Source organism: Acanthopagrus latus, chromosome 11, assembly GCF_904848185.1.
Source record: "Acanthopagrus latus isolate v.2019 chromosome 11, fAcaLat1.1, whole genome shotgun sequence".
In the NCBI taxonomy this organism is placed as follows: Eukaryota; Metazoa; Chordata; class Actinopteri; order Spariformes; family Sparidae; genus Acanthopagrus; species Acanthopagrus latus.
Window position 1 is genome coordinate 15,366,960 of NC_051049.1, and position 117,210 is coordinate 15,484,169.

At 42.8% G+C, this 117,210-nt stretch overlaps 7 protein-coding genes across 12 annotated transcripts; 3 read left to right on the forward strand and 4 right to left on the reverse strand.

The window, feature by feature from the left end:
* Positions 1-1,637: 1,637 nt before the first annotated feature.
* On the forward strand, positions 1,638-9,888 carry tab3 (TGF-beta activated kinase 1 (MAP3K7) binding protein 3). Of its 2 annotated transcripts, none has more exons than XM_037114195.1 (7): positions 1,638-1,857; positions 2,559-2,730; positions 2,949-4,209; positions 5,718-5,878; positions 6,323-6,416; positions 8,462-8,545; positions 8,995-9,888. In XM_037114195.1, the coding sequence occupies exons 2-7, from the start codon at positions 2,629-2,631 to the stop codon at positions 9,138-9,140; spliced, it is 1,848 nt and encodes a 615-aa protein (XP_036970090.1). In that variant the 5' UTR covers positions 1,638-1,857; positions 2,559-2,628; the 3' UTR covers positions 9,141-9,888. The 2 variants fall into 2 exon arrangements, with proteins under 2 accessions (XP_036970090.1, XP_036970091.1); XM_037114196.1 differs by lacking the exon at positions 1,638-1,857 and adding an exon at positions 1,968-2,101.
* Positions 9,657-18,081, reverse strand: tmem47 (transmembrane protein 47). 2 transcript variants are annotated; one of them, XM_037114197.1, is made up of 3 exons: positions 17,518-18,033; positions 12,589-12,729; positions 9,657-11,538 (listed from the first exon to the last, which is right to left on the reverse strand). In XM_037114197.1, the coding sequence occupies exons 1-3, from the start codon at positions 17,741-17,743 to the stop codon at positions 11,360-11,362; spliced, it is 546 nt and encodes a 181-aa protein (XP_036970092.1). In that variant the 5' UTR covers positions 17,744-18,033; the 3' UTR covers positions 9,657-11,359. The 2 variants fall into 2 exon arrangements, with proteins under 2 accessions (XP_036970092.1, XP_036970093.1); XM_037114198.1 differs by lacking the exon at positions 9,657-11,538 and adding an exon at positions 12,139-12,419 and having other exon boundaries at positions 17,518-18,081.
* A 3,050-nt stretch (positions 18,082-21,131) lies between these two features.
* On the forward strand, positions 21,132-26,554 carry prrg1 (proline rich Gla (G-carboxyglutamic acid) 1). The gene is made up of 4 exons (XM_037113799.1): positions 21,132-21,251; positions 22,161-22,201; positions 23,038-23,198; positions 24,141-26,554. The coding sequence occupies exons 2-4, from the start codon at positions 22,192-22,194 to the stop codon at positions 24,603-24,605; spliced, it is 636 nt and encodes a 211-aa protein (XP_036969694.1). The 5' UTR covers positions 21,132-21,251; positions 22,161-22,191; the 3' UTR covers positions 24,606-26,554.
* A 306-nt stretch (positions 26,555-26,860) lies between these two features.
* On the reverse strand, positions 26,861-30,795 carry cpox (coproporphyrinogen oxidase). Its single transcript, XM_037113798.1, has 7 exons — positions 30,228-30,795; positions 29,918-30,061; positions 29,684-29,794; positions 29,430-29,571; positions 28,722-28,940; positions 27,863-27,967; positions 26,861-27,763 (listed from the first exon to the last, which is right to left on the reverse strand). Exons 1-7 carry the CDS (start codon positions 30,793-30,795, stop codon positions 27,679-27,681), a joined length of 1,374 nt encoding a protein of 457 aa, XP_036969693.1. The 3' UTR covers positions 26,861-27,678.
* Positions 30,796-32,693: 1,898 nt separating this feature from the next.
* On the forward strand, positions 32,694-37,949 carry ccdc181 (coiled-coil domain containing 181). 4 transcript variants are annotated; one of them, XM_037113796.1, is made up of 7 exons: positions 32,695-32,896; positions 33,047-33,166; positions 34,253-34,362; positions 34,778-35,761; positions 35,856-36,002; positions 36,486-36,643; positions 36,823-37,949. In XM_037113796.1, exons 3-7 carry the CDS (start codon positions 34,261-34,263, stop codon positions 36,992-36,994), a joined length of 1,563 nt encoding a protein of 520 aa, XP_036969691.1. In that variant the 5' UTR covers positions 32,695-32,896; positions 33,047-33,166; positions 34,253-34,260; the 3' UTR covers positions 36,995-37,949. The 4 variants fall into 4 exon arrangements, with proteins under 4 accessions (XP_036969688.1, XP_036969691.1, XP_036969690.1 ...); XM_037113795.1 differs by lacking the exon at positions 33,047-33,166 and having other exon boundaries at positions 32,696-32,896; XM_037113797.1 differs by lacking the exons at positions 32,695-32,896; positions 33,047-33,166 and adding an exon at positions 33,210-33,317.
* A 111-nt stretch (positions 37,950-38,060) lies between these two features.
* On the reverse strand, positions 38,061-100,869 carry p3h2 (prolyl 3-hydroxylase 2). Its single transcript, XM_037113792.1, has 15 exons — positions 99,674-100,869; positions 55,286-55,438; positions 54,160-54,349; positions 48,397-48,528; positions 46,099-46,226; positions 43,231-43,320; positions 42,834-42,874; positions 41,538-41,629; positions 41,257-41,384; positions 40,994-41,089; positions 40,712-40,862; positions 40,357-40,474; positions 40,186-40,261; positions 39,752-39,892; positions 38,061-39,418 (listed from the first exon to the last, which is right to left on the reverse strand). The coding sequence occupies exons 1-15, from the start codon at positions 100,088-100,090 to the stop codon at positions 39,326-39,328; spliced, it is 2,046 nt and encodes a 681-aa protein (XP_036969687.1). The 5' UTR covers positions 100,091-100,869; the 3' UTR covers positions 38,061-39,325.
* A 2,492-nt stretch (positions 100,870-103,361) lies between these two features.
* LOC119027985 (claudin-19) lies at positions 103,362-106,327 on the reverse strand. The gene is made up of 4 exons (XM_037113429.1): positions 105,920-106,327; positions 105,338-105,502; positions 104,369-104,447; positions 103,362-104,281 (listed from the first exon to the last, which is right to left on the reverse strand). Exons 1-4 carry the CDS (start codon positions 106,119-106,121, stop codon positions 104,116-104,118), a joined length of 612 nt encoding a protein of 203 aa, XP_036969324.1. The 5' UTR covers positions 106,122-106,327; the 3' UTR covers positions 103,362-104,115.
* Between the last annotated feature and the right edge of the window lie 10,883 nt (positions 106,328-117,210).

Below are 117,210 nucleotides of genomic sequence, written 5' to 3' on the forward strand. Positions count from 1 at the left end.
AATATATCATGGACTGGCACTATGTAACATTGGTGTTTCATCTAAGTGGAGAAAAAATATTCGACCATTCCTTTTTAGCACAATTGACATATGAAGTATTTATTTCTGTGAGGTTCACTTTTCAGCTGTTTCTCTCCAGACCCACACAAGCTGTGGATACATGTCATAATTTCCCAGCTGTGACTGCTGAGTGCTTAGCTGTTACATGGAGAAAAAGCAACTCCACCACAAAACAGGTGCCGCCTGTAGACAGGCGTAGGCCAGACTCTTACAAAGCTGCTTTAAAGGCACATAGAGAGCCCTTTACGCAAGAAAAAAAATGCTTTCTTAAAGAATTTTTTGCAGAGAAAAGTAATACAAATTAATATTACGTGGAAAACTATGGAATGGATCAAAATGATTTTAAAAATGTGGCTACAATACACTACAAGATTGTGACTGGAAATAATAATTTGGTGGATGGGAAAAATGCCCTTTATGTGTGTGCCCCTGTGCAGTATTTGAAGACCTAATGTCAGTCTTGTCAGCTTGTAACATCAGCAAGACATACGTCTGCTTGTTCACAGCACTGGTCCATTGAAAATTGTTGTAATCCACAGCTGTACACAATAGCTTAAATTCATAGTGTTCATTTTATTGTTTTTGCTGCAGGAATGACGAAGAAGGACAAAGTTGTGCCTCCTCAACTGTTAAACCAATTAAATCCTAATGTGCATTTTCCCTTAGAGACACCCATCCCTGTTTCTTCCGGTTATTGTCACTGAAGTGTGCCCGTGCAGAATTCATGGATCTCTCACTGCCCCCTAGTGAAAACATGGACACATGCTTCTGATAGAAATTCTGTCTCGGCTGTCCTCAGAGTATTTACACATCTTCTTTAAGCGCTGGCTTTCAACCAAAAATGAGACAGTAAGTCTCTAAATCAGTACACTATTTTATACATACTTCATTCAAAGACTGTAGACATAGATTAAAGTAGACTGAAAACTGAACTTAACAAGAAGATAAATAGAGGTAGAGCAACACGACTACTTTTTCCATCATACAAAGTCTGTTTTTCCTTATAAATATTTTTATTGGGATTGTCAGTTCATGTCAGTACCCCAGAACTAATTATAATTTTTTTGGTCTTATTTGACCTTAACATTGTTTCTCTCTATATATATTTTCTTCCCAAAACACACTTTTATCAGAGAGTGTATCCCGATTGAAGTCGAGTCCCATTTATTTTGCTTACATTGTATGTTTTATAATTGAATAAGATAGGCAGTTGGTATAACTTGTCGTGTGTGGCACTTTGTAACTTGGGTTTTCAGAGAGCCCTATAAATCAAAGTGAGTGACAGTTTTTCATTAATGATGTTTAATGTAATTTTTAATGAAATCAGAAATGTTTATAATTGTAGATCACAATATTTGTTTATCTTATTGACTGGTGTGGAGCTGGTGTGAGCTGAATCGATGTAAGAGCTGCAGGGTGTTGAATCCATTTGTATTTGTAGCCACTAGGCTAGATTTTGAAGTAAAACTTGTGGCTTTTGAGTAGAAAAGAGTAAAAAGTGAATGGAGTTCTGCCACATGATCAGCACAGGGGTACGGCACACAGACATGCGCACTACTGACGGCGTCAACCAGCCGATTTGAACAACTTCCTGGTCCGGGAAAATCTGACATTATCGCGATAGAGAGACTGTTCGTATGCAATTCAGCGGCAGCGGCCTTACGCTGGAATGTGAAACTACAAGTTATTTAGCCAGAACAACAATTTGACAAACCACGGCGTACCGTTTCAGAAATATCACGGCTCTCCTCGGGACTCAGCTATGGTCCGACACATGAGGGAGACTCATAACATATGGTAAGTTTTACAAAGCCGTGTTTGGCTAACGCTCGCCGAATTTAGCATGGCTAGCTAGCTAATCCATCAACACCCAGGCTTGTGACAGCTGACCAGCCAACAGGACCTAGCTAAGGCTAGCATTAGCAAAGTTAGCTGGCAGGCAGTTGACGAATTGGGCTAATCTTATTTGAACCGTTGACCTGTTTGCGCGATTGTGTTGCTGAATTAGCTACGGGTAACGAAGGACAATCTTCCGTGAATGGTAACGTTAATGATATTTTCTGCCTTAGCCACACAGCACACCGGTGAGGTTGTATGTTTGAGTGATGCACGGAGGCTAACAGATGCTGATAACTAGCCTGCTAGCTAGCGATGGTATGTCGTCGTTGCTTGGCGCAACAGTATGGCTAAACAAACAACAACAGACTGACAGGCACCTGGCTAGCACTCGTGTGCCACTGAGAGTGAATCCCAGTGACGCTGGCGTGTTGTCGCTGGGTTTGTGTGTGTTTATATTCCGTTTGTTTCTCCTCTCTTGATAGATCATTAATGCTCTATAAAAAGCTCAGGTTGACATGCCTCACAAAGACTGTTTAATTGATCTGTAATTACTGCTGACACATTGGGTGTGTGACAGACTTTGGGCAGGCCAACGGCGCTAACAGGATTATTGAGAGCGCTCCCATGACATGTTCTGCCTGTCATGTCTGCATGTGCAGGGGATGAGACGAGGTCGGTTATCGAAGCGTTTGCAGCGTTGGGCTCGTTGACTTTCTATGTTGGCTGAGGATGGCGCAGGGAGGCTCTCAGCTCGACTACCACATCCTGCAGGACCTTAAGCAGCGTTTCCCAGAGATCCCAGAGGGGGTAGTGTCACAGTGCCTTCTGCAGGTATTCACACATATACTTATGCTCCATATGCTCAGATAACCTGTTTGCACAGTATGGGATGTAGTTACAGAGTGATGTGCACTTTAAAAGAGGGTTGTCTTATTTCTGTGCATATTACCTTGTTTGTCATGATGTGATGTATAATGGCAGTAAAAACAAGATGAGCATTTAAACACTCCACACTTCCTGCCTGAGACTGTTCTCTATTGCTGTCTCAGAACAACAACAACCTGGATCTTTGCTGCCACCTGCTGGCTCAGGAGAGTAATCGATACCTGTATGGCGAGTTCCATCACAGTCCAGAGGAGGGGCGACTGAGCCGGAACCACATGCTGCACATTAGCCTGGGCTACCCTGGCTCAGATGCAAACAAGGCAAATGGAGGTGCAGCAGGAGTCGGGCGCTCCCTCGTGCACAGCACCAGTGACAGTCATATCGAACCCCAGCGGCCCAGCTACCCTGAGCCACTGTCGGCCCCTGCCACCATGGCCCCCTCCCCAGGTTACAATCCTTTCTTTATGAACGATCAGAGCCGGTCAGCTAGTACTCCCACCCCTCCACCCACAATGCAGGGCATGTCTCCTACATACGCCCCCGTCCCACGTTATACTATGAACCCTATAACAGTCACACTTTCGCAAAGTATACCCAGTGTCCCACAGGCTCTGCAGATCCCTCCTGGGCACTATCCTAACAGCACTAACACCACCTTGTACATTCGACCCTCACCTTCCCAGAGCCCCCAGCCAGCGCCCTGGTCCTCCTCAGGGCCGCCTGTGTATCAGCATCAGCAGTCCCCCTACAGCACGCCCACATATGGTTCGCCTTACAGCTCCCCGCAGCATCAGGTACAGCCACCACAACCACAGCCCCAGCCGCAACCCCAGCACCAGCAGTATGTCTTCCTTCCCATTAGCTCCCCAACTCTTCCCAGCATGCCCTACCATCACCAGCAGCAACCCCAGCAACAGCCAGCAGTGTATAGGCCCTACCACACAAAAAGCCCCCTCAAGAACCAGATAGAGATTACCCTGGAGGGTCCACGACCTCGCAGCAATTCGCCTGTGCACACCGCCCACCCCCAAGGAGCGCTATACATGGCCAACAGCCCCTCGCCCAGCTCCCCTTCGAGGGGCATCACCATGAGCGGACCTTCAGGCCCGGCATCATTCCACCCCGGCATGTTCCTGCAGCATCAGGGTCCTGCAAGGCCTCGGCCCGCCTCCTCTCCTCAACCGGGCCAGTCAGCCTACACCTTCAAAATCAAAGTGTCCCAAGGAGGCCAGACACAGAGGTCGCTCAGCTCACCTCCTGTGGCAGAAGCGGAGTCTCTTCTCAACATAGTAGACCAAGGGGCGCACAACGCTGCTCCTGCACCGATCCTGCCCATCTCTGCTCTACCGGGGAATATTGCCAATCAGCTTCAGCAAATGCCCCGACGTTCAAGCTCAGGCTCTGATGACTATGCCTACACACAAGGTAAGACATTCTTCTTTGAAATTCTCTTTTTCTATTGAATAATCTTCGCGTGTGACTTTCTGTCTGTTGGAGTTGACCTGGGACGTGTGCTTGGGGTCGTATTGCCAGAGGTAAAAACCAGAATAAAGGCTAAGAATAGCTGATTTCATCTTAGATGATATTTGACCTGCTACCGATGTTAATGAAACCACCATTGATGTGAGTTGACAAGTAAACTTAGAATTTGATAATTTTAGTAACATTGAAATTTTTTGTTAGTGAGCGGGTCCGGACGCTTTTACATGTCAGCCCCCTCCCTTCAGAACCGTTGGGCTTTCCTGTTTATAGACACAGTGGCCAGGGGTGTGTGTGTGTGTGTGTGTGTGTGTGTGTGTGTGTGTGTCTATGTATGTGTGAGAGAGAGAGAGAGAGAGAGATTGAGTGACAGTGACAAACACTGGTGTCAAGACCTTCTTTATTTGCATGAAAATAGCTCTACCTAACTGCCAGCACTTCAAGGCCATGTCCACACGTACCAAACCTATCTTTTTTTATTCCCGTCTTCCCTGGCATTGTTTCAAGAGTATTTGCGTCCAAATGGATCCATTATTAACGACTCAACACGCTTGGCGTGGTGCTTGAAATTCACCAAAAACGGAGAGGAAACTGAGCATGCGTGTAAAGCTTGCACGCTGTATTCTGTCAGACAGTAGACATCTAAAATGATGGGGTGTATGCGGTTGCCCGTAATCCTTTTTTGCTCAGCTTAGTGTCAGAGGAGCATGATATTTTGCTCTAGTAACCCTAATAGGTCCAATATCTTCTGCAGCACAAACACAAGCTTGTAGTCCGCCGTTGTTGTTGTTGTTGTTGTTGTTATGAGACGTCACAGTGTTAAGAGGTCAAAGGCTAGAAGTCGAGGGGTGGGGCGATGGGGCCAATGCTCAACTCTCGTACTGTTTACTGATTGAAAAGGATACCCTGTAAACCAAAATCTTTGCATAATTCTTACAGATTTTTGGATGAGATCAAACTTCTTAATCAGTCAGATACTGCTGCATCTTTGTGTGCTTGCCATTGATAGTAGATGTTTCTACTGTAATTGGCAGTTTTCATCATGTATCAAATGTTTGGGTTTTTTTCATCCTAACTGTGACAAAGAAGTGTTAATTATGTGTTGCGTGATCATAATTTTGTTGTGTTGAGCAGCCATCCCGTTGACATAGTTTGCAGTTATATTAATATTATCATGTGTGCTTTGTGTACGCTTTTCCTCTTTTAATTATTTTGTTGTATTGCTAAACTGTTGATGGCTAGACTTCCTTAAAAGCAAACACTGATCCTGTACTTCATGATTTGTCTATGATACTACCTGTTGTTTAATCAGCCTTGTAACTTGATGTCAGTGCTGAGCTTTTATATTTGGATCTTATAGTAACTGAGCACTCAAAAAAAGTTATATAGAAGGTTTTATATAAACGTTCAGATGTTACTCTTAAAATTCATGCATTTCATGTGTCTGTCTTTAGCTCTGTTGCTCCACCAGCGGGCCAGGATGGAGCGTCTATTGAAGGAACTGCTGCAGGAGAAGCAGAAACTAGAGCATCTGAAGGCCGACGTCAACAATATGGAATATGACGCCCTTCAAAGACGCTTTCGACGAGTCAACTCCACCAGTCTTATACCCAGAGTAAGGGTTGCACATATACTTGCCCTCACATAAATGTTGTTTGCGCTTTACAATTTTATGTCACCACAAATCTTTTTGTATTCTTTCATGTGCTCACAAAAGTTAATGTACAGTCACAGGCTGCAAAATTTTTATTTATATCTCAAGTTCAGATGTAATAATATCTCAGACTCCCATCTGTAATTTGTGTTCTGCGCTGTTTAAAAGGCAGAAAAGTAATATTGTTGATCCAAAAAAACAATCTAACTCGACATCTAACATCTAACTTGACATAGTTTTCCAGATGAGGCTAAAAAACAGCACTAATATTTTGACAAATTGCACTGTTGTTAGTGATGTAAAACTTTCCAACTTATAAAAAGAAGTTTGAAAGGACAGACAGGCAATATTTGGTTGTCTATTTTTGTCTAATCTAAATGGGTTGTGTGTTTTCATTGGCTGCAGCCTGAAGAGATGACCCGATTGCGAAGTCTGAACAGACAACTTCAGATTGATATCGACTGTACCCTGAAGGAGACGGATCTACTGCAGTCTAGAGGTATATACACACACACACACACACACACAGATGAACATTGCTGCACATAAACCTTTGAAGTGTGCCTCTGATTTATTTGAAAGCATTGATCTTGAAAGAGCCAAGCCCAGAAGCAGAGTCTGGTCCACAGTGATGGATGAGGCTCCATCACGCTGCGTACAGATGCAGCATTCTAAAATGACCAGCTGGTCCATGACAGGACCCCGGCCGGTCTAGGGTTGACCCTCACTAGGCACAGTGTTTAGCATGGTATCTAATCCTTGTTGATTACATAATTGATAAGAGTGTTGCCTCGAAATTCCCCAGTGTGTGGAATTGAGTTTTTATGCTTCATATATTTGCCAGGAGCTGTTTTTTTAAGAAGCTGAAGCAGTCTAACTGGCAGCAGGCTCAAGAGATTTACCAATTTTCTTGCAATCAGTCAAGTGCAACTGAAAAATTGGGCCACAGTGTTCCTGGAAAATTGCATTAAGCATGCTTCTAATTTATTTCAATCTTGAAATGCCTTTGTAATGGTATAGTTGAGATGTCATGTATGCAAGATGTTTAATCATTTGCTTTATCTTTGGCACTCACCCAAAAAGCTGTGTATGGTGAAGCACATGGATAGCAGTTGTTATATGTTCAGTGTCTCTTTTTCTGAGACTTTGAATGTTGGTTCACCTCACCAGTGCCCTTTGTAGACCAAATACTCACAGGAGGCAGAAGAGCCACAGTAGATCTATACTCATGCGAATGGCACATAGAGCTGTTCTGTAGAAAAACATGAATTTATAACGTAAAGCTTTCAGTGCGTGCTCCTGGATAAGCCGGGCTTCACTTGCGGGGGAACATAGTAAAAAGGACCATCGCCTTGTGTGATAATCTGCGAGGAGGAGTTTCCTTCCTGTGCGTGTGTCTGCGTATTACTGTCTGTTTGGACACAAGTGTTTGGAATAAAAAACAGAATCCGAAACAGCATTGATAGTATTTCTAATGAATATAGTGGATCGGCATATTTTGACATTTCAAACACTTAACTTCAGGAGCACAGCATGGGATGCACATTTCATCATTTATCAGAATCAGGACACTTCTATCATAAAATGTATCTTTTATATAATTTATCAGAGGTTTTGGGGTATCACATTAGCACACCATTAGCAGACCGGTGTACCCAACTGGTCCTTATATTTAGATAGTTTATTTTTTTCCTGACTTTCAGTGTTTACTTCTTTCTGCTTTTCGATTTTTGTTGATTATATCAACAAATATTTGATACTTGGGGCCGTGATTGCAGTTGTTACAGAGAATAATTAAAATGATGGATGCTGTTATAGATCTTGGAAAAACGCCATTATTTTTATTTCGTTGTGTTCCTCTTGAGGTCCAGCTTTCATACACTCACAAAGCAGCTTATTGAGCACGAGAACTTTGCTCACAAATTTCATCCAGATGCAAAAAAATACCAAGTAAAATAAGTTAACATCTGACAGTAAGCCTGTTTGTCTTACATTCCTTTTTAATGATGGCAAAACTATTCATAATCTACTCTAAGTAAACAACTAAATCCCCTGTTGATGATTGTGTCATAAATCTGATTTGGCACAAGCATCCCATTTGGCTATGTAAACATTCCAGAAAAAGTGAGCATCCCTATTTCATGTTGCAAAGCCCTCAAATGTGTCTTGTGTTCCAAATTGAGACCCAAAAATCCTGTAAATGGTTGAATAGTTTTTGTGATTGCAATAGTTCAAACCAAATTAAGTGCTTTGCTTATAAAACTCTAATAGTAATGAACTCATCAGTCCTGGGGCCTTCTGGATGCCAAAACTCTGCACGGCAGTTTAAAAAAAAACTTTGGTTCTTTTGTTGCTGCAAAGCTTTTTTGACTGTTGACCCTCAGTTCTGTTTTTACTGGAGTCCTGTGTGTTGGAATGGATGAGGATTCTGCTTATTGTCAGACTGAACACCAGCGTCAGTCAAGAGGCTCAAAGATTGGACCTGCGGTTTCGATGGCTACTTCTAAACAAACTTCTGTATCTGGTTTCTGCTCTCCTCCGCAGGGAAGTTTGACCCAAAAGCAATGAGCAATTTCTATGACAACATTCAGCCCGGTCCTGTGGTGCCGCCCAAACCTGGGAGGAAAGGTGAGGACTGTCCTGCGTAACTTTCAGAACCTAAAAGTGATTCATTGAGTTAGAGATGAGAAAACAAGATGTTCTACAGGGTAAAATCACCTGTTAATACTGTTGCCAAGATACAGATTTTGATCGTTGAGGTCATCACTCAGATTACAGCATTTGTCTTATTTGGCTTCAGAGATTGAAGTTAAACTGACGGTGGTCTGTGTTTGTTTCCACAAATCTGTTGTTATGGAAACTAGATGAGAAACCTTGCCATTTACTGAATGGACATGTCTGTTAACATTAATGCTGAATGGCTGACACTTGAATGCATGCCTCACACGTGTGTTCAGTGACAGCCGTGGTTAATTCCAGCCATGAGTTGGAGACACTTGAATTGTTGTGACGTTCTGCACTTTAACACGCGAATAAACAGCTTTGTTCATAAAAGTGCTTCTCTCTGCCCCTGTCAGAAGTGGAGCAGGGCTCCAAGCCAGTGCCGGGGCCCCAGAGGGACGAGGACTTCGAAGGGGCCCAGTGGAACTGTGAAAGCTGCACCTTCCTCAATCACCCTGCACTCAACCGCTGTGAACAGTGCGAGATGCCGCGCTACACCTGAGCTTGGTGCTGCACTGTGTCGCCCACCCCTGCCCTGTCCCCCTGGATAGTATAAGCCCCATCCCTCTGAAAATCTGCAGAACCTGTCTCGAGGTCTTCCCCTGTCAATCAATATATAAGTCCCTCTTACCTGCTGAGGAAGAGCCACTATCCCTCTCCGCCCACTCGTCCTGCTCACATCTACTACTCCTGTGCACTTTGACCCTTGTTTCCCATTGGCGGATGATGATTCTTTGCTCGGACAGCTGGAGACTCTTCTCGTGTCAAAATGTATAAAAGAGGGAGTGACACGCAGCGACTCTGGCAGCGGGTGGGTCGGGGCTTTGGAAAGGTCAAGAACGACGGAGGATCGAGGAGGAGGAGGAGGATGAGGAGGAGCTAAAGAACATTGAATGCAGAATGAGTGACTGCCCTGTTTACACAAAACTGCGCCCATTCCTGAACTCAAAATGGAGGCACTTCCACTTTAACCCAGGACCTGTAAACTCTCTCTCTGACAGTCAAACAATGGAAGCAATGGTATATACGTTCTGACTAATGCGAAATGTAGACTGTACACTGTATCTGGCTCTGTATTAGAGCTCATTTCACTGAAAGAAGAACACTAAAGACACTTGCATAGGAGTATATTCCTGGTACTTTTATGCATATTATGCCACCCTGTATCATGTGTTCAAATGATGTTGATTTCCTGTGCAAATGCCTCAACTTGCTGTACTTAATAAAGGAGCTGATTCTATGTGACTTGACCACGCACAGCTGGCATGTCTGCATAGTTTTTCATATTAACGGATGAACCAAACGCACATTTTTTTTTCTCCCCAATATATGTTTATTGTGTTAGTAATCAAACCAGTGGGAATCAGAAACACAGCAGTAAATGGTAGTGGCATGCGTACACTCGCTCGCTCTTATCACTCTCACTAATGTTGCAAGAGGGCGCTGGAATGTTTCTGACTACTTTTATAGTGAGGTTCAAGGTGAACGGAGCAGGTCTTCCACCACTGTAAGTCTCACCTCTGTCCTCCACCAGGTTTCAAAATGTCATCTTTTCTTCTGTATCGATCCCAAAGTCGACATAACACTACTCATGCACAGCACAGCTCCTAAAATGCTTAACCGTGGACCTTTTAATTTAGATGCAAGAACTACAATGATTTTCTGCTACATCCTCATCTGAAGCAGAAAAAAAACCTACTGTTGTGGTGTTTACTTCTGCCGTGAGAGGTTCCTACGGGGTGAGAAGATAAGGAGGCATCACATGGGGAAGTGTGGAAGCACATGCTGGGTGGTATGATCATGCAGACATGCGCACACACTCGGCAGACATGGTCATTCACCATCTTCCTTCCCACTGGGGCCTGGAATGAATATTCTGCTTACTTCACATACTTACATATAGTACAACAGCTTGAGTAAAAAAAGCGGGGTATAACTCGGGTTATGCTGCAGGTTTAACATTAGCAGGTTTTGACCATGTGACAGACTATGTGCTGTTCATTAACCAGCGCATGTTCCTCTCATGAGTCTGATGTCATTTCGAAGGTGGCTGTGGAATGTTTTTACTGTCCTCTGTTTATTATGAGTATCGCTGAGCTGCAGGAGGAGAATCAAGCCAGTACTTTGGAGCTTTGTGACATGTTTTTCACCAAGCTATTCCACTGCTGGAGGAAGAAGACGTCATGTATCTCTAACAGAGACGCAGCATGTCGCATTTCCTTTATTTCGTCCCGTCATCACCTCAGTAGGAAATCTTCCTCCCTGGATCCATTTCTTCCCTGACTGGCCCGGGTTGAAATCACTCTGTGCCTTTCTCTGCTTGGATTGGTTAATTAGACCACAATTCGTCCCAGTGTGGGGTCAGTGAATCCATCTGTTCCCTACAGACCTACTGGAGTCCCACTTAAAGGGGACAAGGACACTCTCTCACAAATTAAACAGTCTGGTTTGGATTTCTTCATCACGGCTGCATTTGGTGCCAAAAATGAAAGAGCACAGGTCTCTGGTCCAGTGAGTGAGGAGAGTCTTTGAGACATGTAGTTCACAGTATCAAATGAAAGAGCTTATTTCCAGTCCTGAAACTAACAGTAAGCTTTTGTTTATTTATCCCTATTTTTCTAGTCTGTGGTTTGCGCCTTGTGTAACAAACAGAAAAGTCCCTATCACCGAGAGGACGCTGGGTGAAACAGAGTCTCAGTTTCTGCTCTTGTCGTGCGTACTTTAGTAGTAGTCTTCGTAGTTCTTGGGGTTGAGGCAGTAGAGGATGGCTCCCCCGAATGAGAAGATGGTGGATCCCCAGGCCAGGCCGTAGCCCCAGTTAAACTCGTGGTACACTCTCAGGCTGACCGTCTCAATGAACTTGATGGGAAACAGGACCAGGCTGCACACCTGGAGCACCGCTGCAGGGGAAATGCGAAGGAGAGAAGGTGTGGTAGACTGCTACATATTAAAGTTAAAAAACAAACAAAAACATATAAATAGATCAAAAATAGATATTTTTTCCTATCCATCCATCTACTGTTTTTTGTTGTGAGTTGTTGAGATTTGGAGGTATCGGCTGTAAAGACGTCTGCCTCGTCTGTAAGGCTGTATAATGGAACCAGGTGGCACTCGGCTTGTGGTGCTCAGAGTGCTGAAAAAAAAAAAAAAATCGAATTTGAAAACTACAAAAGCAACGTCTCTTTCCAGAAATGACCCGGTTACTTAAGATAATCCACAGAGCTTGTTGTGACTTTTAGGAACTTTTTTCTCTCTATGTCACAGCGCAGAGGAAACTGTACAGCTACTCATGGACAAGGGACTAGCTAACTATGCTAGCTAACGTTACAGCTCAGCTGAGGAAGAGGATGCCGTGAGTGTTGCTGATTTTTAACTTAATTTATTTTATCAGCAATCTATTTTTTTCCCTGATATTAATATTATATCAGAAACTTTTACTCAAATTCCACTCAGATGACTGATTTCTCTTCTGCCATAGTAATACTCTTTAAATATCTTTTACTTGAGTATGATTCTGAGGTACTTTTTTTTACAACACTGACGCTTCCCTGACCCTCTGCACAGTGATACAGAGTAGTTCGGTAGAAAGAAAATAGTTCCGACATGAAACTGCTCGCAACAAGGTCCGTGGATCGTCTTTAAAATGCTGAATTCTGGGAGGAGACGTTGCTTTTGAGTTTTTCAAATGTATTTTTTAAAGAGTGCCATCGAGTTCCAATCATATTTGAGAGAAGGCAGCCATCTCTATGGCCGATATCTCCAAACAGATGGATGAAAAGCACTGCAGGTAAGAGGGGAAATGCATAGCATAGATTTTGGGGTGACCTTTCCCTTTAAAACATAAACTGGAAAGAGAAGGATGGAACTCTCACAGCCGCTAAAATCCTCTATTCACAATCCTCTATTTACTAATCCTTCATCCCTTCGTCCTTGAATTTCTCTTTACGTACCTGCAGAAAACAGCATGACAGCCACGGGCTTGTAGCAGCGGCTCCTGGAGCTGAGGCACAGGGAGATCACCGCCACGAGGAAGGAGAGCAGGGTGAGGGCCGCTCCCCCCAACAGCAGGGCCAGTGTGGCGATCTGCCAGTCTGAGACAAACACACACAGGGACAGAGAGAGGAGGGAGGGAGGGAAGAAGGGCATGAAATCACACCGAGATAGAGAGTGACATAGGTAGCTAAAACGGGGGTTACTCTGGAGAGCCGTGTCTGTGCTGCTGACAGGAGGCAGGAGAGTGGGGAGATAGGAGGAGGAGGAGGAGGAAGAGGAGGAAGAGGAGGGAGGCAGCAGAGCAGGGCACGGGCCTTGTTTTGGCGAGCCTCAATCTCACACAGGGGGGGAAGAACGATCCCTCCCGCCGAAGTTTGTGGGAAATTACCGCTGTGTAAACAAACTACTTGTGGCTCAGAGGCTGACACAGCTCATCGTTCATCCTCCGAGATGCAGCGGCCTGTGATGTTTTGACGTGAACCACGGGTGATCCATGGCCAGTAGCAGAAGAAGAATGTGAACCATGCAGTGGATAACCTCCGCTGAACCCAGCACAGCAGTTTCTGGCTTACAAGAAACAAACAAACAAACAAACAAAAAAAAAACGCCCGGCCCGGCTACGCGCGGCTTCTCCGGGCTTTCGGTTCAGCGATGGATCCTAATGCGGCAGAAAGAGACAAAGTGGTTCTGTGAGGGGACTCGGATAATGAGGATCCCTCCCCGTCGGCTGATGCCAGCTCAGCAGCATCCTCAGCGTTTTCATTCAGATTTACTCCGAAAAAACACTCGACTGGAAAACAACTCGCTTCCCTATTGAAAGTGGAGAAGAAGGCCTGTGTGTCAAAGAGAGAAATCATTACAGTAGAGGGATTGTTTTGTTTTCTTTGTGCAGGGAAAAAAAAGTGCGTTTGAGAAAAACAGTTTTTTTTCACATACTTAATTAGACATGGGATTTCAACTGAAACTCACTTTGTTATTGTTTAGAGATTAAAGGTCTCTTCTGTAGCTTTACTGCGTGCTCGCGGAAACAGGAGGTCTATATGTAAACAGGCAGGGGATATTATGATGAGGCGTTTGATTACACGGGAGGAAATAATTAAGAATATAGTGGCTGAGAGAAAAATAAATAACATCAAAGCATACAGGGAGCTTTGCATAAGTGGCTCAATGTTAGAGTGGGTGGAAAGTTCATACTGTAAGACTTAAGTTTCAAACTTTTGTTTGTCTTTTCCTTTGTCCGTATACATGCTTTTGTCTATCACAGAGCCCAGGAAATAAGAAAATTAAAAAAAAAAAGATGAGCTTTGCCAAGAATATTTCCACTCTATTGAGGCAGAAAACCATTAAAACATTCACCAGCAGAGAGAAAGTGACGGAGCATAAGCTGCTTAAAATACAGTTCCCACTCGTGTTGGAGGGAAACTTTATTCCAGGGGCCAAGCAGCTCAAATATAAACAAACATCAGCCACTTCTGACCAAATATGGTTCAGGATTTAGGAGTTTAAAAATGGGCCCTGTCACCACAGGATGTTGGAAACAGCCCACAAAAAGCAGAGCCCCCCCCCCCCCAGCCTGTGCTCTTGCACAACACGAGGCCCCCTCGAACACCGACCCCTTGACTTGCCACACTGCCTCTCTCTGGCTGACTTGACCTGTAGTTGTCAGAGCGAGATACATAGATACATTCCCTAGGTCAGTTCGGTGCCTTCAGCCCAGCCACTCGTAAAACCGAAAAGCCTTATCAGCGCACCCACAACTAAGCAGGACGCGGAGAGTCGTCTCATTTCAGATTTGGAACAGACCCCGTATGCTGTGCAAGAAACACAGCCAGAGTCGGAGTGCTTAGAGGCTTTGAACAAGCAGGAAGCGCCAAACTATTAATCTGAGCCCCGCACGATGACAGATGGAAAAAGGAGATACAGCGCACAAGATCCAATCTGAGCATTAATTACGGTCCCATGTGTGCACGTCAGGGGCTGCTCAAGTGTTGATCGAAAAAATCCTCCGGGGCCCCAATTCTGTTCCTTTGTCTGAGACAATGGAGGAAGATCTGTGCCACAGAAGAGCCTCGAGTGTCTCTCGCTGTCACACACACTCAGTCTCAATCTCTCAGCGTAGCAGAAGTTTAAGATGCAGCAAGTACATTAGCCGGCTCATGAGCGACAGCCTTCCCGTGCTCTCTGTACCTAACACCGTGCCGCGACCTCGATCAGAGAGAGGACGGTCACCCAAATACAGGATCGATAACGTGTTACATTATTAATACACCCTGCCATCACTGCGTCCGGCTGCCTCGCTCACACTATGGCTCCACATTCGTCCCTTCATCTCACACCGACCTGGCATCCACACACACTTCTCTTGCACGACCGTCCCACATTCCTCCCCCTGTGTCAGGCCTGTATCTTCTATACTTGACCTCCGACCCTCCGCTTAAGTGCCAGAAGAAGTGTGTGAGTGCATGTCTGTGTATTTAAAACTCTCCATGAATTTGTAAGAAGGCAACATAGCGCTTCTGCTTTCGAATTCACACTGGTGCCCCGGACACACACACACACACGCACGCACACATATACACATGCAGAGCAAGTTCAAAACATCTGAGCGACCAGCTGGTGTTTCAAACTAACAGGATTTATTTAATGCCCAGAGCATGACACACACTGAGGAAATATTGGGGGGCTGACGAGAGGAGAGGAGGTTGGGTGGAACCTGATTACTGGGATTCGAATCAATAAGCTTAGCCAAGCACAAGCCCGAGGAAATGGGCAGTTTGCTGTGTGCATTTACTGTGGTATGCTGCTGCTGCTGCTGCTGCTGCTGAGCGCTGACAAGGAGGGAGACTGCATGTCTTTATATGGCACCAAAGTGCACTTTGTCTGCGCTGACAGAGGAGGATCGGGGCCAGCGTGGCCCACAGTTACTCATCTCTCAGACAGAAAGAAAACATTTTGTCAGACTAACAAAAACACAATTCACCACTCAGCACACAGGAGGAGGTCAGAGGCAGCACAGAGTGGAATACATATATATATATATATATTTAGCAGCACGCACACACACACACACACAGTCACGCACATTGAGACAAACTGAAGTCAGGAGTGCAGTGTGAGATAAACCTACATAAGCTTTGCCCTAATTTTACATCTGCAGATGTTTAGACAACTTTAGGCTGATGAAATTCCTGCTGAGATTAAATTCGCACAATAGTAGGCACCACACGCGCTGTAGCTGCAGTTTCTAACACTACCCGAATTTAAACTTTGATACGATACTAGTACAAAAGAAAATATCAAGCTACTCGATACCTATTTTCTTACCACAGCAAAAGAGAAAAAAAAGTGCTATAGGTTCAGGAAAAAAAGGAACTTTTTACCTCAATCAGTGAGATTTGTTTGTTGGTTGGTTGGACTGTCACCAGGATTACACAAAAACTACTTGACGGATGTCCATGAAACCTGAATGGAGGACGGGTCTGAGCCCAGAATACACCACATTGACTTTTGGTTTGGATCCAGATAAAGGGACCGATCCAGGGATGTTTCTCTCACTTCCTTTCACATTGCAAAATATTGGCTTTTTTATTTTTATTTTACTGACAGTGTCATTAATTTCTCAGGGAATCAAGCATGGAATTACATCTGGCTGGAGTCTATGAGTGAAAATCTAATGATAGATCTGTTTTTTTTTTTAAGCATGAAAAAAAACAGTATCAGAAGAAGTATAAATGCAACCCGTAACAATCCCAGCAGCCAATTCTATCCTACTTTTTTAAAAACAGTTTGTGGTGCTGGACTGGATTATACCATGAAGGGTTTCTATTATTTTGTCCACCTTACAAACCACTTCAACCTAATGAAGCAATACCAAATGCCATGGCCTAAAAACATTGTTTTAATTATTAAAGACTAGATGGCAGGATTTAGGCTGCAACAAGACGTAAATAATAACTGCTGTTCTGAAACCATGACGGCCTTTCACAGCAACCTATCCTCCATCACGTTCTCTTTTTTTCTTTATCACTCAGTGACCAGCTGTGATGGAAATATGACATGCTTCCTTCAGAAAAAAAAAAAATAATAAAACCCTTCATGGGGACTCCATGTGCAGACAGAAGTTTCCTTAATGGTGGAAATCTGCGTTTCTGGAGTGCTTCACTTGTTACCCTGGTTACTAATCTCCAGGCATCTGGATCTCTGGGGAGCTCTCTGCTCTGAGTTGCCCTCGCTCCTTGGCCGGTGAAGAAACCCACACAAAGGCTCATTTTGTGCGCAACAAAAGGCCAAATGAAACCCCAGCTGGACCGCTCCTGGCCAGGCAGGATTCCCACATCATTCAGTGGCTGCACTGGGCAAATGTCTCAGAAGCAAATTTAACACGTCTACATGGAAAACTCAAGGTGTCTCATTCACTCTACACACTTTGAGACTCAAGGATAAACTTTTTAATTCTTCTTCTTCTTATTATTATTATTTCTGATTTTTCGCCTCTCAGATGTGCAAGCCTATTGTTCACTATCTTATTACATGTGGAAAAGTTCTGCAGTTTAAATTAACCAGGCAATAGCTAATTATAAAGTAATTAACATTTAGCTGTCTCCTGGGTGGTGTTTTATAATTCTCACCCTCGGAACAGATTGGTGGAGCAGCGCAGTGTCTGCGGGGATCCTTTGTTATCCCCTCAGGCTGCGCATCTGACTGCCATTTGAATATGAATGTGGGTGTCTGTCTGCAACCCCAAAATCTGCCATTTCAAGGGCGAAACATTCCTAAAACTACAACACCGGACTGGGCGACAAAAAGAGAGAAAGAAAAAAGAAAAAAAAAAAACTTCCAAAACAACATGGTGGCGCATCACCCCATCACATGAGCGTCTGCCTCACCGGTGGTCAGCGTGCTGTTGCAGGACCACTCCACGGAGCTGACGGGCTTCCAGCAGGACACCCACATGGACAGGTAGTACTGGTCGTCCGCCGTGACCCACGCCGGGCTCAGCACCGCCCCGACATCCAGGCACAGGGCGAGAAACACGCACACCAGTCCCACCAACTTCAGGGGCGTCAACGCCGACACCCGGACCTCCTCTGTGCCGCTCACGGATGAAGCCATCTCTAAAGTATTTCACTCATGAAAACAAAGACAAACAAAAAAAACTAAAATGAAAAAAAGAAGAAAAAAAAGAAGATGTATGAGCGCCCGGTGGCTTCGATGTTCTTCTTCAAATTCAAAAATGATTCGGGTAGAGGTCCCCTCCCGCTCCGTGCCCGTGCTGTTGGGTGGCAGGATGGGGAGCCGCCGCCGCTCACTCCGCGTCCCGAGAGCCGAGAGCGCTGCTGCCGCTGCTGTAGAGCCAGAGCTCTGCGGAGGGACCGAGCTGCGGATCACTGAAATAACACCAGGCTGCACCTGCTGCTGGGTCCTAGTGCCTAGACTGACTCTCTCTCTCTCTCTCTCTCTCTCTCTCTCTCTCTCTCTCTCTCTCCCTGGCCTTGTCCACACCAGCCCGGTTATTTTTGCAGCCGAGGTTTTGTTAAAAAAAAAAACAAAAACAAAAAAAAAACACGTCCACACCAGGGGTGTAATAAAAATAACACTGTACACACGCAACCGTAAATCCGCCACCAATTTAGTTGGTTAGTCCTCATGCTGGTGTATTTTAGTGATGCTCCTCGACAGCCAATCAGATTTATACAATAAAAGGAAGTGGATAACAGTAATGTTTAGTGGTCAACTTCTTTGGGTTTCAGCATGCAGAAGTGCTGATTTCACAACTTTTATCAAGTCACCAAAAAAGACACTATAATGGAAAACATATCAAAAAAATATTCATGTCATTCATTGTCCAGTGGATGGGTTTTAGGCCTCAGACCTCAAACTCTCATCAAGGGAGAGGTGACTAGTGAACTACAAGCAGTGACAGTTCTAGATCCATTTTAACAGGGGGGCCAGGTTTGGGACTGGCTTTTTTGTGGGGGGGCAAATACAACCCGCGAAAAAAGACAAATCCCTCATTCAGACAAGGGATAAATGGGACCGCCCCTGACTACAAGTAAATTGATAACAAACTTGATTGTGACAGGGATGCTGTGTAGGAAGGCAATCAACATCATCTTCATCATCATCATCATCATCATCATCATGTTGTTGATGTTGATGATGATGATGATGATGAAGATGATGATGATGATGATGACGATGACAGTTATGATGCCATGCCATTGCTGATGCAGATTGTGTTGTGATGGCAGAGATGTTCACAATGTAATCAGCGTATCTGGTATCTCACTATGCACTAGACCTGTTTTTAACTGTTGCATTTGTTTAGCTTTCCTTGTGATTTGTAGATGTTATTGTTGGTTGTTTACTTTTTTCTCCTGTGAAAAATGCAATTTTCCCACAGAGCCTATTGTTTGAGATTTTCAAAAGGCATTCTTGGAGACACACTCAAACATATCAACTACAGCACGTCTGCACTAGAGTCACAGTTGAATGCACAGAACACATCTCAGGATTTCTCCATGACCACTATAATGTACGCATACCTATACAAAAGCTGCATGATGACTGTATTTATTAACATTTTCTTATAGTTTTTTAGAACATATTTTTGGTTTCAAGCTTTATTGCACAGTTTTTAAAATTGTCTTTACACTGTTTTAGACTTTCTGCCACTTTACTCAGGCGAAATATATAATTAAGTTAATATTGCGATAAAGGAAACAATTTACAAGCATTGTAAGGCAAACCATCCAGAGAATATATTTTTTCCTAATTTAATTTTAGTGGGCTCACATCTTACAACGCTGCTATTCTCTTGTGACACACTTTACCCTACTTCTCTCTCTCTTTTCTGTCTCTTCAGGTGAAACGCCTTGTTTAATACCACACTTTTTCTCACCTTCTTACACACACACACACACACACACACACACACACGCATACACACACACACACACACACACAAAAAGCTTACACCGTTAGTTTTCCCCCTAATTGAACTGAGCTAATCCATTGTCCTTAGGGAAGAATCTCGTAATTAATTCATATTGATTAACATGCACACACACGAATGCACACATGCACACACACACATGCACACATGCACACATGCACAAGCAAGTCATTTCTGAAGAAAATTAACTTCATAGTTACATTTAACCAGATTAATATTTGCCTTAGACCTCTTGTTAATACATTTTGAGTTTAAGTAAAAGTTACTGTTTGGTAGAACTACAGATTATTAATAGGAAGATTTAAATTTCTTGCACCAAAAAGATTTGAATTGTGTGTGTGTGTGTGTGTGTGTGTGTGTGTGTGTGTGTGTGTGTGTGTGTGTGTGTGTGTGTGTGTGTGTGTGTGTGTGTGTAGGTCAATTGTTCCTGGTGGCAAAGTCTTTCAAAATCATTACTGATGATCACAGATTGTAATCAGAGACTTAGCCGGTACAAACAACTGAACATTCATACACACACATATACACACACATATACACACACACACACACACACACACACACACACAGTCCTGATCCAACAACAAAACTAATCTGTGTTAATATAGCACATGTGGAGTTGCTTGTTTGCTTGCTTGTCTGAGGTACAAAAGATTACTCAGAGTGAAATGCTCAACTCAACAGACCAACAGAACATGAAGCAAAAGTATGGAAACAAATTGATAACTACTGTCTCATCTTCTGCTGCCACACTTAACTGGCTGCCAGAACACCACAGCTGAAAAGTTGCTTGTTGAGCTAATAGAAATATTTTATTCCCTTTTAAAAAAAAAAAAAAATCCTTATTTGATTGAATACAGTCTAATCAAATGTAAAATATGTATAATACAGATTTGATAACATTTGGTGGCAATAAGTGTACCTAATCATCTTGTGGTTGTGGGGCAGCTGCAGCTCAAGAGGTAAGGCAGGTTGTCCAGTAACCAGTAGATTGGTTGGTTTGATGCCCTCATCCTCCAAGTATCCTTGAGCAATATACTGAAAACCACATAGATCTTAATGAGCAGTTGGTCACCTTGTACGGCTGCCTCTGCAGCCACACAAGGAGGGGGATTTGAGTGGTCAGTAGACTGGAAAATTGCTATTTAAGTCGATATATTTTTGGTTTTTAAACGGTATTTTAGGGTGTAAATTAAATCAAAAACTCATTCATTACTTGTTGTATATCTGTATATCGCAATAAGCTATGGTTGTAACAGTATTCCTCGGCACACCTGGACATTGCTCACAGCACACCAGTGTGCAACAGGCAGGCCTACACAAAATATGCATCAAGCCTAATTGCAGCTTGAGTCAAAATTATAATTGTGGTTATAATATCAAGGATTGCCCTGGGATTAGTGTGTGCAAGAGTCAGAGTAAGGATGCCCCCATCCGGCCATCCCAAACTGTTAGAATTTAACCCATCAATAACTGGCTGTGTTGATTGTGGCAAATATAACCCGTGTTTATCTGTGGACTGTCCCTTTAACTCCGGGCCAGGGGCAGTTCATGGGGCCGCTGTTCTCAAACACAGCTGTGCGCATGCGCGGCGAGCATAGCAACACTCAGAGGCAGCGGAGAAGACGAAGGACCGTTTTATGCGCATTTTGGGGCCGAAAAAAGGTGAGCTGAACTGATAAAGTTCATTATTTATACAACCGGAGACAAGTAACAACCTACGACGTTTGGCTGAGCCTCTTCTGTCCTCGTTCGCGTCCGGTTATTTGAATCATGTGTCTCTCGTTAAATCGCATCCGTCGCTGTAAGCGCACTGATCCCACAAATCATCCCCGCTTGTCAATACAGAGTCGCTAACCAGCACCGCTCCCAGCGGGCGAGAAGTAGAGCTTTAGTATCCGTGGTGAAGCCTAGCTAACACCGCTGTAGCCTCCGGTCTCCATCCGGCCTCTCTTGGGATTTGTACAACGGGGCGGCGGCGCTTTGTTTGGGATGTTTCCGCTGCCGATAATCTATTTCGGGTAGCAACGAGCAGGATTCCCGTAACACCTCCATGTGTAACAGTGGCCAGCAGCCGCCATTGGCCACTGTCACTTCGGTCAAGGATGTCTTCACAACAACGCCCTGTAACGCATGGCTGTTGAACCCACTATCCATCCACTGAGTCATGATATTGAATGCTTTTTTCCCCCCAGCAACATATTTGACAAGGAGGCGTGATGTTTCGTATTGCCGTGCCACCGGGTTCTTTTCTCAAATCGAGAATTTTTTTTTTTACTAAAAGGAATTTCCGCTCAAGCGAGAAATGTTGGCTAATATTAGATGTTCTGCTCTGTATTAGACAGTCACATGTCCATATAAATGTGTCACCACCTCCCTTTTCAGTCATAAGTTGAAGGACAGTGTTGCTGTGTGAGGTTAGAGGGATCATTTCAATGACTGTTTACCCAAAGAAAGAAACAAAGGAATATGTGTAGTTTTAAAAGGGAGTCTCTGTTAATTATTTCCTGACTCGTATATCACGTCAGCAGGTTTAAAGCTGTATGTTGATGTGTGTGTTTGGTTTTTCTACAGATAAAGCACCCCAAACAGACTCGCAGGAATCATGGGGAGTGGTAAGTTTGCTTAAGCTTTTAGGCCACAGGCACAGAAACTCATCACTTCACGAATTTCCATCAGAAACACTGTGTTGATTTTCATTAGTGTTTGCTTTGTCGCTGGAGTGTGACTATACCGGTTTTTCTCTCTTGCCTTAAGCACACAATTCCCATTCCCAAGAAAATTCCTCGTTTTTCAGCATTTTGACCCTTTTTCATTTTCTTTGTTTGTTTTGAAATCTTGTGCTGATCACGTCCCTGAATATGTGAGTCACACGGGGACGCCGTAACTTGTTAATTTGGAAGCACATCAGACATTCCCAGGGCATGTTGTGGCAACTTGTGTGCAGCCTCTGTTTGAGGGTTTATGTTCTGATCCTGGATGTGTGAAACAGAGGAGCGCTCTGTCTTCTCCAAGTTCATTCCTCCAGTTTTTCTTATGTGGCCCAGGGATGGCTGCCTAAATCAAAGGAGCTTTTGTTTTTATGCAGAAATGTGGGCACTGGGCAGCGCTCAGCTCTGCCCCACAGCCTTTGTTTCAGTCCCCACCTCTCTCCCTCTCGCTTTTTTTTTTTTTTTTTTTTTTGGCATCTCTATTTTTCCTCCTCCTTCTGCCTCAATCGTGTCTCTATCAGTACTCTCTCTTTGCTCATAGTTGCTTCCTCCACCATGCTGTTCCGCTTACTGACTCACCCTTATTTTCTTCCTTTTCACTCTTCTTCTTTTGTCTCCACTTGTAATCTTTACTCATGCACTTTTTAAAAATCTCCTCAATCTAACATACTCTCTGTTCTCTGCACTTTTGTTTGTCCCCCCCCCCACCCAAAATCCTCCCCCTGTCGCCTGTCTGTCAGTGTTCCTGCCGGCGGACGCGGCCCACTCGGTGCTGCGGCGACTGCGCAGGGCCAACTCCTTGCTGGAGGAGATGAAGCAAGGTAACATTCAGCGGGAGTGCCGCGAGGAGATCTGCACCTACGAGGAGGCCCGCGAGGCTTTCGAGAACGATGAGAAGACGGTGAGGATATGAGTCACGTCACACCTGCTGTTCTTCCTTTCTCCAAGGCTAAATTCACGCAGGAGTGAGGAAGTAGAACACACGAAAACTCTTTACATATGGCTGCATGTGGCCAGCCACATAAACCACATGAAGGGATAGTTATTTCCTTAAGTATTAGGTTGTTGAATTTACTCATCACTTGTAATGTCTATACATGGACTTCAGCTCCAGCAGGAAGTCCTGTGTTCAAAGATTTACCAGCCAGATGTTACTAGTCAGACAGAAAGTTACCTTTGTTCATTTAAGCAAAAATAACAAGCACAAAAAATAGCACACAATTATCCTCAGGGTTGTATTTTTATTATTTCTCTGCCGCTTATTCTCACAATTCTTCTTTGACTTGTAGCATGACACTCAGCTGGAGTTAAAATCCACGGATCAATGTTACGACTACTGAGTAGCTCGAACCAGCTGTACTATGTGAAAACATCCAACATATCCCTACGAAGTGCTGTTTCGTGGGGTTTGTGTGTCCAGTAATGAAATTCTACACTGAGAGTAGTCGCTCGTGGAATGTGGGTGTTTTTTCAGGAAGTGATGATTATCAGCAGGAAGAACAGCCGAGTGTATGCCACAGAAGGAGGCCGTATTTGTAAAACTATTGTGACAGGCCAGAGAGCAAAGTCACGCAGATGGACGTGCACAATCATGCGGTCGCCTTTTGTTCGGGTGTTATTGTCCGCTGCCTTTGTGTCGAACTAATCCAGATAAAAGTATTCATACGGTGGAGACCATGATGTGTCCTGTGACTCTGTGTTTTGGGAACAATTTGGTGATCAACACGTTGACACTACAGCCCGCATGAATGTAGCGTTGTCTTAGTCATGTAGTAGTCTTATCATGATGTAAATGGTTTTGATCTGACTTGGACATTGTTGTCTGTCTTCTGATTGGCTGCAGAAACGATTCTGGGACGAATACGTGCGGGAGAGCAGTCCATCTGGAGGGTTGGAGACGGTGGTAGGAGGAGTCCACTCTCTCTACTTGATCGTGCCATTGCTGCTGGTCGTGCTCATCATTGCGGCCGTCGCCATCACTGTGTGGCGCTGCCATTCCCGCAAGCGCTCGCAGCGCAGCCCCAGCATGGGACACTCACATCATGACCACGTCCTGTCAGTGGTCTCTATGGACCATTGGGGGAGGGATTACCACCACGGTGACCAATCAGAACTCAGCGTCCACAGCAGCCCAGCTTATCCGGGCTCAGAGCTCACATCAGGAAGAGGAAGCGCTGGAGACCCTCCACCGTCTTATGAGGAGGCTGTGGGCCATGCAGACGTCCAAATAGAGACGGAACCTCCTCCGCAGTATGAGGATATAGTCAACACCAGCTCTATCAGTGCCAACGGTGGCCATGGGAAGTAAACCTGTCTCTCACTACCAATCCAACAAAACCCCTAATCTACACTAAGACCATTTTATCATTTAGCAGTGCCACTGTTGTGGTATCACCAGCCTCTCCCCTTCAACACACAGAACACTATTAACTGTCTGGTCAATGGACTAATGCAATCTTTGCCAGAGCCAGCGCTGTTAAAATTTGCACTAACCTTTCATCACTGAGGTGAAGTGGTCGCAGGAAGGAGCAAATGATACTGCAATACCAAAACCAACCAACTCCTCTGGTGATTCTCCTGGAGTTGCATCTATGCTGTCACACTGTAGCAAATCATTTTAAGTCAGCAGGCATAGCAAATGATGCATGTAGCCTAAAGAAAAGAAGGGTTCTGACTGCCATAATGAAGGACAACCATTCTTAAAGTGTATATTGAGTTGGACCGATGCTTTATTGAAAGTTTTTGATATTGGATATTTTGCATCTATTTTTAAATACATATTTTAATGTTACATATGTGCTGGCAAAAATAAGTACTTACTGTTGCCACTATTGCAAAATGTTGCTTTTCAGGATTCAGAAAGGACAAGACCACCAAATTTTGACCACCAGAGGGCAGAAATATTAACAAGCCAATCACCATCAAAAGGGAACCCCACACATTTAGTAAACGCTCAGGCTACAGAACCAAAACAGTTACTGAGCTGCAGAGTTCTGCTGTGCTGTTGATTCACAGTGGGTTCAGCACGACATGCCGCATTACAATCCCCAATTGGATTCGTTGTTGATATCAAAATAAACACTTAATGCAGGTTTAAATAGTGAAGTTGCCAAATGAACGCATCGGTCCACCTTGAGTCTACACTTGTGAATGTTTAGATTTAATGTGTTGAAATTTTACAGGGAAATGTGTTTTATGTATATGCGTCATATGCGCGTATATTTTGGTAATGCATGCAGCTTGGTCTGTACACCTGAGGTTGGATCTGACTCAGCACTGTTTGTTGATGCTCAGTGCTTCACTGGCCCAGGTCCACCTCTGGGCCATTGACAGTTGCTCAGAGCCCGCTTTAACTGTGAAAATCCTTCCCTAACCTTTCCCCTGGAGCAAATTTAACCCTGTTGGATATGACTACAGAATCGCCTGCTGTGCCACTTTCACTAAAAAGAACACTGATGATTCCTTAAATAGGTTTGCAGCTACGCCATAAATGTAAGTTGTGGAGGAGTGACTTGCACAGGAATGTGGGACAGAAAGCAATAGAAACAGAAACTTTGGGGAAAGTTGTCAGAGGGGAGAGATTCTGTATTTAACGTCACTATGGACAGATTTCTCGTTTAGCATGTGTTATGTACCTGTATATAAATATGTAGAGTCCGTATGTGTGAAAGTAAGTTACAGTGAGATTGTTTTTTACTGCATAGCAATGTGGTGAATGCATTGATTCTAGTGTAACTATTATACAGTAAGTCGTGAATTAATGAAGGCACTTTGTGTTTAAGCTCAAAATGAGCTGTTTGATGGAAACTAGGACTGGTCTGGTTTAATGTGTTCGGCGTCACTCTCGGCCATCACAATGCCACTGTAATCCTCTGGAGATAAAAGTGCTCATACTCTCAATATGCAATGTTGCTGCATACACTAAAAAACCAAATATATCTGTCTAATGTTCACAGATCCTGCGAAAGGTCACATTTCCTGTCTACACCTCACAGACTCTGAGCACTGACTATTATTACTCTACTTTTTTTGTGAGTTGACCTGTGAACCTCAGCACTTGCTATGACCTTCAACTGAGTTGTGCTGGTGGGGGTAGCCATTTTGGTTAGGTCGGGTGTTTATTCTCACTTGCAGAGCCCTTTTTTTACAATGCCTTATCCAGCAAAATGTTATATAACATTAAATGCAAGTGAACTTGTTATAAATCCTTTATGTGCAGAAGCTTGAATTAATTTGTAATAAAACATTAAAAATGCACCATGTGTTTCCATAGTTTAATTCTATATCTCATGAAAGTGATAAGGAGAGGACAAATGTTTAATTTTGAGTGTTTAAACTTGAATTTATATTTTTCTCTTCTACCCTTTTGGATTCACCCAGTGTTTTACAAATGTGAGATACATTGCTGAGCTTTGTGTCTCTTCAAAAGTAAAGCAAAAGGTGAATTACTGATGAATGTGCAAAATGATGCACAAGAAATTGAAACTGAAGACATTAAAATGGGGTCTTGGATTTGAGAATCAGTTAAAGTGCAGAAACAAACAGTAAATGTGAAAAAAGGACCAAAGGTAGAACAAACAATTTATTGTAATTATCTATAAACAGTTTTCACATGGCCTTTTGTTTTACAAACCTTACACAAAACAGCCACCTGGTCTGTGATTCACATTTTTTCCTCTCTGTGGAATCTGATCATGACTCCCAGTATAACTCCTGTTGTTCTAACAAACCAGTAAAGTGACTCATTAACCACAAATGAATCAGGAGGGGTCAGTCATTATTATTATTTAGCATCAGTTGAAAGCAGATGCACTGAATCATCACAAAGCAGATGTATTAACATTTGATACCAGCAGTGGCACACATACATCTAGTGGCTCAGTTTGTCCTGATTTTCCCTTTCAGTGCTTTGTTTAAGAAGAGTAGAGGAGAGCAGAACTCTGACAGCTTCAAGTAGAGCAAGCCACGTTTAGCCCAGACATGGCAACAAAAAAAAACACAGCAAGTGTCTGACACATCTTAAAAAAGGAGCACAGGATCAGTGTGAGATGACCTAAAAGCCGGCATAACAGCCACAAGTGAAGTTACATTATTCGGTCACTCTTTGGTTTGCCAGGCAGTAAACAATGGCACAAAGCTCAAGTTTAAAAAACAATGTCTCATTATGAGTAATAATGCAATCAGAGAGTAATTAAGTGCTAGCAAGGCAGGTTTGACAAAACAAAGCAAACAGGAAAGACAAAAAAGTACCAACGGCGATTAAAAAAAACTAAAAAACACAGACAAGTGCAGTTTCTTATTATTTTGGTAGAGATGGTGTTAAATGCTGCTGATCTGTGCTAACACTTCTGTCCATACTGACATGTAAACCTGTGAACAGGTCACACCCACTCCTTGGGGTTTCGTAACACATCCAGCATCTTGGCCTCCCGTGTACCTTTGGCAGGCTCGTGCATGTACTCCCACCTGAGAAGGAAGGCTGAGTTTGTTACTGAGCAACAGGAAACGCTCATTACTGTCATACAAGAGCAGGGATACCACTGCTTTCAACTCGTGTTATGTTACCTGGCAGTGAGGGGGAGGGACATGAGAATACTCTCAATTCTGGAGCCAGGTGTGGCCAGGCCAAACTTCACACCCCTGTCATACACCAGGTTGAACTCCACATATCTACAAATCAAACACACACAATTTACTGCATACTGCTTCATGGAATTCATGATACATTCAGTGGACACAGTCAGGATCTTCTGTGCCTTAATCTAAGCCAAAACAACTTCAAAACAGATTCAAATCAATAATAAACTTCACTGAAATCATTCTTGAGATAAAAATCTTTTCCAGCAGAGTGAACACGCCATCAGAATCCACACACTTACCTATACGACAGATAATCTGCACTTTTGGCTGCAAAAACCACACAACTTCATTGCACATAAAGTAAAAGATAACCAAAGTTCATTGATGAGACTGAGCAGGGTTCATCCACTCCAGGCAAGTCTCTTTCTCCTCCTTTATCTGCCCCATCCACTCCCTGCCTGAGTTTTTCTATCCCACCACTACACTTATTCCGATTCATAAACTCACTCTCCTCTGTGTTGTAGTCGCTCACTGAATGCTGGGGCAGAGCTCTCTGTTTTGTACATATCTTTAACTTTTAAAAAATCAAGGAAACAAAATGTTGACTGTGATGGATCAACCAAGATAAGCAAGTTTAATGACTGTGTGTGTTTATCAATAGCAGATGAAGTTATTGATAGGTAGCTCAACACTTCCTTTCAGCCCTGTACTGGCTAAATCCATTCTCATTCTGGTATAGGTAATAAAAAATGCTCTAGCTTGTTTGTATTTCTTTAAACCAATAACACTCGTCTTTGTACAAACTGTCAACAATCAATGATTACTCAGTGCATATTTCACCCACCTTCCTCGTCGTACTTGCTGCCAGGCCTTCTCCTCATCAGTAAAGGAGTCGTTGAGGTGTTTGTATACGATGGGCAGATAACAGGGCACCACAGTGCGGGCGCAGCTCTTGACAAAGCTGAATGCCTCCTCCTGAGTCGGGGAGTCCAGGTCATCGAAGAAGATCCCTCCTATACCACGAGTCTCTCCTCTGTGCCGGATGTAGAAGTATCTGTCACACCTAGAAATGAGAAGAATTGTATTATAAAATCAAACAGCTATAATGTCAGGCTATGGATTTAATTGTGGAAACGGCCAAGAGGTCAACCAGCAATGTTCTTGTCTAACTCCTGGAATTTATCTATCTCAAATGCCTAACCTTTCCTTTAAAATCGAACTTTAGATTCACAAAAAAAAAAAAAAAACTAATTTAGCCAAGGGTCGAACCACATCAGATAAACCACACCCACCCCCTTCCACATCCCCAGTGGTCACTTGCTGGCTCAACGGTTTTTCGGCAACTGCAGATTTTAGGAAGAGACTTCCTCTTATCATCATCTGACAGAGAGGATACACCCGTTGTAATCCATACACACACAGATACGCAGAAATCAGGCTTACAGATGCGTACGTGCTGAGGCGCGCACACACACACACACACACACACACACACACACACACACACACACACACACACACACACACACGCGTCTTCAGTCGAAAGCTGTACCATTTCTTAAATTCGGGGTAGTACTTCGAGTGGTGCTTGTCACAGGCCCCCTTCAGGGTGTTATGGAAGTGGAAGGCGTCTTCTTTATTAATGTAAACTGGAGTCAGGTCTGTGCCTCCACCAAACCACCACTGCTTAGAGCCTGAAACACAAAACACAAGAGACAAGGAAGACGGAGACAAGGGTCATCATTCATTCATGTACTCAATAGTGTCACTGACACCAAGACACAGCGGCTGACGTCCCACACTCACCATCTTCCTCTTCAATCTCGAAGTATCTGTAGTTGAAGTGCACCGTGGGGATGTGGGGGTTCTTGGGGTGGATAACTGAGCTCACACCCATGGCACAGAATGGCAGCTTACCTGGGAGAAAAAGCATGGCACTTCACCATTACACACGACCCAGAATGACGGTGACCACAGCTCTTGTCAAAAGCTGCATCGAAGTCTAAGCCTGCACGCACACATCAAGTTAAAAGGATGTACCATCTTTCCCTTTGAGGACCTTCCCTCTGCTCCTCATCTGCTTGGCGGCCTCCTCCGTCAGGTATCCAGACACCACTGACACATTGACCCCTGCCTTCTCAAACACCTTCCCATCTTGCATCACACAGCTGATTCCTCCGCCACCTGACACACACAAACACACACGCAGGGTTGATAAGGAAATAAACCAAAAGAGGTTGGTGGCTCTGTATCCTGACTTTGAGAATCTCACAGACGACACTCAGGATAAACATGGATCTGTTTCTGCTCCGCTCTGAGCTCGTGTGGTACCAGGTGAGCATCCCCTCACCTTCCTTCCTCTGCCACTGGTCCACCTTGAACGTCCCACCGTCCACCTCCTGCAGGGCTTTGCAGAACTCGGCCTGCGTCTCCATGATCAGCATCTCCATCCTCGTCCTCATCTCCCCCTTCGTCTGCTGCAGCACAGCGATGTCGGTCACCGGAGGAGACATGAAACCCCGACACCTCTCCAAGATATCCCCCTCTGGCTCCCTCTCCTCGGGGTCTCGTAAAACCTTCGTTGCCATCTCCGCACGCTGGAAGTGGTTAGCGTTGGCTAGAAACCCAGCTACCGCCGCTGCCGCTGTCACCGCGGCGGCTCCACCGAGCGCCAGGGCTCCCCTCCTGGTTCGCCCGGCCGCGGCTCTTCCTGCAGTCCCATGGGACATGAACCGTACGCTGGAGCCTCTGGAAAGCCATCTCGTTCCCGGAAGCAAAGTCAGTGACGAGCTGTGAGTGGAGGGCAACGGCAAGTGCGACTCCCCTGCACTAGCAAGCCCCTTTAAATGTGAAGTCAAGCAACGTCTCGCGGTAGTCCGAGCCGTTTTGTTCACAGAGCAGAAGACGATGGTGGCCATTTGTAGGAGAAGCACCCGCTCTTTCCTCGGTGCGTGGCGGCCGTTTGTAGTTAAGACGCACTCTAAATATTATCAGAAGTTGTGCCTACGTGCTGCCAGTCGTGCTTCAAGAAGTTGAACCGTCAAGGGGCGTGTAGTTCCTCGTTAGTGACAGAGGCACCATGGGAAATGTCGTTATTCATCGCTCAGGGCGCAAAGCTCTCCCTGTACGGAAACGTCAATACCCAGAATGCATTGCGCCTAAAAACAAACGTTGAGTTCATTGACTTCTCAAGTGCGTGTTCCAGAGTCCGCGTTAGCAACTGATTCAAGAGTTTCTGTTTTTTACATGATCAACTATACAGACAGAGTTTGAGCAATAATCTGACCAACACGTCAACATAGGTATTGTATAGTCCTACATATAGTATCTATATTTAGGAAAACCTACATTTTAAAAAAACTTTATTTTAAGCCATTTTTGTTACCATTGTTTTTTCTAGATAGAACAAAACCACATTTCTTCTTGTGTGTAATTTTTTCCCCTCGTTTTTATTCAACAATTATTTTGTCACTTTTTTTAATGGTTGTTTTCCATATGTTTTGGCAACGTCTGTTTACCATACCAATAAAGCTATTGAAATTGCAAATGTAGTTGAAATGTAATTATTCAGATTTCTACCTACATTAGTTTGTAAAATAATCTTGAATATTCTGGCATTTCCTGCTCCGTGTAGATGTTTTTAAATGTTTTGATTGTATCACAACTTTTGTTTTTATATGGATTAAAGGCTCGAAAGAAAGCATCACTTGCCCACGGCCATGTGCCGTCGGCCAGTTTAAATATTAACCCACAATGGTCTTTTCGTCGTTACCTGGCAACACTTGACGACATAATTTTATTGATGAATTGAAGACCTCAAAGCTAAATTATATGGCTTATTATTATGGAATGCCATTAAAGTCTATATTAGATATTTAAATAAATACATAAATACGTATGCCTCGGAAATCAATAAATATGCTTACTAAATAAGCAAAAAATGCATTGTCTCATTAAAATATTTATATTTAAATGTATTAACATATTCATCTAGGCATATTTCACTTCGTATTTATTATCGATTACAATAACCTTCCAAATATGTTTGACTTCTTAGTATTGTTACTTGTTTATCATGCAATTTTATCTATTGCCTGTTTAATTTAGATAGATAGATAGATAGATAGATAGATAGATAGATAGATAGATAGATAGATAGATAGATAGATAGATATGCATATACATTAAACAGGCAATAGATGCAATTATAATATATAATGTATAATAATGTTATTTGCTCGCCATAATTGAAATAATAATGCAAATCTTCCAAAACTTTTGCACTTTGGTTGATATTGTGCTTAAATGCCACATACTCCTAAACAGGGGCGGCTGTAGCTCAGTGGGTAGAGCAGGTCGACTAGTGATAGAAGGGGCGGGGCAAGGCTGAGCTGCATGTCGAAGTGTCCTTGCGCAATATACTGAACCCCACATTTCTCATCAGTGAGGGCCCTGCGATAAGCTGGAGAATTGTCCAGGGAGTACCCTGCCCTCCCCCTCAGACAAGGTTGGAATTGACTCCTGCAGCAACACCCCGCGACCCCATGGAAAAGGATAAGCGGTTACGGAAAATGACATGACATGACACACTCCTAAACAGCGTACATAACAACATATATAGTGGTGTTCTATTCTCTATGTAACCTTTTAAAACCTCCTTAAAGGTCACAGTTATTCTGTTTCATGAATGGTACTTGGCTCAACTTGAATGTTTCCCTTGTTTATAGTGTGTTCATGTAGATTTTATTACTGGAGAGCCATTTCTTCACTGAGCGTTTGTCACGTGTGCGCATGCGCAAGTAGTAAAGAGTGTTGTCGGTCTCTATGACGACGGCTGTATTAAAGCTTTCAGGGCTGTAGAGGGACAGGAAGCAGATTATGTGCACAGGTGTTGCTCCGCAGACTAGCAGGCACTATGTGGGTCAGTTAGATGGAGCGATAGTCACGAAACAACCCGGCTTGATGTGTTCTGGCACCGCTTTGAACTCAACAGGAATACTGCGTAAGAACCTGCCGCTGGTGAGTTTACTAAAAGCCACATTTCTTCAGCTTTAACAGCCACTTAATCCACTTTAGCATTTTTTAAAAATTAAGGTGATTCTCACAGGCGCCAACTATGTCCTGTCGCTCACCCTCTTAATTCTGTCTCTGTCCTGTTTATTTTTACAGCCCGCAGACCTGCAGAAATAAACAGGATGATAGTCTATGTATGTAAAACTCTGTGTTATAGCCAGTGGAATGTATTATAAATCACAACAGAAACACAGCTACGACAAAAGTAACATACAGGTAATCAAACAGCGGATATGTTTTTGCTTAAAAAAATAGAAAAGAAAATAGTTTACTGGAAACCTGCAGTACTGATTTCTGTCCAGAAGGTGACGACCGATCCCTTACACATGTACAGTACAGTTACATGTAACCTAAATATCCAATGGAGGTGAGGTGATAATTGAAATGGTGGTCATTTGTGGATGGTTAATAGTAGCACAATAATTTTTTGAAACCCACAAAAACTTAAGTGAATGTATGCATCTGAATATTTTGCTTGTAATTGCACTGTAATGTTGTTTTGATTATCCAAATGGGCTTGATGTAACTGGGTGGGATATCCTGATGAGCACTGTACCCTTTACTGAAGTCATTGTAGTCTGTTAACATGCCTGGACCTGTCTAGTCTATGTCTAGCATAGCCACTCATCCAACCTCTATGTTCCCATCACAGTATACTAAACAGCACAGACAGCTGCATTAATATATATTTGAGTTAAACTGGGTTTCATTTGCAGCAGAATGTTTACTTTAATGTGACTGCCGGGTGTTTGTTATTCAGGCCATCACTGAAATTTAGAGCATAAATGTTTCAAAGATTGACAAACTGTTTCAGAATTATAAATTGTAATTATATGGCCACCGCAGCAAAAGGAAACAAACAGTGTGCAAATAATACAGTTCAAAAAAGTAGCAGTGCAAGGTATGAGTTGACCAAGAGAAATATAAAACAAAATACAATGAAAATATATGCACTAAATAGGAAAAGTACAATAGAGTAAAAATGCCATATGCACCAAACGTACAGAGATAAACCTACACTTGAGTGTACACTCATACAGGCTTCTATACCCAGGTGCAATATCTGTCATTGACTATAAGTGGTGCATGATTTGAGTCTTGGACCGTCAGCCACCAGACTGCTGAGGTGCAGTCTGGTGGCTGACGGTATGAAGAAACCCGCCAAGCTCTTGGACTTGGTGGCATCCTATCCAAAAATCTTTCTAAAAACTCATCCTTTTGGGACCGTGGCTATCCAGAACAAATTCCTCCAGCCAGTCTGGCAGAAACCGTCATGTCTGAAACGCATCTTTGATCTTCCAGTGGAGAATATGAGTGAGGTGGTTTGCACAAAGACCCAGGAGGAATATGAGGACGACTTTGAGAAGGACCTCGACTGGCTGATTAGTGAGGAAGGCCGGAGTGAGGACCAGGCAAGTCGGCCCTTGCTTTACAATGTGCAATTTATATAAGAGTGATTGCACCTCCTCTTCCTACCTTCTGTTTTTTACCTTCTTACATCGTGTGAGACTGAGTTTGGAGTGCTGCCCTACTTACTTTAGACTGGATGCTGCATGGGTCCCTGACCCTGCTCTGGGAAAGTGTAACAGTGAGTAGCGTTGAGTTACCCGAGCTGGCACAGCTTCCTGTTTGCATGTGAAACCTCCTCTGTCCACATAAAGTGACATACTTTCTCTCTGCCACTGCTGGATGCAATATTGATGAACACACTTACACACGTCTGTTATCACACCAGCACGCCTATTACCTGTCAAGTATTGATGTTGCTCATTACTCTCCAACCTAATTCATTAAAGCATTGCTGTGTTTGCCTTTTCCACCCCACAGGGTCCTGACTATGAGGACATAGAATCAGAAATTGACAAAGAGCTGGAGGAGGACGAGAAAGTGCAAAAAATGAAAAGAAAGCCTAAAGTCCTCAAGGAGGAGAGGAGCGGCAACAAAGCCGAGGAGTTGGAGGAAGATGACGAGAGGTGGCCTTCGCCTATGGAGCCGCTGGAGTATGATTCGGACAGGGACAGCCCCACTAAGTCATCACCTGTAGTCCCACCTCCACCAGGGATGGATGACCAGACAGATGAGGAGAAGAAGTACATTCAGGACAAGATCCAGCAGGCTAATCGAGAGCTGCAGGACCAGGAGGCTCCGGATATGAGCAGGCGCAGGCGGCTGCATTTCAAAGACAAGCTGGTGGACCTGGAGGTGCCTCCCCTGCAATTTGAGAAGGATGGCAGCGGTGGTGAGGTGGAGGGCAGAAAGGGAACTGCGAAGGAGTCAGAGGCAGAGATCGAAGTGTCAGGGAAGCTGTCTGAGCTCAAGCTTTCCCTGCGGGAAGAAAGCAGCAGGGCTGGCGAGAGCAGTGGGGGAGGGCAGGGGGTAAAGGAGGGCAGAGTCCTTGTGGAGAAGGATGGGAAGTTTGATCTGGTCAGCCTGAACGAGTTGGAGAGTCAAGGGCTTCTCCCTCCTATAACACACAACTACAGCGACTTCTCACGCTCCTCCCCACGTCCCCAGGAGCAGACTGCAAGCTCCAGTAAGAGCCACAGGTCCTCCGCCTCTCCTCGTGCTCGTGCCGGCTCCTCCCTCTTCCAGCAAGGCGCCGATCACCTCCGTGCTCCCAGACCTCCAGCTCAGCCCAGGAACAGACCCAGCTCGGCCAACCACAGCCAGAGAGGCAGCCAGAGGAACGGCAGCAAGCGGCGGGTGCAGTCGGCCACCGGGACACCCTGCCAGGCCACCTACACCCTCTCCCCCCAGCAGAAAGAGGTGCTGCAGAAGATCCAGGAGAGGAAGGAGAAGCTGGCCAGAGAGGTCGGAAAAGAAGTGCATGCATTATATTTACATGTTCCACCATTAAGGCCTGTTGTTGACTTAAATCATCTTTTTAATTGCTTTTGTTTCGCAGGAAGAGCAGAGGAGACATGAGGAAGAGGAGCAGAAGAGGCAGGAGAATGAGCTGGCGTTTAAGGCCTGGCTGATGAAGAAGAGAGAGCAGTTTCAGGAGGAGAAAAGGGTCCACCGAGCCCAGGAGATGGAGAGGATGAATACTAAGGTAAGACCACAGGGGGGGCACAACAAAAGCGTAGATGTTGACAATGTTATACAGTCGCCTTTACATACTTTTTTCAATTCAGTAGCTTTTTTGTAGGTTCTATCCAGAAGATCTTTATGAGGCGGCAGAAACACTTCCACTTTTGTCCACAGGGGGCACCAGAGTCAACAATTAAAAATAAAGTCGCACGTAGCAGTTATAATGAAAGCTCTTTTTTACAGAGCAGATCAGTTCATTTTGCTGCAAAAACAAAAAAAAAATCCTAGTTGGCAAAAGAGACACATTACTTTACTTGGCGCAGTGACAGTGGTGTGTTACGCAGAAACAGAATTTCAAACCTTGTTTGCAAAAATTTCCAAGCAAAATCAAATACAAGAAATAGTACTGGCCAGGGGTGTTAAAAAAACAAAAAGCTTTGCAATTATAAACATTTGCCATCATTTCCTCGTTATTACTGGATGCATTTCTGCGTTTGTCTTGCAGAGAGACTGCAGCGACCCGGAGGAGTCCTTCAGGCAGTGGCTGCAGAGGAAACACGAGCAGCAGCAGAAAGAGAAGCAGCTGGAGGAGCTGAAGCGGCTCGAGGTGGACAGCGGTTACCTCTTACGCAGCCGCGAGGAGTGTGAACACGCCTTCAAAGTGTGAGTTCAGCTTTTCATTCATTTCAAGCGTCAGCGACAAAGAATGGAAGTGCTAGCTAACTTCACAACTTCTGATGTTGCAGAGAAACAATTACATTACGCTGCAAGTGTGACATTTTCTCTGATCACGTGGTAAGGTTTTTGTCTGTGTATGTATCCTCTTACGTGTGGAATTATAGGTGGCTAAGGAGGAAACGTGCGGAGAAGCGAGCAGAGCAGCATGCGGCTCGAGAGCGCTCCCGCAGGCTGGTGCTGGAGGAGCGGCGTGCGCGACGCATGAGGGACCTGATGTGTTCTGTCAGTGAAACCAAGCCATTCAGATTCAACGAACAGCTGGCGTACCGTTACTGAGCCAGACAAATCCAACATGGCCACTGAACTCACACAAGTAGATTTGATTCTAGTTTGAAGCTACGAGTCTCATACAGTCCTTTCACCACGGACCGGATGATGCGTGAGCAAAGGAGGTGGTTGATGCTGCGTTCAGTCGTTGCTAGAGATTTGTTTTGTTGTTTCCATTTCTGTGCTGTGTTACAAAAAAATGTTTACCGCAGTGACCTCTACTCAGAATGTACCTGGGTAAATAATCCATCCAAATGTACTTAGAGGTTAACTCCATTCATTTTACACATTTACACTACAGGTCCTGAGGAGCACTACTGCATATTTAAAAAAGACTTACTGAAGCCTTTTGTAGTTTCAGAGGAAGCTGCATGTAATCTGATAAATTGCTTCCAGTGATGTTGCTTGATGGCAGAGTTGCGTTGTGGGTAATGTAGGTACACTGTGGACGGTTTAAAAAATGAAGGATCAAAATCAATACAGTGGATCCAGAGAGTTCACCATTTTTATTCCAAACCTGGCTAAGCCTAGCGCCTTCATTACCCACAATGCATCTCAGCCACCGAGGGACATCACTTCAGGCAATTTATCTGATTACACGCAGCTTCCTCTGGAGCCACAAAAGGCTCAGTACTACTTTTGCAACACATGCAGTGTGACCTGTAAACACGCTTTAATGTGTAAAATTGGTGGAGTTACCCTTCAAGGTGTGATAAATGTATGGAGTATGTTTTTTTTTTTTTTTTTTTTTTTTACTGTAGTTACGTTTACTCTGTAGTGGCAGATGCACTTTACTTAACTTAAGCTCTTCTTAAATACAAGAGCTGAACCCACTGTATGCCTTTTGTCAGAGAGTATTTGCTTACATAGATATTAAAGGACGCATTTGATTTTCCAGTAAGTTATTTGGATGAATGAAACTGTAAAGGAATGAAGTTATCAATGAGAGAAACTGGTAAACATTCCTGGCTGTCTGAGAGATAGTTTCTTCATATCAAAGGCTTTCTAATGAGATAGAAAAGACTGATGTTTGAACGACATGACATGAAAAAAATAAAACAAAAGTCTCAGTATAGATATGGCATATATATTTTTTTTAATTTATAGGCATGTACACATACATTTCCGTGTGCTACAGCATTTCAGAATTAAATATCAGTGAACACAAAAGAGTGGCCAACCTCATAAAACAACAGGACTAGGCTTCTGGTTAGCAGTTTGAATCTATCTCTAAAAAAATTTTCTTTCCATTGGATTTACAGTGCATGACTTGGGCCTATATCACCTGTATCATCAACACAAATATAAAGACGTAAAAAAGGCCGAAAAACAAAATTAAAAAAAGTATTCCTTGAAACAGGAACTATTGACACCTTTTATTAATAAAAGCTGCTCATATTTAAAACGCCGACAGTTAAAACAGCAGCTATTTATTAAAAAAAACAAACAAAAAAAACACATAAATACAAAAAGTAAACCATGAACACAAAAACCATGTTCTCGTGTCAGTGAACATGTAAACCAGTATTCTGCTCTGTGTGCCCGGAAAGGTGACGAACAAACAAGTAGGAAGAGTGGACAAAAGTAGTGACACACAGAGGAGGACAGAGTGCATGATCATTAAGTATTCAGCATATTAGAACATAATAACTCTTTCTTAAAGTCTTTGTATGAGTGCTGTTTCAAAATAAAATATCCAAATTAGAAGAAAAAACAAAACATAACAGTGCACCGCCTACACTGAAAATAATCATTACTGGCACTGAAATAAAAAGACATTGTTGAATAGCATAATGTTGTTAGTGATAGCATATGTAGCAGTACCTTTTGTGAAGACTGAACCCAAATATTATTTTGTAACTACTGACCACTGAACCGTATGTGTCTGTAATATCTGTACATAGTGTTTTTTGAATAAACTGCTGTTCAGAATGAGAGCAAGTCAAAGCAAAAACAAACAAAAAGTCAAAACCACCGTTCTTCTCTTTGGCTTCTTCACAGTTCGGTGAAATTACAGATATGAGCATGAAACTCTGCCAACTAACCGGTTCCGTAAAAAAAAAAACCAAAAAAACTAAACAAAGTGAAACGGATATTTTTTCTCTCACTGGAAGGGAAAGCAAAGAGGGTAAAACTCAAGTACTGGTGTGAAGAGAAAACAATGGAACAAAAAAAACCAAAACAAAACAAAAAAAACACAAAAATTACAATAGTTTTTAATCTTGGACTTCAAACAGTACAAAAATAGAAATGTTCTGATCCAATTCAATAAATAGTTAAAATACATATGAGGATTGGATTGACGGGGGGTGGGGGTCGGGTGAAGCCGTTTTCCTGCTTCTACAGTTCATCTTTAGGGTTGATGTTGAGGCCCTGACCCCACACGGACTGTGTGTCCAGCGCCTGGATCACCTCGTCCGCCTGCAGCCTCTCCTGGGAGAGAAACAAGATGGAAGACGGTCAGAATGGTGAATGGAGAGAACAAGACACGGCTACAGTGCATCTGTTTTTAAAAGGAAACTTTCATTTTTTCCAACCTCGAGCAAAATTTGGACGCAAGTTAATGAAAGCCTGGTGATCCATAAAGAGGAGATGGATGGCTCATTACTGGTGAAATTAAGGGTGAAATAAATTGTCTCTATCGCTTAGGAGCTTTCCATCATATTTTTTTTTATAGGATGGACTGAGTGACAACGTGATTAGTTATTATTATTAGTTTGTAGTTTATACAGTTATTTTTGTAGTTTGCCAAGGTTCTCAGTTTACCAGTTCTCTGAAGAGCGGGTCCAAGGTGAACCACAAAGCGACGGCACACCTCTGCCCGCTGGTGACAGCCTTCACACCGTGCGGATTCTCCCCTCCTGATGAGAAGCCCACCATCCTGCCACACCTGGGCTTCACTGATGCCTGGACAGGACGGAAGAGACGGAGCAGGGTCAGAGGTCAGGTTCAAATATAACCATCATCTGCTCATATCAGCAGGACCAAAACTTTACTGTTATACTGGAGTTCAGCTGTGTTGTTGTAGCAGATATGTGATCATGGAATGCAACCCCCATAAGCACCAAGGATCATGTATTAAATTAATGAATTAACCCCCATACAACCTCTTTTAGGGGGCAGTGTGTGTGGTTATTTCAGACTTTTGACTCTGGCTATTTGTTGGGAGAGTAGAGGGCTAAGAAGGAAAGCCATCTTACCGTGACTGTTTTGGCATCCATTTCTGTGAATATGAACTCCCCTCCTTCAAAATCTCCATTTAGATATAACAGCGCACTGCAAAATGATAATTAAAAAAATTAAGCGGAGATCAGTACAGTAAAAAAACTGGTTTATGAATTCTATGTGCGTTAACAACTGTAGCCAAGTACCTGTAGTCTCTGTATGTGTACGCTGGTGGTTCCTTCCAGCACTCGTTGGCATCGGGGTCCAGCAGGCAGTTGTCGGCGTGGATGGGATGGCTCAGGTCGTTGCGGTGATCTTGCTGACCTGGGAACCGACACACAAAACACGCAAATACTAATCAACACAGCCCTTTGTGCAAAACAACACAGGGAACATCCTCAGTATGTTTCCAGGTTTTTCTTCCCGGGTCTTACCACTACCCTGACACACAGTATAGAAACATTTATCAAACATTCAGCTGCATTTCTTTGTGGCCTGTATTTTACTTAATATTGTTCGTACTTTTAAATCAAACCAAAAAGCTGTGGGCTTGTGGCTGACCTGTGATGGCCGTCCGGCACACCAGGTGTGTGTAGGAGAAGTGCAGGGTGGAGTTGAGCAGGAAGTACGACTCGATAATCCGTCTCGCTCGCTCACTGATATCGTAGAACAGGCGAGCGCTCCTCATCGGCACTCTGCCCTCGAAGCCATGCTGCAGGGAAGAAAAATCAAAAACCTCTTCAACTGTTTTCTGATTTTTTTAAAGATATTATACAGGTTTCCAGCAACCTTTACAATGTGATCTTTGTAAATCATGCAGTGAAGTGTCAGTGCTTGGTGTACCTGCAGGGTTTTGAGCACGGTCGCTCCTTCAAACTTCTCATTGGGAGTGTGTGGAGACATCCTCCCTCTGTAGCCGTCTCCTGCCATGGTGACCGCCTGGGAGACAAGCAAGGACACATAGCTGTTCTTCAAACACAGGTTCACACACTGACCTTTACTGGAGTAAACACTCATTCATCTTCAGTCAAATCAGACAGCCAACAGTAAACTAACATGACCGGATATTAAATCTTGATTTTGTTAATGTTGTGTAATGTCCTCACATGTGCCAGATGTCTGAGGTCCGAACACTCCTCCTCGGACATGACGTGGTCCAGCAGCACACGCTGGGTCCCATTCAAGGCTGTTGAGTTCTGCACCAGCTGCACGCTGTCATACACCAACGGGCCTCCTACACAGATCAGAGGACAGTATTTAAAGAACGCAACATGTTATCCAAACCACGGCGACCAGAGGAGATTTAACCCCCAAACATCAGCGTGAGACTTTCTCTCAGTGGGTCAACTGCGGTTCAGCTTCGCCTCTGACTACAGAGAAGGTTTACCTTCTTTGAGCTGCTGTGGAGCAGCCTCACTGATGTTCCTCTTCTCTGAGATAGGAACATACTCCATCCAGCCGTCTGTACCAGAGGGAATCCTGGGAGAAGAGGTGATAGGGAATGTCATTAGTCCTGTCATTTACACCTTGAGCAAACAGAAATAAGATGTGAGCACAACACTGACATATCATAATTTAAGCTGATAAGGTGAACTTGTTAGAAAGCTGTTGCCAATTTACACATCCAACAGTTAAAAAACAACATCATCACTGACTGCGTTCTGACCACCTGTTGAATCTAAAACCATATTCACTCTCTTTTAGCTCTATTTCGATCCTTCAGCTTTTAAATGCTGCACCATGTCGACCAGCTGGTTGCTGTCTGTGTCCATTTTATTGTCTGGAGCCGAGCAGTGAGTACTTAGTTTGTTTTTAGAGTTTCTTTGCTAAAATACTGAAAAATATAATTTGGAATATTAAAAATACATTTTAATATTATAAATAATAAATAATAATATTATAAATAAATAAAGTTTAGACATACTTAACAATAAATACCAATATATTTTGATAATACGTAAGTGATATAAATTGCTATGTGTACTTGAAATATATACTCAAGAGGCCTAATGTACTCAGTAGAAAATATATAGTAATACTTTTTACAATTTATGAAAAATTGCAATAATTGGTATACTGTCTATTTGTCAATATACAAAGAAAAAAATTGTCAAATTGACAAAAACTTTGTCAAGAGCCTATGCCAATGCGTCATATCAGAGTAATGTAAGTACAAGCTGAAAATACAGAAAACACTGTTTAATTTACACACATACTTTTTAAATTAGAATGTTAATTTCAGATCTACTATATGGAAAAATATATTTCTGTTGCAGAGGGAAAACAGTAAATTGAAATGAGCTACACGTCTCTATAGTGTTGTGGTTAACTGCAGTGTGTGGTGATTACTCTCTGCGGGTCTGTTCCTAAGAGAGACTCTTTTTCAGAGGGAAACTTCTATTTATTTGTAGTAGAATTTTTTTTATAGGTCAAAGGCATGTTTATTTATTAATTTCAAACAAATCTTTATTTATTTATGAATGTATTTATTTACTGATTTACTGAATTATAGAATAAAATGGCATTCTATATTATAGCTGCTTTAGACATCTGCAGATGCAACATTTGCTTCTGCAGTGGAGGAGCCCTAAAACAACTAGAGGACAACCTGTTCTTCTTGAGCACTCGTGATGTTACAATGATGTTTCTAAACTTAAAGTTTTACAGATGTAGAGATCTCTACCTGTTGGAGTCGTCTCGTCCACCTGAGCCGCTCCAGTAATTCTGCAACAGAGACAAGGAGAAATCTGTCAGCGTTTTGTCCAGCAGGTGTCGCTGCCGGCTGAGAGGACAAGCAGTGCACGGCGGCCGTGCCAGACACCTGTTACCCTGCTCTGAGTCAGCCAGGCAGCAGGGCCACATTAATGGTTTACACACCCAGCAGTAGATCTGCTCTGCATCACCGACATGTGGACTGCTTTAAGGATAACTGCCCATTAAATTACACAAACTCTTTTCATTTCTGGGCAAAAACTTTGAAAATTAAAGGGATCTGCTCTGCCAGTAAATCTGCTTCGAGTTTGTAGTTACACATGAAAAATGAAGATGATTCTGGGTAATGTTGTATTCCATTAACTCACCCCTTCAGTAAATTCCACACCCATGGTTTTACTGCCAATCAGAAGGAGCTCCAGTTCCTGTTTGTGCCTCCTCAGGTACCACACAGCTTCCTAAAAACACACACACCAGTGGTTAATGAACAATTTAGTTGTATTTACGGTAGATACAAATGCATGTTTGTGTCCTCGAGAGACGTTGGCAGGAGGAAAACAACTGTTAAAAAGACCCTAAGTACCCTAAAGGATTGTTTCATATGTTTCAGTGTCCGGGGCCCAAACTAGTTTTTCCCTCTTTTTCTTTTGTACACTTCTACAAATGAACAATTTAAGGGACATGCTTTGTGTCAACGAACACACTTTGTACGTCTCTACATTGTTTTCCTGCTCACACATACAGCAGAGTCTTAATTGAATGTATCAAGCATTTAGCACCATGACTTTCCCCAAACAGTGACAGCATTCTTCTGCTGTCCCGACTGTTTCACCAACCAAATAAGCGAACCAGAGAGAGTTTCCTTCCTCGCCTCAGTGCCAGGACTAGTGGAGTGTGATGGCTTTTCTCTTTGTGTCCGTCAGAGGGACAGCTTCACTACGGTTTCCTGTCTGGAGTAAAGACTTAAAGAAACCATGGCTGCTGCTTTTGGCTTTGAATTAAGGTGGACTGTAACATAAAGACAAAGAAAGGGGATTTCTGGGGGCATTACTGATTTTGATATGACTAAGTAACGTTTCATAAATGATATATCGGCTGATATTCATTCATTCTTTTGTGACTATTTTTAATAAATCAGTGTAATGTGTAAAATTGAAGCTTGAAGCTGGAGAGAGGAAAGAGGGAGTTCGGTCATCACTAGCCTGGGAAAGCTGCCAGAGTATTTTCACATCTAACTCAGTGAATTGAGGATTTATGTGGACCAAACAAGAGGCGACTGTTTGAAAAGACAAACCATGACCATTTTGTTTTATTTTGCATCATCAAGTAAACAAGTGTTTGAAAGTAATTAAGTTTGTTATAGTTCAATAACAGCACATCCTAATCAGAAAAACAAACAAACAGGTTGACTATGACAGCTGCTTATTCCATATAAACATTTCCTGTTAGCCGGTGACCTCTAGTGGAAGTAGTAATTATTACGGGAGAAGAGGAGGAAGTGAGCAGAAGTAGTCTGAAGTGCGAAAAGTCCAGATAGGGAGGAGGGCGGGGATTGACGGTCAGGTTAAACAAGCACAGGACTGTCATCCAGGGGATCACCATATGTGTCCAGCATGAAATCAGAAGTGAGTTACTCCTTACTGAGTTCTACTAACTGAAGTTACAAACCTCGCCAAGTAGTTTTAGTGTTTTTTTTTTTTTTAAGATTTAAATTATGACAACAAATGACACATTGCACCTTTAAAGCATTAGGTCCACATACATCCGAACTTGTCGGTGCTCTCTGCTGGACAATCTATGTAATAAAAACACTGTTTGTATCATAGACTTTTCTGTACTTGAGTCTGGTTTCATTTGCATTTGTATGTGTGTGTGTTTGACATAAAGTGGCAGTACGCTTTTGTGTGTGAATAGGCTATATAACTACATACAGTCCTATTTTTTTTTCCAAGCCAAGTGAGGACATTGAAGTGAGTATTATGAAACTTGACCATCCAGTAGCGTTTTTCTTTTAGGGCCCCCCCCCCCCCCCCAAGCCCCCTTAATACAAACAGCCTCCAAATTGTTCCAGAGACGTCTGTGGGCACTCTGACACGACTTTTCCTCCTCCTCCACTGTTACTGAAAGGCTGGATTCTTTGGCAAGGAGGGCAGGTCGGGCCTGGCACTGAGATCTGGGGCTCTGTAAATGAGCTCCCCGAGGCTGGAGGGCGAGAGGAGAGTGCGATCCGCCGGCCAGCGACCATGCAGTAAACTGACGGCACTGGAAAGACTCGAGGGCTAGAAAAAATGTAAGCTATGAGTAGAAAAACACAAGCGTGAGCTGCAACATGTCGGCTCTCAGCCTCTCAAAGACGGAGTCAGCCACACACATTCGCACGTTCACACAGTCCTGCTGGGAGCCTCGCTCACTCTAATGAGTACCAGGCTTTCTAGGAAAAAGGGGCTGTGTAGTTGAGACTTAACAAGGCGCTGCTTGAAGTTTTCCGAGCAGCTGATCGGAGTTTAGGAAGGACAAATTCTCAGTGCTGAAGTGGCTTGAGGGGTAGCCAGACTTAACAAATTCAATTTTCGTAAGACAGAGTTAGTTATGAATACCTAATGATAAAGAGCAGTCCCAGGGGGGAAAACATGTTGTCGTAAACACACCGACTCAGCAAAGTTTGCTTAATACTTCCAGCTGGAAGGAGAACATATACAAGTGAAAAGCAAACTTTAGGAGGCGATGGATGCCAAGCTGCGAGAAGCAAGTTCATCCAAGAAATACAGCAAACAGCAGGCCGCCTCCCGTCTCCTCCTCTTCACTCAGATCAACGCTTTTCCTCCCCAGTCTCTCTCCCTGCACGTCTTCTCCCCGATCCTCGACTCTCCCCCACAGTCCTGCTCATGTTATTGTACTGGTAATATACTTTCCACTCACACTCACATTAATCATCCAAAGCTCATTCAAAAATCTTGAGCCAGGTATTAATACACAAAGTGGTCCTTTTCAGTGTCAGTACAGTTTTAGATCTCATTTCAAACAGTTTTTAATGACCAACGAGGTAAAGTCCAACAGTATATTGTTGATGTTAAACGTTCCTAACCATTCCACCAAAATCTGGAGCTTTGTCTACTCGTTTTTATCTGTTGATAAATGATTAATGATCCTATACCTTGTATTGACTCTATACATCGCTCTCAGCCTCTGAACCGTCTACCTCTCTCCACACCCCAGTGATAACAACAGATGCTGACCTCTCTCGGCTTGCTATCGTGTCCCAGCTCCTCTCTGTAGTAGTCCACGTTATCCATGAGGGACTCGTCTCCCTCGTGGAACAACAGGTAGGTCAGAGCACACTGGAGCGCCTCCTCCAGTCTGTTCACTGCAGAGACAGACAGAAAACGGTTTGAGTGATCAACATTCGAGCGTAGATACCTGATGGGTCCCGACAGGCCGGACAAAAATCTATTGGTTGGTGGGTTCGGTCATGTCAGTTGACACATGATAAACGAATAACATCAACACATGCATGTCTGACAAGCTGTAACCACGGTAACAACTAGGTGACGGGACACAGGTGTGGACTGACAACCTGTTGAATTTTCGGTCAGAAAACTTGCGGCCTGAGCTACAGTCTAGTTGATATAACTCTTTCTCCCTACTGCTCTTTTATCACTACTTCAGTGAATACATACAATGTTAAATAGTGGAAGATGAGACAGGTATGGAATCAACACTAAAAAAGAGCACCTCTTTTTTAGTGTTGCCATCTATAAAACATCTGTGTACATCTCTTTTCCCCTTATGTTATTTGATATGATTCTTGTCCCCCTGTAATCTGTCATTTTTTGTACGTGGAAGTTTTTTTTTTTATGGATTTAGCACAAGGGGAACATTAGTCCAAGTTTCCAAAATCTTGGGGCAATAAATAAGTAAATCTTGGACGAGTTTTTGACATCTAGCAGCGCTCTGACGCTGTCTATTTATGAGCTGGTCCCCACTGATCGACAGGTGGCTGTGACGAACCAAAAGGAGGAACACCACAAGCTTAAGAACGTGGACGCAAACAATATAAGATTAGAAATGTGTCACCTCACACTCACTCACAGCTCTCAGCAGGAGGATGGGAGCTGCCTTGAGTGTCCATGCCGTTTTCTACAGAGCTGCTGAGCATCGACTGGGTGACAAGTGTGTTTTGTGTGTGTGGAAATGTATCTAATGACATTCCAACACCATTACCACAATGGAGCAAAACCTGCACTCTGTTTGACATAGTGGAAAAAGCGTGCAAACACACACACACACACACACACACACACAGCATCAGGACGTCAGTGACGAAGTGAGACAAACATACAGCAGGACCGTCCTGTACTGCCTTCCTGCGCTTAACACGTCCAAATGCAAACACAATGTTACATGTAGTCATCCAAACGAAAGATGCACAAACGCACAACACACACCGTCAGCCAAATCTACACGGCTCCTGCTTACTGCACGCACAAACACATTTTTTATTGGCTTGTAAAGGCGCAGGGCTATCCAAAGACTTCCTGTCTTGGCCAGAGGCTGACACAGCGTATCTGCTGCTGTCAGCTGTGTGTTCCCAGGTCAATAAGACTCTGGAGATTTGAGCTCAGTCAAACAGTGGAACGTCACTGAGGATTTATTTAGGAAACTTAGGCAACTAAAACACAACGAGAGGCTGCTGCTGGGTGATGGCGAACGTCCAGTGCAGCAGTGTGGTGCGTGGAACCACAGAGAGTAACACACAGCAGGCCGCGGAGCTGCTAGGTGTCAGAGGATTTCTGATGTGTGCCGAGCGGTGACTGACACGGACTTTAGTTCTGAAAAGGAGAATGTCGATACTTCAGAAGGGAAAAACCCTGCTGCATGTCAGGCACTCCAAAAAAATACAATATGACTCACAGAGACACTTTTTTATAAACTCAGGTAAAAAAGAAACGAGGCTTACAAACACACCCAGCAGCGGCTGCGGGAAATGTCCTGCTCCCTTGGTGTGTCTGCACAGACTCAGTGATCCAGTTCACTTTATCAAGCGCTTATGGGTCGTTAAGTATGATCTGGTGATCTCACAGCACACAGTCTCTCCCAACTAGGCTTTGTTTCTGGGCCAACACCGTCGTCTAACTGAGCTTTTCACTACAGGCTTGAGATTATCCACACACACACACACACACACACACACACACACACACACACACACACACACACACACACACAAACACACACACCTGAGAGACATCAGACTGGATACACCCATATCAAAGTTGCCCAGACACACAACATAAGCCAGATAAAGTCATAAATACTTGTGGGACAATGTGAAGGTACGAAGAGGGTGCGGTCAGCTGTTGATTGACTCAGTCTGTCTGCAGCTCTTTGTGGTCACCAGGAGTTCTTGTATGTGCATGTGTCTGTGTGTATCTATGTGTGTGTGTGTGAGTATGTGTGTGTATGGGTGTATCCTTCTCCTTTGTTCATAGTTATACAAATTGTACTCAGACTGTGCTACACAGAGCTCGACTCACCCTGGAAGTAGGCAAACTGCAGGTAGTCATAGTGCAGAGGCAGGTAGTTCTCCATGGGTGAGAGGCGGCCCGGCCGGTTGGCGAGGTCTCGAACACACTCATGTTCACAGTGCAGCACCTGAGTGAAGTGATCTGGAATTAAATGGTTTCAGATCATCAACATGACTGTGAGAGATTGAGATAATTATTCACTTGGCTTCTTATTTGGCACTATGTAAATTCAGTGAGAATGTCCAGTCATACATGTCTACTACATATCTAAATTACATCTGTCAAAATGTTACAAACCAGTGCCACTTTCTACCTAATGTTGCTTTAATCGTTATGTAATATCAAATTAAGTGTAGTCAGCTTTATTTACACAGCCCCAAATAATACATTCATCTCAAAGGGCTCTGCAAATCTGAGCAGCTTCCAGTTCTCTTTATCCGCTGACCTCAAATAACTCACATAAAAAACTTTAATGGGGGAAAAAGGAAGAAACCCTATAAAGTGCCTCAGAAGAATAATTCTTTTGGGGCAGACATGAAACTTTTTCTATTGTTGGATTATTAGCGAAACAACTTTTTGGTCAGTCCGCCATACAGGTAGTTCAAAGCAGTAGATGATTTTTCATCAAACACACAGTGGCCCCCATCTCCCATTAGACTGTTTACACTACAGTCACAGTTTGTTACGTGACCTCACTGCTGCCCCTACTGACTCTGTGTGGTCTGTTGCACATTTGATGCACTGATGCAATATGGCCATTATCACGGAATGACATCATGTCTACAGTTATTAACTCTGCTGAGATCATCAGTGTGATATCAACTCGCTCCGATTTACACGCTTGAAAACCAGCTGAAAATAATTATTGACTTGTTAGATTCACAGACGTTAGTCTACCAGAAACCAACAGGGCAGATACTGAATCATTACGCTGATTTTCTTTGACTGCTGATGAACCGGTTTGGCATCGATGCCCGGAGACAACACACGATCTGTCACTCCATATCAGAGCAACATCAGTTAGCCGACACAGATCGTTATTTGTCTAATGAACACGAGAACATAAAGACTGGGTGTAACCAGATGTTGAAAATTGCTCTGAAGGTGCATCGGCGCTGCTCCCCTTTGTCCAGTTTTAGATTCATCTGAACACGTAATTTATGGTGGAAAAAAAAAACATTGGAATGACTTGATGAGCTGTAACAAATCAGATAAAACTGGTCCAACACGATGTCAAATGAGCGTTGTTCCCTTTTCAACAGCACGGCGCTTTCATGTTTTTGCTGTTCCTCGGGTGATGATGAATCCTGTTGTTTGTTGATCCTTCAGGGAAGACGGATTTCACGGGGTGCTACATAACGTTTCCTGATGTCGAGCCAGCGGAGAGGATGATTGCCCCTCTGTTTGTGCGTGTGTGTTGGGAACGTGAATGTATAGTGAGGTCACTCTTGAGCAGCTGCAGCACTACTCTCCTCACCCTCGCGCAGCAGAGTCGTGGTCTGTTTCAGTCTCTTCGAGGGTCTCAGAGGAGCGAACATCAGAATCGCGCAGTGCTGCAGAGGGAGTCGACAGAGTTTCACGTTTCCCTTCTGAAAATCAAAACCACTGCACGAGGAAGTGATTCCAGGAGATCCTTTTTCTTTTATTAAACTCACATAACAGATTACACTACCCTCAAAAATGACATGCATACATCTCAACACAAATAAACACCGCAATCACAGGCTCTACTCCAGCGGCGCTATGGAAAATAATTCTCTGATTGTAAGAAAAACAAAGCACGGCGAAAACTAATTAGCCTCCTTTTCTGTGTTTATGCAACCGGGCTGACATATTTGAGACAAAGCATGCTTGTCAGCAAATTAAGCTGCCGCTACTGCACAAAGCTCGCCTCAGCTTCCAGGGAGAAAAGCCTGACTCGTGTCAGAAAAAAAGCACCGCTGACCACTGTTGATGTATGTGTGTATAATGGTGTAATTATGATGACGCTGGCGGTGGAATGTTTGCTGCACATCCCTCCACATCAAACATTCCCTACGGGGGCTCTCTGTTGGCTGCATGGCACGATTGTAAATGCAACAAAATAATAACAGAGTAGCTAAAATGTGAGGTTATTCATGAAGCTCATTAAAACCGTATGAGTTTATGAAAAAATACTGAGGTTCCTCTCCGGCAGCTTGATGTATGCCACTGGCTGCCTGGATGAGCTGTCTAACAGTGACCTCTGTTGTTGAACTGCTCTGTCTGCTCAGTACAGGCAGACTTTGTCGTATTATCTTCCTTGTTAATCAAAATAAATAAAACAGTATATGTTAAGTCATATATTTTGGTGGAGTTTTGTGTAAAAATCTACGGAGGGCTGCAACTGAACGCTTGGACTGGTGGTGTGTTCAGGTGTTGGGAGGAAAATTCTAAACTGAAACTTTCACAAAAACCTGCAAAACAGATGTGTTTTTACAAGCCATGACATGAATCTGACAGAACAATGGGAAATACAGAGATGGAGAGATAAGAAATAATAATGAGTTTGCAGCATTAAAAAGATTAGCTGTTTACCAGCCAACTCTTCAGTCTCATTTGAAGGATAAGTTCAGCCCAAATATTTAAATTCATGGGTCATTATCTTCTCTTGCCTACGCCGATGGAAAGTCAGTCAGATTTTCATTTTTAAAACAAATCTGGTCGACTTCAATCGTTCAGGAGAATGCTGCAACACCGTTTTGCTGTGACGCCCCAGAAATGGTTTGAGGAAAACTTTTGTTTTGTGAAGCTTTTAACTGAATTTCCATCAGTGGTCAGGGGGAGTAGATAATAATTGGGAGTTTTTGGTTTTGGTTGAACTTATTCTTTCGGGGAGGCATCTGAACAAGAATCTGAGAGCACCAAGCCGGACTGAAAAATAACATTTTTTTCAAGTGGAAGTTCACACAGCAATATTTATAATTTGCAGGGAATGGGCGGAAACATAAAAATACCAGATTGTTTCTTTATGAAAAGACGCCAAGAGAAAGCCATCATGCTGCAGTAAACAGACGAGGTCAAGTGAGGTTAAAGAGAGACAGAGGAGGAGGAAGACGAGGAGAGAGACAGGGGTGGTCTTGTAGTCAAGTCAGTGGAGTTTCTCAGGCTGCTCTCGTGGCCCTGGTTCAGACTGTTTTCCTGGACTGTCAGAGATGGTAATGGAGCATGTCTACCAAATCCGACAGCACAGCCTAGCTCTCGAGTTTACAGCCGCAGAGAATATCACTCAATACATCTGCATTAACTGGAGCTTGGACTGTAGTCCTCTCAGTTATTTCATAATTCATAATTTCATTCATCTAAGAGACCGTGTGCTAGTATCCAACACACTGACTGAGAATGGTAAGTCCTAAAATGTGTAATGTGTGGTGAATCCAGAGGAACCACTCCATTCTTTTTCCAGCTAATTCAAAAAAAAAACAAAAAAAAAAACCTAGCGCTGTGGTCGACCACAGAATAATGAAAAGCTCATGGACGCTTAAGGGACAAAATCTCTGTCTTTGTGCCCTGCTCTGATTTGTACCTTCGACTCTGCTCTGAAACCTTCGCAGTCAGAAGTTTACTTGCACCTTCTTACCTCCTAAGAAACTCAAGCCAATGCACTGACATATAAATCTCTGTATTCAAAAACACATGAAGTGCCAGGAAAAGCTTGGCGACAGATGCAAACAAATATTGGTGAAATAATATCAAGCTTGACGTGTACCAACAGTTCATACCTCTGCTTTACAGGTATATTTGGGCATTTGGGGCCTTTTTTTCAAACATGGTGTTTAAAAGTGGAGAGATGACAAGACGTGAAGAAGAGAGGAGGAATGAAAAGCAATAAAACAGTGACTTGGGACTGAACTGGGGAAGTTGCGATCGCGGTATATGGTGCGCTTCAATACACAGTCAATAATTCCAAACCAACGTCTTGATAGAATACAAACACATAAGACACAGAGTTACCACTACCTGATGCTCACTATACTCTTTGAGAGTATAGAAAGAGGTTATGAAACGTAGCATACTCGCTGCTAAACGTACACCCCCCAGCTGAAGCTATGGCAGGCTATCAGTCTATCAGACTTCAGGTACCAACTGGTATTAAGTGACAGGATTAGTCCGGGCTAGCTGGTTAGAATGCTAACTTCAGTATACATCTCTGCAACACAGTGCACAAACATCTGACACTATGTCATGTTTGAATGTATGTTTAAACTGAAGGAAAGTTTTAGCTAAATCTTACACCTAATTTAAATATGTTTTTACAGTAAACAGTATGGTTATAGTTAAAACTCTAGGAACCTTCAGTAATGTGGCTGCATCACTCATCTACCCTTTGACCCAGTGCCAGCGTCCAGCTCCTTCTGGTTGCTGTCAGGGAGATGTTATCACCTAGTGAGTGTGAAGGGTGTTGTTTGGCCATGTCTAAGCCTCACCAGGCTTGGGCTCATGCAATGCAGTCAGACGTGTTGGTGGAACAGTCACGATCGGTTGATAAAATGCTCCACACACCAAATAAACAGTCTCTATCCTTTCATCTAACGCTGTCACGCATCTTGAAGACTTTTCAGAATCCACCCAAGACAAGGACTTTGGGAAACCACTGTCAGAGGGTCGTGAGGCTATAAATCAACAATATGTATTTACGAAATCAACAAGGAAACACAAGGCGGGGTTTCTAAGAGGGCGAAAAACCTAAACATCAGGGGAAGATTTAAATTCATTGCAACATGTGGGAGGGGGTCAAGTACATTGTACACTGACCCTCATTTAAATGAACCAATAAAGAAAAAAGAAAGCAGCATTATATCTAAATAGGCCACAGCGGATATTAAAAAAGATTTGAAAACCCGGTCAAACCAAGATGGGTGTCATCATAATGTTTACTTTGTCACTGCATGTACATGAGGTTTTAAATTAGTGCCAGCTGTCATTTCAACATCCACTCAACGCAGCCATGTTGCTGTGGATGAAGCACACAAAGAGAGTGATTCACAGCACAACCTGAACAAGAGAGTCCTGGTTCTAATTAAAAAACTTACAGTGTAAAGCGTTAATCATCGCTACGATTTTGACATTTGCAAAGAACATACTCAGCTCATTACATCAATAAATCATATCCAAAATAATGTGAACCTTTTCTAGTGGACACCCGAACAGAAATATTCACCTCACAATGATTATAATATTGGACCTTTGAAGGAGACATGTTATGCTTATTTTCAGATTCATCATTTTATTTTGGGTTACTACTAGAATAAGTTTATATGATCACATCAGTTTTTCCATACCGTGCGGTGCAGCAGCGCTCCTGTCTCTTTAAGGCCCCACCTCCGAAATATCCAGTCTGCCCTGATTGGTCAGGTCAAACACGTATGAACCTGCACCACTGACAACTACAGAGCAGCAGTGCTAAATTAATTTCTACATGCCAAACTAGATGCTAGGCATAAATTACGCGACACGGTGATGCAGCGTGATGTCACAAAGTCACAGAATTAAAGGCGGGACTACAACGAGGCATTTCAGGAGCAGTAATTGCTGTGGGCGAGAAGAGCTTCTGTTGACCTTGTTAACTTCCAAGAGCTTTGACATGCACAAGAACCCATATACAACACTGAAAAACAAAACAAACAAACAAAACACGTAAAAGAATAATAATTCTCCTTTAATGTAGCCTGGCTCTTCACTTCAAATGTTTAGTTATTAATGTACATGCAACACAGAGACAGACGTTTCACCTTCAAGATGTTTGACTCTCACCTGATATGACTTCATAGAGGCTGTAACGGTAGCGGAGGTAGTCGTAGCCTTCAAACCTCTGCGGCCAGTGACACAGGGCCCGACACTCCACGTCTGCTTTATAGTACTCTGTGAGAGCCTCCTCAAACAGACCGATGGCTGCCTCATAGTCGCCACTGTTGTACAACTTCACCGCTGCAGTGAAGGAGCGCTGTGATGCAGGAGAAAGGAAGGATGGGACAAGTGTTTATGACCTTTGGTGTTCTGAAAAAAAGCTCTTTATGGTTTGTTAGTGTATTCAAGTATTTACCTTTGACATTTTTATATGAGCAAATGTTTATTCACTTTTACCGTCAACAACACACAACTGTAAGTAAACCCGTGGCCAGTTCATGAAAGGCTTTACAGGCCCCCTGGTGCACATGAGGTTTCCTGCAGCAGCAACGATCATTTGCGTGAGATGAACAGAGAGAGAGGAGGGTGAATCAGCCACAACAGTCGCCAAGATGGATTCCTCCTGTCAGGTCTTTCGGAATAAATTTAACATACGATGTAATAATAATACGGAGCAAAAGCCCCCCCCTAAAAACCCAGAAACACACTGGCTCAAATGCAAAGTACATACATTTACATTAACACAGCACAGAGCTATTCAGGGTTAAGTGAAATGAAGCCACAGAGACACAATCACTTAAATCATTGGTAATGATTGAGGTTTAGTAAAGTTTAGTTTGGTAAGTAGCTTTACCCAGAGGCTGCTGTAGGAACTTGTACAAGCCTGACCTTAAGATGAAGAGAGAATGTATGGGCAGAAGGAGGAATGAGAGAGGGGCCGGGGAAGGGTGAAAAACTGTAAACAAATCAGCGCACAAAGGATCCCAAACTCGTCTGCATTCAGGGCTTCAACCACAGCCAGCACTAAAAGGCCAAAATGGGGTTTCCAGTCATTAAACTGCAAGGGCCATTAACACAAAGGCCTGTTTCATTCAGGGACAACAGCTTTTACTTTTCCATTTAGGGAAAGAAGCAACTTAGAAGAAGCGGCCAGACATTTGGCCAGGATTGAAAAAAATAAAGATGGCTGACAGGTCACACTGCTGAGAAGCACAAAACAAAACAAGTTCATCCGTACGGTTTCTTATCCTACCTGGTGAGGCCGGGCCTCTCGATCCACAAAATGCTCCTCCTCAACGCCCTGCAGGTCTTTGTACTGCTCCAGGTTCTGACCCATCTCCACGTGTTCTGGGTTGGCCTGGAAGTAGGTGTGAGCCGCCGCCGCTGCCTTGTCTGGCTGCTTCAACTAAAGACACACAGAGAGAGAAAGAAAGGGGTATGTTAATTAAGGAGTAACAACAGAAACTTGACTTGTTAAGGCACAACTTCACCTGTGTAGATGATGTGGTTAATTCAAATCAGTCATAACAGCAGTGGCGTGGTTTCATGTTAAATCAGTCATTCATCAGTGAAGAAATATGTGAACTAGATTCTGAGAATCTAATCAGCAACAGATGGACAGGCCTCATAATTAAAATATGCCAAAAAAAATGGACAAAGTTCAAATGTTACTGACTTTAAGTTGAAATGTTTTGAGGGGATGAGGAAAAACAGATTGACAATCTGCAGATGTTCCACAAATAGTCGCCAAATATGAGGGTGCATTCAAGTCCTTCCTAAAACTCAGTTTTTGGCAACTCATTTTGAATCCACTTGAAATAAGTAGTATTTATGTATTTGGTTCATAGATTTACAGGGGCGCACTGTTCCCATCCACTTCCTGTCTTTATTACACATAATGTGACTGATGAGGCACATGAACTTTATAGATTTTGGGAGTACAAAAGAGAAATAATCACCACAGGCATCCCATCCTTTTCTTAAGAAATACGTCTAATGTAAAGTCCTTAGGAAAGAGACAGTTTACTGTTAGTAGCTATGAGCAAGATAAGACTGGCTGTGGCGGGGGAGTGTGTTAATGAGTGATACTGATACAGTGCAGACCACGTCCAGTGTGAAGGACTCAAAGACAGACAGGATGAAGAACAGCAGCTGTTTTCTATCAGTGCTGGCGGCTGGTTGACTGATAAAAGAACCCAAACAGAAACGGTACATTTTAACAAAGTGTATGCTTTATGTTTAAAGAAAACAAAAGTGGCTGTGTGTAGCAGTTCATTCAAAATATATTTTTACGGTTTGGAGTTTTAATTTGCACAAATCAAAACCACACAGAAGGACTTGAGAGTAAAATAACAGTGGCGTGTGCAGTGATAGACAGGAAGCTGGGAGGAGCTCTTGATTTATCTGATACGTCTGTGTTGTCCTGAGATCATCATCATCATGGTTTCTCTTGAACCATCATGTCAACATAAGTAAACCGACAAAGTCCACATCTGAGACACACTGTTATACTGTTTACTTATTATTAAGACTAAGCTGACTTATTATTTGCAGTTGTTTTTCAGAGACCCTTTCACAACTTCTTCCACATGTGAGCCAGAGTTGCACAGCTGCAGGATGATGGAAATGTGAATGATTATTTGCAATGACAGTCGTGCGTAGTCATTATTTATGATGTAACAGCAACATGGCTTTCAGATTGTGCCGGAGCCTATTAAGCCCTACTAGACAAAATCAAAAAGATAATCATTTGTGAATCTGCCCATCATTTTCTCAATTTGTCCACAGTGACGTCTTTCAAATGTCCAAAACAGAGAGAAGCAGCTAATCCTCTTATTGGAGAAGCTGAAACCAATGACTCATGCTTGAGAAATTCTACAGTTCGTTTTTCTTTTTATCGACTCCTTGATTAATAGACTAATAGTTTCAGCTGTAGATCAGATGTCTGTTAGAATTTGTGATTTTTTTTTTCTGAAAATAAGAAAGCAAGAAAGGTCTTATTTCCAGGACAAGGTCTAGTTGAAAAAAGGTCTAAATGTCACAAAACTACTACATTTAATGGACATATGACCCAAGCGACAATCACCTCTTATTGTAACATCTTCCTGAGGTTTCTAGCTCTGCATCGAGGACCCCATAGGTTACAGTACATCAGTTAAGACTCTTTCCTTTAACATCAAAGGCATGTAAACATCAACCCTCTGGTATCCCTCAACACACAAGTGCCGTGGATCAGAAAGAACAACACAAAACTCAGTGCAGAGAAAAAGATCGCAGATGTCTGGTGGTGCGAGCTGGTTTCTTACAGCTTTAGGATGCTCTTTTATCTCCTAAAGAAGACATCATTTTGGGAGAACTCAACCATCAGAACATGTCTGGTCCCTATCAGATAAGATCATAATCACACTCAAGTTCCAGCATGGACACCTTGCACAATATCCCTCGATGGCTTTGACTCATCACACAGGTCCTTGAACTCAACCCAGCCAATCTACCATCGAGAGGGAAACAGTTGTAGATATATTGTAGATATATTTAAACATATTTAAACAATTTCCCCCCTGGGGATTAACAAAGTATTCTGATTCTGACTCTGATTCTGATATGATGCCCTGTGACCTTTGTTACTAACCTTTTGTCTTTCTAAAATTATTCTCTATCGCATAAAAACTCATCATGAATGAATATTCATCTATAAAAAAGTTGAGTCATGTTGTGTTTGGTAAAAAAGTTGGAGAGAGAGCAGGAAACAGAAGGAGGATGACATGCTGAGAAAATAAAAAACAGACGCAGAGGTGAAAGGAGACGAGGCTGCAGACAATGAGCGTGCTTTCTCATGAAGGACTGGATATCTTGCGCAGAAAAATCAACCCAGTCACAGCATCGCAGAGAAACATCTGACTGCATTTGTTTGAGTCCTTCACGATCCCAACAGGTGCAAACGACAAGCAGAGCCAAGTGTTCACAGCGTCTCAAGGTCAACAAAGCCTGGCTGCCAAATACACAACTGACTGAATCTATTTTGCCACTCAGCACCAGCTCATGTTTTCCAGAGAAGGACAATGAACATCTTTATACATGTTGTATTGTTTTCAAGGGTAGAATAAGAAAGACAAAGATCAAGAATTCCCACATTTATCCAAGAGCCGAGAAATCAGTAGTTCAGTAGTCCAATGACCCACGGAGATACAGAAACACTTTGTGTTTTCCTACGGGGGAGGCAAACGATTTCCACAAAGTCTGCACAATACATAATAAAAAACACGCTCTAATAGAAGAAGCAGAAGTTCTTTTCTTCCCACAAACAACCCACACGGTTATGAAGAATGACTCCCCCTGTCAGACAGAACTGGGTCTCTTTCATGTGGCAACAGAAGAGGCAGGAGAGAAAAAAAGCCCAGCTGGACGAGCTTGGTTACCCCTGAAAGGCCAAAGACCGAGGTGGCGTCGAGCGCATTCCTGGTCAGATCACCTGGCTGGAGCCGCCCGGAGAGACAGCCCCGACTAACCAAGGTAGGAAGAGAGCGTCGGCCAGGTGAAGTACATGTTAGGACTTGTGACAACTGAAGAAAGACTGAGTATTACTGATTAGGAGCAAGGCCAGAGTTCACATAAAATAGCTCAGATAAAACTTCAAAATATTTTCCTGAGAGAGATTCATCAAACACGGGGTACTGATGTGAAAACAAAGTCGTGGGTCTTACAGGCAGAACCCCTCCCCTGAGATACTGCATCAATCATGGGTTGTTTGTTTTTTGTTTTTTTCTCCACATGGGAAATATGATCCCATGCTTTTTATATTTCCCATGTGACTACAGTTATTATCAACTAAATGTACATCAGTATTCAGCTTTCTTACATAAGCAGTAATTAGATTTTGAGGTCTAATCTTATACACATTATATTGTAAAAAGTTAATATAGCTATAAATCACATTCCAGTGAAGTAGAAGACACCAAAGTCTCAAATGCAACACATAAGCATGCAGTAAAACATGGAGTGCATTAAACAATGATGCGATCAGCGTCAGTGTATGTGGGGGAGGATTTCTGTTCTCTAAATGATGGCGCAACCTCCAGCACACAACATCCAGCTCTATCACGTGTCCTCCGCTGCTGCATTCCACACAAAGTCGCCACAGCATAACTCAGGGAGGACACCCTCCTTAAAGGATCTGTCGATGGCTTTTCTGGATTTGATAATTATCTGTTGATATGTTTCGTCTGGACTCAGAGAGATAAAAAGAGCAGAAATCAGAGCGGGCGGGGTGACACAGGAGGGAAGACGTGAGGGGGAAGTTAGTCTGGTCGCCTGCTTCCTCATCCTCTTGCCTCGGATGCCCTCAGCCCCTCGGGGACAACCTGGCTCGGGCCAGAGGGTCAAACTGGAGGAAGGAGGGAATTTCTCCAGTAGACCATCCCAGCACAAACACAGCTGTGCTCAGCCACTGCCAGATCTATTGTCCAGAGACTAGACATCCCAAAACCTTGAACGAGTGAGTCTCACTGTATTTTAACCCTTTCATCACAGAGTTTGAGCGTCAAGGCTGACATTTCTATCAGATATAGCACTTTGTTAATAGCCAAAGAGTAGTAGTAGTAGTAGTAGTCCTATAGAAATGACCATTTATTTAGGAACATTTTTCATTTTCGTTGGCTGGGCAAGAAAAATCCTCCCCAGGAGTTATCTGGAACAGTGGTATCAAAAGAAATTAGACAAGATCTACTGTGTGTTTCAGTGCATGATTCACTCTGGGGTGATTACATTAATATTCACCAGCACCTTCTCTCGCACGTACAAGATGGTCACTGCTACTTTATGGAAACAGATAATTCAAAATGGAAAGTTTCTGGGAGTCGGAGCACTTGATCAAGCTGTCAAAAACCCCAAAAAGGGTCCAAACTCAGAGATTGTGAAACGAAAACACATGCTCATACATCAAACTGAGCGAGCGAGCAGTTAAAACACCCCCTGAGGGTGACAGAGCACAAATCAATCACGGGTTTAAAAGTAAGATTACCATCAAACTGAAGTGAGAGAGAGAGAGTGTAATGGAAACCAATACAGCCTGGAAACATTCACGTGTGGGTAAATCAACATGACTCGTCTCTCCTGTGTCTGCCACAGAGGAGAACACGGATACTGAGAAAGTAAATCATTTTCTGTGTATACCTCTGTTAGCTATTGTGCTACCTCTCGTGCTGGGACTAGGCGGTATGCGTGAAATAAAATATATTCCATGGTATAGTATAATTTCTGGAACATAAATAATGGAATAAATCAAATGTTTCGCCTTTGTTTTTGCCTGGGAAAGTGTGTATGTCAAGTCCCAAACAGTGAAACCAGATAAAGTGATAAACAGAAGATGCACAAACACCTTTGTAAGATTATTCAGACGATGCCATCATGTGTTATATTGACACAATATCAATATTTAGTTTTTTAATATCACAGCTGGGGAGGCTATGGAAAAATTGCAATATATTGCCCCTAATCTCAACTCAGAACTTTAAAAACGACCCTCCAAAATGTTAACGAAAAAGTATTTTATCTGAATTTTGTCAGTTTATTCTCTCATTAAACTGCACAAGACTTTAAATCGCAGCAACACTAAAACTCTGCAATCAAAAGCAAATCTGTGAGCACATGCTGAAGTGTACATCTTGTAAGCCGTGAGTGCATTTTTCCTCTTGTGTGAGTTTCAAAGGAGCACCTGTAGAGGTGAGTAACTAACACTCAGTCTAAGCCCTCAGTTTGCCCTCCTCACTAAAGAGCGACCTGTGTTGGAGCTGCTGGACCGCCCTACCACTCTGAGAGAAGTGCTCTTGATGTGGGCACCGAGGGGTGCCAAGCCAAACGTCCATTTGCATGCCTTTCTGCTCTGGGCCTCCTGCAGGATTCACAGGTATGTAAATCGGCTTGGGCTGGTGCCGCAAACACAGTGATGATGTTGTGACAAAAAGCAAGTTTCCCAACGCTGCAAACAAGCCTGGAGACAGTCACACAGATAGCTTGTCAGAGGCGAGGGGCTTTCCCTCAAATAATGAGCGAGGGGCTGGCAACGAGTGGTCAAACCTGGCAACCGCAGTCCTGAATACTTGAGAGACATGCTGTTTCAAAGTGTAGTATAGGTCCCAAGAGGACAGGAAACTCTAGTGAAGTCGACAGAGGTTAGTGTTCAGGTTAACACTGGACACAAGAGCAGCTACAGGAGATCAGAGGAGTCCACATGCAGTGAGGATTTCAAGGTTAAAGTCCTTCAGACCTCCTGGCACTGGTTCAAAAGTGTCAACACGTCCTAAGAGAAGTGCTGCTCGTACCGTACGTAGGAACAGCATCTACAACCTCCTCCCCAGAAAACCAGTCAGACATCAGATTTGAGTGTTGCGTACGTCTGACAATTTTTGTAACTCTTCAAAGCAGACGTTTGTGTGTACAACTGAGTGCAAGGCTCGTCCTATTAGAATGAAAAATGTTTACCTCATGGTGATCAAGACAGAGAAAAACAACAGTGTTAGCATCTGATGAGCCTTAAAACACACCGATGTTCAACTCAAACTGGACTTTCTAGATCACATTTCATCTTCTCACCGGTACCTGTAACAACACACCCACACGATTCCCGCAGTTTTCAGCCTGCATGTTAAATAACCATCTGGCCCATTGACCCTCCCTGGAAAGGTACATTAGATCATTGGCAGTTACCTCCAGTACAGCACGGCCTCACACCACTTTGCATCGAACGCATTCCAGCTGAAACATCTGTGAGCGTGATAACGGTGTCCTCACACAGCCAACAACGGTACTAACGCCAGTGAAGGAGAGGAGTCGTGTCTGCGTTAGAACAGTCGATGTGATACAGCTGTTCAGGAATGTACAGTCACAAAATCCAGTACAAACCAATCCATTAGTGCGGGACATGTTGAGGAGGTGTGTTTCCATGTCATCACACATAAACAACCAGATGATAAAGATCACTCTCTGGCCAAAAGGTCTCGTCTCTCCGGTGACGGCCTTTGTAAGACAAACAAAAAAATGTTTTCACTTACACCAGCGCTTGTAAAAAATATTTAACTGACAAGAAAATATGGACTTTTAAACACAGGGAAGTATATCTTTGCTGGCTTTAAGTACTCCAGCCATCTGTCTGTGGAGCACTGAGGTTGTTTGTACCTATCCAGGGAATGTTTTAATGGGGAGATTATTTACTCCTCTGTAAACACAGAGGTCATTCTTCCTACCAGACCAATAGAAAGTTTACTGTCACTAGACCAATATTTGTGTCACGAAGCGGAGGGTTTGGGCCATTTTCGGCACCAGGTATTTATCCCCCAAACAAGCCAGTAAACCACATAATCATCTGTCTGTATTTGGTTCAGTGGCAAATCATGAGTGCAGGTGTTTTTTAAGAAGACATAACAAGGCCAAATACTTCAGCGGTGTAGACACAACATGGGGTGAACTTTGTGATAAGAGGGTTTATTAACTGGATTGTGGCGACAAATACCTCGAGTAAGGGGTTAGCTGGCTCGGCTGTAAGTTCATCACAAGGGCTTGGAATCAGAACTGTATCTCACACAATCAGTACAACTGTGTCCACAGCACGGGCGAATAGCAAGTACTGGAAGCTACTGGCTTCTCTAATTATTTTCTATCAGAGACAGGCGCTTGTGTTTAGGCATCATTTAAAGTGAGAGAATTCTGTTTTTTGTTAGATGAAGGGTCTTTTTCTTAAATTAAAGTAAACCAAAGAGATTGTATTATTACTGATGTTGAAACTTAGGCTTCCATCAAAGAAAAAATGATCAGCAATGGCTGTGAAGGAATTTTTACAGGCAAGAATGCCAAACATTTAATTTAATATAAGAAGCTTCATGGACTCACGATAATGTTTTGTTTTGGACTCTTGGTCTAAGATGATGAGATCTGAATTTTTCACCCTTTTCTGCTGTTTTACAGACCGAACAATTAATCAGTTAGCTAAGACATTAACCAGCAGAACAATTCAATGGCACTCAGTAGAGCGCATACCTTCACCAAGGCCCAACAGTCTCCTTTTGTACTCACTCATAGACACCAACGACCTAAATGTGCCAGATTTTTTTTCATCAACATCCATGCCTTATCCCCCTGAGAAATTAACAAAAATGTTCTGATTCCAGCTCTTTATCCAGACCTGCCAACAGACAAACAAATAAACACAGTGAGAACATCGCCTCCTGGGCAGAAGTAATGAGAATCAACAAAAAGTCAATATTAAGCCCCCATAAAGAGAAATACATCAATCATGACAACGTATCGAGTACCAACATGGAATGGACAGAAGGCTTCTGATTAGATAGCGCAACAATGGGATCTTTATGGTTTCCACAGTCGTGGTCCATTTAATTAATGAGTCACAAGCACGACAAAACATATGGCACTTCAAGAGGCTGGCATTTGGACACGAGCATCTGGATGTATAGAACATCGAGGCGATTTCACAATAGTTGTAAATCACCGACAAATGAAAGTAGGATTGGGATTATATTTGTCTGGCGAGGGAAAAGCTGCACACGCACACAAACAGAGCGTTTTATTGCCAGTTTAGAGCTACAGCAGCTCTGCCTGAGGGGAGGCACTGGCACCGACGCCTGGCACGAGGAACACGCAATGGGAAAGTTTGTCTAAAAGGCTGATTGCCTCCCCATGAGGCGAGCGCCCCGCTTCCTTCCACTCTGGATCTTTTCAAAGAGCACTTTGACAGACGATTCAAGGAACTTCAGAAATTCCTGGAAGTCTGGAGAACAACTTATATCTGTTTCTGAGTGTTTACACTGGAAGATCCACCTCTGTAAGACAATACAGGACCACCCTGTCCAACCAGACTTCAGCAGGATTTGACAAGATGAGGATGAGGCATTTCTATTGGCGCACACGTGTCGGATCACATGCTGGAAAACCTACAGAAGTAAAGGGTGCCCGCGCTGTATGTGTGACGCTAATTGGACAGGAAAACACTACAGCCTCTACAAATTAACCTCTCCATCAAGCACCCTGAAGTCTTTCATTAACTCGCGAGCCTTCATAGACAAAATCCTGCTTCAGCACATGCTTACTGTACACACAAGGTCGCATAATGTCTTCACTGTACGCTGGAGGTGTGACTAAGTCGCTTGATAATCTCAGCTAAATGAACCAGACAAGGGTTTGTTTTGGCTCCGCTGCTAAATCAAATAACACTTTAACACGAGATGTGGACCGTGAGTCAGGAAACCCGCCAGCCGGTCGAGGTTTATGTTACATGCAACACGGCTAACAGGTTGAGCACATGCTCGGGGAGCGTGAGGCGAGCGCTTCCTCCCAGTGATGTCATGGGTAGAGTTGTCCACCTTGATGTCCTCCCCTCCCTCACTTTCCTTGCTCTCTCCATCACACCAGCCCTCTTTATTCATCTGTCCGTCCTGCTGACAGCCGCTCACAGTGGCCTCTTTCTGCCTGTCTTCGCCCCACCCTGGGCCCGAGCGTGGTTCCTCCTATAAGGTCATGTCAAAGGAATGCCTGAAAAAGCCTCACTGCTGTCGCTCCTAAAAAGCCTCTTTCACTACCCCGCGGAGACACAGGAGACATGACATGACGCTGGGAAAGGCCGACCATCACTGCTCCATCCATCTGTCATCTTTCTTAAATACCCCTGGCAGGGGCAGTAGAATAAACTGTGATAGAATAATAATAATAACCACTGTACACAGGAGAAACCTTGACTTTGAATTAGTTTTGCACGCCTTGGTGCTGGCTTGGCTTCAGGGGGGAAAATCAATGATACTTGACCACAGCGGCCTGAACTCACAAGGAACCCAGAATGTGGAACAGGCGCTCGTGATCCAGCATCTATTACTTATCAAAACACAGTTCAGGTCCATTATGAGCTAATCTGGATCAGGAAACTCGCACAGAGGTGGTTGCTGTACATCTGTAGCTGTCTGCCCTGTGGCTGACATCATTTGGCGGGGCGAGGGGAAATGACTGCTTCCATTTTCCTCTCCATCTCCGGTGACAGCCCGGTTAAGCTTTGTGGGAGCTGACACTGAGAGACTAGATGACCTTTTCTCTAAGCTATCTTGAGGCCACCTGACACCGCTACTGTATCCCCAGTCAACCATCACACTCTTTCCCCGCCTCTGATCTCGCTTCCCGGGCAGTTTCAGGAGACACAAGGGCAGCTTTGTGTGGAAACCTTGAAAACAAGAGGTGTGTATGTTTTAAGTAGTGCAGACGGGGTGGAAAATCACCTATAATGTCTTCTTCCTCCTCCCCTGACGCCTACATGCACTCCTCCCAACACGTCTCTCACGTTCCCTCCTGCCCAAAATACAGTAACACACACTCACACACACACGCTTTCTCTCAGGGACTTCTAAAAACAGCCCTGGTTAGCCGACGTCTTATTTTTACGCTAAGAGCCTCTGATTTCACACTCCACCAGTTTCCATTCACATAAAGGAGCCCTTTTTCAAGTTTGGAAAAACACACTGTGACGGGCCCGGAAAGCTGAAATGTGGCTAACAGTTGTGTTTTGTCTCTTTGCCTTTGCTTGAGGATGTGGTGTGTGTATCAAAGGTGTATACAGACTGGAACTTGAGCCCACACATGGGATACCGCAGGTAGCAGCACTCAGGATTTAAATGTGTAACCTTTACTGTGTTGCAATAGCTTAAAGGAGTTTGGGGAAAGTTTTTGTTGTTTTGTTAATATTCATCACCGTTTTTTTGCACATGGAGTCTACACAGGAGGCGTTTCAGACATGTTTTTCACTTCAGACATCACGTGTGACTGAGCTTACAGTCGTTTTTTCTGTTTTAATCAATCCAGTCGTCTAGACAGGACACAGAATGACTAAGGTTTCACAGTCTCAGAGCAACTCAGAGCATATTTTTACACTTTAAGTCTGTTTTGTCCTGTTTTACTCACGTAATTACAGTGATTATGTGCTGGCTGTTATGGGCAGTTGCAAAACGCAGGTGACCTACAACTGAATAAGGTGCCTGAATGCATCTTGTGTAGACATATGAGGCTGCTGTGTTGCTCTAAGTCAGATGAAAAGACTGACACCAATTTCATGTCTGTACATCAAAAGTGTAGCTGGAGCCAGCGGCTGGTTAGCTTAGCTTAGCACAAAAAAAACTGTCATCATGGCGAAATTGATGAAGTTATGGTCATTGTGTTGGGCCGGGCCGGGCTCGAACACAACGTGCACGGGCTCCGGTCGTGTTGGGCTTGAATTTTTGGGCCCGATCTAAGCTCTAATTTCTATTAACTTCAGGACAGAATCAGGCTAGCTGGTTCCCCCCATTTCCAGTCATTATGCTAAGCTAAGCTAACCAACTATAACTTCATACTCACCAAAAGTGGTATCATTTGTCTCATCTCAGAATTAAGCTTCTCCCGAGATACACATAAATATTGTAAATATAACAGAGGATGGTGTTGAAGAAAACAAGTGATCTTGTCAATTAACAATACAGCTGGCAAATAACTTACTTTTGATCTATTAACTGAGAAATAGTCATAGCTCTATTGCCTATGTGAAGCCTGATGAGACACATTTCCCTTTCAACAATAGCAAACAAGTAAAAAAGTGTATATTTCAAAATATCAGACTATCCCATTATCATATTTGTCTCAGACGTCAGCACTTTCTCAGCAGAGAGATAACATGAGACCAAACCACTTAAGAAATTTTGTAGACCTTTCACTCACTTTCCCCATAAATCTCCAGATACGAGGGGATTTCCCATCTGAGAGGAACATTACGAGGAAGAGCGCATTTGAAGGAAACATTTACGAGCAAGCCGCTCATGGTCAGGGGTCAAAGGTCGATTTTTCTGCTGTGTCAGTGAAGACAGGCTGGAAAAAAAAAAAAAAAAGGTGAGCATGATGTGGTGTTTAAGTGTTAAATCTAAAGCAGACAAATGTTTAGTTCAGACACGACAAGGCGTTCAAGAAAGCACAAAGGAGGGCGCTATGGGGAGCTGTGTGTGTGTGTGCGCGTGTGTGTATCCCTGCAGACAATGCCAGCATTCATACAGATTCTTGGTTCTCACCCTGCCTGGCCCCCACATACCCCAGAGAAATATAAAATATATTTGTTCATGTTGAAATCAATCTGGTGTTGTAGCAATGAGCAGCTTTTAAAAGATGAAGGGCATTACACAACGGGCCACAACAGGCGACTCCAGCTGAGGGGGGCTTAAATGCCTCTGAGAACCAGCGATGGACACAAAGACCACAAACAGCTAAGACTTTAACACAGGAGTTGTAAATAAGAAAACTATTGGAAGCCATCAAACAGACCATGTCCTCTGAAACTGACACAAATCTACAAGCCCATGTTGTTTTTTGCAGGAAAGTGAAACCTCATGTCCTCATGTCAATAAAAAAAAATCTCATTCAGCATAGTTGACGATGACTGAGTCAACTGCCGTGACAAAGCATCATTTAAAAGACTCTTCAGAGTTTAGAGTTTAGAAGACTCGCCCCCCAGATTATGGTATGAGAAGTTCAACTGCCCTGGAGGAGTATTTCCTCGGTTCAAACTTCAAACAAGGTTCAGCCCCACTCTCTGATGAGGTAACGGGTACACCTTTTTCCGGAGGCTAAATCAAACAGTGACAGAACGATCCTGTCCAGTGGTTTCATCACAGAGTCCGCCCATCAATCACGCCGCCACCCCCTGAGCCCCTGCAAAAAGAAAAACCTCCCCAGGCATACTTGAGGCAATTAAACGAAGAAGGTCAAGAAATGGCCAAGAAGGTAAGCAAAAAAACACAGTCAAGCCTGCATGATTTAGGGATTACCTAAAGGAGGGAAGAATGTACCCCCTTCAGTTTATCTCTGGTGGTATGCAAGCTGAGGCTGAGCTACCCTGATCAACAGCAGAGTGTGAAGGCTACAAGACAACCGGAGAGAACAGCAATCTATTACACAACACAAGTGTTTTTTAATGCTAAAGTGGTCCTGCCAATCAAATAAACCCTGTGTTCCCAAGTACTGAACAGATAAGATGATATGGAGTTTACAGTAAGTGTCTCTCCTCCTCTGGCGTTACACAGATTAGTTCCCCTGCAGAGACCACCGCCACAGAGGATGCAACCGGAGCCAGAGTACGCTCCCTCCGGGGGTTAAACAGGCAAACTTTCAGAAGAGCTTAGCGCTCAGCTGCAGAAGGGAGGCAAGAAATGCAGACAGGGGTTCATCATGTAAACACTCAGCAGGAGGCCGAAGGGAGATTCCAGCTGAGAAGACATAAGCAGTTTGACTGGTGGCTTTACTGATCAGAGATAAACACAATATTTCTTTTAATTTGATGGGGTTTTTTTTCCTTCTCTTACTATGAAAAATATAAAAGACACCTGTTTTTTTTTAAAATCATCCCATCCTTATAAAGATCAGGCTGCATTCAGACTTCACTGCTGGACATTTACGTTGTTTCACAGATGAGGAGGGAGGCACCTAACACCTGAATGAACAGTCAGTCGATGAGAAGAGGCCTTAGTGGCCGATCCTACCGAGACGCCTCACTGGAAATGCATCTTTTTAAAGTTTAAAATATGTTTACCTTGTCATTGCAAGGCACACAGTCATACATATGATGGCTGATTGGGTGGTTTGGCTGTTTACCCAAAACACGCTTTCCCAATGTGTTTTCTAGCGACTGTACCTGAAGCAACATGTCTCTGTGTGATCGGGACCTTAGTCGACCAAATTTTCATTGGTCGCAGTAGCCACAATTCAGCTCTGTTAGCTGTGCAGCTAACCAGAGGGAGGAATGAGCATCAGAACCAGAGCCAGGCTAGTGGGCAACAGATCCGTTCTCAGTATTGTTCAACTGAACATGGCCAGACAATATATATCTAAATAATTAAATTGACAACATCATAACCATGCAGTTACAAGTGGACTTGGGAAATCTTTGGTCGGGAGCAGCTCTAGAGGCATCCATCACCAGCTGAGATTATTCAGTTTGCGTTTAATTACAAAGCAAACCTAACATCTTATTTAAGGCTGGCCTTCAGTGGCGTCTCATAAATCTGGGACAATAGTGGGAAGCTTTCTGTGCTGTGAGGTCCAATGGAGAAAAGAAAACAGCAAAAACTACGATAAAAACAGAAACACGAAGACCTGCTTTCAAACGAATGGAGAAATGTAGTCTGTTATGATGGTAGATATATTGTGGTGCAGTAAATCCAGTGAGGCTATTTAAGAACATAAGAATGAAGACTTTGACATTAAAGAAGTACAAAGTGTTGGATGTTAATTGCACCGACAGGCTGGAACATTTATTGTGGATAGAAGAAATTCTTGACATAGTTGGAAACCCAACTAACAACCGAGAAATGATTTAAGGTCCGACTGTAAAGAAGCTCGCACACACTTTAACGTTCACACACTGGGAGATCCTGGCACGGACTGCACAGATATGACAGCAACAATAACGGAAATTTATTGCAAAAGCATTTTAACAGTCAAGATAGACTCGGCACATTACGAGATGATAGAGAAAGTGAATAAATCTGTAGTAGAAGTGTTGGAAGAATATGCTGACAAGACCTCATTTCAGACATTTTCTCAGCACGTCACCACTTCCCTCTGGGCTGCTTTTTTATTAAAAAGCGTTTTTTATTAAAAAACAGCCAGGCCGTCGATGCACCACTGCATCACTCGCTGTGTGGACGCGTGGTAGAAAACCACCAAACTTGTGAGTTTGTTTGCGTGTGTGAGCTGCCGTGTCTGGCGGCTGGTGTGCGAGCAACTCGCACGTTATTTACTGCAGAGAGGCTCATTAGTGTCGCCGTTGTTGTGAGAAAAGTGAAGTTTTTGTAAAAGAAGAAAGGCGCAAGATCAAATCGGTAATTTACTGCATGATCTTTATGTTCTCACAAAAATCTTTTGTGAATACAAATGCATTCTGAACATCAAGATTACACTGAGAATTACTTTTGCATCAGTCTCAAGCTTTGTGAGAGCTGCAGAACCTGGTGAGGTGATATCAGGCAGACATTCCACTGTTACCCCAACATGCTGATGTCCTTTAGATAAGCATGGCCTGCAAATTTTCAGGTCTCAAGCTCGAGTTATCAGGATCATCAAAAGGAACTATGTGTGTTGTGGAAAATTAGCTTCTGCTTCCACGGCACACACATGCAGATAAAACTCAACCCTGAGTTTTAGACTATCTATGATGGGATATGAAATGATTGAACAAGTCGGTTTACTACATCTTGACTGCTCACCTTGTATGTATGTACAACAGCACATACATACGCTTCACACAGGGTCCAGGGCGCAACTGTTGGTCGCATATGCATCTAAAAATCTGTCAATCTGTATTCACACCTTTATCACTGTTTACAGTCATTTACACAATGTGATTCCAGTGCAACCAATCTGAAAGGTTAGTCTGGAGCTCTGACGTCTGATCAGCTTGTACACACAGATTTCTCCAGCCAGATGCTATTGAAATGATCAGGGGCAGAAAATTAAGGCAAGACATGTAACCTTATGATTAAGGATTGTTTCTTTAGGTTGTTTATTTGAATTACACTAATTGAGATTTATTTATTTTTTCGTATAAAAGAAAATCAAGGCACTTTTACGGACTTAATTTTTCACGTGTGCCATCTTTCCCCAGGTTAATGTTCTTTTTACAGTTTCCTAGTCTATTTCAAGATCATTTATCGTTCACCATATTTCTGTCTATCTATGTCTTGGCTTGATTATGTATGCCAAATTTCACAAATATAGAGAAAGAAGTCAAACCAGCAGAGGAAAAGTTCTTTGCTACCAATAAAAACAAAAACAAAAACAAAAAACACATAACACTTATGGTTGACACTCAGTTATCAAACTGAGTATTCCCCAAATGTCTAAAAGAGTTCCCTCACCCTCAAACTCTCACACGATATCCACACTGTTTATTGCTTTTAGGAGTATCGTGCTTCCATGTAATGTGACATTCTGTTCAGCTTAAATGGATTTAGGGGTATCTACAGGCAGAAATGGAATATAAGATTTATAATTACATTTTAGTAAAACTACAAATCATTTAGTTTATTACCTGAGAATGAGCTCTGTACATCTACAGAGGAAGTGGTTCCTCTTCCACAGAGTCTGACATGTTGCTACAGTAGCCCAGAACAGACAAACCAAACACCAACTCTGGAGTGGGCCTTTCATGTTTTTGACACAACCACACAAGGATTGTTCAGTCGGTTACAATTTCACACCGCTAGATGCCACTAAATCCTGCACACTGAGCCTTTAATTAGTGGGCGTAATTAGGCACCACCAACAAGGTGGTGGTGGTAAATCTCTTCAAAGGCCTCTGAAAGTGATTTGTACTCCCTTCATAAACACGACAGGTTCCTGTTGCTGCTGTCACATTGCACAAATCTACCATTCGTGACACACAGCATGCTGACTGGAATTCAGAACCAATAAACTCTCTCTCTCTCTCTCTCTCTCTCGCTCTCTCTCTCTCTCTCTCTCTCCCCTCACACACACACACACACACACACACATCACATGATATTGATTACCAGATATTTTTCTAAGATCCAATAACGCCTCAGAATTCTGTGACTCAAGTGTGTGTGTGTGTGTGTGTGTGTGTGTGTGTGTGTGTGTGAGAGTGCGTTTGCCCAAATGTTTGTCTATTTCATACCTACAAGGGCAGATGTTTTCCACCACAGTAAAATTCAAATGATCAGTTTGTGCTGCATTTGCTTTCAGCAGAAATGTTATTGGCTCTCAGTTTAATAGACTCAAGAGATAAACAAGACTGGTGTTAAAGAAATGTGTTTCGGCAGGCAAGTCTGTGCCTGTCCACCTCTTCCTGTGTACTGTGAGACCCTCTGCAGAGGGACTCTGGTCTTTTCCTTTGATTGTGACTGGTTGAGAGCGGCTGGTCGGGACTGGGGTCAGGGGTCGTGTGGGTGCCAGGCTGATGACTTTAGTGGCGAGACTTCCCAGGAACCAGCATGCTCCACATTCTCAAGACATGACGGAGAAGCTGTGTTGTTAAGACATGTTGAGTCAATTCAGTCACTCACTCCAACCAGTATGAAGTCGTTTAATGTGTTTTTGTAATGTTGGTCAGTCCATCACTTTGGTGTTGACTCAGTCTTTATCTTAACTTAATCTCAACAACAACTGGATTGAAACTTTGTCCAGACATCCATGGTCTCCAAAGAATGAATCTCTTTAATTTTCTGGTTTTGGGTGAAATGTCTCAGCAACTATTTGATTGATTGCCGTAACACTTGGAAGTCTGCACACATTCCTCTCACTATAAGGCTGAATTGGTGGTCAGCTGACCTCTGGTGAAATCATACATTTCAAATGTAATTAGTCCAACACATTTATTTAAGTATATGACTTGCAAAACTTTGCCTTTCAGCTGTACTCTGTGTTGAGTGCTGATCATAAAATGTTAGGATGCTAACACTTTTGGATATTCAACATGGTAAACATTATACCTCTTTAACATGTTAGCGTCATCATCATGAGAGTTTTGTGATAAAGGAATTAGCATTTAGCTGAAATCAAAATAACACACCAAGTTAAGATGGTGAACATCTACATGATACCTGCTTAACATTTTAGCATTGTCATCATTAGAATTTTGTCATGATAGCATTAGCATTTACCCCAAAGTACAGTTGCCTATGCATTGATTAGTATGCTAACATGCTAAAATAAGATGGTAGGTTGTAAACATTGTATGTGCTCAACATATTGCCATTGTAAGCTTTACACTTTTGTCATGATAACATTAGCATTTACCTCTGATCAATGCTGTGCATCAGTTAGCATGCTAACATGCTAAAATAAGATGGTTAATATGTTAAATATCATACCTCCCTAAAATGTTAGGATTGTTATTATCAGCAGATTTGGTCATAATGTCTTTAGCATTTAACTTACATATCGCTGCCTGGGCATTGGTTCGCATACTTACAGACTAAACTATGGTGGTGAAGATGTCAATATGCTAGCATTGTCAATGTGAGCAAATTTTGTAATGAAAGCCTGATATTGACCTCAACTCGGTGCTGCCTGGGCATCGGTTAGGAAGGTAACACTAAACTTACTACTTAACATGTTGTAAGGAAAACCTCAAAGCACTGCTTGACCTAAGCACAGCCTCACAGACCTGTTAGCATGGCAGTAGACAACTGTTGTTTTATGAGATACCATCAGGCAGGATTTAGGTGACCCTAAGTAATTTGTCCACCAAAGATAAATGCTAGGAACAATTGACACGCGATGTGACTTTCAGACTCTATTTCTAGGGAAAAAAATCATTAAAAAGTCTCATAGCCTCATCCGGTAAGAGCAACGCAGAGCTTGGATCACAGTCCGTGGAAAACTCAGCTCAGGACTTTCCGTCTGTCCATTTTGTCATGAAACTTTGGTGTGTTTTATTATACATCTGCAAATCTAGATGTAAAGAGATGTCATCAAAAGGCTCACCAAGCCACCAGTGTGGTTAAGAGTCATGGTAGTGACAGCGGTACACCCAGTTCTACTTTGCTTCGTAAAAGACACTTTGTGAGTTGTGTTGATAACACGGCAGGGCAAAACCACTGGAGTACAACGTGTTGTCTACCTTGTGGTTTTGTTCAACATAAATTACAGTTGGATCGTGCTTGTAATTGAAGTGATGCTGGTAGGCTCGAGTCATCAAACCAGCACATCTTTTTTTTTTTTTTTATGTTACTACGATGATACAGAATCAGACGACAACATGGTTATACTCTTACCCTAGAAATAAATAGATACAAAACTGAAGCCACACTAATCCCTTACAATCATAAATTCCAACCTGGCAATAATATGCGCCATGTGTTTTCCCTTGAGGCTTTAAATATGGTTCCAGCAAGGATTTCCATCCTTCATTATGAAAAGCTGCTTCCACTTTACTCCTGCCCTACATTGTTCTTTGTTAGAAGGGCAACCCTCGCATGCCTCTGCTGAGAGAGGCACTTGGACCACGAGCAATGTGGGTGCAGGTGGACGGAAACTAATTGACCTCGGTTGAGTGCAAGCCTGTCCATTCGGTTAAGAAAGAGTAGAAGTCTGTGCCCCTATGATTGGGCCTATTTTGAGAAACTGAATTCTCACGGGCCACAAAAACTAAATCCTGGTCTAAATTCTCCATGGTGTGTGATAGGTAGGCAGCAAGAGGGACAGAGGACAGAACTGGTCCAGATGTGGGCAGCCTGTTTACAATCTTACACTATTTGCTTGTCTGTTGATAACATCGTTTAGATTCCATTTCCTGTTCTAGCAAATCCTGCATGGCCACACACCGAGAGCCCTGGTGTCCTTGTGGATCCATGTGTGCATCGCATAATGTTTCTGTATGAATGAGAAAATGTGTCTCCTCCACCCTGTAGACTCAGCAAGTGGCATTTTTATCAGTGAGAAAGTTGTTTAATAGCTTCACTGTGACTTTTACCACAAAACAGTGACTGTTTCTCAAAACAAAATCATACTCAGCCTCGAGACTTACAGCAGCACCTGAGGTCAGAATCAGAGAGACTGCTCTGTGGGAGATGAAAATAATCACCTCCACTTCTCTGTGAAAGAGCTCATATCCTGTGGAGAAAGAGCCTTTTCCACATCCCTTGAGAATGGCTTTAACATAATTAAAGCATATATGATTGACTGACTGACATCACACAGAATCAGAGCGTTCTAATTGTGATGCTTTTCCCACACAGATCCGATATGTTGTTTCTAATCAACATGAATGGCTACAGACATTTCTGTTTCTGCATTTGGCGATTTAAATCCTTCATGCAACTGGCACTTGACCACAAATGTTTGCTTTGTCAGCACCGCCAAGGCAGTATTATTCAAAATAGACAATGGTTTATAATTCTGGCAACCATGTCAGCCAGGGCTTGGACATCTTCAGCTTAAAGCACAACGAGAACACAATGGAGAGAAAATGAAAGAGTTGATGTACTGTAACTGGCAATTAAGCAAACACTTCAGTTTGAAATATCCAAGAACATAAAGCAATGAAATACATTTTTACAGAACTGTGGAGACAAGAGTAAGAGTTTCCAATCATGATCGACTCCTGAGTCAAGTCGGATTTTGTAGCTTCAGAGTCAAAGCTTTAAAAAAGCTAAATTAATGGAGGACCTTTATTGTGAGGAATTTATAGGAAATGAAGCCTGTTTAACAGCATATATTTTGAACTTTGCTAATGGTAATTCTTCAATAATGTTGCAGGGAGGAAGACCACTGACCCCTACTCAGGACAAGCGCATCAACACACTTTCTAGAGGCTAACTCTGTTGTTGTGGAAATCCAAATCAGTGCCACGCATGGCTGATGTGCTGAATCAAAACGAGTCAAGCCAATCCAGTATCGGAAAGCCCCATCGGTGAGACTGTACCGAGGTACAGCGATCAACATGCTGATTTTTCATCGGGTCATCTTTATCAATATAATTGAAAAATCGGAAGTCTTGACCTGACGATGTAGATGTAGTAAACTTTGATTATATTTGGGATTTGCATGTCTGCATCAAATCAGCCCTTACTATTGTTGTCGAGACATTTCAGTCAAATCCACGAATCAACAGCATGGTGGCTCTAGATGAAAACTCAGGGGATTAACAAACTCAGCTGGCGTCAATCTCTTATGATAATAAATGTCTGTACAAAATTCCATAGCAATCCATCTAATAGCTGTTAAGATATTTCAGTCTAAACCAAAGTGGGCCGACCACTGAAGATCTGTACTCTGAACGTTGCCTCACTGCATGATGGAAAGGCTGTTTGGCCGACCAAACAACAGCGCACAATTAATCCTGAAACTGTCTCAACAACAAAACCACCAGCAGCACCACCCTGACAGTGAATGACTGGCAGCTGCTAATGCCTCCGAACCAGCCATCCTGAAACACTTAGACACAGAGATAGCCATCGGCATCCCTCGGTCTGCGTGGGGCAGCAGCCCACCTGGCAATGGTTTCGGCTGAGGTCACACGAGGTCACGGGCGAATCAACACACTTTCTACTGTACGATTGAAACACCGGCCCCCTTCCTCCAAGCACCTCGAGAAATAAAAACATGTGCTGAGATTACCTGTCGAGGTGAAACAAGAGTCACCGTGAGATCAGCCTAGATTGGAGAAGATGTGTGTGGGCAGGAGGATGCATGTTTTGAGTTATTGCTTGTTGATGTGTCCCACCTGAATGGACTTCCCTGTCCGTGTGTGTGCGGTCCTGCATGTGTACACCTCAGGCATGGGATGTTTGAGCGTCTCCGTGCTCATGCATAAATGTGTGTATCCGCGCGTGTGTACCCTGATCTCCCTGTTGGGATTGAGAGGTTACCGACTCTCCGGTTTAATAAATCTTTCTTTAATACTGACCCTCCAAAATGACGCAGATGGTCCCTCAACCTTTGCACAATTTTTCTCCCCTTGAGTGTCTCTACGTCCCCAGCAAAGCACTCAAGCAGACAGAGACAAACTGTCCCTGGTTTTCTTCTGCCAAACACCACAGCACATGCTAAGAGCATCTCCTCTTCCAAGAATCTCGAACATTCGGTCTCAGGCAGCACAGAATTTCCAGTCCACTTAAAATCGTATTTTCAGGGCTGTGACACTGGCAGGAAGCAATGCCAGCTGCCACTTAAAATAGTTACTAGAGACGCTTCTGGACCTCTGAGTATTTTGAGACATTTGTTGGATGGATGTCACCTGAAACTACAGAGGTGCAAGGCTGAAAGGCCTGAGGTTTCAGGTCTCGACTCTGACCTGTTAAACTACTGCGAGGAAGTGGTTTGGCAAAGAGGGACACGGAGGAGGTCTGGAATTAGACATCTGTTCATTATAAGACGTCTGCTTCTCTCTTGCAGTCTGTGGTCAACAGACCCCCCTAAACATCTGACTTTGTTTCAGAAACAGCTCCATCCTGATGATGGAATAATGAAATAATCTGATCTAATTGGGCATGAAAGAAAACACAAAACAGATACACATCTCAACAGGTCTGGAAATACCTGCACTAAAAGCACCACAAGTTCTAAACAATTAAAAATTCATGAATGATTGGTCTATCACGCTGTAGGGTAGCAAGCTTTGAAGCGTGTTTTCATCAATTCTGCATTAAATTGTTAGAAAATCAGGTCTTCCACAAACATAAGCAGGACAAAAGTCCCTGGTAGGTGTAAAAAAGCGATGCTGCAAGTCCTGGTGCTCAGATTATATCAAGGATCATAAGTTTTATTCAGTTCCGTGAGTTTTGTGGAAGAGGAGTTTTGGACAGACGTGTTGAAGGACATCTGTTCCAACCCCTGGGGCCAGCTGATCGAGCTGCCAGGCTGTCAAACACTGCAAAGAGTTTTGGTTTGGATCTTCATCTTGAATCTTGAATCTTGAAGAAATGTTTTGTCAAAGGTAACGCAGTGTGCGTTAAAACATATTCTTCCCTTTACGAGGACTTGTGTGAGTCCTTTGGCGCTAAATGCTTCATTAGACGAGACTTAAACCAATTTTACATCCACACTGACGAAATAGGCAACTGACTCCTATCCCATTACCAGTAGATATATTTACCTTGCCATTTGTCTTTCTTGCTCAACACTTTTGTCATCATGAATGCAACAGAAAAAAAGGAAATGTAGGATGCAGCAGATCATATAAATAAAAAAATTAGGGAACCTCTGGTGGAGGATACCTTTTAAGCTGAGGTGACAACTGCTGTGAAGATAATGTACGACATGCAGAACAAATATTTGAAAAATGATCTCCCTGAATCCCATCTTCCTGAATTCTGCAAATTCTCAAGCTGATGAATACATTTGTGTCTCCTGAAGTCTGATGCGGATTAATTTGCAAATTCCAGACTCACAGTCTTCACACACACATGCTGCTCGTTACATCCTGAACCAGAGTTTAAAATCAACGAGGAAATGAAGAGAGGAAAATGTCTGATACTAAACTTGAACAGGATTCAAACTATGAGTCAGGAGGCCCAGGAACACAAGTTTACTCAGGAAACTCATGAAAAGGCAAACAAGGTGCAAACAGGCATAACGTTAACGCCGGCATCAAGATGTTTGCGTCTCGCGCTGTTCGACTCGAGCGCATTTTTGCCTTCACACTTAAGTGACAGCATGAATCCCCGGATCCAAACCATGTCAGTAAAATCATTTTAATCTAAAATGTCAGGACTTCATCACGACTACATAACCTCTTTTACAGTATGAGAGCACGTTTTGGGCGTGACTCTGCAGGGAGACTATTAATACGAGTGTTTCTAAGGAGGAAAAGAAAATTACAAACTGACATGTTAACCCACGTACAGGCCGGGGAGGCCAGAGGTTACCCCACCCAGCTGTTTAACAAGAGGCCCGCAGACACAACTGGCCTATATTTCTATCAGTCTCCTTCCATCTATCACTCTCTGCAAAAAACGTTGCATGACACAGAGCAGGCCCGACCAAAGTGTTGTCACAATGTCTGATTAATCAGGCTCAGAGTAAACGCTGAGGCCGAACAGGCATTAACACCGAACAAAGGTCATGTTCTGCTTCACTGGGGTAAACTTCACTTAAAGGTACAACAGCCACCTAGTCTATCTAAAAGGGAGGTGTAATGTTCCTTCTTTTCTAAAAAGCCACTGCTTGGCCACCACTTGGGTAGGTATAAACATGTGATGTGACGTGAAGCACGTAGTTGGGCATGAACAGTGAAGCAGGTCGAATTTGTCTTCAAAATAAGAGCTTTACAATGCACCCCAAAATTGTAAAAAGGACAGTCAAACTGGCAGATTGCTGCCCAGTATGAAAACAGCTAGTATTTAACAAGTTGTACAGGTGACTAAGGAATTAACTATCTCACTCGCAGGAGCTTTAAATATTGTAAACACATCCTTTCAGCAGGTGCCCCAAAACCATGTATGTTTAAGTTCATTGGACACTGTCCTCTAGTGGTTGGAGTGATTATAGCGGGAGCACTGGAGGAAGTCAATGGAGGTAAAAGTCTGAATTTGAGTTCAGAGTGGATTGATGGGACAACAAAACGTCTGACTCTGCTTTGTGACCAGGATTTTAACCTACAACATGATCTTTTTAACCTTGATCTGTTCATTAACATTTTTTCGTCTCAACAGTCCCAACTTTGAATTTTCAACTCATTCATACCTTCTTGAACTATTAAGAGTGTTTTCAGTTTTTCCTTCCCCAGAAAGGAAATCTTAGAGCAACAGAGCTGTTATATTAATCTCCCCTTTAAAAAGATTTTCCTTTTGTCCAGAACTGAGTCATCCCACACACAGCTGCTAAAGATATAGAAAGACTGATCCATGTTTCATTTCCTTTTAAGAAACTCAACTGAAAAGCTCAATGGCTATATTTCCTAATCAGATTAAATATGCATCAGGTGCAGTGTTGCGAAATGGGAGTTTTAGATTAGAAAAAATGCCTGCATCAATCAAAAGTCGTACATCAGAGGGAAGAAAAGGTCTGGTCACTGTAATGAGCTCTTTCCACTGAGTCACAGCTCAGATAACAGGATGTCCCTGGGGGTGGGGGTGGGGGGGAAAACCCCTGCAACCAGGAGACGGGAAAAAAAAACTCCAGAAACAAACCCTTTCTGGAGAGCTCGACCTCCACCACTATTACGAACTGGGCCAGGTGGATTTTCTGCTTCGACAAGTGTCCTGTAAAAATACATTTCAATAATAAAAAGAGCTGAAGAAATGCATCATCATTACTGGTGATGTGAATGTGTGGGAGGTTCCAAAAATGTGACTCCCTGCGTGGGGACTGACCTCATTTCCTCCCTGTTCACAGATGGCTCATATCGAGCCCCTGAGAATGAAACCAGCCATATCTTGCCTTGTATCGTCTTCCTGCCTCCGTTCACCCGGGACGGAGATGTTACAAGGTGTCCAACCACACAACTGCTGTTTCCATTAACTTCATTAGCTGCAGACCACAGTCCGAAGACACAATATTCCAGTGACAGCACTTTTGTTTCAGGCCTTCATTGTGGGGCTGTGGTGCCAGGAGTTGCAGTGATATATATTATGAGTGGCACTGTGAGGAAGAGTTTTTAAGTGGAACCAGGCAGAAAATGAAATAATCACACTCATAAAACCTGAACTTCACATTCTTCACCATCACGTCACTGGAAAAAGGGACTCACTGGATGCTTCTGATAGCCTGAGGAGGCACAAAGCCGCTGAGTCATCATAATAACATGCTTACAAGATAGGGGTAATTCCCAAAACACAAAAATTACAAAGCAGGAGGTGCCAGCTATGCACCTAAACTTTCACTGAACAAACCCACAAAACATACGTACCAACATCTGCATGCCACAAGTGTTGAAATAGGCCACCTGTAAGGCAGTTAATAACATCTACTGTAGTCTTTCTAACGCCCACAGGATAAACAAGGATGAAGGACTGTTTTGAGTGTAAATGTCTGCACTAAGCCATGACAGCTGGAAGTGGTAGGTTTGACAAAAACAAACCAGGCGCAGGACATTTCCAGACACCATATGTAGCTCGTAGGAGACAATGGAAGGGAGACCTCTAATATCTTTTAATTATAGTTCTGAGAGATTCTTCTTAAGTAACAGAAGGGCAAAGGCCAATCACCTCCATTGTCTCACCCGCAGCACCCACTCTTGACTTGAATGTTTGCCTCAGGGCACAGATGACAGGTTGAGGCAATGGTGAGGGTGATTTAGCATAAGCGCTGCCTTGATTGAAAACACACAGGGCAGGGGTTCTTTTTCCAAATGCCTCAGTCTGAAACTGGTGATCCACTTCACCTAAGGAGATAATAACAGATCCGTACCAATATGCACAGAAGCTCTTTCCATTCCTGAGCTAATACCTCATCTTAAGGTACTGGATAATGTGACAGAGTATCTAGTGTCACCGCTAACACCACTTCAGCAGCACCAGAAATAACAGCTGAATGAGAACATCAGTCATGACCTACTGTGTTACCTCATGGTGACCTTTCACAAATGGAATAACTACTAGTTTCACCTTGGTGCAAGAAGTAGTATAGAATGTAGTACAAAGAGCCAGAGAGTATGCAATGGAAGGGCATCAGTCTGATTGTTTGCTAGAACTTTCACCCAGGTTACCAGGGTTCCAGTCCTGTTATGAAGCCAATGGTCGATGGTGACTGTTTGAAGGAAGTATGGTCAAACCATGAACTTTTGCAAATCGCAACCAGGTTTGTTTTGCTAGCGTGTCCTTGGAATGAGATCATGTTGTTTTTTATATGTAGGGGAGACCAAATGTGAGAGTGACATGACAGAGTAGCAGGTCTGTTACATGTCTTGTCTCGATACCAGGTAGTGTAAATTATTCTGCCATTACAAACTTTGTCAACCACACTTTCATTTCCACATTTCCAAAGTACATATATAGAGTAAGCAGGAAAAAAAAAAACAGTCTGAAGTTATTTGACAGACTTTGTGATTGCGATATTGCTATTTTAATTCATTGTTCAGCCCTAATGTAAAAAGTTATTCAAGGAGTAACAAAATACTAGGCTCATACATCATCATCTGATCAAACATCTTGATACAGTTTGGTGCCTGTTAGTTTGTTGTTCTTAGTCACTCTTACATACTGAACTAAAGAGTTACAGAGTTTTTCTGTCCTACATGTTTGATGTGAATGTGGCAAAAGTGTATGAATAAAGAGAGCACTGATCCCAGACAGAATTTTTGTTGGGAAATCTATGATTGCATGGCACGCATTATTCATTCCACATTTAAATTCTATTGTAGCGCCACTAATTCACATGAGCTCATCCCGACCTGGCAGTGATACGATGTCTGAGGCAGTCTTTCACACCACACATGCAGCCTGAGATGAAGCCTCCCACCGGCTGACGGTGCACTAAAACCTCACTGCCCCAACCATAAACCACTGCCAGGCAGTATAGTAGACGCGAAGCAGCTCATGGAAAACATGAAACATGGAGGCCTCGCTGTATGTATGACATGCCTACACGTTACTGAAAACCACACGAGTAAGAGGACTTTAAGGGCTGTGTTATTGTTGGCTGCGATGGAGCCACTGTGAAGACATGGGGCCCACACAAAACTTAAAGGAGACATATTATGCTCATCAGTTCTTGGGTGCGTAACTAGCATGTAGGCATAAATGTGTGACATGGTGACATAGTGGATTGCCACAAAATCAATGAATTAAAAGCGGGACTGCTGACGAGGCGTTTCAGGAGCAGTGTTTGCCGTGGGAGAGAGGAGCTTCTGCTGGTGCAGACTCTGACCTTCAGTGAAGTTAATTAAAAAATACACAAGATTCCTCGCTGAAGATGACCTGGTGTCTGTTTTTCATGACAGTGGGCCAAACTGATGCCAGCTGTGGCCTGATGTATATTAAAAACTGTCAAGATAAGGTGACACTACCAATAAAAGGCTTCAGAGAAACTACACTATGGAATTCTAATAACCCGTAGCAAGATTTTCCCAGTCAAACTGTGCATGACAAAGAATAGTTGTTGACTGTCCAACATCTACATGATGTCATGAAGCAATTTCTGTACAATGGCTCTACTGTACAGTAAGTCATATTCCTCATTCTGGGTCCATAAGACAGAACCTCTTGGGGAATTAACCGCTCATTTCCTCCGAATGACACAGTCTCAGAGATTCAGCATTCTGCCCAAACCATGTAAAAATTCCTCTTTGATGAAGAGATGCTATTGGCCACCGCACCACAGAGCAGCAACTCTCTCATTGGTTCTGTTTGTATCCCTGCCGCTGCTTAGAAACCAGCCCACAAGGTGAGCTCCCGCGTGCACTGGGTTTAATTAATAAGCAGCCTCTTCTGCGGGGAAGTAGGGACAGAACAATGCCGACGTCCCTTGACGCTGCTGCGCTTAATTAGATGTGGTTAAAGTCAGGAATTTACTTAATTACAGTACACAGTTTATGATAACTATCAGCTGTGCCAGGGAAAACGTGAAATCGTGCCATAAACATGTGAGATATTCCTAGATCGTGACACCTATAATTAACCAAAACCACCTTAACTACCAGGCACAGCTTTATTTAGATCATTAAAAGCAAACATTTCTTTACAAGAGCTTGAGGTTTGACGGTAAATCAACATGAAAGGAAATTAATCGTAATACGTCACTTTCGAGTTGCCACAGAAAACTGTACACTCCTCTCCGATGACAGCAAGAACAGCTAGACATGTTTCAACTCTCCTCACTGAAGACAGGAAGCTGTTTATTCATGCTTTGTTGTCTGGTTGAATTTAAGAGCACCGAGGAACCATCTGCATGTCGAGAGACAGCGGAGTAGCTCATAAGTTTGTTTTACAGATGTTCGTGAAGTTTGCCTGATTACAACAGATGGATTGTTGTCAGGGATTAAACCCACACAGCAGCACATGGCCTCTTTATCTTCACTGCTATCTGCTGTTACACAATAGTGTGATCTTGTAGTCTGAGCCAACAACGATAATTAAAACTTCATCATCGGTTCTGAATGCAGTGGTGTAATTATTATTTCAAGATAACAGAGAGTAATTCTGTCTGTCAAACAGATAATTTTATAATTAAGTCAGCGTACTTTAGTTTCAACCTTGCCAGCATTAAGATAATCAACTTGTTATAAGCTGTTTAATCACCAAGATTAACATCTATGCTTGCAGCTTAGCAACATTAAACATATCATTACTTTCCCTACCCTTTAGGTATGAACATTACCTCACTTGAAATGATACTGTAAAAGAAGTATGTTGATTATAAATATTTGAAGAAGTTGTTAACTGAGAACATTTTAACACAGATTAAATTCTAAAACTCAAGTGTGATCAGGTCAGTCTTGATTGTCCCAAGAGTGGAAAAGTACTGCCAGGTTAGACGCCACCCAAAACCATAGTCTCACTTAGCCAGAACTCAGTGTGCCAGCGCTGGAGAAAGGTCTGACTGGCTACACCCATTATCCTTCTAGTATAGGCTTGTTTGGATTCTTTGTAGACCAATCACAATCATCTTGGCCAGTGGTAAGCAGTGATGGTGTCCCGGGCTGAACTTGTTGCTTAAGTGGGGAGGCAAGCCCTGGCAGTTAAATGGCTAAATACCTGCAAAAGCTAATGTAAGAGCTGTTAGCTTGTTTATGTTCGAACCATTTGCAACCAGGTCAGTGTTGGGATGACTTGCCATTTTCAGTGTGTAGGCTGCTGGCTCAGAGGTTGCTGTTTTCTGTAAAGATGGGAATTTGGCTATAGCTTGAGTGACAGAGTAGGTCGACCAGTAATCAGAAGGACAGTACTCTGAGGAAGATAACTAAGCACAAAATGGTCAGATTATTGTACATCACAGTGTCTCCCACACATAGACTTTAATTGGGCGGGCCACCCAGGTGTAGTCATGACCCAAGTTTAGTTGGCTATCCATTTTAGCATTTCATACTTCCATCCAAGAGAGTGATGCCATATGCGATTGATTAACTAGTGGACAATCTGCCCCCCGGCTGCATGTGGAAGCCTGGAACAAGATACTGAACCTCAAATTGCTTCTGATCAGCAGGTTGGGATCTTGCATGCTAGCCTCTGCTATCAGTGAATGAATGTGTGCGAATGGGTGAATGTATCACCATTTACCATTTAACACGCAGATAGCCAGGATTTTGACTGAAATAGTCTACCAGGTGGGAAAAGAGGCTTAAAATTATTATACTTTACGGAAAATTATTGCACGCAAGTCAAAGCCACGAGAACAGGCGTAAGTGTGTAATTTCACAGAACACATAGTTTAAAACAAATAACTGTGCTGGCTGGTGTGTTCAAAACAACTAAATTTGAACAGTATATCTTGAGTTCATGCTCCCTCTCCAAGTCATTTTCAAATGAGTGTGTCAAGTGGGGGGAGAGTTAGCGACAGCTGTGTTCATGACTCATCATCAACTACTTCAAGCACGAGGTCACCTGAGACATAGGATCCATGTTTTGCTAACCATGAAATTAACCAACTGAAACTACTAACATCAGTGTCAAGAAAATGGTCAAATTAGAGCACATTACAATATACTTGGCGACCCATTTTAGCATTTCATATGTTTTTTATCCATGCAAGAAAGAACGCCATCTCCAATCGATTAACTAGCGGACAATTTGCCCTTGATCTTCCGCAGCAAGCACTGTACATAATTTCAAGATTTCGGCTAAATATAGGCCCCATTTAACCGACTATGTGTCACTAACTTCTCACCAAAATTGTCTTTAAACTGTTTTTTTTTTCCCACAACAAAGTCTACAGTGATTACACAGTGTTTATTTTCCTGTCTTTGACATGGGCTACGCTTATAGCCACAAGTTAGCTCCACACTAAAACACCACATTAAAGCTTTTCTGGCATTGCTGAATAGTCACCGAACAGCAAGGCAGCGAATAAACAAACAAGCACAACTGCACGGAACTGTGAGGCAGGATTAATCAACAATCAGCAGATGAAGCTGATGAAGGTCCTCAGTCATCCAGGTCCCAGTAAATCTAGGTGCTGTTATTCACACCTGGGCTCGCCTAGCCTGAGCAACCCACATGAAGGCCGGTTTGACCAATGACCCATAAGAGGCTCTAACAACTCTGAAACGCAGAGCTCACAAGTGTCCTTAACGACTCTGTAAGGACACTCCCACACAGAGTTTAAAAGACTGCCAACTCCCCTCCAGTTAGTTAGAACTGAAGAAGCCTCTTGGATTAGAAGTGAAATGTCTGCAAGAAACTGAAGCAAGTCCAGTTGAGATACTATTCTGCACACAGATCAGCGGATAAGATCAGAAGCAAGAAGCATGAATACTTGTGAGAGGACAGCTTTTAATGTGCAATAAGCTATTCCAAGTTGAGCGCTATTGATGGCCATGTATACAAAAGGAACCTGTGGTTCTTTTGTCCTCTGTGCTAACACGGCACAGCGGCGGACTTCATGGCAGGAGTTCAAACTCTTTGTACTGGTCAGGACTGGGTCAGATGGCCTTGGCCTTCCAGAGGACTCACATTCTGTAAATACCTCTGAGTCGGGCCAAAAGCACCCAAAGTATTTTGCTGCTAAATTAAGAGGCCTGTCAAGTCTGTTTTATTGGCCATGTGGAAATCTCAGCATACTGGACTACAATAAAAGGGGCTAATCCCGTTTCTATTAAATTCCTATGAACCGGAGCTGTCGCAGCAGAAAGAAATGTTAATTTTCCTCCAAGAGACAAAGACACAGCTGCCCTTGTTTAAGTGACATCTATATTAAAATCAAAACAGTTTCTTCTCCTGCACAGCAGCCACGTATCTGTAGTGTTCTCCCATCTGGATTACCCTCACCAGAGAGCTTTTCTATAATCCATAATCATGTCTTCACCTTTGCAGACTTGGGCTGGACAATGCAAACTTAATATACATTTGGTCAACTGGCACAAAAACTAAAATAATGATTATGTAAAGCATGAATCTATCTTCCTTTCTGGTAATACACATCTACACCTGTAATCTTATCTCCCATCCCTTTTCTTTCTGAAAGCCTCTTAAATTAACACTACTCCATAACTATAACAACAAAACCCGAGGCTTTAGCAAACAGGAACCAGACATGGAACAACAGAAGAGCTTCAAGGACAAAACAAAAAATGACGTGCCACACAATTATACAAAGCAGAATGACATCAGATACCATCTGCAGCTCCAAAAAGACCAAACAGTCTGAACTTTCTAGAAGTCTCTTTTCTCCAGAACTGAACGGGTCTTCGGCCTTGGCTGTGTCAGGAGGAAGCGTTTATTTTCCAGTATTCCTCCATCTCCAAACTTAAATGATTACTTCTGCGTGCAGACATTCAACAAGACTGATGCCTTCCCTTTATATTGAGCACATGCGGTTGTGGGGGTAATACATCGTCTTGAAGTGGCAGTGCTGAGCTCGTTTTCTCTCAAACTCACGACTGGAGCCAAAAGGTTGATATTGTTAGCGTGGGCTCTCCCACAGAGTGACATCACGGTCCTCTGGGTGCTCTACACAAACCTAACTCCCAAATCTTCACTTCAATGACTCATTACTAAACTGGCAAACAGTGATGGACATAAACACTAGCCTCGAGCAGGAGCCAACTGTAAAGAGCAGCTGTAAAATAAACTGCGACTTGGACACGAGGTGTGAGCTGACAGCAGGCTTCAGGGGTTTAACCAGGCCTTACATAATTCAGGATGGGCCTGTTAGTGTAAATCATGTGGCATCATCCTTAATGTCTTAAGGCCTATTAGTTACTTTAAGAACTTCTAACAGATGAAGACATCCACGGGGAGAAAAGTGAGAGTGAACAGTGAAACACGTCTAAAATGATCAATACATACTTTAGGATGGTCACAAATAATCTGCAAAATATCAAATAAGATCAGTATTTTAAATACATTATAAGCTGTAAAACCCTGATTTGTTTGTGTATCTTGCAGATGTGGCAGATGTTTATCAGGGTTGGTGCTGCAGGGCTGTTTTTCTCTCGAAAACAAACAGGTAGTCTTGAATCTGTGCTGTCAATGACTTGTGCAATTCTCAGCAGGATGTGACCAACACTAGAAAACATAAACATGGGAGTTTTTATCTGCATGTACTATACATGACATTTTGGTTTACTCTCATCATACTGTAAGCAAGTGTTTGAGGCAAGTAAGAAAAGCACCAGTACTCCACATTTTCACAATTTGCCATGCAATTTGGGTCGGGGGTTGAAGAGGAGGGTCGCCAAGATTGCTCCCGGTGCCTCCCACAGCCAGCTGGAACACGTTGACAGAGAAGGTTAGCGCCTAGCCGGTGACCATAGTGGAGCAGTTAGTGGTTATTTCTCTCAGAAGTTGGTGGGTAAGAAGGCAGATCTAAAAAGAGAGTGAATATTTAACTTATTCTCGACAGGACGACAGAAACACTGCTCAAAATAAATTATAACGTTATTCTGTAACTGCGGTGTGTGTAAGTAAGCAACTGCGTGCTAACAGGTTCACATATCAACTTGAACAGTCAGTGTCTTTTTGCAGGTTTAAGATGAAAGATTAATTTATTGCTATGATAATAAGGATTCTTGATTTGCCAAGATGTAAAATTGTTGCAGCCCTGCTTTGAGCAGATGGGGACGAATTCTTTTAGACAGAAAATAAATTTGTTTTTTAAGTCTGTTTACTTTCCAAGCCAGAGAGCTATCAAGGACTTCCAGGCCTTCCGTGTCTTCTGCTGTCTCTTATCTTTAAAGCGGTTAGTAGGAGGGGGAACTGACCTCACTTTTACTTTTCACAGATGATATACTCCTGCTTTTCGGGGGAAAGTCCTAAATTTAAAGGGAAAGGTACTCTGCCAGAGGATATTTGGCTACAGACGCTTATGAAGAAAGATCAACACGTACACACACTCTTTGTTTTACATTCAATCCGCTTCTCTGGAAGCCGTCAAGATTTCACCCATCCACATGTCAGGAGTTCACAACCACTTTGAGATTTTCTGGGGGGATGTATTGTTGAAACAGATGAGTTGTTTTTCTGTTAATAGTTGTCTCGGTTCAATTTAAGAAGCATGGATGGTCATGTAAACATCGAAGAAGCAGACGACACATTTCAGCCTAAACCTCACTCTCTCCCATTCTTGTCCCACCACTTTGATAAAGGCCTGTTGGAGACTCCTTCTGCCAAACACTGTTTAGCACTTTCATTAGCTGTCATTCACAGAGATCTGAACCAGATGTGGAGGCACTGAGGGGTCAGAGTCGGCCAGGGGTCAGGTCAGCATAGGATCATGAAAACTACTTTCTCCTGTCGTCTACATAGGTGTAATACTACCTGCTCCACTGCAGGGAATAACCTCTCAGGGAGGGGAGACGCTGATATCTAACAAGAAAGATAAGCAGGTCACAGAGCAGCAAGGGGATAAATCTTGGTGTTACGCGCTGCTAAGATGAATTATTCTTTGGCAGTCGAAGAGGGGGAAGCAGAAGATGGGGGGGAGGGGTGCAAATTGTAAATAGTCCCCTTTTCAATGCCAGCTGTCAAACTCAACTTGATGTGATGTGAAGCACAGGGTGGATCAGAGAGCCGTAATGTTGTCTCGTCATGGTGTGAAATAAAGACATCTGTGCTGGGACGTTTAGAAAAACCAGACAGGCAGGACGTGGCTCAAGTTCATCCATACAGAACCGACCGGGTTGACCATCGGATGTTAATCGTACTCTGATATACAACCACATATCTTAAATTCTCTCTCACACACCCACACATAAACAGTGTCACATGAGCACACATTTACTACAGAGTCACCACGGGACCCTCGCGCTGCAGGCTGACGACAGCAGAGTGGGACTGGATAAACAATCAACACTGCTGATGGAATTTCACAGGAAACAGCTGTGGGGTCAAAAAGGCAAACAAGCCGGCTTCAAAAATATGAATGATTCTCATTTCTGAGGATTACAGGTCTGACTGCCAGTCTTGTTCTGTCTAAAGAAGATGCAATACAGAGGATCTTAATTTGCTATCCCAATTATTTATCAGCACACATTAATTAACATCAATTTGATGTAAATGTAAATTCATTTTTCATCGGCAGTTCTTATGCCGATTGACTTTATACATTTAAAGGGTAACTCCGTCAATTGCCCCAAGTGATGTCACTCTGCATGTTGCATTGTGGGCAATGTGGGTTTTGAAAAGTACTTTGCTGGTCTAGCATTGCACTCCCATACCACCACTGGACTCATTATGGACAGTTTAAAAACAAATGATCACAATCAGTACAGCAGAACCAGAGCTTTCACCTTTTTGATTCCACTGATTCTTCTTCCTTTTCAAAAACAAGCAAAAAAAAGGACATGATTACTGTATTCTAGGGCTGCAAATAATGATTATCTATGGTATTAATTATTCTAAAGATATTTTTTTGGTCTAACTGATTTTTCAAGTCCATAAAATGTCAGCACATACCCATCAAAGTGCAAATTCAGTTCAAATAGCTCCTTTTGTCCCATTAACAGATCCAAAACCCAAAGACATTGCAATTCAAATGTCACAAACAATGTTTAAGCAGTTAAGATAATCAGAGATTATCACAGATTTGTTACTGAATAATTTTCTGACAATCAATTAATCGTTTTATCGACTTAACATTTCAATTGAATTAAATGTAATTCATTTAGTTAAAAAGTCTAAATTACAGTAATTGTAATCTGTGCTTCATGACCCAGGAGGGTTTTGAGCATCCGCTCCTCTCATATCTCTGGAGAAATAGATACTGTTGATATTCTTAAAGATGGAGCACGGTGGTAGCTGAATGGCTACTTTACAAGGTGCCAAGGACACCGGTTCAATCTAAACCAGTGATCTTTGTTGAGCCCCCTCATTTTCCCCTAATTTCTTAACTGCCTCTTTACTCTCAATCTGTCCAAGGAGGTTAAAATGCGAAAAGAAAAAATAGTTAGCCACAAACGTGAAAAGAAAGCACGGAAGAGCCGTAATATTCAGATCTGTACTACATCCCCTAAACAGCAACATAGTTATTTATCCTGCAGGACCCACATTCATGTTGGTCCACCCAGTGTCTCAGCTCAGTTGAAGGTGGAGAACATCAGTGCTCGGTCGTCAAAATCAGAACAATATCAGTTCCCCCTTTTGTGAGGGCGCAGTGGCAATTGCATATGATCGCATGACGCCGTGCCATGCTTAATGTGTGCTTCACTGAGCCAGTGGAAAAAGGCCACAGTAGACATGTGACCCTGCTGTGGCTCTGAATAGGCTCCCTGCTACTGCAACCACAGCACAGCAGCCACATATTAAACACCACAAATCTTCTGCCACAGAAGACTGAATGAAATGTTACCAGAGGAGCTCTCAGCTCAATACATGACAGACAACACAGACTAAATATTTATTAAAAATGTACCTTATACATTTAAGCTGCTGAAAGACAAAAGGATAAAAAGGCTACCATACTTTGATTTCGAATCAAACTTGGAAAACTACTTAATTTGCCAGTTTTCCACAACGGATTGGACTTCCTGTACCCTCTTCACTCTTTGTGGTTTCCAGCCCAGAGCCCAAAGCTCTCCACTATGAGAAATGATCTGCTGAGGACAGAAGTAACTTGAGCCATTAGCATAATTTATAGCTCACGCATGTGCAGGACAAGCTGTGAGGTGGATACTGGATACCTCAGAAAAACCTGAGAGTTTCACTCTTTGTGTGGACTAAACGGTCGGCTTAAATCTGTGCCAACACCTCTGTGAAGTAAAATATGTGTTTAGTCTCGGCACATTAAGACAGAATAGCACCTAAACTGGCTACTGGTTTCACGTGAGCAGACATCATCGTTACATCCATCTCACATCTGTATTTTAACAGCAATGTTTACAGTGTGACTGTGTATGTATACATATCAGTAAACACAGATCAATGTAAGTTCTTTCCCCTCAGCTGGCCCAGTCACCATAAAAAAAATGTTGATGTTGAGCGTTTCCACAAACCAGGAAGTCAAACTTCTATGTTTTTCTTGTCTTACTTCTATCTGTTAAAAAGGTGTTTCCTCACTCAAATTGAGGGTCTAAGGACAGAGGATGTCATTCAATGTATGTGATTGTGACTTGGGGCTATATAAATATACGTGATTTGATCTGATGTGTATGTCAACATCTAGAGTAGAGAATGTAGGGAAATCTTCTAGCTGTGTGTGTGGCGACCAAACGGGTATCTAAGCCAAAACCTAAACCTGACATTACACTGCTAAAATCTAAAGTTGAACTATTAGTTGTAAGGGCTAAAATCGACTTGACTTGGTCATTTTGAGGCAATTGATTTCCTTGATTTAAAAAAAAAAAAATAAAGCCATGTTGCTGCATTTTACAGTGTATTAGAGGGGGTTTCTGTGCCAGAACTCAACCAGTCCTTAAATACAGTGTTGTCAAAATGTAAAATTTCAACATATCTGTGGTTTGCAGAAATGCACAATCCAAACATTTATTATAGCTATTGGGTTGCTTCAGCCTCACTACTGGATCCATAAAAAGGTCCCTTCTCTCTCATGCAGCCACTGGAGTTACAGCAACCTGTCTAGGGACATTTTGTCTGGAGCAGTGCATCCTCAAAGTCAGCATATTCATCAAACACACAAAAACATCCACGCAAACACATCTCTACTCAGTTTGTGAAATAACGTTTTTCCGCTTTTTCATGATATGATGGATAGCAAAAGGTGATTCTTTCTGCAGATAACATGGAGACGGAACTGTTTTTCTCCCAGCAGCCCTGCAGCAGCCAAAGCATACTCCAAGTCACCATGAAGCTGAACAGATACCTGGCAAACTCTGTTTTTTCCATCCCAGCCCTGATTTCTCCTCTCAGACACCAGGGAGTCTTTGGCAAGACTGATAATCACCAAACACACACAAGTTTACAAGCACACACTCACATGCACATCTCTGGTAGCAACAACTGTCCTTGCTGCCCATCTTTATGTTACTGAACGACGTCCAAACATGTGCTTGTGTCTAAATGCTGTTCTGCAGCTGGTTGGAGCTAGTCAATGACTCTTGGTCCAGATCCTCCCGTCTGGGACAAGGGGTATTGTGATCCTCACAGTGATACATATCTCAATTAATCAAGACTGAAGGTTTGGAACTTGAATCAGAAATGGTCCGGATTGCCTTCGGGTCCTGAAGCTCTTCTGTTTTATTTGGCCCTCAGCTTCACATTCACAGATGCCAACGCTCGACAGAGTCATCTCGGAGCCAGGTCCACAACCTGCCGCTGTCTCATCCCATCCCACAAACCACTGCAGTGGTTTCAGCAGCGATATCTTAACAAGCCTCCTGCCTCCTCCGCTCGTTTAATTGTTAATCAGGGCAAGAATAATATTGGTGTGTTACACCACAGCGTACCCCCACATTCCTTTGGTCCATTATCCGCTCAAGTCCAGTCATGCAGAAGGCCTTTGGCACAGCCAAGTGCCACAATGTCTGGCTGTCTGGGCAAAGCACAGCACTGCACGCTAGGTCAGGGCAGCCAGGAGGGCAGCATGGTGACACCTCAGGTGTGTCTGAGGGAGAAGGTCCACTGACCTATATTTTTACCAATCCCATGTTTCCATTATCAATATGATTTATGACAGTGACGCACAAGTTCATGATATTCTTGGAAATTTCAATGAGAGAAGAAGTGAAAACACGTAAATCTCATCTCAACAATTTTGGTCTTAACATTTTGCTGCCCAGTGAGTTCAAGAAGACGACACCTTTCTTTGATTCCAGTTATTTCAGTTTTTATTCCAGTTAAACACATTTTTCACGTCTGCCTTCTTAAGCACCGGGCCTTTTCCTTCAGGGTTGAGTCTTCTTCTTCTTACGTCACACTGTCACTTAATCCGTCACCAGCAGTTTATCGAAGCCCCGTTCCACCAAAGCTCTTTCAGTATAATACCCATAGACCCTGTTGCCACCACAGACAAAACGCTTAAGTGTACTTGGAGTTGTTACTGTTCGGGTCCTGGAGTAACCCCATTCCAACAGTTGGGAAACAATGGGGGAGACTGGTACTGACTCTTGAGAAGCTGCTGCATTTGTTAACTGACACACTGTGAGTACTTTTTCTTGATATGTCGTTGTCTATTAAAGCAAGGCAACAAGCTTTGCTTAAGAAAAGGCTGCAGGCAGAGTTTGGGAAATCCCACAACAGAGCGTAGCCAACAAGAGGACTCTAGTTGTTTCAACTGACCAATCAATGGTCTGCAAAGTTTCAACTCCACCTTTCAGTATCGGATTAATGCACTTGGGAGCTTTCATTTCCATGCCAAGACATATTTGCTCAGATTGGTGCCACTATTATGTGTGTCTTCTAAATTCTGAAGCAAGCAGCAGCTTATCTTAGCTTAGCACAAAGACGGAGCACCTAGCATGGCTCTCTCCAAACATACATCCACCAACCACCACCTCTTAAGCTAAGTAATTATCAGTTTTATCTCATTTGTTTAATCTCCACAAAAAGCAAAGAGGAAAAACAGTTTGTTACGTTCATCAGTTGTGCTCTGGACTAGTTCTTGACCTTGCGCAGTGTCTTCCTGGTGGCCATATTTCTTTTCCAAGGACAGCGAAGGCATGCCTTGGTGTACTCTGCTTCTAATAGATTTACCCTGATAATCCATTACCTTTACTAATTGTCACTCATTATAACTAAACCTAAACAACCTCATGGAGTCATCAGTGTGAGGTTACCTGAAGACTGCAGGCTACTAAATGTTGAAGTGTTCCTTTAAAGTTCCACGGAAATAGAAACGTACTTGAAGATGTGAAACATTGCTCCAGTGTAGAGCCCAGTCAACACTGGAGTTCTGTAGTCGACAAGATACACATGTGATAAAGAAATAACTAAACAATAAACTTTATTGTAAATGGCATCAGAGTACAGAAAAAATAAACTTTACCGGGAATGTAATGATTAAAAATTATCCCAAGCATCTTTTTCTCCATTATGTTCTGTAGAAAAATGTTTTGATTTCAGGACATATCAGATAACATGTCTATACTGATATATCTGAAACAGACCTAAAATATCAGGCAACCAGTATATAAATCATGCACTATGGCACTATTTTACCACTAAATGCAGACGTTACGTATCAAAAACTCTAAGTGGACCTTTTCAGTGAGGCACAGTCTTTATTTCTTTCAGTCATGCACACATGAAACTGGAGTGACAAAGTCAGTTGAGAGCCAGTTTTCTACTGTCATCTACTCCTGCACTGGCTCCCAGTCACTTTGCAGAGAGGATAAACCGCAGAACGACCTTGCACATTCATCAAAACCATAAATCTGACTTGGCAGCGAACAACCTGCCTGCCTCTGAGCAAATGGCAGCGCTACTGCTCGCTTTGACCAATCCAAACACATCGCTCACTCTCCCTCTGTCTTAACTCTATGATCCCGTTATGATCAGCTGCAGATGACAATAACATCTGTGACTTCCATCAAGCGTCATGATCTCTGTCGCTACAAAATCTGTTAATTTTCAACTCAAATGTTTACACCGTCCAACATTCCTTGCTGGGGTTTCAAGCTGTTGTGGGAGCTGGAAAATCATAACTTCCCAATGCTGCAGCCTAATTCTGTCAATTTGCTGTCAATAAACTGAAAAGGGAATGTGAAACAAACCACAGCAAGAATTCCCCATGGCATCAGGATCCGGCCCTTCACACATACACAAACCTGACTGAGGCTGTACTTGAGCCATGAGCCGCCTGCTGTGTCGTAATCAAACCATCGTGTTTGCAGTGGAATCACAAACAAGCAGGACTTTCGGGAGAAAATTCCAGAGGCGGCTCACAACATCAGCAGGCTACAGAGAACGCTCTGACCTCCTGCCACCTTTGAGCATCGTGCTGGGATGAGCTCTCAAAACAAGATGATGACGGGACGGTTATCAAGTTACAGTATGTGTCCGAATTCCAAAGATTCACTCGATCAGCTCATGAGAGAGCTGACTCATTCTCTTGCGTTACAGTGCAGTTGGAGGAAATCTCACGTACGTGTCAAATCATAGTCAGCGTACATTCGTGACACTGATGGCTCCACATGTCCTCGGCTCGTCCACAGAGTCATTATGGAGTATCTCCAGGCTCTAATTAGTCGGAATTTCTTCCCCAAACTCATCCGGGACAGAAAGTCATTATCGCAGAGGATGTATTTGTTGGCAGCTTTGTAAAGTGAGCTGTCAAACAAACCCCATCATGGTCTGTGTGTATGAGATGTCATGGATTGTCACAGTGTGTGGCTGGTTGTCTGTCTGTCATGTGCAGAGGATTCATTCCTCCACAGAGATTAATAATGGATAATTATCTGTGCAGAATATGTGTCATGCACAAGGCAAGAATTTTATTTTGACAGAGGCGCTGGTATGTAGTGTCTATCTTATATTGTTCCAGTTCTTCATTTAAACTACGCAATGTTTACATCGAGTAAAATTTTAAAACCCAACACTTTAATTTGTGTTTTTAATCAAATGAAAATATTCTCAGTGTTTTCTGCATCACTTTTTATACAGAACCAACATGTATACATACATATCTTTGGATATTTCAGTTATCTTCACTCTGATTCAATCTCTTTGGGTTTGAAGAATGTTTGGCTACAGCAGGAGGTTGTCATGACTGACCTATGAGTGACTGGTTGAAGCTGAAGATGTCACTTTGGCTCTAGGAAATTGTGATATGCATGTTTAACTTTTTTTGACAGTTTTGTGACCATAAACGGTGGATAATAATGAAAATAACCTTTCGCTGCAGCCTCATCTTGCAGTAAAATAAAGTGATTAAAAAAAAAAAAAAATGGGGGAAATGCTAAGTATCTACTGGTTATGCACAAGAGTACGTCCAAGAAAAATAAAAATAAAGACACGGTGCTTGAAACTCATACTGTATTTATAATACCAAATTTGTACTGCAACATCTGGATTATGATGTCTATCTCATTTTTACTTATTGTTTCATAATCAACATAAACACTGATAAATTAAATAAATCTGAAAAAATGAAACCAGATATAAAAAGCCCTGCTTTCACAACCATTTCTTGGAATGGCAGTGCTGTGAGAAAGATCAGATTAAGGGTGTAGCGGCTGCAGATAGGATCTCTTCTTGCCCCTCTGGGGGCAGTTCGGGGCCTTTGATCGCGGCTGTACAGCGAGACCTGTGGCCAGCGGCAGGGATCACTGGAGGCCATCGGGGACTGGCCCCAGTGGCAGCGGCTACAGAAGTCTCCCTTTAATACCTGTAGAAGGTGGCGTGTCTCTTTTTTTAGAAAAGCAAACAGGCCACAACAGGAAAATAAAATATTTGCCCAGCTAAATGATGGGCGAGCTGGGGACATGAGGCCTGAGTGAGGAGAACAGTTGGTGACTGTGGAGACTCTTCTAACAGGACCAATGGCAGCCTTATGCCAGAGGCTGTCAGGAGGAGGGTGTGTGACGCTGGAATGTTAAATACTGCAGGAATGTTATTTATTTTCAAACACCACCAATGCCCCCATACTAACACACGTGAGTGAGGGTGCCCGCACACGCATACATAGAGGGTCCTGACACTGATGTGCATATGTACACCGACTGGCCTGATGTGCTCTGATCCTCCCGTCCAATAGGAAGGCTCCAGCTCTGCCTCTCCTCACCTGTGGTAAGATCAACACCAGCGCTCTCAGCCTTGATGCGCTGCCATGTACTCGGTTCATAAACACGTCAACACGTGAGGAGACACGAGGCAACACCGGAAGAGGGGGGAATAAAGATCCTCTCAAACGTTTGTGAGGGTTTTCAGTTTCTGTTTTGTCATGAGAGAAAAAAAAAAACACAATGTTCCATTTTTTTTTCTCCAAACAGATGTTAGAGAAACTATTCTCACAAAAGATTAGTAGTATTTTTACAGCTGGGCAAGGATCTGTGTTTCCGTCCATGCTCGTGTCTAGACAGGAGTGCGCGCTGTTATGAGAGGATCGCATCAGCTCTTGCTTTTTCGCTGCTGATTCAGAGAAAAATAGGGGAAACCGCTCGCCCGCAGACAGTGACGGGGCAGATTAACTTCCCACCACTTCTGAGCAGTGGAAGCTGTGTGTCATCACCCTGGCATTTTCCAGGTGGTGTGCAAGTCAGCCGCGGCTGAAGTCGACCGGGTCTCAGGTTCATGTGAGGAGCTGGTGCCAGCTTCGGGACTGAGCTCCAACTAGGTAAAAGCTGTCACTCAAAGAAGCCTTTAAGCCACTGAAAACGCAAGTATCCACCCCCTGAAGTGTCCTGAAGTCGAACCTAACTGTAATGCTGAGGGATGGATGCAGAAAGACAATGTCCCCGCAGGATTCACTGTATTATCGTTGCAACCACAGATCTTATTGTACGCCAACTCTTTTCATCTGTCGAAAGTCTACTGGGGGACAAACAAAAACCTGCAGCGCTACAAGACAAGGCTCTTCCTAAATAAGAACCTTTGAACAAAAGCATCCAGATGTGAGGTCCAAATTGCGAGTGATTCCTAGAATACAACAAACATACATGTATTTGCTCCTGGGGGACAAATACAGCTCAGAGTCTGAATAAGCACTTTGTTCCCTGCTCTCCTGTTTTATGTCTCTCACGCTGTTCCCACGCAAAGCAGCGCTCAACATCATCCCAGCCAAAAGATGGACCTCATGGGAAATGATGTTCTGGAAAATTTGTACGTACGTGGAGGAAATAACTGTGATTCCTAACATGTCAAGACTGAGGAATAGTGTCAGTTTAGGAGTATCTGCAATAACCCAAACTGAATCTACAAACAACTCTGAGATACGCACTCTTCTGTGGCACGTCTGCTGCTGCCGCTGTAGTATACGGGATGAAGCGGGGATAAGGGAAAGAAAAAGTTGGAGCTGCCACAAACATTTGTTTAAAAATAACAGAGCACACAGGGGAGCCATGAAAAAGCAAAGAGCGGTTGTAAACAAGCAAAAAAAAAAGGACCGAAGCAAGTGCAGACATCTGTAGAGCCAACCTGCTGTGACGGGGCTGCTGAGTCTTGATGTGACAGGAAGTAAATCTAACGTCAACAACACGGCAGTCTTTGATATGTGTGTGATGCATGTAGGATGTTACATCAGCACGGTGGGCTGGATATAAAAAGCTTCACAGCTCCTGGGATATAAACATTTCAAGAGGTTGCACATACGGCTTCAGCTAGTCAGCAGAGAAGAAGATTATCGATCTGTATTGTGTATGTATCAGCATGAAGTATTCATACGGTATTTTGCTCTGTACATGTTTCCTATGTAAATCAAGTCACAGGTCAACATGTTTAGATACTAAGTGGCAAGTTTGGTTTTACATCAACATCTGGACCTGAAAGAACCAACATCTGGTGCTGATAGTTTCCCTAGATTTTTCAGAGGTCTGTCACAACTGTAAGGGTGACAATGACTGATAATTAACAGCTTCTTGTGGCCGATACCTGATTTCACATTTTTGCATTTTAAAAAGACGTTCCTAACCTTTGTCTTGTGGACACCTGAGGGTAAGAAAGGCAAAGAGAGCAAACATGGATGATGGTTGATTGCTGCGTCTCATTCTGATACCGATAAAGGTGGAATAAGTCAGGATTTCTGGTCGAAGAATGACCCAAAGTGTCCCTATTTGACAACATCAGAAAGAGTCTCAAAAATCGACTATCTCTCTCCAGAACTGCTTTCTCTACCTTAAGTATAATCCAACTGAAATAAGAGATGAAAGAAATAAAAGACATGTTTTATCAAGACTTGCAGACTTTTCCCCTCCTCTTGCCGGACATGTAGTGCCATCTGTGATTTGTTTTGTCCTCGACCCTGCCAGGTGCAGCTGTACCAGAGTGTGTAGATGATGTGATGAAAGCAATTTGACAGGGACAATGTAATTTCCTTCATTTATCGGCTACACTGTCATTATCGGGCCAGATTCATCTGTCCAGTATCGTGCTTCCCTACAACAACACTTTATATCACATTAAAGTGGGTAAGTTGCACAGGAGTGAGGTAACTTTGTGTGCTTCTCTTGAATCCCCTGCCCCCCCCTTACCTTCTGATAAGCCAGCTGCAGATAGTTGTAGGGGATCCTCCTGTGGAAGTCCTGCAATACATCCTCGCTCACTTTGTGCACGGACTGCGAGCCGAGCTTCTCCTCGATGCATCTGTTCATACACGCCGCTCTCCGGAGCACCGTGTCGGAGAAGCGCAGGTCCGTGAAGGTCTCATCAAACGGATGCTGGTCCTGGCACATCAGCCGGCACCGGACCCTGGTGCGCCGGACCTCCGCGTAGCTGCTGAGCGCTCCCTCCATGTAGCGCACCACATTGTGATAGTCGCTGTTGTAAAACGCTTGCACGGCGTTGTCGTACAGCAGGTCGTAGGGCTCCAGGAAGGCAGTGGAGGTGGACAACGCGACGGCGAGCAGGACTATTGACGAGACAGCAGCCGCTGAGAAGTTTGTATCCATCCTCTGAGCTCGGTGGAGACGGCGGGGAGCGAGAGGCGGAGAGCAGACTGTCAGTCACGAGCCTCGCTACAGAGTCACTTTAAAGCTCCTCACGGAGAAGACACCCGGGACGGCATCGGAGCAGGGCGGAAATCATGTTGCTTTAGCCGGGGACACACATTTTGTTATGACCCCCCTCTGGCTCCGCTGACTCCGCCCCTCCGAGGAATGAATGGGCCGAAAACAATCACAGCTCACGCTCCTTCAGGCTCCTCGAGGAGCCGAGCGCGCGGACTCACGGGCTCCATCATCGGAGACACAAACAGCGACAGTAATCTAATATGTTTATATGATTCAGCACAACTGGAGGGAGATTGATACATTTTATGTTTTTAACTTTTTTGGGGGGTAATTTTATCTTTTTTACTTCATGTTGCATGAATTCTGACAAAGGTGCTCAGCACATGTAATATGTCTATAAAACACGGAGTACATTAGAGACAGACATGCGCATATCATGATATCATTAAATATCATTAAAAACCTAACTAAACTATTTGTTTCCATCCCTCTGCCATTACAGCAAAACGACCTTTATCCCATGATATCAGGTTTTCACTCTGTGGTCCTGGATGAGTGTAACTTATGCTATTTTTCACTTGACAGGGCAATTTACATGTATTTTGGCCCATATTAGATACATGCTATTTCCCTCGTATCGTATAGGGGGGCTTTGCCTCATAATAAAACTTCACCCCCATGCAACTCATAAAAGACCACATTGCATTAGTACAAAAAATATTCCCCACCAAAGTCTGTCAAAAAATACTGTATGTTAAGATAGAAAAACTGATATTTAGAGGGTTAAAATCCTGAAAATTAATGAATATTTGGTAGTTATTATCAGGAACTCGCGGTCGAAAAATGTAACGCAGTAAAAGTTGAAAACAACGTTAACGTGTAGTATTTTTATGGCAGTGTCTGACATGGAATGTTTTTTGTGCTAAATGATCCATGAAGACAAATGTAAACGTTTTCAGTTTAGATGACACAGGCTTTTAATGATCCATGTAGTCATATAATTAAATACAATGTAGGAAGCCATTTTAAGTAAATGGCAGTATAAAGCATAGTAGGTCTATTTATTCATTTGTACCGCCCCTGTTAAACAAACCACTGTATATATTGTGTTGCTTGAGAGGCATGAGATGATTACAGTCAGTTATGATGAGATCTGTCCATGTAAAATTACCTGCTGTCCTGATTTCCTGAGGTTTCTCATGTGTTCGGGGTCCAGCGTGAGGACAGGACTCAGTCAGGAACCGTCCACTTAAAGGAGACTGTCTCCCTCTGGAGGGATCTTCAGTGTAGAGCAGCTCCATCACAGGACTGCCTCAAAATTCAGGTCAAATTAATTGATAATTAATCAATAATTCACAGCTTCTGTTTGAACTGATCTGTAAATGTAGACAGATCTTGTGTTGAAACGCTTCCAGGTTTGTTTTAATCCTCATTATTTCTGTGAAGTTTAAAGCCTGTAGGGAAACCTTTAAATACTCTTTACTGGCATCCTGAATAGTCAAAGTCAGAATTGTAATATTTACGATATAAATGAGGAAATAACACAAACTCAGAAATATGAATTTCCATAACTGAATAAACAAGCTGTTCTCAGAGGAAGATAAGGTCCCAGAACACTGTTTGAAGCTGGGAAAGTGGCGGGGTCCGCCACATATAAACAAAGTAAAACAGTATGCAGTTGTGCCATCCTTTAAGGTCAGTTTGTTTATTCAGTTTATTAAGAAATAGCTTGTTATTTAGTTTTTTTAGGCATAAACAAATCAGTAAATGAAGATCTTTCTCTTCTGATTAAAATGTCCTCACCGAAACTAAATAGTGTGCCTTTAATTACATTCATTCATTCATTGTAGTGCTGGATGTGTTACAGATGTTCCTGTTAATATGTCTGCTCACTTAAGAGTACAAGACAAACTGTTGTTGTGATGAAGCTACAATATTTCCCTCTGCTTTCTATGTAAGGGATCCTTTTGTTTCTGTTTTTATGAATATATTGTGGAAGGACAGACTTATTCGAAACACCTGAAATGTAGGACAAAATCTGAAAACCCAGAGTTATCAAAGCATTTTTTTTTATTTTCTTTACTCAGATGCAGATATGACCAAAAGGAGAACAACTGTGACTGTCAAAAATCCACACTCACAAGAAAACAGATGATTTATGATGTTGGTGTGGTAAATATCAACACAGTTCCACTGAAACACTGAGGTCACTTCTTCCCACAGCTTGGATGCTGTTCCACTAGTGTACTTCTCTTCTTATCAACTTCGAGGAATAGGTGTGATGGAATACGGCTGAAAACGCTTGGAATTTTTCTCCCGTATATTCCTCCCTGATCGGCCCAGTGTGAGGTAATGCTCTCACTGCAGTGACTGTTGACTTTAAAAAGTTCTTCCTCTCCTTACCGTCAGTTGTTGTCCATGGCAGCAGCCTTGATAACAGAAGCCTGTAAACCCAGGATTTAGGGTAAAACGACAGCAGATTTGCAAGGAAGGAAACTGTTTGAGTGTCAGGAAAGAGCTAATTAGGCTACTGGAGCACCGTCTGCCTTTTTAGGGCAACAGGATCCTCTGTGTCACACAAACAGCAGCGTGGATTTGTTTTCTCTGTCAGTGACTAAGTGCATTCATACAAGTACTATACTCAAGAGTATGTCGAGAGTATGTTTTGTTTACTTCACTACTACAGCACATTCTGGAGGGAAAGACATTTATTTTACAGCTTTCATTTCTAGTTATTTTGCAGATTGATATAATTGATTTAAACATTTAAGAGATGCCTTCACATGAATGCATCAGTGATTACAAATATTTTCCGTTTGTTAAGTCCTTTTCGTGGTACTTATTTTGATGCTAAAACATGCTGCTGTAGTTCTACTTTTGCGATTTGAACACATGACTTACAGTAAGCTTGTAACAGGGTTTTGTTTTTTTCTCCACTTTTCCTTTTAAAGGAAGGTACTTTCTACCATGACACTGCTCATAAAGCATGAGGTTATCTATGACTTAAGGCTGCAGCAGGGGCAAAAACCTTCACTTGTATCAGAAGCCACTATGGCCTGAGTGTAAAAAACATGTTTCACATTGGAACTGACTGAACTGAATGGGACTGAAATGACTATTACTATATCTCACAACATGTGAACCTGGACAGAAGGTGAACAGCATCCTCCTGTTGCATTACCTCAAGTTTACAACAAAATCATCACAAATATCATTTTGTTGGTTTATAATGTCAGTGTGGCTGTAGTCAGGACAACAGAACAAACATGCTTTGACTATAAAAAACACTTTTCTAATTCAATTTCTTTTAAAATGGTCATACATATTACAAACCGGTGCAAAAATAATAGGAACAACCAAATTACTTGATAAAACGACATAAAAAATACAAAACTTCAGTCATATAATTAACAACACACACACAAACAAATCTATATGAACGCCAGCGTGAAACTCAAGAGGCGATGGTCCTGCGTAAAAGTACAGAAAACTTGTTACAGAGGGTTCAGACTTAATGTTTACACTGTAAACTAATATCATTATTATTTACCACGTGCTCTCCATTGCTACCTGTGTAAAACAAAACTGTATAATTTCATAAATATTTACACTGAAAGAGCCTGACAAAATGTCATTGTGTAAAAACTTCAGTCATTTAACAGTTGAATCCTAATGATTTGCATTTCTCTGAATGGAAAATAACAGCTGACGGCAGCAGTAATCGCTTCTGTAACTGAAGGCACCGACAAAACAGACAAACAAACGAACAAACAAACAAACACAAGTACTGGACTGAAAAGAAAACAGGCGTAAAAACGAGACTTAAATTTGTCTCACACAGTCTGATCTGGTGTGTAATCTTGATGCTGTTTACTGTCGGATGCGACTGATGTTCTGTACGTATAATCCTGCAGAGGGTCTTCTCCTGCTCCAGTTCTCTGGTTCCTCCCCGGCTTCCCCCTCTGCTACACGTAGTTGGACGTTTGGTTGCCATTGGGGAAGAGGTGGTTTGCGCTTACGGACTCGCTCGAGCCGGACCGCCCGCATCTCCGACAGGTGAGGAAAGCACCGCCAGCCATGGAGAGGATGCCGCCCGCCCAGCTGACGAACACTGCCTTACCAAACTCAAAGCTGCAGAGAAAACACACACATTTAAATTCATGTATGTATAGAATCAGCTGCTTACGTTATCCAGTGTGTACGTGTGTGTGTCTGTACCTTTGCAGGTGATGAGATGCATGGAAGTTCTCAACAATCATTGTGACATACCAGGAGGTGATGATGGTGGTCAGCAAACCTGAACAGGGGAACACATCATCACAGAAGTGTTCATTTAAATCCTGCTAATCTTTCACTGAGACAACAGCTCTGTAAATGTTTTGTCTTGTACACTCTTCTTGTAGTTTTAGGGGTTGACTGATGGAGGAAAAAGAGAGGTTAAAGGAGCAGGTCACCCAAAGGGGAACATTCAGTCATCATCTTCTCACCCTCGAGTCATTTTATGTTTTTATTCCGTCTGTTTGTTACGTTTTAAAACGAGTCCCCATCTCCTTCAGTTGCTCAGGAGAATGCTGCAACTCTGTTTGGATGTGAAGCTCCAAGTGATGTGAAGGATCCAACTTTCCGTAAGCATGACGATGAGTAGATAATGAATTAATTCAGATTTCTGGGTGAATTCATCCTTTAAGTTATTTTTCAAAATAGTTATTCTTGTTATTGGTTCAGACAGCTCTTTGGCTGGTTTAAAGTGTCAGTGAGGTTGTTTTTACAATGAAGTCTTCGGCAGGATTGTATGGGGAGTGTAATTCGTGATTGTATAATCTTATTTGTTGTTCTTGTTGTATCTATCTTCGCTTGTTTGTTTTTAAATTAAAGTTATTGCTTACACGTCTTAAAGGAGTGTTGAATCTCAACAAGGCTGTTCGAAATTTGATAAAGGGAAGAGGGATCCCTCCTCTGTGGCTCTTCCTGAGGTTTCTTCCATTGTTTTGTTTTTTTCCCTGTTAAAAGGGTTTTTTTCCCATCAACACGTGAAGTTTTTCCTCACTCGAATCGAAGGTCTAAAGACAGAGGATGTTGTTCACTGTACAGATTGTGAAGCCCATTGAGGCAATGTGATTGTGATTTTGGATTATCTAAATAAAACTGATTTGATTTGATTTGATTTGATAAAGAGACTGAACGCACCTGCAATCATGAACATGATTCCTCCGATCATAGCTGCTGTGGCTTTGCTCCCAGGCTTGCTGTCCATGAAGTGAGTGCACTTCATTCCTATTGTGGAGACCAACACGGCCATGATGGAGAGGAGATTGCTGAGTATCAGCACAGCCCGGGTCGCCTGGACCTCAGCTGGTGAAGCAGAGGTGGGAATGTTAGTGAGAGAGTGAAGCTGTCATTCATACATGGTCAATGAATTATTACACATGTTGCTTCTGTCTGCAGTTGAATGTAGGCTAATGCAAATGCACAGTTTTTCTGTTTACAGCAGTAAATGATTAACAACAACAAAACGCTTTTTTTCCCAACTAAGTATAATTAAAGGGTGTACACAAAACCTTGAGGCAGAATTTAAAACACATCCCTGTATAGGCAGACCAGGCCGGTGTCATAATATCTGATGAGGTTACACAACCAAGACGCACTTCTAGTGTAATAATAGTAACTTAATGTCAGTGGAAGGTATCTCAACAGGCAGGGTCTGGTGTTTCAGAGGAGATCCAGATGTGATTAAAAAAACAAAAAACAAAAAACAAAAAAAACACTTACTTGCCAGCTTTAAGAGGGAATCGTAAGATTCACAGATTGTTTTCTCGTTAGAGCTGCAGGTCTCCCACAAGCCCTCATAGATGTGGTACGTATTTCCCTGCGTCTGCTGCTTCCACTCAACCATGAAAGTGGCGGCGACGGTGGCACCGAGGCCGACCAGTGCCAGGAGGAACCCGAAGAGCTGCAGTCCGGAGCTGGCCATCGTGTCCAGAGAGGAAGAGCAGGGAGAGATCAGCCGACTCAAAAGAAAACAGTCCGGCAACTTGTTCGGAGAGGTGACCAGGAAAAAATTAAATAAAGCCAAAAATAATAATAATAAACGATCCGAAGGGGCTGAAGATAAAAGCCAAAGTGATGATGTTGATGAGTCTCCAGCTCTTCACACCGCTGAGCGCGCGCTCTGCTGCAGCCTCTATTTAAAGGCGCGTGACGCATGTGAGGTCTGTACTCCACCTGCGGAGGATGATGGGAAGAAGGACGTCTTATCATGAGCGAATAACAACTTACGGTCAGTACAGACCATTAAAAAAGAAAAAGAGCAATACCATAGAAATATGATCATTTCTTAATAATTATGTGATAATATTATATTGTGCACGCATACACACACGGACAATTAGGTTAAATAAGCAAATCATAATAAACCATAATAGATATATAATATAAATATGAAATTCATTCATCTCTTAGAACCTAGTTATTGTTTACAGCTGAGTCAACTCGAGCTGAAATTCACAGGTAAAACCAGACTGAGACTAAAAGCACAATTATCCAATCACAGGCATCTTACATCCTCAAGTCAATCATGATATGGGGGAAGGGCATCCACATCTTATAAGGGACCTCAACTTTACCTCTCCTATTTGAGTTTTTTTTTTTTTTTTTTCCAACACCAGGCTCCAAGACATCATCTTAATCCATGGACTACTGTTCTGTCCTGTATTGTCAGTAACAAATGTGCTTTTAGTGCAAAGTTAGGGGGTCGATCGATATGTGGCTTTTTCAGCATTATTGCACGATTATTAGAAAACAAGGAGACTGAACACCGATATTTTGGACCGATTTGCATTTGCAGTAAAAACAAAAATTTTTTAGACACAATTTCCAACAACCAATGGTGAAATTAACCTAAAAACAACTCACAGGAGTGCTTTTCTTAAGTACAGTTTCCAGGTACTTTACTTGAGTATTTCCATTTTCTGCTACATACGCTTCCTCTCCACCAAATCTATTTGATAAGTTGAGCTACTAGTCATCATCCAGTGCCGATAATGATCCCTAAAATAATTATTCCAATTGTAGTTCTTGATCTAACGGCAGTGTTAATCCATGTTGCCACCAAAGCTGTATAACAAATACATTATGAAAACAGTTAAGACAGTTAAGAATATACAACATAAACAAAATGAACTGAGGCTGCGAGCTCACTCTTCTAGTTTCCCAGAGCCAAAATACAACTTTCTTAAAGGCACAGTATGTAATTTCTGCCACCATGGGTCTCTCTGTCAAATCAAAACAAAAGACTCATGTAGCATGGGATTATGGGAGTTCACGTAATACTGTCGAGTTACACCCACAGGATGCATTAATCCAAACAATATGCAGTTGTTGCCGTAATCAGGTCAGTAATGGGCAGACAGAAAAATGACTTCAAGTTGAGAGATAAGAGCGTTCCACGTCTCTAACAGCCGAGCGCTGAGCATGGGGCATGTGCATAGGCGCTGAAATGACCAATTTTGTCCCCATCATTTTATAAAAGCATCATTAGTTCCACCAAGAATACTACAGGGGGATTATGTAACAATGGTTAGCAAGTCACATTTTGAGAAAACACACTTTGGTCGGTGGTCTGCAGGAATGTAAACATGGCTTTGCAGCGAATGGAGAGAACGTACAGAATCGGAAGCTTTAATCATCACAGCTCTGTTCTTCAAGGCGGCTGCAAACGCGCTCGCTTGACTCACTTTGATCTGTGGCTGTGATATGACGTCAAATCTTTGCTATACCGAATAAAAATCATCCGTCAGAGTACGGCGCAACAGTGTCTTTCTTTGCATATTGAGTGTTAATTTAGATGTAACGGCAGCGGCAAACGAAAATGAAACAAGAATGACAAAAACATCAGTAAAAGGAGAGGCATTTCTCCCAAAGGATCACATGCTCAATTGTCCTTCCTTTCCTCAGCAATTAACGGCAACAAGCTTGTGTTTATGTGAATAAACAGTCTTCATTTAACCCAGACAATTACCAAATTATTTGACCATATTTGGTAAAAGGGATGCCAGTTTGTAAACACTGAACACTGGATCAGTGTCCACCCTTTTCCGGAAATAGGTCTTCATCAAAACATTGCATGGTAATTAAAGTCATAGCCCCCATCTGAATAAGCCTAAGGCAGATCGTTTTGTATTCCTCCCTCACAAGCATTTACTTTTTCACTCCCATTGTTTCATATCACTTCAGAGGTCTGCGCGGGTCAAGCTTTCTTTCCAGGGAATTCCTGTTGAACCAGATGGTCAGTTACAAAATTGCATTTAGAAAATATAGTAAAAATTTCATCAAATCCTGTGGCTGCTGTCAGAATAGAAACAGACTTCCTCTTACAGTCTGCTTGGAGCCAGAGGAATGTGTTAAGGAGAACTTAAGATCACGTCACATCTCTTTTTCCAGTAGACTGTCCTCCCACATGAACATGCTGTTTGTAAATCAGCTGTGCTTCCTATTTAACTGCAACACACTCCTTTACATGTGTAACAACTGTGTCACACCCCACTCTCTGAGAAACAATAATGGTGTAATAATAATGGTAAAACAATCTGTGTATGTGCTGATCAACAGGTTTGCGTTGTGTCAGTGACAACTTTTTGTGTTGTTTTTATGTTTACACGATTTAAGCAAGGGTGGTTATCCTAAATATCTTAACAGCCCCTGCAATCAATAAAACAAATGATTGAATATGCTTCCTATCAAGCTGCCTGCTTGCCTGCACTCTGGAGGGCTGGGGGGGATATATTATTATTGCTATTCGCAAGCAAGTCACGCAGAATGGAGGAGAAAGTGAAGTCAAATCATCTCGAAATGATAATATGCTAGCTTGACAATGGTGAGAGGGCTACTAACAAAAGCCATGTTTGTTGTTTACGTACATAATAATAACGTTTGTTGTTTTGTTTTATTTTATACATGTGAGTAATACACATTGTGACACTAGCTGGATAGAGTTAGCCATGACAACAGCCCAGTTGTTCAACAGCTACCTTTGTAGTACAAATCGCACAGTCCCTCAACAAAGAACAGAGCCGCTGCTGCAACAACAACAGACTTGTTAAGCAGCTAATGTTAGCACAAAGCACACATCCCCTAAACAAAGAACAGAGATGCTGCTGCAACAACAGTCTTGTAAAGCGGCTAATATTAGCACAAAGCACACAGCTTCTGAGCAAATAACAGAGCCGCTGCAACAACAACAGATGTGTTCAGCGGCTAATGTTAGCACAAATCACACGCCTACAGCGGTAGGAAACAACTGTTGAGCTAGGCAGCCTTTTTGGACCGAGGTGCTGAGGTATTCCGTTTATTCATGTATTTATCTGACCATGGAAGCTAAAGCTGGGCATACACTTAAGGATTTTAAAACTCATACTGTACGAGTAAATCGTCTGCCATGTTAAGCCAGAGCTTAATGTGCTCACACTGTACGGTTTGATTGTGAAGCCATTTAAAGACAGCCTGTCGGCCCCTGCAGACCGTCCTGGCTATTGACAAATGTCAAAAAAGGCTACTTTGAAAGCTCTGAGGTAGGTATTAGCAACAATGCTAACAAGGCAGAAGACGTGGACAGTATGGCTTGTCCATTTTTCAGAGAGAACTGCAGGTAATCTATGTATGTAGGCGTTGCCACTTCCCACACAGTGAGGAAAAAATGATGCTGAGGAATCGACTCGTGGCCTTGATTCAACTGTGCTAGCGCCTGCGTCAGCCAACCAAAATTTCTGACATCCGTTCTCTCTCCAACCTGTTGCCTGTCATACTGTTTTACTCTTAACTTAATTGAGCTTGTGGAACGTGAGAAACTAGACACTAATGTATCTCACTGCTGGCCTGCAAGGAGCTACAGAGCAGTCGGCTCAGCCTCTCCAGTTTTTCCACAACCTCACCAACCCCAACCTTAATGTTTTAGTTTTGATATTTGGCTTGTGTTACTTTGTTTGTTCCTGGCAGGACGGACAATGTAACCAAAATGTGAGCTCTTGCTTGACGCTTTATAGTGCTAATAAAACAACACAAAACTTTCATCATGACAGTGAATCATTTTTTGCCTCCGTGGGCATTGTATGTCGTTTTTTTTTCTTCCCATTTTGCAACTAAAATTAAATTAGGCCTTTGCACTTCCCTTTTAGTCACCCAAAAAAACAACAAAAAAAAAACGATTCCTGTGATCCTCAGAATAGAAATGACGTGTTTGCAAAAAGAGGAAGAAGAGTGTATGGGGATGTACAAATTAGGTAGGACACTTTTTTATTTTCTTGGGTGATTCAAAACAGAGGAGGGGTCAGCGTGACTGTGATGCTGATGCCTGCTCAGCTGATACACCCACTCCCTATCGACAGTCATGTAGGGTCAGAGTCTATCTGCCCTAAATGAGGACACGTGGGAGTCAATCCACTGTGACACACACTTGCACACGCACACACACTGCTAACAGGCTAAGCTAAGGTTATGATCATAGCTAGCATTGCTCCTGCTTGGCATTACTTTAGATTAGTTATTATCAGAACGGTGTCATGTTCTTGACTCACTTAATGGATAAAGGAAACAACTTTAGAGCAAATCGAAACAAAAAAAAACCCAAAACAAACCATTATGACACTTAAATTTGGAAGAACTGACTGTAGGTCACTTAGGGGAAAATAACAAAACATTATCACACACACAAAGACTGACCCTCCAAAACAAGGAGGGAGGTGGTTTATCAAAAAACAGCAGGTTGAGATTGTTTCCTATCACAAACACATGTCTGGGCTTGTATGTGGATGTGGAATATGAAATAGCCAGAAAGTCTATATGTGGTATTTAAAACGGCACGTTGTTTTCCTCAAGAAACTGCAGTCCTTTGAGATCAGCTGTGAACTTTTAATTGTTTTCTACTGAAGCTTTGTGGCCACTGTTTTGTCTTATGGTGGGGTACCAGCATTACTGCAGTCTTTCAGGCAAATTTTTAGGCACTGAGCTGCAGATTTCAACATCCTTTTTGTTATTCTCTCTAATATGTATGGTTTCTTGTATTTTCACAAGCGACCAAACCAGTGAGATGCCTCAGGTCTGTTGCAAGACCTCCAATTCCCTGTATATCCCTCTTACAAAATTGACGTTCTGGAGATTTAAGCTTGACTTACTAAAAATCAGTTTACAACTTTCAGTAATGGTACATGCTTATTAGCGGACTTTCACATCAGGATAATGTCCTTGTGTGGACGGAAAAGAGGTGGCGTTATACAAACTAGGATGCCAAATGAGAGACCCGAGTCTGTTGTGACATTTCAGGTCATATATTTTTTTCAGGTAGTTGGACCATATCTATCTTCTGTGGCCACCAAACCAGCTATTTTGAGCCAAACCTTGATGTTTTCCTAACCCTAACCAAGTGGTTTTTAGTGCCCAAACCTAAGCAGAGTATAATACAGCATACTGACAAGAGAAAAATAGAAAAATGTACCTAAACCAAAACAATACAATGTTAATTTTGAGCATACAGGTAATTAAAGTTTTGGACTTTGGTTTTGGAGGAACATACCTAGTGAACATTTTTTTCCGGCGATTGTGTTGTCTAGTCATTTGAATGCCATGAAGTGCTGCTACACTGTCAAATGCATTTAAGAACAGTGGCGTGAATACATTCCTTGATTTCAACTACAGTCATAAAATCTGGATTTGTCATTAAGATGTCATCAAATGTAAGACGCCTTGTTTGACGATAGGTAACTCAGAGCCGAGGTTATTCTGGGAGTTTCCTCGGCATTCCCTGTCGCCAAACGGACCTCCGTTAGTCTTGGAGGCAGTGTCCCAGTCCTGGTCTCAGACCATGTCAAAATTGACTTGAAAGATTCTTAATGACAACTGTTGGGCTTTAAATGTCAGGTATATCAGCCGGTACGGGGCTCCTGTAAGAGATCACAAAGTCACCAGGTGCGAGTTCAACTTCTTGACATCTTGTTCAACATGCAGTTCTCATAATGTGCAAATAAATAATCACGCTCTCTAATTCATTGATAATCCAAGAGCTCCAAAAATGTATCACACACAGACTACAGGTATATTATGAGGTTAATTAGACAAGCTCCTCTCTAGTTTACAGTTAATACAAGTCGCCATCATAATTCACTGTTAAAATGACTTTTCCCAGCACCAGGGGAAAAGGATCTCTGTGCCAGCTGGCTGTGTGTGACTTCCTGTATGTGAAGTCTGTCAGCCTGTAAGTGCTGTCTAATGTTCTCCATCATCACACAATTAGTAGAAGCCGACATGGAGGAGGAGCTACTGTAAAGTATAATCTCAGTTCTGGGAATAGTTTCAAGCCATTTAGAGCCAATTATGCTCCAATATTTATTTAAGTTGCGTGGCTGAGTGGAGAGGACGGAATCGAAAGTAGGTTAAAGTCATCCCTGCTGGAAAAACCAGCATAGACCAGCATAGCTGGTGACCAGCATGGGATGTGTCAACAACTTATTTCATGTTGTGTATGAGGAGGAGTGAAGTTGGCTGTGAAAGTCCAAAAGAGGACACAGAGTCAGTGAGGTTGTCACAGTACACCAAATTTATTAAACACAAGCTTCAAAACTTCAAGGTTTTGGGGTAATTTGAGGGCAACCGAAACAAACTGTAAATACTGCACTAAATATACCACATATAATGCAACACGTTGTTTGTTGCTCCCGTTTCTCTCACAAGTAAACAATTTTATAAAATTTTTCTTTTGTATGTACACAAAATAATTACCTCTTTCAGATGTTGAGCACACATTTGTTAAAATCCAATAAGATAAGCCATCCACCTGACAGGTGTGGCAAATCAAGAGGCGGACTGAACAGGAATCAGACACAGGTGCCAGCATCCCATGCTGGATCATGGGATTCTGGTGACCAGCATGCCATCACCAGCTTCATCATGCTGGTCCACCTGCTAAACCAGCAGCAAACCAGCACTAACCAGCACAGACCAGCACGGAAATCATGCTGGTCTGTGCTGTTTTTTTCATCAGGGATGTGCCTTTCCATAATGTCCCGCCTTAATGACTCAAGTCTGCGACAAGAGACTGGACTGTTTTACACTGCACAAAAGTAAACACAACCTCTGAGAGGGGACAGCACCTGCTAATGCTACATCATGACAGGATTATCAACAGGCTCCCTCAGCGCTGACCAAACAAAACAGAGGAAGGAAAAAACAAACACATTTTCTCAAGTAGCAAGGTGCTGGTGGAGAGGCCTCTCACACTGGTTAATACGTGAGGGAGGTGCCATCTAGTGGCTCCTGTGAGCAGGACAACCAGCAGAGGCAGGGGACACTGAGGACACGGAGAGACGCCTGCTACAGTCCCTGATCCCGACTGTGGAGTCTTTGTAGCGCTGAAGATCAGAAAATCTCAGTAGAGTCATTGACCTGCAGGATTACAGAAAGCTGTAAACGCCTATTAATTCATTTATCTTGTAGAATTTATTCACCTTGGCTTATTTGCAGCACTTAAACTGCATTACCAAACCACTGTACAAAATGAAAGTTGGAAAATTAAAGTGTAACAGCCCAATACACAACTACAGACCTGCTGGCACTGAACAACTGACTGCAGTTAAAATAGTGTAAAAAAAAGGCTTTGACTGTAAGTCTAATCCTTGGATCAGAGTTCTTGATATTGTATTAAGTCATTCTCACCGAACACTGATTTCACATGATAAGGCAATGAGTGTCACAACACCCTGTGGCCTCAGTTGGCATCTGGGAGGACTAAAGACTGACACCCAGGAAGTCTCTCTCACGAAACGAAGTTTTGACTGGTCTAAACCAGCTGTCACTTATATCATTAACAATGGCTGTTTGTGGTCATTTAGGTGTTTCAAGGTGTACATGCAGTCCATGATACCTGTGCTTTCCCTGCAAAGTCACACTGCCTGGCTGCTGTGAGGAAGGTCAAAATACGACAGGGCAAGTTGTGTTTGTGGACTTCTGGACATTCTGTAAGTAGTTCAACATTTAGCATGCTTGCTGGCCGGGATTCCACTTGCTTCAGACAGGCACTGATACAGATCTTTCACTGAAAGAATGTTTAAACTAACCTACAAACTCCCCAGAGGGTAGGCAATCTCCTCAGTGGGAGAAGAAAATGCTGTCAGGGCCACGGCAAGCACCAGTAATCAGGATTCATTCTGTGTGACACAGCTTTTCTGTTTTTTCAATAAAGGCAACGCAACATGTCCAAAAACAGCTATTCAGCAGCTCGGTGCTGCCCCCCCAAACACACTTCCATTGAAATCACTGGTGCTGCATATACAGTAGATGGACTCCTTAAAGGTGCACTATGTAGTTTTGGGGAGGAAATTTTAATCAGAGGAGAAAGATCTTCATTAATGTTTTGTTTTTTAAAATGTATTTATACCTAAACAAAATAATTAACCAAACTGTCAAAGGACAACTCAATTTCATATAGTTTTACCTGTTTTTATATGTGGCGGACCCTGCCACCTTTCTAGCTTCAAACAGTGTTCTGGGGACCTTATTTTCCTCTGAGAACAGCTTGTTTAATAAAATAAATATTTCTGAGTTTGTAAATTTACCTCATTAATATTGTAAATGCCTCCAAAATGCAGTGGAAGTATGAAGTAGCAGATAATGGAAAATATTCCCAACCCATCAGATACTGATGAGATGACGGCCGACGCAACCTACAATCCCAAAGCGCTGGTATTTGATGAGTTGGGACTCAAAAAAATCTACTTTCTTGAAAAACTGGACCTTTAAGCACAGTACTTGAATAAATGTATGCATTTACGTTCCATCACTGCTCATTATGCTCTGCTATCATTACTTTACAATCTTTTTTTTTTTTTTTTTAAAGTTAGTCTTGTCAAACCTGTGTGGTACGTAATCGCTGCCAAGCAAGGACCCGGAACATGCTGCTTATTGTAAAATGATTCAGAAGCTTCTGTAGGAGGAGGCATCTTTACTTGTCACAGCAGATTTTCTGACTTAGTTAGAAAAGAAGATGTGTTACTAATAACAATGACACAGACACAAATCATGTCAGTGTGACAGTGAGTCAGCATGCAAGACACCAGGACCCTGAACCTGAAGCAGCCGAGTGGAATTCAGCCAATTGTTTTTAAAAAATATGTATATATATTTTCCACCTGTGCTTTCCCTACTGTCACATGTCAAAATGTAGTAACACACCTGTAGACAACTGAAAGTCAAGAAACCCAGCAGTGAACTTTAATGTGAATACACTGAGCTCTGTAATTGAAGGTCAGTGTAACGCTCCTGTGTTAATGCTTCGTGTTTTACCTGCAATTGTTCAAGTGTATCAGTATCCTAAAATAAATTCAGTAGTACTCGCTCTTTTTGTGCAAGCTTAGACAACGCACCTGTGGATTGCCTTGGCATGCCTACATGGGTGACTCCCTGCACAGATGGGCCTAGGTGGTGCTGCAAACCAGTTGGGTGTCATTCCTGCTACAGGCAGAGCAGAGGAGTGCCCCTGGCCAAACGGCCTGTCTAATTTTTACACCTCACGATGAGAATGTTTGCTCTTGTCCACATGCCAGCGTTCAGGAGCTGTCACCCTCGGCAGCCGCGGTTTAACCTTTAAAGCATGTGCGAGGCTCCCCAGAGACTGTGAGAGTCTTCGCTTTATCAGGATCATGTGTGAAGATCTGAAGCCGTGTGGATGAATAAGAGATAACACGACCTTAATGCGTACATATGTGAGCAGGATAATGATCTCTCACTTAGGTGTGACTGCATCAAGTGGACTGACTTAAGGCTATTCTCTGCAGGCTCATGTTGGATTATGTGCTGTATTCTGCAAATGCAAAGTGGATACATTCGAGTTTATCTGCTAAAAAATCTGCTATTATAAGCAGTGATCACTTGTGAAGAGACAGTTTGTGGGCGAAGGAGTGGCAGCTGTGCTGATGCAACCCAGTGAGTGCAGGATCAATACCTGACACAGGGAGAGAGGATTAGTGCAGCTATGAAGTGCTCAGGAAATGTGGTGGTTAAACGACTTGTAAGCTTAAATCTGGCACAGACGGGGAGCCTATTAGACGCCATATTCTCTGATTTTCCTATTTCAATTTCACATCTCACTGTGGAACTGCCTGCAATGATTCCCTGACAGCTGAAAGTCGGCTTGCCTCGGCTCTTGTGGCAGGGCTGGATCCGTTTAAAGTCATAAGAAATAGTTATCTGACCACCTCTACCGGTTTTTCCTGAAGATGTGCCCCTGGGCTTCATCATGCAGGCTGACAGGGCCAAGGGAGGGGGGGGAGGGACTTTTAAAAGTTAAAGATGACTAGAGTTTTTTTTCTCTCTCTCTCTCTTTTTTTTTTCTTTTATGTCAAAGAGCGTGGAGGAAGCACGTTTTTAATTTTCTGTCTCAGGAGGATTTACATTCCGATACAGATCTGGATAGACAGAAACGAGCATGCAGAGGAGTGTTACTGCTCTCCCTCTCCCTCTCTTTAAAAAAAAAAAAAAAAAAAAAAAAAAAAAAAATGGTGGGTGTGTCTTCGTGTCTCGACACGGCGCGCTGCACTTGATAGGCAGCCGCTGCCCTCAGCCCGTCTCACCTGCCAGGTGAGACTAGAGCGACTCTCACCCCTCAGAGCAGATTCCGCTCCGCTCGGTGAAACTGCCGGGCAGCTCCCTCCGATCGTCCTCAGGCCGCCCGAAGGATTGGATGACACCGGCGGCCAGGACAGGTGAGTCGACTCACCTGTGAATACATTTTGTTCTGCTTCTGTGTGCAGCGCTGCTGTGAATGATGCAGTGTTTGCCAGCGATGACTGCGTGTCAGCGTCTTCTTTTTACGTCTTTCAGAGGGGAGACACCTGTTGCAGCTGGCCGGTGCCCAGCGCTGCACACAGGGATGAGACCAAATCTGAGCTTGAGCCTAAATAAAAAGTTGCTTGCGTTGTTAGATTACTGTGTGTGTGTATTGTGTGACAGGGTGCGAGTGTGATTTAACGATGCGTGAGACATTTCCAGCTACACTGCTGCCTCGGCCTGCCGGATGACCT

What these genes read in the sequence shown, in the direction of transcription:
- p3h2 (XM_037113792.1), bottom strand. Translation starts at nt 100,090, where the DNA reads ATGGATACAAACTTCTCAGCGGCTGCTGTCTCGTCAATAGTCCTGCTC. An exon ending in CCTCTATGAAGTCATATCAG is followed by an intron (nt 48,529 to 54,159) that starts GTGAGAGTCAAA and finishes ATTTAATTCCAG; the next exon opens with ATCACTTCACTCAGGTGCTG. An exon ending in GGACGAGACGACTCCAACAG is followed by an intron (nt 41,630 to 42,833) that starts GTAGAGATCTCT and finishes CTCTTCTCCCAG; the next exon opens with GATTCCCTCTGGTACAGACG.
- cpox (XM_037113798.1), bottom strand. Translation starts at nt 30,795, where the DNA reads ATGGCCACCATCGTCTTCTGCTCTGTGAACAAAACGGCTCGGACTACC. An exon ending in CGAGATTGAAGAGGAAGATG is followed by an intron (nt 29,572 to 29,683) that starts GTGAGTGTGGGA and finishes TTTGTGTTTCAG; the next exon opens with GCTCTAAGCAGTGGTGGTTT. An exon ending in TACCCCGAATTTAAGAAATG is followed by an intron (nt 28,941 to 29,429) that starts GTACAGCTTTCG and finishes TCTCATTTCTAG; the next exon opens with GTGTGACAGATACTTCTACA.
- LOC119027985 (XM_037113429.1), bottom strand. Translation starts at nt 106,121, where the DNA reads ATGGCCAGCTCCGGACTGCAGCTCTTCGGGTTCCTCCTGGCACTGGTC. An exon ending in TTCCCTCTTAAAGCTGGCAA is followed by an intron (nt 105,503 to 105,919) that starts GTAAGTGTTTTT and finishes CTGCTTCACCAG; the next exon opens with CTGAGGTCCAGGCGACCCGG. An exon ending in GCATCTCATCACCTGCAAAG is followed by an intron (nt 104,282 to 104,368) that starts GTACAGACACAC and finishes TTTTCTCTGCAG; the next exon opens with CTTTGAGTTTGGTAAGGCAG.
- tmem47 (XM_037114197.1), bottom strand. Translation starts at nt 17,743, where the DNA reads ATGGCTTCATCCGTGAGCGGCACAGAGGAGGTCCGGGTGTCGGCGTTG. An exon ending in CAACAGCACGCTGACCACCG is followed by an intron (nt 12,730 to 17,517) that starts GTGAGGCAGACG and finishes TGTTTGTCTCAG; the next exon opens with ACTGGCAGATCGCCACACTG. An exon ending in TGTCATGCTGTTTTCTGCAG is followed by an intron (nt 11,539 to 12,588) that starts GTACGTAAAGAG and finishes TTTCCCCTGCAG; the next exon opens with CGGTGCTCCAGGTGTGCAGC.
- prrg1 (XM_037113799.1), top strand. An exon ending in TCGAGAACGATGAGAAGACG is followed by an intron (nt 23,199 to 24,140) that starts GTGAGGATATGA and finishes GATTGGCTGCAG; the next exon opens with AAACGATTCTGGGACGAATA.
- ccdc181 (XM_037113793.1), top strand. Translation starts at nt 32,756, where the DNA reads ATGTGCACAGGTGTTGCTCCGCAGACTAGCAGGCACTATGTGGGTCAG. An exon ending in TGCGTAAGAACCTGCCGCTG is followed by an intron (nt 32,897 to 34,777) that starts GTGAGTTTACTA and finishes TCCACCCCACAG; the next exon opens with GGTCCTGACTATGAGGACAT. An exon ending in TGTGAACACGCCTTCAAAGT is followed by an intron (nt 36,644 to 36,822) that starts GTGAGTTCAGCT and finishes GTGGAATTATAG; the next exon opens with GTGGCTAAGGAGGAAACGTG.
- tab3 (XM_037114195.1), top strand. Translation starts at nt 2,629, where the DNA reads ATGGCGCAGGGAGGCTCTCAGCTCGACTACCACATCCTGCAGGACCTT. An exon ending in CCACCAGTCTTATACCCAGA is followed by an intron (nt 5,879 to 6,322) that starts GTAAGGGTTGCA and finishes CATTGGCTGCAG; the next exon opens with CCTGAAGAGATGACCCGATT. An exon ending in GGATCTACTGCAGTCTAGAG is followed by an intron (nt 6,417 to 8,461) that starts GTATATACACAC and finishes TCTCCTCCGCAG; the next exon opens with GGAAGTTTGACCCAAAAGCA.